This window comes from Delphinus delphis, chromosome 9, assembly GCF_949987515.2.
Source record: "Delphinus delphis chromosome 9, mDelDel1.2, whole genome shotgun sequence".
In the NCBI taxonomy this organism is placed as follows: domain Eukaryota; kingdom Metazoa; phylum Chordata; class Mammalia; order Artiodactyla; family Delphinidae; genus Delphinus; species Delphinus delphis.
The window spans coordinates 76,810,898-76,955,076 of NC_082691.1; the positions used below are offsets into that span (position 1 = coordinate 76,810,898).

The 144,179-nt window shown below is 34.3% G+C and overlaps 1 pseudogene; it reads left to right on the plus strand.

The window, feature by feature from the left end:
• Positions 1-19,168: 19,168 nt before the first annotated feature.
• On the plus strand, positions 19,169-99,250 carry LOC132430529 (ADP-sugar pyrophosphatase-like; annotated as a pseudogene).
• Positions 99,251-144,179: the final 44,929 nt, after the last annotated feature.

Genomic DNA, 144,179 nt, shown 5'->3' on the forward strand with positions numbered 1-144,179 from the left:
CAAACATACAAACTCAAGTCAGGATTGCAGAAGGAAGATTAGAAAGTTTAATTTCAGTCTATTTTGCAGCTGTTTGTAGAACTGGATACATTGCTTTTACTGAAAAAAATATCATTTTATGATTATAAAATTTCTCATCCTATAGTACTGTCATGTGCATAATACATCAAATGGAGGTTTTAGCATCTCTTTTCATTCTTCTACATGACATTTTAAGTGTCTGGATATAAATATATGTATATATGTGAATATGTATATATATATATATCTGTTATAAAATATTTGGTATACAAAAGAAACAAATGACTACTTGGATAAACTTGAAAGAATATCAGTATACCATTGTAGTCTGAAAGAAACAACTATTCCATAAAAGTTGTGGATGAAAGTAATAAAGATGTCAAAATGCAAGAAGCTCAGGTGATATTTTTTTATACTTACTCCTTCCAATTTTTAAAATGAATTTTATTGTGAAATTATTTTCTTAAAACTCACACATTTTTAAGTGGACAAGTCAATGACTTTGAACAATGTACACACTCATATAACTACCACCTCAATCAGTATAAGAATATTTTTATTTCCTCAGAAAATTTCCTTAGGCCCTTGTTAAGTCAATACCCTTTACCTACCCACAACCAACCTCAGGCAACAAATAACCTTATTTCTATCATTATAGAATAGTTTTGCCATTTCTAAACTTTCAAGTAAATTGAGGCATACAAACATAGATACCAGGCCTATTTTGCTATTTCAGTCTGCAAAAGTTTGTAGCATTCTTTTACGTTGTTACCTATACCAGTAGTTTGTCCTTTTTATTTCTAAGTAGTGTTCCTTTTTATAAATATAACACAGTTAGATATGTTTTTCCTTATTGGTAATAGACATGGCTATCATTCCCAGTTTAGGGCCATTATGGATTACAAAGAAACTTTTGTTTGTTTGTTTGAGCCCATTTTTTAGCATTATAAATGTACCAGGCTCATCTTGTACCATCCCTTTCCCATACCTAGAATCAGCCATATCTCCAAAGAGCCCTAATTCCTTTTGTTGGAGAATAATATTAGAAACCCAGATCTGGACACTAGATGTGCTCATTGATACCAGGGTGTCATTTCTCTGAGGCCCCCCCTGCTAAAGGAAAGAAGAAATATATGTGGCATACCAACTTATGTATATATACATATCTATAAGTAGATATATTTCATATGATTATTTGCTATTTTTATATCTTCTTTTGTGAGATGTCTGTTCAGATCTTTTGTCCATTTTAATTGAGTTATTTTCTTATTGTTGAGTTTTAAGAATTCTTTCTACATTTCATATATAATTCCTTTATCAGATATATGTTTTACAAATATTTTCTCCCACTTTGTGGCTTGTCTTTTTATTCTCTTAAAAGTATCTTTCACACAGTAGAATGCTAAAATTTTGCTAGCTTACTTTATCAATTCTTTTTTTCATGGGTCATGTTTTTACTATTGTATCTAAAAACTTATCACCAAACCCAAAGTTGCATAGATTTTCCTTTTTGGTCTTTACTAGATGTTTTATTGCACTAACATTATTTCTAAGTGACAGATTCATTTTGAGTTACTCTTTATGAAAGATGTAAGGAAGATTTGTATTTTGACTTTTTTTTGCATTTAAATGTCCAATTATTCTAGTTCTGCTTATTTAAAAAAAATATTATCCTTTCTTCATTAAATGGCCCTTGCTCCTTTGTCAAAGATCAGTTGAAGATATTTGTCTCAGTCTATTTCTGGGCTCAGTATTCTGTTCCATTGAGGTATATGTCTATATTTTTGCTAATGCCATGCTGCCTTCGTTACTGTAGATTTATAGTAAATCTTAAAGTTGGGTAGAGTCTGCTCTCTAATTTTGTTCCTCTTCCTCAGTATTGTGTTGGTTATTCTGAGTCTTTTGCCTTTCCATACAAATTTAAAATCAGTTCCTTAATATCCAAAAGGTAGCTTGCTAGGATTTTCATCAGGGTTGTGTTGAATCTATAGGTAAAATTAAGAATAATTGAGGGACTTCCCTGGCGGTCCAGTGGTCTTTTCAAGTATTTTCCATATTTATATTTTTTATCTTTCTAATTTCCAATTGTGCTTTGACATAATCTATATATACTTCCTTTTCAGATATATGTGTTGTGAATAATTTCTCCAAGCACATGGCTTACATGTTCATTTTCTGAACAGTGTCTTTAACTGAGCAAATTTTCTAATTTTATGTAGTCCATTTTATTAAACTTTTCTGTTTGTTTTATGGTTATAGTTTTTTTTTAATCTAAGAAAAATTTGTCAATGCCCAGTTGCTACAATTTTCTCCTATATTTGCTTCTAGAAATATTATAGTACTTTAAACTTAGGTCTATGATCCAATTCAAGTCAATTTGATGTAAAGTGTGATTGTGATGTAAACACTGAGGTTTATTATTTTCCACAAAGTACTCATTACTTCCAACACAATTTGTTGAAAAGATTATCTTTTCCTAACTAAAATGTGTCAGTGCCTCTGTCAAAAATCAATTGATCATATGAGTATATAGTCCTATAGGAATAATTACTATCATTTTCTTATGTATTTAAAAACAAATAAATATGGTTTAGATAATTAAAAAAAAATTACCGTGATGAATAATCACCAATTGGGTATTTGATAGATGATCATTTTGTTATGATCCAATCCCCAAACTTCTAAATAATGGCCAATTTTTCATATCAGATTTTATGTACCTTTTAAATAATGGTCAATTTTTGTAGTACAGTAAAAAAAAAATTCAGAACTACTCTTTTTAAAGAGTGGTTTTCTGTTTGTTTTTTATTTAATTGTCTTCTAAAAGGATTTGACTCATTCACTGAAAGTGCAGTCACTAGAAATATCAATCCTGTTCCTTTTGTGATTTGCTTAGAATTTTTCAAAGCTAATAATAATAATAGACCAATATTATACTTGATAAGGTGAGTCTTTGAAGTTATTGATGATGACTTAAAATACTAGTAATTTTTTCAATGTTATTTTGTCCAATGAAAACAAAGTCAGTAAATAACGTATTACTTAACTCAGTACTATTCATTTTCACAAAATAAATTTCACAATATATAATATACTATATTATATAACATATAATATTTATACTGTAGTCTTTCATGTTGCCATCAAAACTCTTAGAATGTTAAAACTTCTACTTTCTTAAACCTTTGGAATCTGGCTTCTGCCCCCTAAATTTTACTGAAGTTGGATTTTAAATAATCGCCTCACAATAGGAAAATCCAATATTCTCAAAGAGCGTTTACTTTTATTCTGTCTCGGAAACTTTGTAGCCCATCATTTTTATCCTTTTGAAGACTTTTCTTCCCTAACTTCAGAGTCGCTGTTCTCTTATTTTCCTTTTCTTTGTTTACCTGATTGTGAGTTCTCTCTGATTTCAATTATTCCAGTTTTCAAAATACAAACCTTCTTCAACATTTTGTGTGAAGCTCTCTTGCCCTCTGTTCCTATGCAATCCTTATTTTTGTTCATCTCATCTCTGCCAGTCTCATTCCTAATATGAACTGTTATAAAGATATTTTTGTTTCTATGACTCTTATTGTTTTAAATGTAGGTCTACATTTAAAATGAATCTTTGTATATTTGGCTACTTGATCCATTGGCAGCCCAAAATTAGGGTAGGAATTCCTACCAACTCATACACAAATGAATATAACCAATTTCAAGGTACAGTTCTATATATTTTTAGCTCTCTTTTTCTAGGAATTTGGAATGCAATACAAATCTACTCACTATATCAATAAATGTACATTTTTTTACTTTTGTTATTGAAAATTTTAACATTCACAGTTCAGAGGATAATATAATAATATTCACTATATCGATAATTACAGGTTTAACAGTTATCAGCATTCTTCCATTCTTTGCATTCTATAGCTCCACACCACTGCTCAACTGTTATTATTATTAATTTATTAATATACATGCCTGAAATGCATGAACCTTATATATAAATATTTGAGAAATATATATAATTGTGAAACACATACCCTTATTGTGATATGGAATATTTACTTCAACCCAAAATTTCTCATTTGTTACTTTTCATTCAACCCCAACATTCCCTGAAAATCCACTGTTTTAGTTTTCTTTGTAATGTTGCATTGCTTTTGCTGTTTCAAAACTTCACATAAATTGAATCAAAAGTATGTATTCTATTGTGTTTTACTTCTTAAGCAAAATGTCTGTGAGATTTATCCATGTCATGTATATCAGTAGTTCATTTTCTTTTATTGATGTCATATTCTATTACATGAATATATCATAATTTGTGTATCCATTATTCTGATAATAGATATTTGATTTTTTGCCTGTTTGGGGATATTGTAAATAAAGCTTGTAATTTTTTCATTTGACATCCATGTCTGAAAGAAAGTCCTATTCCTTTGTGCTAATGACTTATTTTTCAGGCCACTTCTATCTATTCTGTTTTGTTTATTGATGGCTTTGCCACCAGCTTACAGTCTTCCTATTCTCTTCTAAATACTTCAGAGTAATTATCTTACATGTATTCAAAGTACATATATGTGATTCATTCAATAACCCAAGCTCTTAAATTGTTGACCTCTTAAGTCCCGAAGACCTCAGATCTTCAGTTACTCATTATCGTTATGTCACCCTAATGAATATTAACACTGAAATTAATACCTCACTGAAATCAGAAATTTATATATTTAAAATTCTGACCTTACCTATTTATCCTTACAGTTCTCACAACTCAGTTATTCACAATACAATTCTTGTTACCATTATTTGAAAACTACAGCCTTAACACAATTCCTGGGTGTTTCTTCCCTTTGATACCATGCTTACTTTCTGTGGTATATTATTTAAAACATTATCTCCACAATAGTTTTCACTCCTTAATACTGATCCTGGGTTAATCCAAATGTCTGCCTTTCTTTGTTAACACCTGGGTTGCTAAGCATTGGAAAAACACTTAACAATTCGTGTTAGTGCCACTAAAGACTCATGATCTCCAAATATACCTAGTTCCTTGTGACTGTCAGACAACACTTCTTCACTGTCCTCATAAACAGATCTCCAATTTCTTCAACTTTTACTTTACCAGCTCTTCTCTCATACTCAACATTGGATCTTGTTATGAAATGGCATAAATGGAGGCTTTCAAACAGGAAATTCACTGTACACCAACATTTCCAAAATACCTGCATCTTCACTCTCTGGGTTAGCGATCAGTGTTTTGTTACTATTTCTTTTCTTAGTACGTATTTCTTACTGATAGAAACTTGATTTTGGAAATAGCAAGGAAGATACGGCAGTGTGCCAGGTAACAGTTATTAGTTTACCTTACAGTTAGGAGTGTTAATTTATCACACATTTTTGTCAATGGAGTACAAGAGAAAGTTATTGCATGGTTATCTGAATGTCAGCATCCACTCATATGCCCTTTGGTCCTTCTCCTTTAATCTGTCTGGTATACAGATGCGATGCTGAAGACCTAGGTATCTTGTCATCACAAGACAGTATGCTCAGGCTAAAGTATGGATGAGCCAAAAAATAGAAGTTCAGTTCTTTGAATCCTAACAGTCTTTTCAGCTAGTCTGTTCTCTTTTCCTCTTCTCATTTCTTCAATGCTGGTGTTTTCCTTGGCCATCTTAATTCCTCTGTTAATTATTTCCTCTATGTTCTTTTCTTTCTTTCTTCCCCATGAGCCCTTCTACTCTCCACCTAACCACTACTCTCTACTTTCTTCTCTTTGTCCCCTCCTCTTCCCATTCTCTCCATTTTACCTAGCATATATTTGACAGATACCAAGAACTAAAGATGTATTTACTGAAAAAATGAATGAGTCTGTTTAGGATTCTAAATTAAACCCAAACCCCCAAATTGTATATAAACCTTAATAACACAAGTTGTGATTTAGACATACATATTAGACTTATGATTTCATTTATACACAACTCCTTTTAGTGGATTATTGATCAGATTATCCAAGTGTGTACTCATAAATAACTTCCAAGATGATATCTAAATCTTAGCAAGCATGAAATCCTAAATTGTATTTTAGATTTATGGAACTGTTTATATTTTTTATCTCCAAGTGGAATTTGAACATTATTATATTGACTTTTTAATAATTTTAGAAGTAATGTCAAATATTTATAAATATTGGTGTTTTAAAAATTATGTTATTAATTAGACAAAATAATTTAGACATTTAAATTAGCATCTAGTGTTAAAGAAAGCATAAAACTCTGATTTAGGACCCTTGGTCCTGTGTGATTCTAACCTCTTTTTTGCTCACTAATCAAGTTGGTAAAATCGGGAAAGGTTTTTTCTTTGTTTGTTCTTTAAACAACTCTGTTGTCTCGGTTTATTAGATATTTCCTTGGGATTTTCAGTAGAATATGTGCATAATGATATCTGATTATACCTGGAACTTTGAATTCCAAATCCTACTCAATGAAATAAAGTTAAATTAAAATGACAGCTTTTCAAAAGCAAGAATGTATCCCTTCCTGTGTATGTATATAGTCATAAAAAGGTTATGCATAAAATAATTCATTAAATATCTTGATCCATAACTGCTCTTTGAAAGCACAAGTGAGTTTCATTTTATAACACAATTAGAAATGTTGAGGGTGCACAGAGTTCTAAGATGGCCCCAAGATCCCGGCCCTCTGGTATACATACCTTGTATAAATCCCTGATAATTGTGAATATGATAGAATAGACATTCCATGAATAGATTATATTATATGGCATAGTTAATATTTTAAAAAGGGAGATTACCCTGGGTGGACCTGACCTGACCAGGTAAACCCTTAGAAATGATGGAGGTATTGCTGATGAAAGGCATTCTAAGTAATCAGAGGAATTTGACATGAAGATTCTCCATTGCTGCCTTTAAGGATGAAACAGTAATGTGGCAAGAAATGTGAGTGGACTTTAAGAGCTAAGAGCATCCCCTGGCTCACAGGCAGAAAGAATATCGGGACTTTTGTCCAACAACCACAAGCTTAACTTGACCCAAAATCAATAAGCTTGGAAGATCCTGAGTTCTAAGTGAGTGTACAGCCTGGCTGATGTCTTGATTTTAGCCTTGTGAGACCCTGTAAAGAGATAATTCAGTGATGCTGTGCCTGGACTTCTTTTGACTGACAGGTGTGAGCTAGTACGTGGATGCTGTTTAAGCAACTAAGTTTGTGGTAATTTGTTACACAGCAATAGATGTCAAATACAGATGTAGACTATTCGTATCATGTAGAACAATAACTGAAAGTATAAATGAATAATCAAGAGTAATAAAATCATATAAATATGTAGAGATGACTATGTACATGCAGCTGTGCTATAAATGGATTCACTGTAATGTAACAAATACACCAACCAAACAAATGATATAATTTTCACAAAACAATTATTATATCATGAAATTAGGCCATATTGAAGATTTAAGCTCAACAACAAAAATATATATTGGAAAACCACTAGATATTTTATTTAGTCATTTTTTATGTGTGTTGATATATATGAAAGCTCTAGTTAGTTAATAATTGGAGAAAATAACAGATGACACCCAAAGGGATGTTACATGGATTAGAAAGCAAACATAATTTCAGGAGAACAAAGGAAACCTGCATTATTAAGCAATATCTAGAGTCTCTAATATTTTTAATTGGAAAAAAAATTCTAACTAAGCTAGAAAAAAGTACTGATCAATTTCTCCTCATATATCCCTTCTCTTACTGTCTTTATATCTATTATTATCACTCCATTCTCCCTCCAAATGTGGAGAGGGAAAAAAACCCTCTTCTAATTCAAATAGCATAACTAGGATAGTTTGCAAAAGTTTAATCTATGGTCATAATTAGAAAAGTTTCATAAAAGCAAGTAATTTTGTCTATTTTGTATATCGATGCATTTGCAGTTTCTAGAATAGAGTCTTACATGTAAGAGGATGGAATAAATGAAATAAATGCACAGGAAAATTCAACTCTAAAATAAGGAGTCTTAAAAATACAGATATGTTATTTTACCATATCTTTATTTTCTGGGATTGTAATGTCTGTCTCTTCCATATGTTACCCAACACATTTTCAGCCAATTCTTCAGTATGCTAGCACAACCATGCAAATACATTTTACGTGTATATTTTCTTATATCTTGGCTTTTCTCCTGATGTAAATTGTCATGTTAGCATCTAGCCTATATTACATACCTAAACACCTTTGTCACTTTTGGTCAAGAACAACAGTTGACTTTCTGTGAGCATCATGTCTAGACCTTCCTGCCCAGTTCCTTGTATCAAGAACACAACTTTCCCTCAGATGAATTTCAAATTAAAATATCAATATTTTATATTCATTTTTGCCTTACTTCTTGCAGATTCCATAGTAAAATAATATCTTAATACAGTATAAAATATAGCATTCATGTAGTTGAGTAGCATACATATAGCAAAAATAAGTCATTGAGAAAAATCAGTGGAAGTTAAGGGAAGATATATTTCTTTCCCAGATAGAAACTCAGGAAATATTGCCTCTATCAGGAAATATTGGTTCTCTCCCTATGATTCCTCAATCAGAAATTTCAAAATGATTTCCTAATATAAAAAGATGTTTAAAGATATCAACAACCTTGTCTTGTTCCTGATCTTAGTGGAAATGGTTTCAGTTTTTCGCCATTGAGGATGATGTTGGCTGTGGGTTTGTCATATATGGCCTTTATTATGTTGAGGTAAATTCCCTCTATGCCTACTTTCTGTAGGGTTTTTATCATAAATGGGTGTTGAATTTTGCCTAAATAGACGTTTCTCCAAAGAAGATATACAGATTGCCAACAAACACATGAAAGCATGCTCAACATCATTAATCATTAGAGAAATGCAAAGCAAAACTACAATGAGGTGTCACCTCACACCAGTCAGAATGACCATCATCAAAAAATCTACAAACAATAAATGCTGGAGAGGGGTGGAGAAAAGGGAACCCTCTTGCATGTTGGTGGGAATGTAAATTGATACAGCCACTATGAAGAACAGTATGGAGGTTCCTTAAAAAACTAAAAATAGAATTACCATATGACCCAGCAATCCCACTACTGGGCATATACCCTGAGAAAACCATAATTCAAAAAGACACATGCACCCCAATGTTCATTGCAGCACTATTAACAATAGCCAGGTCATGGAAGCAACCTAAATGCCCATCGACAGATGAATGGATAAAGAAGATGTGGTACATATATACAAAAGAATATTACTCAGCAACAAAAAGGAACACAATTGGGTCATTTGTTGAGACGTGGGTGGATCTAGAGACTGTCATACAGAGTGAAGTAAGTCAGAAAGAGAAAAACAAATATCGTATATTAATGCATATATGTGGAACCTAGAAAAATGGTACAGATGAATGGTTTGCAGGGCAGAAATTGAGACACAGATGTAGAGAACAAATGTATGGACACCAAGGGGGGAAAGTGGCAGGGGTGGTGGGGGTGTGTGTGATGAATTGGGCAGTTGGGATTGACATGTATACACTGATGTGTATAAAATTGTTGGCTAATAAGAACCTGCTGTATAAAAAAATAAATAAAATTAAATTAAAAATTAAAAAAAAGATGTTTAAAGATATCAACAACCTCCAACTAGCACACATTATTTTATTACTAATAAGAACAGGGATATTTTTAGTACCTACAAAGAATTACTCTAAAGATAAAATTTCACCAATGATAAGATTTTTTTTTAAATATTACAAGCATTACAAAAGCATAAGTTACTGATATTTAATTTCCTTTGTGTAACAAACCTGAACCCACAAATTCTGTCAGTAACAGCAAACAAGCCAGATTGTGAATTCTTACACTGGTAATTTCAACACTAAGCAATCATGCACATGACTTATAAATCATTTCCAAAATCCACTGCATGCAGAAACACAAGACAAGAAATCCTAACTTAAACTAACCATATCTCTCCTTATCTGCTCTTCCTATACATATGCATGTGAGTATATGCCTCAGGAAATACAACAAGAGCATTAAGTACTCTAATGAACGCAGCAAGATATCATTTCTACAGAGTCTTAGCTGAGCTTCAGTTTCAGGAATAACTTGAACATTCATATGAACTTGGAAAATAAAACAATGGAAATTCCATTAAGTGCATACAAACTACACATCTTATTTTTTTCCAAGAAAGAGAATTATACTTTTAATAGACATATTTATATTAAGAATTGAGAAGTATTATGTTAACTAGTATTTTTAATGTAACAGTTTTATTTAAAATACAGAATTTTTTCCTGCATGATAATTTCAGGTAAAATTTGTGAATTATTTTTAATCATTTTGTTTTAATCTCTGTAATTAAGTACAACTTGGTATAACAGATATTCAGCTTGGAGCACAGTAGTTTTCTATAGCCCTGAGTAGTTCAGATGTAAATAATATGTGTCTTTTCTTCCTTCACTTGTCTCTTGTAATCATCTGACATTGTCAGTAATGAAAATCTGTTATCAAATGAAAAGCACAGTTATTAACATGGAAGGTAAAGCAAAAGCGTGATGAGAACTGTCACTCTAGTAATCAAAACAATGTTTAATTTTTGCTTACTCTGTTGGGGTGCTTCAGAATAATTTCATGAGTCCAAATATCCAGGACTATCGTCTGACAGACATGATTTTTGCCTTATCTCTCCCTATCTTTCTATCATCTATCTATCTCTCTCTCTATTATCTATCTAAATTCTGCCCTTGAATTACCTAAACAAACACTAGTACAGGAATGTAGTTTTAATCAGAATTGCATCTTTAGGCAGATTCCACATCTGAATGAAAATATTCACATGAATATCTGTCAAAATAACTGTATTTTTCTGTATAGCACTCTCTTCACTCATGTATGTGTTTTGCCATGGTTACTGGGCTGTGAATTTCTCAGAAGGTCAAGCACAAGCCATTTATCTTTTTTTTTCAATTGAAGTATAGTTGATTTACAAGGTTTTGTAGTCTCAGGTGTACAGCAAAGTAATTCAGATATATATATATATATATTTTTTTCTTTTCAGATTCTTTTCAATTATAGTTCATTACAAGATATTGAATATAGTTCCCTGTGCTATACAGTAGGACCTTGTTGTTTATTTTATAGAAAAATTTGTGTCTGCTAATCCCAAACTCCTAATTTATTCTTCCCCCACCTTTCCACTTTAGTAACCATAAGTTTGTTTTCTAAGTCTGTGAGTCTGTTTCTGTTTTGTAAATACCACATCTTCTTTATCCATTTATCTGTCAGTGAATAGTTAGGTTGCCTCCAGGTCTTGGCTATTGTAAACAGCGCTGTTATGAACATTGGGGTGCACGTATCTTTTCTAATTAGAGTTTTTGTCTTTTGGGGAAATATGCCCAGGAGCAAGATTGCTGGATCATATGGCAACTCTATTGTTAGTTTTTTAAGGAACCTCCATACTGTTCTCCATAGTGGCTGCACCAATTTACTTCCCACCAACAGTGTAGCAGGGTTCCCTTTTCTCTACACCCTCTCCAGCATTTATTATTTGTAGACTTTTTGATGCTGGCCATTCTGACCAGTGTGAGGTGGTACCTCATTATAGTTTTGATATGCATTTCTCTAATGCTTAGCGACGTTGAACATCCTGTCATATGCCTGTTGGCTATCTACATGTCTGTTTTCAGAGAAATGTCTATTGAGATCTTCTGCCCTTTTTTTTTTTTTCCATTGGGTTGGTTGTTTGATATTGAGCTATATGAGCTTTTTAGATGTTTTAGAAATTAAGCCCTTGTCAGTTGCATCGTTTGCAAATATTTTCTCCCATTCTGTAAGTTCCTTTTTGTTTTGTTTATGGTTTCCTTTGCTCTGCAAAAGCTTATAAATTTGATTAGGTCCCGTTTGTATATTTTTGCTTTTATTTCTTTTGTTTTGGAGGACTGACTTAAGAAAACATTGGTACAATTTATGTCAGAGAATGTTTTGCCTATGTTCTCTTCTTGGAATTTTATGGTGTCATGTATTATATTTAAGTCTTTAACCATTTTGAGTTTATTTTTGTGAATGGTGTGAGAGAGTGTTCTAATGTCATTGATTTACATGCCACTGACCAGCTTTTCCAACACCGCTTACTGAAGCAACTGTCTTTTCTCCATTGTATATTCTTACTTCCTTTGTCACAAATTAATTAACTCTAAGTGTGTGGGTTTATTTCTGGGCTCTCTATTCTGTTCTATTGATCCATGTGTCCATTTTTGTGCAATACCATGCTGTTTTGATTACTACAGTATTGTTTGAAGTACCACCCATTTATCTTTGATTTCCAAAATCAAGTACAGTGATTGGCACAGGTAGATATGTTGAAATTTCTTTTTTAAGTAAACCAAATTTCAAGAGGTAATAATAAGTTACAGTTAGATGAAATAATGCAGAAGAATAATGAACAGAGAAATGTCCATGCCAATATTTTCAACTCATTAATCTCCTAAACTTACACATTTTTAGTTAGCGCTAATCTATAAGAAATAAAGCTTTCCTAAACTTTTTTTGATGAAGGGTTAAATAAAATGGTACATTTTAATATTTTTACGATTTTATTGATATAAAATTTACATAAAATTCACTATTTTAACCATTTTATAGTGTATACTCACAATGTTTTGTTTTGTTTTTTAACATTTTTATTTGAGTATAATTGCTTTACCACGGTGCAAGAGGGAAGAGATATGGGAACATATGTATATAAGTTTCTGCTTTATAACAAAGTGAATCAGTTATACATATACATATGTTCCCATATCTCTTCTCTCTTGCATCTCCCTCCCTCCCATCCTCCCTATCCCACCCCTCTAGGTGGTCAAAAACCACCTAGCTGAACTCCCTGTGCTATGCAGCTGCTTCCCACTAGCTAGTTATTTTACGTTTGGTATTGTATATATGTCCATGCCACTCTCTCACATTGTCACAGCTTACCCTTCCCCCTCCCCATATCCTCAAGTCCATGCTCTAGTAGGTCTGTGTCTTTCTTCCCATCTTACCCCTAGGTTCTTCATAACCTTTTTTTTTCTTATATTCCATATGTATGTGTTAGCATATGGTATTTATTTTTCTCTTTCTGACTTACTTCACTCTGTATAACAGACTCTAGGTCCATCAACCTTACAACAATTATCTCAATTTCATTTCTTTCTATGTCTGAGTAATATTCCATTGTATATATGTGCCACATCTTCTTTATCCATTCATCTGTTGATGGACACTTAGGTTCCTTCCATATCCTGGCTATTGTAAATAGAGCTGCAATAAATATTTTGGTACATGACTCTTTTTGAATTATGGTTTTCTCAGGGTATATGCCCAGTAGTGGGATTGCTGGGTCGTATGGTAGTTCTATTTGTAGTTTTTTAAGGAATCTCCATACTGTTCTCGATAGTGGCTGTATCAATTTACATTCCCACCAACAGTGCAAGAGTGTTCCCTTTTCTCCACACCCTCTCCAGCATTTATTGTTTCTAGATTTTTTGATGATGGCCATTCTGACCTGTGTGAGATGATATCTCATTGTAGTTTTGATTTGCATTTCTCTAATGATTACTGATGTTGAGTATTCTTTCATGTGTTTGCTGGCAATCTGTATATCTTCTTTGGAGAAATGTCTCTTTAGGTCTTCTGCCCATTTTTGATTGGGTTGTTTGTGTTTTTCTTATTGAGCTGCATGAGCTACTTGTAAATTTTGGAGATTAATCCTTTGTCAGTTGCTTCATTTGCAAATATTTTATCCATTTGCGGGTTGTCTTTTGGTCTTGTTTATGGTTTCCTTTGCTGTGAAAAAGCTTTTAAGTTTCATTAGGTCCCATTTGTTTATTTTTATTTCCATTTCTCTAGGAGGTGGGTCAAAAAGGATCTTGCTGTGATTTATGTAATACAGTGTTCTGCCTATGTTTTCCTCTAAGAGTTTGATGGTGTCTGGACTTACATTTAGGTCTTTAATCCATTTTGAGTTTATTTTTGTGTGTGGTGTTAGGGAGTGTTCTAATTTCATATTTTACATGTACCTGTCCAGTTTTCCCAGTACCGCTTATTGAAGAGGCTGTCTTTTCTCCACTCTATATTCTTGCCTCCTTTATCAAAGATAAGGTGACCGTATGTACGTGGGTTTATCTCTGGGCTTTCTGTCCTGTTCCATTGATCTATATTTCAGTTTTTGTGCTAGTACCATACTGTCTTGATTACTGTAGCTTTGTAGTGTAGTCTGAAGTCAGGGAGCCTGATTCCTCCAGCTCCATTTTTCGTTCTCAAGATTGCTTTGGCTATTTGGGGTCTTTTGTGTTTCCATACAAATTGTGAAATATTTTATTCTAGTTCTGTGAAAAATGCCAATGGTAGTTTGATAGGGATTGCATTGAATCTGTAGATTGCTTTGGGTAGTATAGTCATTTTCACAATGTTGATCCTTCCAATCCAAGAACATGGTATATCTCTCTACCTACTTGTGTCATCTTTAATTTCTTTCATCAGTGTCTTATAATTTTCTGCATACAGGTCTTTTGTCTCCTTAGGTAGGTTTATTCCTAGATATTTTATTGTTTTTGTTACAATGGTAAATGGGAGTGTTTTCTTAATTTCACTTTCAGATTTTTCATCATTAGTGTATAAGTATGTAGTGTATAATTATGCCAGATATTTCTGTTCATTAATTTTGTATCCTGCTACTTTACCAAATTCATTGATTAGCTCTAGTAGTTTTCTGGTAGCATCTTTAGGATTCTCTATGTATAGTATCATGTCATCTACAAACAGTGACAGCTTTACTTCTTCTTTTCCAATTTGGATTCCTTTTATTTCTTTTTCCTCTCTGATTGCTGTGGCTAAAACTTCCAAAACTATGTTGAATAAGAGTGGTGAGAGTGGGCAACCTTGTCTTGTTCCTGATCTTAGTGGAAATGATTTCAGTTTTTCACCATGAGGATGATGTTGGCTGTGTGTTTGTCATATATGGCCTTTATTATGTTGAGGAAAGTTCCCTCTATGCTTACTTTCTGCAGGGTTTTTATCATAAATCGGTGTTGAATTTTGTCGAAAGCTTTTTCTGCATCTATTCAGTTGATCATATGGTTTTTCTCCTTCAATTTTTTAATATGGTGTATCACATTGATTGATTTGCATATATTGAAGAATCCTTGCATTCCTGGAATAAACCCCACTTGAACATGGTGTATGATCCTTTTAATGTGCTGTTGGATTCTGTTTGCTAGTATTTTGTTGAAGATTTTTGCATTTATGTTCATTAGTGGTATTGGCCTGAAGTTTTCTTTCTTTGTGACATCTTTGTCTGGTTTTGGTATCAGGGTGATGGTGAACTTGTAGAATGAGTTTGGGAGTGTTCCTCCTGCTGCTGTATTTTGGAAGAGTTTGAGAAGGATAGGTGTTAGCTCTTCTCTAAATGTTTGATAGAATTCACCTGTGAAGCCATCTGGTCCTAGGCTTTTGTTTGTTGGAAGATTTTTAATCACAGTTTCAATTTCAGTGCTTGTGATTGGTGTGTTCATATTTTCTATTTCTTCCTGGTTCAGTCTCATCAGGTTGTGCATTTCTAAGATTTTGTCCATTTCTTCCAGGTTGTCCATTTTATTAGCATAGAGTTTCTTGTAGTAATCTCTCATGATTCTTTGTATTTCTGCAGTGTCAGTTGTTACTTCTCCTTTTTCATTTCTAATTTTATTGATTTGAGTCTTCTCCCTTTTTTTCTTGAGAAGTCTGGCTAATGGTTTATCAATTTTCTTTATCTTCTCAAAGAAACAGCTTTTAGTTTTATTGATCTTTGCTATTGTTTCCTTTATTTCTTTTTCGTTTATTTCTGATCTGATCTTTATGATTTCCTTCCTTCTGCTAACTTTGGGGTTCTTTTGTTCTTTCTCTAATTGCTTTAGGTGCAAGGTTAGGTTATTTATTTGAGATGTTTCCTGTTTCTTAAGGTGGGATTGTATTGCTATAAACTTCCCTTAGAACTGCTTTTGGTGCATCCCATAGGTTTTGGGTTGTTGTGTTTTCATTGTCATTTGTTTCTAGGTATTTTCTGATTTCCTCTTTGATTTCTTCAGTGATGACTTCGTTATTAAATAGTGTATTGTTTAGCCTCCATTTGTTTGTATTTTTTTCAGATCTTTTGCTGTAATTAATATCTAGTCTCATAATGTTGTGGTCGGAAAAAATACTTGATAAGCTTTCAATTTTCTTAAATTTACCAAGGCTAGATTTGTGACGCAAGATATGATCTATCCTGGAGAATGTTCCATGAGCACTTGAGAAAAATGTGTATTCTGTTGTTTTGGGGTGGAATGTCCTATAAATATCAATTAAGTCCATCTTGTTTAATGTATCATTTAAAAGTTGTGTATCCTTATTTATTTTCATTTTGGATGATCTGTCCATTGGTGAAAGTGAGGTGTTTAAGTCCCCTACTATGATTGTGTTACTGTCGATTTCCCCTTTTTTGGCTGTTAGTATTTTCCTTATGTATTGAGGTGCTCCTATGTTGGGTGCATAAATATTTATAATTGTTATATTTTCTTCTTGGAGGGATCCCTTGATCATTATGTAGTGTCCTTCTTTGTCTCCTGTAATAGTCTTTATTTTAAAGTCTATTTTGTCTGATATGAGAATTGCTACTCCAGCTTTCTTCTGATTTCCATTTGCATGGAATATCTTTTTCCGTCCCCTCACTTTCAGTCTGTATGTGTCCCTAGGTCTAAAGTGGATCTCTTGTAGACAGCATAGATACGGGTCTTGCTTTTGTATCCATTCAGCCAGTCTGTGTCTTTGGTGGGAGCATTTAATCCATTTACATTTAAGGTAATTATCAATATGTATGTTCCTATTCCCATTTTCTTAATTGTTTTGGGTTTGTTATTGTAGGTCTTTTCCTTCTCTTGTGTTTCTTGCCTAGAGAAGTTCCTTTAGCATTTGTTGTAAAGCTGGTTTGGTGGTGCTGAACTCTCTCAGCTTTTGCTTGTCTGTAAAGGTTTTAATTTCTGCATCAAATCTGAATGAGATCCTTGCTGGGTAGAGTAATCTTTGTTGTAGGTTTTTCTCCTTCATCACTTTAAATATGTCCTGCCACTCCCTTCTGGTTTGCAGAATTTCTGCTGAAAGATCAGCTGTTAACCTTATGGGGATTCCCTTGTGTGTTATTTGTTGGTTTTCCATTGCTGATTTTAATACGTTTTCTTTGTACTTAATTTTTGATAGTTTGATTAATATGTGTCTTGGTGTGTTTCTTCTTGGATTTATCCTGTATGGGACTCTCTGTGCTTCCTGGACTTGATTAACTATTTCCTTTCCCATATTAGGGAAGTTTTCAACTATAATCTCTTCAAATATTTTCTCAGTCCCTTTCTTTTTCTCTTCTTCTTCTGGGACCCCTATGATTCGAATGTTGGTGCATTTAATGTTGTCCCAGAGGTCTCTGAGACTGTCCTCATTTCTTTTCATTCTTTTTTCTTTATTCTGCTCTGCAGTAGTTATTTCCACTATTTTATCTTCCAGGTCACTTATCCGTTTTTCTGCCTCAGTTATTCTGCTATTGATCCCTTCTAGAGTATTTTTAATTTCATTTATTGTGTTGTTCATCATTGCTTGTTTCCTCTTTAGTTCTTCTAGGTCCTTGTTAAGTGTTTCTTGCATTTTCTTTATTCTATTTCCAAGATTTTGGATCATCTTTACTATCATTATTCTGAATTCTTTTTCAGGTAGACTGCCTATTTCCTCTTCATTTGTTAGTTCTGGTGGGTTTTTGCCTTGCTCCTTCATCTGCTGTTTCTCTGTCTTCTCATTTTGCTTATCTTACTGTGTTTGGGGTCTCCTTTTCGCAGGCTGCACGTTTGTAGTTCCCGTTGTTTTTGGTGTCTGTCGCCAGTGGCTAAGGTTGGCTTAGTGGGTTGTGTAGGTTTCCTCGTTGAAGGGACTAGTGCCTGTGTTCTGGTGTATGAGGCTGGATCTTGTCTTTCTGGTGGGCAGGTCCACATCTGGTGGTGTGTTTTGGGGTGTCTGTGACCTTATTATGATTTTAGGCAGCCTCTCTGCTAATGGATTGAGCTGTGTTCCTGTCTTGCTATTTGTTTGGCATAGGTTGTCCAGCACTGTAGCTTGCTGGTCGTTGAGTGGAGCTGGGTCTTGGCATTGAGATGGAGATCTTTGGGAGACTTTCGCCGTTTTATATTATGTGGAGCTGTGAGGTCTCTTGTGGACCAGTGTCCTGAAGTTGGCTCTCCCACCTCAGTGGCACAGCCCTGACACCTGGCTGGAGCACCAAGAGCCTGTCCTCCACACGGCTCAGAATAAAAGGGAGAAAAAATAGAAAGAAAGAAAGAAAGAAAGAAAGAAAGAAAGAAAGAAAGAAAGAAAGAAAGAAAGAAAGGATAAAATAAAATAAAGTAAGATAAAATAAAATAATTAAAATAAAAAATAATTATTAAGGAAAAAATTTAAAAAGTAAAAGAAACAACAACAAAGAAAAACGGACAGCCAGAACCGTAGGACAAATGGTGGAAGCAAAGCTATACAGATAAAATCTCACACAGAAGCATACACATACACACTCACAAAAAGACAAAAAGGGGAAAAAAATTATCTTGCTCCTAAAGTCCACCTCCTCAATTTGGGATGATTCATTGTCTATTCAGGTATTCCACAGAATCAGGGTACATCAAGTTGATTGTGGAGATTTAATCCGCTGCTCCTGAGGCTGCTGGGAGACATTTCCCTTTCTCTTCTTTGTTCGCACAGCTCCCAGGTTTCAGCTTTGGATTTGGCCCCGCCTCTGCGTGTAGGTCACCGGAGGGCGTCTGTTCTTCGCTCAGAGAGGACAGGGTTAAAGGAGCCGCTGATTCGGGGGCTCTGGCGCACTCAGGCCGGGGGGAGGGAGGGGCACTGCATGCGGGGCCGGCCTGCGGCGGCAGAGGCCGGCGTGACGTTGCACCAGCGTGAGGCGCGCCATGCGTTCTCCCCGGTAAGTTTTCCCTGAATCCCGGGACCCTGGCAGTGGCGGGCTGCACGGGCTCCCGGAAGACGGGTGTGGATAGTGACCTGTGCTCGCACACAGGCTTCTTGGTGGCGGCAGCAGCATCCTTAGCGTCTCATGCGCGCCTCTGGGGTCCGCTCTTTTAGCCGCGGCTCGCGCCAGTCTCTGGAGCTCTGTAAGCAGTGCTCTTAATCCCCTCTCCTCGCGCAACAGGAAACAAAGAGGGAAGAAAAGTCTCTTGCCTCTTAGGCAGCTCCAGACTTTTTCCCAGACTCCCTCCTGGCCAGCCGTGGCACACTAACCCATGCAAGCTGTGTTCACGCCGCCAACCCCAGTCCTCTCCCTGGGATCTGACCTCCGAAGCCGAAGCCCAAGTCTCAGCTCCCAGCCCCACCCGCCCTGGCGGATGAGCAGACAAGCCTCTCGGGCTGGTGAGTGCTGGTCGGCACCGATCCTCTGTGCGGGAATCTCTCCACTTTGCCCTCCGCACCCCTGTTGCTGTGCTCTCCTCCGTGGCTCCGAAGCTTACACCCTCCGCCACCCGCAGTCTCCACCCGTGAAGGGGCTTCTAGTGTGTGGAAAGCTTTCCTCCTTCACAGCTCCCTCCCATTTGTGTGGGTCCAGTCCCCATTCTTTTGTCTCTGTTTTTTTCTTTTTTCTTTTGCCCTACCCAGGTACGTGGGGAGTTTTTGCCTTTTGGGAGGTCTGAGGTCTTCTGCCAGTGTTCAGTGGGTGTTCTATAGGAGCAGTTCCATGTGTAGATGTATTTCTGATGTATCTGTGGGGAGGAAGGTGATCTCCGCATCTGACTCTTCCGACATCTTCTCAAATCCCTCCTCCCAATGTTTTACAACTGTCACCACTATATCCAAAACATATCCATTACCTCAAGAAGAAACACCATACCCTTTTTTTCTCCTTCCCCATCCCTGAGCAATTACTAAGCTACATTCTGTCTCCATGGATTTGCTTTTTCTTGACATTTCATATAAATGTGTTCATATAATATGCTGCCTTTTGTGTCTGGCCTCTTTCATTTAACATAATGTTTTCATAATTTATCCATGTTGTAGCATGTATCAGAACTTCATTTTTTGTGGCTGAATAATAATCCGTTGTATTAATTTGCCACATTTTGTTTATCCATTCATCAAATGATAGACACAGATCATTTCCACCTTCTGGCGATTATGAATGATGCTGTTATGAATTTTTATGCACAAGTTTTTGTGTAAATTATGGTTTCAGTCATCTTGTGTGTATAACTAGAGGTAGAAATGTGTCACAAGGTAACTCTGTTTACCTCCTTTAGGAACTGAAAAACTATTTTCCAAAGTAATCAGAACAATTTTTATTCCCACCAGCAATGTATGAGAATTCCAATTTCTACAACTCTTTGCCAACAATGCTTTCCATTTTGTTTTTCATTATAACTATTCTAGCGGGTGTAAGGTGGTAGCTCATTGTTGTTTTAATTTGTTTTTCCCTAATGACTAATACTGAGCATCTTTAATATATTGGCCATTTGCATGTTTTCTTTAGAGAAATATCTGCTCAAATCCTTTGCTCATATTTAAACTGAGTTGTTTATCTTTTCATTGCTGAGTTAAATTTTAATATTTATTATAAATATTTTGATAAATCTTGATACTAATTGAAAAGTAAATATAACAGGATGAACGATTATAGGAATAAACCTCATATTCTTTATATTCTTCCTCATGTTCTAGCATTGATCATAGGACCTTATGTGAGAAAATGTCCTAGAAAGTCCATAAAACTCTTGAGTTTAATCAACCTGCTGGGTCATAAGGACAGTTCTTGTCCCTAGGAACATATAGCAGTGTTCTCTAGAGCTCACTGCTCTTAACAAGCAAAAATCTCTTAAAATAATGTGTGCTTTGTTAACAATGTTCCTCAAGATGAGAACCTGTCACTCTGATGCTAAGTTTCGTGTACCTAAATCCGTACTGCATTACTATATTTAGTTCTAGATCAAGGAATCATTACAGAACCCTTCAGAACAGTACACTACACATTTTCGACTCCTTCTGGCCTTTGGTTTCCCTTCATCATCACTATTTCATTATAGTGTAGAATATTCTTTACAGTAATGTTTATATGATTTTCTCTATTAAATATTCAAAAAGAACTTGGATTTCATAGTAAGGACTCTGGAATTCATGTTTCATGCCCTAAATACACAACAATTTTACTCTTTTCTTATTTAAGCCCTCAGTTTCTTCAACATAAATTTCTTCCTTTCCTTTGAAAACCCTCGTCAGCATTCAGAAAGCATCCATATTGCCCATCGTTAAAGAATATTTCCTTGATTCCATATTCTTCTCCAGCAGTACTTTTTTGTCCTCTGCTCTTCCTTACAGGAAAGTACCTATGAAGAGTGAGCTAAAAGTGTTCTCTCTCCATTCTAGTCCCATATCTTCCCTTTACCCACTCTATTAAGGCTTTTATTCCCATCATTCAAAAGGTATTTCCCAAAGTCACTAACAAATTCCCCCTTTTCAAATTGTATAGCAATTATCTGACTTCAGATTCTATGAAACTGTGGCATGGTTGGCCACACTCCTATGTTAGAAATTATCTTTTTTATGTTTCTGTGATAACTCACTCACCTATTTTTGTCCTTCCTCCTAGGCCAGTCCATTTAAGTGTCCTGTATTGAGTCCTCCCTTAAACTAGTATTTTGTCTCTTCATAGCACTTATTTTATCTGAAATTACTTTATCTATATGAATTATTTATCCATGTCAACTTTCACTGATGATTTAGCAGAATGCATATAAATATTTCTGTGCAATTTGTTTATATCCTTGGATGACAGCGCTGTAGAGCCTGCCATTCAGTATCCCTTCCTATAATCATTCATAAAATTACTAGATCTAGGTAAAGTCTCAAAATGACATTGAATCTAAATTTCCAAGAGTTAGCTCAGAAACTGTGAAGTGACTGAATTTACTTTATTTGCAAGCTAATGATTTAGGCTGCCACTGTTTTATGTACTCATACTGACAGAAGATACAATCTCCCTGGGTCAGAGACACAGGCTATTTATTTACTCACAGTACAAATAGCAGCCAGGGTAATATCTTAGCTCTGCTTCCCTATATCCCAATCCCCACAGGGTAACTCAAATAAAAACAGTATGTTACCTATCCATGTGATTCCAAATTTTAGGAGAGTTTGAGCTTTTAATAGCTGCTAACACATATGCTCATTCTCCTTAGAGAGTAAGAGAGATTACTCACTAAGCACATTTCCTTTGGGGGAGAGGAGAAGTGTATCTCTTGCTTTACTACCTTGACATTTAAGCACAAGTATCCAGGATGGGGAAGGAGAGATGTGTATGACTCCAAATCTTTTCAGAAGTGTCTAACTTTGCAGAAAAGCTATCTCAATCTTCTAAGGCATGTTTACTGTTCAAGTGTGTCCTTTTGCTTCAAAGAGCAGGACCATGCAGAAAATTGAAAACATTCAAGGTGAATTGTCTCCCAACAGATTCACTCCTGATTGCCAAATGTTTCAAGTCCTTTGTGAATTTTTCCATGCAAATACAACTCCATCAGCCTGATTCCTCTAGCACTGACTTAGTATGAAATTCATTGTTTGTTTCTGTAGCACTTAAAGCTAATATCAGTAGGAATCTGGATATCAGAATGAGGTCAACTTTCTGTGGTGACCTCAGCTATGACACCTAGGGTTATGGATCTAGCCAACTGAAGAAATTTCATAAACCATTAATGTCAGGGATCTTTTTCCTTAAGTCTCTATGTTGACTCTGCCACCCATTTTAATGCATTTTTCCAGGTATTAGCACAGATTCTGCCTTAGCCTGCCAGAAGAAAGTCTATAGGAATTCTGCCATCCCTGGAAACCCTTGCCAGCGAGATAAAGCTAACCCGAGTGCCTTCTGGTGCCGAGATAGTGTTATTGATCACCTCAGGTAAAGTTACAGACACCCTTTATACCTCTCTAATTGAATAACTAGCATGTTAGTACAACCACCCACATAATATGCCTAAATAATGTGTTAGTTATTTGTCTGGGAAAGTCATCTGAGTAACTGAAGTAAATCTCATTTTGGAGAGAGCTCTGCAGTCATCTGAGTGATATATAAGCTACCAGTGGAGTTTCTTTAAACACTCTTATAATCAGCTCTAAGATGTAAGTCATGTTTTTGAAAGGAAAGCAAGATAATAACAGGCCTCTAAACAATAAGTATGATCCAGAGGGCACAGATGTTGTTTCTAGCAACAATTATTTCATATGGTTGGGACCCCTTTGTGGGACAGATAACAATAAGGGATATAGTTTGACAGTACCTCCAATGTGGCACCTTATGGGGTCTTTTCTGAGGCTTCCTAGCTAGTTGGTAAACCTAGGGTTCCCAATCAAGTCTGAGTAATTGAGTCTAATTCTTGTTTGGGGAGGAACTGTCTGAGGGAAGTCAGTCCACTTGGTCCTGTTTGTCTACACTATCAGTGAGGTGGCATTCTTCATCTTTATGAAATCAATATGAGGAAACATCTAGAGGTTTTATACTTAGGACTTGCAGAAGCTGGAGTCATCCACTTGTGGTCTCATGGTCAGAGTGGACTTGAGGGAGGTAGCTGACTCAGCAGTCAGTTAAACTCATGACAGTTGGAGAAAGTTGCACTAAGGCATTTTACTTGGATGAAGACTCCAAGGCCAGGTTTGAAATATAATGAACATTAATGCTACCTCCTGACAACATACGCAATTACACACACACTCCCTCCCAGGGTCTAAGGCATTCTATTCCCTCCCAGGTTTGTGTTCTCTCTTGGTTTGTGTGCTGTCTCCACCTGTATAAAACCTGAGTACTCTATTCCAGGAGGTAAAACTTCATCTTTTATCAATCCTCTCTACTCTCACCAAGACCATGTATATGGAAGAGTGAGGTGCAAGAGGGAAACAAAAAGAACATCTCTATACCTAAAACCTAACCAGAATGAAGTTGGAATCCATGAGGACCCCTTTTATCCAGGACTGCATCCAGAGGGTGTGCCACCCATTGGGGATGGTTGAAGTTAAAAAAACAAGAGAACTATGCTCAGGAATGGCAGGGGAGGAATCCTCAAATTGCAGTGCTCATCCTTGTAACTCCCTTAATCCTTCAGATTTTTGTCTTAGTCATTGTTCTTAAAGAAGCTTAGATGAGATAATCCCCTTTGGGAAACACCTGCATTTAATAGCAAATCTGACTTAACGTGCATGTCCCTGGAAAAAGTAAGGGAGATAGAGTCAGATTATTAGCCCATTATTGACAAGCTTTTTCCATAAAATACAAATGGTCTTCAAAGCTGAACATATAGCAAGGAGTTTTTTGAGGGGCCACAATGGTATGGCCAGAATTAGCTGATCAGTATTTTGCAGAAGTCAAAAGTCAATACTGGTGAAGCACCACAGTAGTCTCACCATGGGGGTAAGGGACTGATGTAGTCAATCTGTCAGAGTGAGCAGGGACTGTACTCTGTATGATGTGGATTCCCTCACCAAAGGTTAAACAGATCCTTTTTTGTCATGAGTCACAAGATTGGCGTGCAATTTATTTTTTTGCATCAGAAATGGAGTCATTTCCTATGTGCTCAGTCTATGATGGTGAATGTGTATTACCCTGTCCAGTATAGTGATGAATTCATATGGCGATTATGGCAATTTGGATATTTCTGGTTTGATACCATTTAGTCTCATCAGAGAACGAGCCCGGCCATGGGCATCTAGATTAACAACCTGGATAATTTGACCAGCAAACATAATCTGTTAACACAGTTCTTGGTCTTAGATAAGAAGTCATGAGTCTTTAATCTGCAATAGTATAAAATTTTTAGTTCTCCCGACTGAGTGCAGAAATCATGTCCAATTTCATTTTTGCACAGCTGCTGGTGTTCAGAGCGAACAGCCACAGCAGACATCATCAGTTTTCCGCTTAGCTGAACCATCTATAAACCAGGCCTAGGCTTTCAGGAGAGACTGTGAATCTGGGACACCAAAAAAGTCAGTGGCTCTAATTTGATTTAGGCAGAACAGTGGGAAATCATGTTTTCCTCCATAAGGATAGTTGTCACTTTTTCATTTAAAGTCACTAGACTGCTGGGGCCAGGCTGGTTGTATTCTTCAATAGACTACATTCATTTGACAAGGGAGACTCTTAAAGCTCATCCTACTGTGTCATTCATACAATGTAAGTTGGCCAACCTCCAAAACAGGCCTATCAAGTTGAAAAATCCCCAAAACTCTGTAAGTCAGGCGTTCAGTTTCAATAAGAACTCAGTGGGAAACTTAAGTTTCTTTTCAAAAGTGGTGTATCTAGTAGCCATGCCAAAACCCCAAGTCCAAAATCCCAAACAGTTGCCTTTGGGTAGATACTGCCTCCCTTTCCAGGGCTTTAATAGGAACATACTCATTATCTTCAGGGTCTTAGTCTGTCTCCAATTACCAAAGAGTTCAATGTAGTGAGAAACATTCACACTAAACCCTGACTCACTCACTGGGGAAAATGGCAGGGGAATTTGTCTCCATAATGTACTTCTCTGCTTGCTGTTCTCCCCAGTCAGGATGGTGATCCCCTCTGGCAGTTATAAGATTGGAAGTACAGCATATAACATACACATCAATTCTTAAATACATCCAGGTGTAGAAACAGTAAAAACACGAAATAGAGCAAAGGACTCCACCTACAGTCATCCAATAGTCATTGTAGCTATTTTTTTTTTTTTTTAAACTGTACATGTCTAGAGTCTGGTTACTCAGCTGTACTCTCCCCAGATTCGAAGAAGTATCTGAACTGGACTCTTTCTTCTTTCATTATATCCCTTTACATGTTACTGTGGCTTAAGTCTATATTCCTTGGTACTTTCAGTCACTCCTGGGCCCAGAATCCCTTCCCCCACCAGGACCTTTTATAGCATGCAACAGGACTATAAATGTGTGAGATTCTCCCGTCCGTGAAGTTCCCCCAGTATATCCAAATGGTTTGTAGGACCTTAGGTCCTCCTTGAGGATAAGAAGATCTTGATTCCACCCCTAATCTTAAAGCAGCTAAGGTCATCATAGAGAAAGGACAAGAAATCTGGGGTTCTCTCAGAAAGTTTCTCGATGCCAGTCAGCAAAACACGTTTACTTTCAGGTCTGCCTGAAACTCCTGAATGTTTTCTCCTCCTACCTTGAGGAGAGAGAAAAAAATGAAGGCACCATATGGACTGCTTATGACCAAGATGACCTTATTTCCTTCAGCTTGACTAAACTTTAGGCAGCCTCCTAAAGGGAGGCTCCTGACCTCCCTTTTCTTAGGGCATTTACTTTTGAAAAGTTGAAATTGCAAAATTTATCTCTGCACTTTTGAAATGTAGATAAATGTAGATAAATCTCTCAGCATCTTACCAGAACACTTGAGATATAATTATCAAGGAATTTAGTGCCCGTATCTCCCAGTGTCTATGGGATTGCAATAAATGCTAACTGGCAAACACGAAAGGCCTGATCACATTGACCAACTTCCAACTTAATGACCTCCAGTAATTTTCCATTAGCTCACCCACAGCTTAAAAACCCTTCTGCCTTTTGCTTCAGTACAGTTTAATTTCTATCCCCTATTGCAGTGGTCTGAATAGACTCTCTTACCTGTTTAACTTTGTAGAGTGCAATTTTTGTTTGACATTTATTTCAAACGTACCTCTCAGTACTATTTGTAATCACTTCCCCGAAGTCATTCTCAGTAACAAGCAACAAAGTGGAGGACTACATATTGTCTAATGCACCATACAGATTTGGTCAACAAGTCACTGATTCCTGTGGACTTCCTGATTCAATGGATCCACAGATCCATTTTGTACTTCACCAGATGGGTATATTACTGATAATACTCCATAGTTTTCACTAGGTTGAAAAGTCTGAAGCTGTGAAGAATCTGAGATTATGCTGCTGCATGCTAGCTGGCAAAGTAGCCTGACACCATTTATGTACATACATTGACAGATAGCGGCACAAACTATTTTATTTCTCATAGGAAAAACACTTGCTAGAACAGCATCTTAGCACCCAAATTCCCACAGAATAACACAAATATAGACTGGATGTTTCCTGTGTATGCTGTGGAATTACATCACAAAAGAGGAACTGCAAAATTTAAGAGACCCAGCTTTTTTATAGATTGCTGGCATATCTGCCTTTCCTGTGAGAAAGAAGAAGGGAGGGATGCAGGGACGGAAGAAGAGGGGAGAGAGGGAGAGAAAGAAACAGATTACTACTTAAGTATATCTCTTCTTCCAAGTGAGAGATGGAAAATATTTCTTAGTTTATTAATCTAGAAAGCAAGAAAGGAGGCAGGGTGTCTCCATCCAGAGAAGGAAGGAGAGGGCTTTAGATATTCAAATCTCTCTGGAGTTCTTTGTCTTTTAGAAAATCTATCTCTACAAAGTGGGAGAGTGGCATGGACATATATACACTACCAAATGTAAAATCGATAACTAGTGAAAAGCAGCCGCATAGCACAGGGAGATCAGCTTGGTGCTTTCTGACCACCTAGAGGGGTGGGATAGGGAGGGTGGGAGGGAGGGAGATGCAAGAGGGAAGAGATATGGGGATGTATGTATATGTATAGCTGATTCACTTTGTTATACAGCAGAAACTAACACACCATTGTAAAGCAATTATACTCTATTAACGATGTTAAAGAAAAAAAAAAGATCCCCTGTGCCGCAACACAAACCTGACACAGCCAAAAAAGAAATTAAAAAAAAAAAAAAAAAAGAAAAGACAATCTATCTCTAGTTTCCAATGTGTGTTGGCTGTTCAAACATGACCTTTGTTCTGAAGCAAAGTGAAACTATCCAGTAAGGTTGGTCACCCAATACCAAGATAATGTTAAATTTTACTTTTATTCTTCAAGATGTGTACTCATCACTCATCAAAAGTTATTGACTTAGACAGAGATCAGTAGAATATTGTCTTTGCATTTAAATATCCAGATCATTGATGCGTTCATTAATACATTATGGCATAGGTCTATCATGTCTAAGCATGTGGGTAAACTCTGGGGAGGGTACTAAACCAATTATTTGCAAATCTTATTTAAAATGTCATTCAAAAACATATGTATCAAATGTATAAATACGATTAAACTGTATTGAACGAAGTAGAGAATAGAAGATACCTGAGGCCCATTTAATAGAGATCACTTTTGAGATATACCATTAAGGTTAGAAAGGATCAGCATTCACAGACTGTGTAATGAGGAAATATTTTTTAAAAACAAAATTGACGTACTATAGATGATGCTGTTTGAATGGCATGTTGATATAACAAAAAAATGTGTGACCAAGTTATGGTAATTTAAAACACACATATTTACTAATGGTATAAAATTAATTTTATATTACTAATGACTTTTTACATTTGATTATATTAATGAAATCTATTAAGAATTACATTTTATAGGCTTAAATAACTTTTGCAGTTATTAAACTTGCTACTGTTTTTAACAGTTCTCATTTAGAAACTACTGAGAAATCTTTAGAAAATAATTTCAATTCAAATTATTCAAATTGCAGCCAGAGGTCTTATTTTCTTTTTTACTGTATTCAAAGGCTATCTTTGAACCTCATTCCTTCTGAATATATTTTTCAAAATATTTGACCCTTCTTCCCTGTTCTCTGTCTCCTTCTTTTTGCTTCAGAGTCTATTTATACTGTATCTACTTGCCTGGAACATTTGCTATGGCTTTTGCATATTTTTTATCACTGCCAAAGGTTTGAGTTTTATTTCCTCATTGTCCGTTGTCAAGATCTCTGGGTCAGCATGGGAAGGATAGTACCCAATTCCAGATTCTCCATTTTCTCAGAAATGGAGATCAGACACCTTTCTGCCTTTTTCAAACTTACTCTTTCACAAAGCACACACTTTTATAATAATGTATTCTTATTTCTTTCTCCCATTTAAACTCTTTGATGGCATGGTCCTTATCCTTATGCATCTTTGAATGCCTACTTTAGTGAGTATATAGAGGGAGCTCAACATGCATAAGTTGGATTGTAGTGTTTAAATGAACTAGAAATTAGATAAATTTATGTTAAGTAATAAATATAGAAACACATAGAATTATAAGTGTATGAAAAAATGAAATAGAGACCCCAAATAAAATTTCAGACCCATCATATTCTATACACTAAACAATTAGCCAAGAGCAAATAATCCTTGCAGAGCAATTTGTTATTTATTGGTTGATTTCAATGGCAATCTTCCAAATGAATGGTCTTTCTCTAGGCATGATGTCTGTGATAAAACCTTTTACACTGTATATAAAACCTGCAAACTTCTATGTATGCTGATGCATCAAGTGTACACACAATTCAGGCAAATGATCAAAATGTGCTTCAATCTATGAAATAATTAATATTAATTATTATTAAAATCCAATATTTGAATTAATTTAAACAGGGAATCCCATTGTGCAGGATAAACATAGTATTACAGATTCCATAGGGCATTATATATTGCAACTCTGTAAATTATCTGTCTCAACCTTTACTCTGAGCTCCTCATAATATTTAGTTAGTTAAGAGCCTGCATTTTGATCTGATATGACTTTTTAAAAACTTGTGATGGACTCTACATTGCTGGACATCCATAGCAGAAACTGCTCATTTTGCAGATGAATTATGAAATTTCTGCCCTGATGTGAAAGACTTTTGTAGTTTGAAACAGGCATCGATCTTGTTTTTCATGCCATTTACCACATTACAGGTAGCCTTGCTCAAGTGCAAATGAGGCTGCTCCTTAACTACTTAACCATGTAAAATGAAAACTTCAGGGTGATTGCTGGGCTTCAAGATAAGCTAGCCAATAACCTACAGACCAGGCATCTACTGTCATCTCCCAAATATCATCCCTCCAGCTATTGACTGTTTGAAAATCACATTTAACTCAAATATTCTGGTTGACATTATTATAAATATGAACACATAGTAAAGGCAAATTATTATGTGTCACATACAGCTAAAAGAAAAAAGGATGAAAAACAAAGGCAAAGCAAAGCATCCGTAATTTAACTTTAGAGAGATGAAAATTATTTATTTACATAGCAAAGTGTTTAAAAATTTATATATATATATATAGATCTGTGTTATATTTATGCAAATGTAGATATTTAGCAAAGAATTGAGAAAAATAATTAAAACATATTTAATTTTCCCAGTCATCTAGATTTTGTTTTTCATTGAACACAATGGAGAGTACCACTGATACTTTGAGAATGAAATTGATCTAAGTAATATTTTTAATAAAGTGAATTGTCTTAGACATTCCAATTAATATATAAATTAACTAGGGTCCAAACTAAGTTTTGGTATAACCATTTTCTAATGTTTTCTTATTTAAAAAAATTCCATTTCTTCCTAAGCATTTAAAATTTAGAAACAGATTATTTTCACTGTTCTAACTTGTCATTTTAGATCATTAAACATATACTACTGATACCTAGATTTTCTGTTTAGTAGAGTAGCTTATTCTTCAACAGAACACTTCAAAGACTAGGAAAAAAAATCACGTACTGAAACCACCTGTCTGAATTATAAATGCAAATGTATGTTACAAGATAATGGGGCTAATGTAATAGAGCAGAGTGAACAAAGTACTATATCTAGAAAAATCTATTATGAATTGTATATGAATTGTAAAAACAATACTACAAATACAATTCCATTGTATGGAATACAGTTCAATTTAATTAGTAGAAAATACACCATAAAAAGTGGAATTGCAAATATCACTACAGGAATTAATATACTGGCAATGAAAAACTAATTTCTAGACAGCCAAAAGTTTGAGGCTTTGAAGGGATTTTTTTTTCCATTATAAGTATACACAGCCTACATTTAAGAAAATGGAATGACTTTTAAAAAATGTGTATACAATATAAAAATACGGCAAATACAATTCACTTGTTAAAATTTTTGGAGAAAAAAAATCTCATATGGTCTTGTAGGTTACATGATATTAGATATGAACTTTTACTTATAGGAATATGTCAATGCCTTCTTATATTTATCTTTTAATTCTTTATATTTAATTTGCATGATTATATAGTATATAAAATCTCCAATTCCTTGATTTATAGTTTGAAACCTTGTTTCAAAAACATGTTGCTGGAGGAGCTGTGAGAGCTGACTATTTAGTGCCTCTTGATTTATGAATCTAGACAATTTCAGTGGGGCTTCCGAGCATTATTTTGTTAGGTCTCATTCAACTGCCTTTTCTCCAATGCAATTTCAGAAATACTCAATTTGGATGTAAAGATGTTCCTAATGAAATTATTCATTTTGCTTGGTTATCATTTACATTCAATTGCTATTCAGTTATTCAATATTATGATAGGTTAAGATAAAATTGTTAAGTGAATATAGCATTTAATCTGATTTTTAAATAATAATGCATCATAATTTAGTATATAATAATTTTATGAAGTACCCCAAAATAAGGAATGATAGTATTTGAGTTGACTATGAATGTTACAAGTATATTATTATTCAAAATTAATCCTACCTAGACCTTTTAACTGATTTTGAAATAAGCTACTTTAATTTTCTAGGAAGTAGTTATCTATCAATATAATTTATGATATAGTAGGTACTCTAATAAGAGTCCTCTAATAAGAGTACAGACACCAAAGGCTTTTGAATCTTTTTAACACCTGAATTCAGTCAAATAACTGATTTTTTTTCTGATTCATGATAAGAAAGAATATTTTAGATAAATTTGAGAATTTCAATAATAGTTGTGCATAATACAGCTATATTAAAAATAACATCTCAGAGATCATAAAAAGATCTCTGCTAAATATAATATTAAACATTATTTACATAATGAAGTGTAAATATGAACCACAACAATGCATCAATACTATTTTGGTATGTATTCCATTTTTGTTTCTTTTTCTCTTGGTCTGAACAACTGATCAACAGAAACTGTACTTGGCTTTTTGGACGTATTCAATCTGCCAGAACTTTTATCTGTACAATACACCTATATTTGTTGTTGTTCCTTGGCTCCTGTTCTCATCTAGTGATGTTTTCCAAGGAGCCTTTAAAGTTTTGGCCTATTTTGTAGCATGAGGCATTCATTTTCAATAGTACCTTCATGTCACAAATGGAAGGAAGCACAGTTGCACAATGTAAAAATCAGTATTTCCTCAGATCCCACTTCCAGATCCTATCATTATGTCATATTTGGTTTCTGCCTCTAAGAAAGCATAGCATTTTCATTTTCAACTCAGCTGCTCATTTCTCAATTTTTATATTCCAGCTCAGCCAACCATCTTGTGACCCTGTCTGCTGTTGACAGCTGGATTATACTGCCAAAGAATTTATTTCAGTGAGTTTGAAACTTTACTCTTATCTGACCTGCTGATTTCAGTTAAACATGAAAATCTGATGCCAAATGAAAAGATGCCAGTATTTAAGAATTCACTTGTAACTCTATTGTTATTGACACAGATTTTTCACTATGTAGTTTTTTGTGTAGAAGTTGAAAGAAACATCAAAAGCATTTATGTATCATAGAACCTGTAGACTTTTGATTCGGACCTGGTAGGAATGTGAACTCAGTGAAAAATAAAACTAAAATATATAACTTGCACTTTCAAAAAAAGTCGTATGTGAGGCAAAGTAAACCTTAAATCATGTAGCTGTTAGTAATCATTATTAAGAATAAAAATATATTTATATAATAGATTTTAAAAGATATGGGAGAATTTAGTTCTCATAACTGGCCATTTTCACTTTTGTTTTAGTTCATATATTTCTCAACTTCTGCTGGTCAACAATACAATTCTGAAATTGGCTTAATTACAATATTTCCACTATACTTATTTCAGACAAATTAAGCTAGGATATAGTTAAGAAAGTGCCATCACCCAACGTTCATCAAATGAAACTATTTTAAAAATTCCCAACTTTCCCCTTAAGATCAAAACCAGAACATCGTCATTTGTGTATTCTAATCACTATGCTGTGTCTTATTTTAACAATTCTATCTATAATTCTTAGAGCTGAAGATTTACTGAGTAATCATACTGGTTGCATCACTCAAGGTATTCATATTCTAGGGACTAGGAGTTAATTTTCTCTCCATGGATTACATAGAATTTATCTCCACAGTTTAGTTTGTAAGTACTTTAAAAGGAGAGGATTTTTTAAAACATTTTTTTCTTTTCTCCTCAGTCGACAAAACATCTTATTCTACATTCATAATTTTAAAAACAATGGTAGGTACTACTTAGATATATAGATGTTTCTCAATAGGGAGCGTCTATGCTACATTTTCCAGAAAGAAGAGGAATTCTAATTTTACTTACACAAAGCAAAAAATGATAATGACACATAATTTGTCCATCTGCAATCATGGTTTCTGATCATTTCCTCATGATACTGAGAATGTTCCAAAAGTGTTTTCTGTACTGTACAAAAATTTACTGATTCAATATATTTTTGAATATTCACTAAGTATCACTGACTGATAATAAAAACAGTCACAGTCTGCTCCCTACCCTCAAGCAACTAATGATGTAGTAGTAGATGGGCAAGTGCAAAAGCACATTTCTATCCTTATTATATAAATGTGGATGTGCAATTGTTGTGCATGAATGAGGGAACGTATAAGCCCAGCAAAACTGGCTGTGGAAGGGGAATTTTATAAAACTTAATAGAGAGGTTGATCTTTTAGTTGTATGTTGATGAATAATGAAAGGTGTGTTCATAATGAATGGCCGCTTATAAGAGAACGTGTTAGGCACTCTTGGCAGAATTGTTACTGATTTGAACCTGGAGAAATGAGCAAGATTCAAATTATGGAGACATATATGCTATGCTAAGTAAGACGTTTGAAATGTTGCCTATAATGAAGTGAACCACTGACCAATTTTAAGTAGACTGTATCTTAAGTTTTTAAAAGATGTGTGCAATGGCAGATGAAAGGTGGATATGTGGATGTAAAGTTCTCTATGAGACAGGGATAGTTGTTAAAAAACTAGAATACCATTGCTAGAGTCCAGGACATAATGGTGATGGCGACATGTAGTTCTTTGGCTTGGGCCCCCAGGCCAATGGTGATTTTCACTGAGGTAATGTATCTTTGGCATGAATAAGTATGCAGGAAAAGGTAACGAGTTTGAGGTAAATGTGAGATACCTGTGAAGAGCCAATGATTAATTCTGATGTATGGATGTTGAATTTAGGGGTGAAGAAAGAGCTTGATAAAGTAGCATTTGAATTGACTGAACCTGATATATATAAAAAACATTGACTGAACCTGGTATATATATATATTTAAGATAAAATTAAAAATAAAATGAGAAGAAAAATCTGTGAGATACAAAAATCTAGGTTATAATCAAAGGATGAAACCTCTCAAAAGTAAGTAAGTAAGAATGTTAAGGAAAATAAAGGAAGCTAGATCAAAAACTAGGAGAAAAATCTCATGGAAGTTAAAGAAGGTTTGAAGAAAACCATAGTCACTAATTTGAAATTTTGCAGAGAATGTGATTAATGTGACCATTGAACATATTAATTATTCTTCACAGGAGGCTGTTAATAACTTTTATGTCTGTGATTCTGGTGTACTGGGAAGCTAAACTCTAGAGCAATTGAAGAACTAATTGTGGGTAAGTAATTAAAAATACAAGGTAGACTATCCCATCAGTTTACTTGTTTGTCAGTGGAGGCTAAGAGTATTAGCTAAGTGGAAATATAGTGTAAGGAAAGAATATTTTTGTGATAAAAATATCTGAACATGCTTTAAGGATGTAGTGAAAAGTCATTTGAAATAACAAGCTCTGCATTAGATAAAAAATAGATAATGGGAAATGTGTGAATTTTGGATGAGAATATTGATGACAGGTGCAACCGCACAGTGGTAGGTATTACTCCCTTTGCCTTAAACATAAAGAAAAATGCCTTTTTCTGAGATTGTGGGAAGGCGTTAGAATGGATAGTGATATTATGTGTGTAGGAGGACAATGATGAAGGAATTCATCACTAACTTCCTCCTAATTCACTGGCAAATATCACTATCTGATAAGGGTAAGATAATAGGGTAAAATAAAAATACTTGAGAGTAGTGGTCAAAATTTAAAAGAGTTACTGTGGAAAACTGGATAGGGAGTTGACTAGGACCATGTGAAATATTTCCTGTATGAATCTGGAGACCCAGCTGTGTATATGGATCTTGATTTCTTTTTATAAGGAACTCTTGTTACAGTTGTGTGGTTTTCTCCTGCAGCTCTCAGCAGAGATGAGTGCTGGAGCAGAGGCAGCATGTGATCAGTGCTTTTGTGGACAGGAGAGGGGAAAAGATAATGGAATAATAATGTTGCCAATGACTTTAAATGAGTAGTTGCAAAGATGTGTTATGTCATCTGCTCTGGATAGGTAAGAAAAAAGTCATGGTATACAAAGGTGATTGTAGATCGATACTAGGAGTAGACAAAAGCTTAGAAATTAATATTTATAATAATAATAGAATTATTAAAAATGAAAATGATAAAATAATTGAGAGCAAGATGTGTATGTGGTTCAAGGCAAATATTATGATGTTGGACTTTATAATTTTGAAGCTGGTATACCTTCAGCTATAGCCAAGGTTCAAAATGAGGTATTGGAATTGAGTAGTAGAATTAGAGTAGAAATTAAGAACATTGGAAGATAAATTTAGTAAAAGTACCAATCATAATTTTTATATTTTACTTTATAATTAGCATAACTTTTGAAGTTGCCTTGGTTGATGGTGATGGTAGAAGTTTAGATATTATGAAACACATGCAAAGTTTTCAATAAAATATGGAAAATACACAGACAGATGTTAGATGGTAATAGCTCCATGTCAAAAACAAAAGAAAAAAACACAGCAGAGGAGTAATTAGAAAATCAAAGAAGTCATTACATCAGATTGGCTTGGCTTTAAGACTTACCTCTACCACTTGCTGACTATAAAATCTTGGAGAAATGATAATCTTCCCTGCATCAAAAATGTATTTTAATCCATCTGCAAATTCAAGCAAATTTCTATACAAACAAAACGTATTTTTTTAACTAGAGGTCATAAAAAGATAATGACAAAGACATAGAAACTCTCAAATCATAAAATCAGTTTCTAATATACATTTTTCATATGGTAGCATGCATACATATATGCAAAATCTGGGAAGAAGAATATCCTTCCCTAACAAATTGCATGCAGTGACATTCACATTTATAGAATGACTAATAAGAAAATTGTACAACTAAAACCTTTTGCTCATTTTCATTCTTGTTAGGACATTTTAGACTTAAAACTTGTCATCCTATTATTCCAAGGTAAGCAGTTTATTCACTGCCTCAAATTTTAAACAAAAAGTTGAAGAGGTTTTCTATTTCTAATTGTGAAACAGTTTTTTGGAATAAGACTAACATCTCTACTGAAAATGAATCCATAAAAAGTAGAAGGAAAAAAAGAATATAGGGCTTCCCTGGTGGCGCAGTGGTTGAGAGTCTGCCTGCTGATGCAGGGGACACAGGTTCGTGCCCTGGTCCGGGAAGATCCCACATGCCGCGGAGTGGCTAGGCCCCTGAGCCATGGCCGCTGAGCCTGCGCGTCCGGAGCCTGTGCTCCATGGCGGAAGAGGCCACAACAGTGAGAGGCCCCCGCACTGCAAAAAAAAAAAAAAAAAAAAAGAATATAAAAGCAGAAATCAAGAGGAAAAATAATAGTAATTGCCCATTAGAAAAAATAATCAAAAGCACAAGTTTGTTGATTAACCTGATTCATCATATGTAAACAACAGTTGCAATTCAGTACATTAAAAAGTTGAAAAACAGAGCTCCCCTAAACTGATAAAGAATATCTACAAAAAAATTTAGCAAACATCACAGTTAATTTGAAACATTGCAAGATTTGCCCTTGTTGTTGGGCATAATTAAATGACAATAATCACCTCTTTTGTTCATCAGTAGTCTGACTATCCTAGTGAGTACAATAATAAGTGAAAAATGGTAAATCTTGGAAATGAAAAAACACAAATGTTATTAATTTACAGACTACATGCTCATGAATTTAGAATATCAAAATGATCTAGAAAATAAACTGTTATTACAAATATGTTAATATAGGAATTTTACTGGATATGAGGAAATATAAAAAGGAACTTTCTACATATACACACCAGATTATTAGAATGTATAAGCACACACATTTTGGAGATGATGTGTCAGGAGGATTATCTACGTCTTCTAAGATAGAGTATGGTTTCACATTACTTAAATGACTAATAAATCCCTAGAATTCTCTTCTTCCTAAGGAAACATTTGCTCTAATTTGTATTTACCTTGCTTGTTTAACTATAAAGGACTTTACCCAAACAGCATTTTCCTGTTGTGACCTTTTATGACAATGTGTTATTAGCAGCATAGACAAGAACAGGGAGAATTTCTGCTGATCACAAATCTTACCAGGGACACTAAAAAAAAAAAAAAAAAAAAAGACAAGCTGCCTTAAACTACAAATGACTTTTTCTGTCCCATACCTTAACATTCTCTGAGAGGCAGATCAGCATAATTAATAAGGGCCAGTGAATAACACTCACAGCTGGCATTTTTATATGCAGTTGTGAATAAGTGAAGGACTATAATCATGATATTCTTTCTACTTGCTTTTTTGTGTGTTGATATTCAATTATAGTGATGTTTTAAAAGTTAAATGAAGAATAAACTAAAAGATAAAAGCTCAAAAAGGGTCTTTGAGAGAAGAAATCTTTTCTGAGTTTAAATTCTGATTCTGCTTTTTTTGTGTGATCTCACGTAAGTCTCACTTTTTCATCTGTAAAATGGAGAAAGGATAATAATAACCAGTGCACTGGGTCATTGGCTGAATTTTAATGTTTGTAGAAAGTACCTTGTGCAGTAACTTGTGTATAAAGTGGGCTCAAAAGGAAAAGACAGTCACTGTAGTGTTGTAGTAATAGTAGTAGAAGTGGTAGTCATTATTATAAAGACCCTTGACTTCCATATATCATTGCATGTCAATGAGGATTGAAATTCCTCTCTGACTCAAAAGATGATTCAGTAAATTCAGTAGAGAGAGAGAGGGAGAGAGGGAGAGAAAGAAAGAAAAGAAAAGAAAAGTAAAGAAAAGAAAAAAAAATATGCTCTTGGTTTCATTTTGCTAGAGCATTTGTGTTTCATTATTTTATTTGCATATTTTAGTTTATTTTGTCTTATATTTTTACTAGTTGTTTTGGTACAATAAAGCATAAACCAAATGATAGTGAACCCATAAAATAAAAAAGCATCTCACTTTACTGTGGATTTAATTTGTTTAAAAAATTGCTTATTCTTCCCCCCAAAACTATAGCTTTCAGTTTTCTTATTTAAGATTAAAGATTTAAAAAGATGTGATCTTCAAGATCTGTTCTGTTTCTAAAATTATGTCTGTGTGTGAATAGACAATATTTAAGTAAACTCTGACAATTGTTAGAGATTAAAAGTAAAGTTTAAAAAGAATATAGAAAGAAAGGCAGAGAGGAACCCAGGATAAAAAATAACTATAAGGGTTACTTCTGTTAAGCAGTTTTGTGATAGTATGAGCTGCTATTCAAAGTAGTACTAGCAGTCCTAGCCAGAGCAATTTGACAAGAAAAAGAAATAAAAGCTTCCAGATCAGAAAGAAAGAAGTAAAATGACCTCTCTTTGCAGATTACATGATCATATATGCAGAAAACCCTAAAAACAACAACAACAAAAACTAAATGTTAGAAATCAGTGAACTCAGTAAGGTTGCAGGATACAAAATCAGTGTCATTTCTATACATTAAAAATGAACTATCCAAAGATGAGATTAAGAAAACCATCTTATTTACAATAGCATCAACCATAATAAAATATTAGGAGCAAACAACCAAAGAGAAAGACTTGTATACTGAAATTATAATACATTGATGAAGGAAATTAAAGAACACACAGATAAATGGAAGGACATTCTATGTTCATGAATTAGAAGAATAATATTGTTAAAATATCCATACTACTCAAAGTAATCTACAGATTCAATACAATCTCTATCAAAATCTCAATGGCATTCTTTACAGAAATAGAAAAACTAATCCTAAAGTTTATATAGAACCACCAAAGACCCTGAATAATTAAAGCAACCTTGAGCAAGAGGAAAGCAGGAGACATCTCACTTCCTGATTTCAAAATATACCACAAATGTAAAGTAATCAAAACAGTATAATACTGGCATAAATACAAACATATAGATGAATGGAACCAAATAGGCAACCCAGAAGGAAATCCACACATTTATAGTCAGCTAGTCTTTGACAAGGGTGCCAAAGACACACAGTGGAGAATGTATCAATGGATAGCATTGGGAAAGCTGGATATCCACATGCAGAAGAATTATATTGGACCTTATCTCACTTCATATTTAAAAATCAACACAAAATGGATTAAAGACTTAAACATAAGACCTGAAAACATAAAATAACCAGAAGGAAACAAAAGAAAAAGCTTATTGACATTGGTCTTGGCAATGATTTTGGGGATATGAAACTAAAAGTAAAGGCTATAAAAGCAAAAATGGATAAGTGGAACTATATCAAACTACAGAGCTTCTGCATAACAAAGGAAATAATCAACAGAGTGAAAAGGCAATGGGAGAAAATATTTGCAAACCATGTATCTTATAAGGGGTTAATAGCCAAAATATACAAGGAACTCGTCATACAACTGAAAAGCAAAAGTCAATTAACCTGATAAAAAATGGACAAGGACCTGATTAGACATTTCTTAAAAGACGTATATACAAGTGGCCAAAAGGTATATGAAAACATTCTCAACAAAACTAATCACAATGAAAATGAAAATCAAAACCATGATGAGATATTAATTCCCAACTATTAGAATGGCTGTTATCAAGAAGACAAAAATAACAAGTGTTAACCAGGATGTGGAGTAAAGGAAAACCAACACTGTTGGTGGTTTGGATAGCATCCTTTTCAAAAATAACTTCAATCCATTTCTCTTTTCTGAGTAAATAGGCTAATGACAACTTTGCCTTACATGTAATGACAGGAATGAAATGGTATATCAATGCTCTGCTCTATTTGAAATGCTACAGCAAATTGGGGGAGGGGAAATAAATATAACCCACATATAGTTGTTGTTCTTGTTGTTGTTTTTCCATTGGCTTTTGGTTTTGGTTTTGCACCTACATAAAATCTTCACACTATTGTCTCTAGAGAAGCAAAGCACTACAATTATATTATACCATCCACTTAAAGGTATCTAAGTAGTAGGCCAATGTAAATGCAGATTTTTTGAGTACTTACTAAAGTTGCTATCTTTTTCATAAACAAAAAGACACTAAGGAGAGAAGCATATTTTGTTCAATATTACAATTTATCCTTTAACAACATGCGTTTGAACTGTGTGGGTCCACTTATACTCAAATCTTTTGCAATAAATGCATACTACAGTACTACACAATCTGAGGTTGGTTGAACGTATGGTTGCAGAACCATGGATATGAGGAGCTAACTGTAAAGTTACACACAGATTTTCAGCTGTGAAGAGCTTGGACACCCCTAACCCCTGTATTACTCAAGGGTCAACTGTATATCAAACAATTTGAGTTTGACATTGTTCAAATAAAGATGACTCATTGGGGCTTGACTTCTCATGCTTTGCTTGGAGCCCTGAGACTACATTTGTGACTAGCCTGAGCAAGACTGCTGGAAGACTAGACATCACATAGAGGAGAACCAAGGCAGTCCTGCTAAAAGTCAGGTAACTACCAAATGAGACCATCCTATATCTTATAGCCACTTTCCCATCTTCCACTCGACAACAGACACAAGAGAGGGCCCTATATTAGCTGACCTAGCCCATACTAGAAGGCTGCCCATTAACTTGTTGGCCAAATAAGGATTATGTTGTTTAAAATTGTTTGATTGCACAGCAAAAAGTAAGTGATAAATTCACTAATAGAAATTAGGTGAAAAAATAAGATCTTATGAAGAAGACTGCAGTAAAATAATCTACAAATAAGAAATTCATAATTTGCAAAGTGGTACCTCTGCTCAAGGGTTTAGAAAACTGAAGTGATCTGACATCAGAAAAAAACAAAGTCTACCTAGTGATGTAGAAAATGTCCAAACAATAGTGGTGTGCCTGATTGTACCATTAAGTTAATTGTCATATAGGTCCTGGTATTCTAGAGCATTTTGTCTGATCAGATAGATGAGTTGACTCTGTCTCAATGAAACAGAAATGATGAATTTGATGTTCTTGTGCCACATAAATTCATTATATTATGTGACCAGAGAGTTTAACTTTGTCAAGCTAGCTGTCTGTGAATTTCAAATTTTTGTCACTAGAGGAATCATGAGGGATTGTACAAAGAATTATTTGCAGTCTACCATGGCATAAAAATTAGTTCAGAATACTTTTCTTTACTAAATATTCACATTTGTTCCAACTTTATTGAGATGTAATTGACATAGAACATTGTGTAAATTTAAGATGCACAGTGTTGATTTGATACACATATATATTTCAATATTAACACCTTCCATCATGTTACAGAATTACTATTTATTTTTTGTGGTAAGAACATTCACATTTTAAGTATATCTCAGAGTAATTATACTTGTACAGTGAATTAACTGTAATATACCTTATCCTCTTTTAGCTACTCTTTATTTAGTCCATTGCTTTAAAAAAATCATTTTATCCCTACCTTAAACTATTAATTATGATTTAAGAACCAAAAAAAAATCACAAGATTATTAAAATGCAGTTGATTTTTTAAACTAATCTTATTTAATTTCATGCTTCCTCCACAGTTGTCTAATTGTTCTTTAATGATCTTAGAATTTTTGTCTCAATAAGCTTGCTAGGAGAAAACTCTATATTTGTATAAACCTTTGTATGAGCTGGGAGAGGAAACTCCTATATCCAATTTACCATGTTAGAAAGACCCATTTCTTTCTTTCTTTTTTTTTTTCTTTTTCCTTGTTCTATCACAAAATAAGTTAGGTGAAAATAAAATATTTGTCGACACTTACATGCAATTAATGATTTTTTTGTCCTATACTTTAATTAAATTCTATTTAAGTCCATTCTTTAGGCAATAAAACCATGTAGAGATTCTTACTTTTTTTCAAATTTATTTCTCATAAAACAGACTCAATATTATTTGTTTCCCGTTAAAATAAGAGAAACAGTGACCCTACTTGCAAATTTACTCATAGACTAATTTGCCCTTCCATGTTTTGTGGGATTGAAATTATGACCACTTTCAAAGCCACAGATATATGGATCCCATACTTTTGTTTTTTTCTTATATGGGTAGTGAAATATTATGGGTTATGAGAATTAACGCTCAAATAAAAGCTCAAATAGTTTAAAATACTATTCTAAAGTTGAAAATTAAGTTCCACTTGATTTCATTTTTATCATCTGAGTTTTATAATGTAATTACATGTATTTTTTTGTTTATTTACACTCAGTCAAATAATATTTATAAAATGGAAATCACTTGAAGCTTGTACTTCTTTGAAATTCAATTTATTGTATTGATTTTTAACAAAAAAAATGTGCAAGTAGAATGGCCATAGGGAAACATGGTTTTAATAATAATAAGAATTGTAATAATTAATATTATTGTGTGCAGGTACTGTGCTATTTTCCATGAATTAATTACTTTAACTTACTTTAATTGAGAATAATTCCAAGTTTTTCTCATGAGGAAACTGAGGCAAATATGTCTACATAGAGTAAGGACTATAGATTATACTGGAGTTCAAGTAATCTAATTCCAGCTATTTTTTTCTTTGTCATTATTTTCTGATTACCATGTACTAAACAACTACAAACTTGAAATCAGAAAGACGTGTGACTTGATAAGCAATAGTACTGACAAATTTGGGCTGAGCCACTGCACTTTCTGTAGCTGTCACTTCTTGAAAAATATATTTTTTGAAAAGCATCTTGGCATAAATAGAAGAATAATATATGGGTGTAAGCAAGGGTAAGTTAATTATCTCTTACTGATTTCAGACTACTAACATTCTCTCATTGATGCCACATCTCACCTAAATAATTGATTAGACACACTGGTTATGCTCTAGATAAACAGAACCTACGTACTTTCTTCTCCTACTTCCTATTTTTATTGAGAAATTGTTTCATGCTATGTATTGTTAAGTGTATAGAAACAGAGTCTATATTCCATTGGTAGAGCAAACTTTCTGGTTGGATACAGAACAGATATTTTCTTTCTTTTCTTTTCCCAGAAAAAACTCAATTAAGCCAGTTATGTCATGGCTATATTTGTCTAAAATATCAGTGTGTTTATATGAACATATGGAAATTACTAGAGAACATCAAGGTAATATATTGAGGAAGTAAAAATAATTAAATAGAAATGTGAAAACAAATTTATGTATCATTTCTTTGTTAAAGTATCATCTGATTCTTTTTTACTGGTTCTCTCTTTACTTGAATTTCTTTTTGTGCATACAAAATTTTATGAAGCCTGCTTGGACAAATCAAATGTTTTGTAGGCCTAAATAATTATATATGAAATAAGTTTACTCTGAATATTTCTCTAACTATGTCACTTCTGTTATTTCTGTTCTTGAAATTTTCCTGTCTGTGGCATTATACTTTCTTATATTTACTGTTACTTTTCTAATTCCTTCCTTTTATTAATTTACTTCTCTCATTCTACCTACCAAAATTGTCAGTGAACAATTTGTTCCCTTTTCCCTATAATAACTCCATCACTCCATAATCAATCTTTACAAATTCAATAATTACATTTTTCCTAAAACTTATATGCCATGACTAATTCCCTTGCTGAAAATCTAAATATATTGTATATTCATGAGATATTGTTTTCATTCTCACATCAAACTCCATATGTTTAAAGCTGTGCTCATTATCTCTTACACCAAACTGACTCCCCTTCTTTGCCACATATTTTTTATCAATGATACTATGATTAACCTATTCCCCAAGTGAACCATTTTTGGTATATATATATGTTTGATTCCTTCTCCACTTCATCACGTTTATGATGATAATCTAGGCAATAGACTACTGAAAGGCACTAGGCAGGTTTCTAGATCAAAGTTAGCCATAGTTAGCTTGTTGCTGTTGATAAATCAGTTAACATTATAGCTCCTAAGTTTATTATATCTGAAATAATGGCAGTAGACTAGCTGCTCTTCAAAGAGCTGACATTACTTACATTTTCACTTTTTAATAGTATATTTTAATAAAAACAATTTCTTAGTTTTTATCTAGTTCAGTTTATCAGTGTTCCTCTTTGTGTGTGTGTGTGTGCGTGTGCATGTGTGTGTGTGTGTGTGTGTGCTGTTTAAATAATATTTATCCATCCCAAGGTAGATGGGATGTATGCCTAGAGTTTCTGCTCAATATATATGCCTCACCAAAATGGAAAAGATATACTACTAGGTTTACTTCTAGTAGTTTCTAGAAGATTTAAATCCATTTAGGAAGATAAATAAATAAATAAATCCATTTAGGATAGGTTTTTATGTATGGAACATGAACTAGGGATCAAGATTTATTTTTAATAAGTATTTAATTAAATATTTTTATTTAAAACACTCTGATCTCTCCATTGTACTCCAATGATGATTTGCTATAAATTCAGTCTGTTCTATTGGTCTATTTTCTACCCTTTGCCAGTAGCACATTGTCATAATCTTTCTAGTCTTACACAAAGTTAGCTAATAGAAGTCTTCCAACTTTGTCCTTCTTTAGGATTGTTTTGACTATTCTTAGTTCTTAGTCCTTTGACTTTACATATTCATTTTAAGATCAGTGTTTAAAAAACAGACAAAAATAAACAAACAAAAACCCTGCACAATTCCTGGTAGGATTTCATTGAATCTGTGGTAAATTTGGGGAAAATTGACATCTTAATAATATTGAAACTTCCATTAAATTATATGGTATAAACCTTCATCTTTTCAAATATTTTTAGTTGTTTTTAGTAATATTTTGTAAATGAGACATCTTGCATATTTTTCATTAATTTTGCTTCATACTTCTCTCACTACTATCCACAATCTTATGCGGGATTGCCTTTTCCCAGTCTTGGGTCATATCAGGCAGATCTTCTACACCTTTTTCCATTGGTTTTGAAATATTATAACAGATTTATTTTCCAGTATTAAAAATTTAATATTATTTAAATTAAATAATCCATTTCAAAGCATTTTCTTTTAGCCTAAATTCCGGACTGACTCTTGGTTTCAAAGTCCTCTAGTAAAGAAGAAATGTGCCCTCTTTTCTTTCAATATCCTTAATCTAGACTGTCTTTTCTTAACTATTCCTTGATGTACACATTATACCCCTTAGTTAAAGTCTTGGAACTCTCACTATGCTTTTGACCAGATTCTATAACCTTAGGTTCCTTACTTCATCAGCCAGACCTGTTTGGTGGTATATTTTCCAGATAACTTCAGCCTGGCTACCTTCTTCACTTCACTGTGCATATGGTTTACCTAAAAGAATCACAATCTGGAAGAGGAAACCATACTCACTGTACTCATTTCCTTCCATGCCATTGAAAGCTGATCAGCCAGCCCATCCCTTCTGAATTTTCCCGGAGAGAGTCAGACACCAGTTTCTAAGCCTCCCAAATTTCAAGGACATATGCCAGTTTTATTAATAATTCTCTTATGCTCCATGCAAGGAGTAGCTTGGAGTCAATATAAGGGTTTCTGAAGCTTATCAAGCATTGATCCAGGGATAATATGCAGATCTTCCCCCTTGGAGATCACCACTCCCCAAATCTCAAGGAGTTCTCTTGATGCCATCTCACTTAGCTTGGAGGTAGAGGTGAGTGCCAGAATGGAAAGGGAAAGAAAAATGTTTAGAATTCTCTATTCACATAAATCAATAAATAGGCCTCCTGTTAGCTCTTTAGCCTTCTCTCATATGGACTAGATTTGGGTGTTTATTGCTTAACCAGTTTGTCTGCCTTTTAGCATGTCTTGCATAGAGGTTGCTAGCAAATTCTTGTTAGATAAAATATAAAAATTCCAACTTAATATCATGTATAGCAAAATGCCTAGCTCACATTAAATGTTCAATAAATGTAGATGCAATAATCATATTATTAGCACTTGGAGCTAAAAAATAATGATGTGTATTAGAATGAAGATGGAATTTAAATTATTTTTACTTATAGATCTAGATCCTTGATCTTGGTCAAGTCAGTAAACTTCTGCTTGTCTCAGTTTATGGATATAAATACACACACATCATGCAAAACTTGTGCAGTGAACTCTGAGCTCCCTTCCACCTATAATGACCTATAATTCTACCCACTATTCAGTCAATACAAAGTAATTGTTGAGTTTAATTTACTATAACTATATGCTCAAACATAAATATAAAAAGAGCTTTATTTTAGTCTTCATCATCTCAAATAAGGATATACTCACCACAGATGAATGCAGATTCAAATCCCATGAAGATGATAATATACTAAGGGAATCTCAAGCATATTAATTCATCTCCTTTAGGTCTAGGTTTGTTGGGCATAGAGAACCCACTTAGATATGCACCATAGAATAATTTACTTAACTTTGATTACATACCAAGTCTGGAATGTTTTATTCTAAGACTTGGATATTGCTCTTTGGAGTTCCAAAGTTAAAGGGGAATGTCATATTAGGAGTTAAGAGACCAAAAAATCTTGAAATGAAATGAGATAAAACACATTTCCACCTTTGTCTTATTTAAATTAAGGGGGTTTCATACATCTTCTCACAATATTTCATAAGCATTAAACCTTGACAATAGTTGGGCTTCTACATCCTTTGAAGTGAGAGATAAAGCCAAAAGCTGAAATCCATTAACCTAAGCCACTTGCATTTGTAAAAAAGCAACACAATTAGTCTTTCCCTAGGATTGCTGATCAAATGGAACCAAGTTGCTGAATCTATTAAACGTGCAGGCCTGAATTGTATATAGCCGCATGTTCACTCTACAAAAGGTGTCAGGTATTATGTTTGTAGATCCTGGATTTTGATATAACCCGAAGGGAAAAGCCCGTATCTCTGTGTGACTCAATGTCACTTCTGAAAAAATCATCTGTCTTTTTATTGTGCATATAAATTTAGGGCATTACTAGGAAGCACGATCATATTTTCTTTAATGTAAGATGAAATATTTCCCAGAGTAGGACAGTAATTCAAATAAAACCCAAGAAATAATGCATCTGTGTCCATCTCTCTAAGAAATGTATAGTCCCACATACCACTAAAAAAAAAAAATCTCTGGTCCATTTAAATGATCTGTTCAAAGGAAAGTGTACCCAAATAAAAATCAGACTTCTGTTTAACAAAAATTCTCTCAAAACCAAAATCAAAATACCATGAGATACACTTCCTATTAAAATTTAATATAAAATTCCAGACAAGCCATTCTTATTTTTATTCGAAGTGTCATAATGTTAACATAAGAATTGAATTTGAAACACAATTTAACATTAAAAAATGTCTCAGCTTTCAAAAGTCCTAGGAGAAGGAGGCCTTGTGGTGACCTCATTATTCAGTTTTAAATTTAGCAAAGGAAGAGCTGACAGAGTAACAAGGACTATGGACAGAGGTGGCAGCGGTGGCAAGCAGAGCCTTTTGGAAAGCAGAGCCTTTGGAAAGAATAGACTCTGTCCTCACAGTGAAGAGCTCAAAAGTATAGGGCCATAGCTGAAACTTGGAGAAATCCAGGGGTTTTGTATATGTTGTCCTGAAATAAGAGCATCCACAATTTTTCTTCTGCTTCCTTTAGAGAGATTTTTTTAATGTATCCAACTTATACATGCTGATTACGATGAAATGAGAGAAATTTGTTAAAAGAAGGAAAAGACACATTTTTAAAACAAACTTGGTTCAATTTATGTAATTGGAGTACTTTTTAAAATTTTGTTAGTTTTAAATTTGAAAATAGTATATGATATAAAAAACATCCAGATGAAAAGAAAAATTAGTATATGACTTTGATATTTTTGTAAAAATCCAAATTGATATGCTGTCTTCATACTTAAGCACTTTTTAAAAAAGGTTATTCCCCCCAAAATTACTCTTTGAAGAGCATAATATATACCACTCTATTTTACCAATGTAAAACCTAACACTCAGAGTATTTAAATGATTTCATTTTAAAAATTGTTGGACAAAGACCGTAACTAGGGTCTTCTTACAGATCTTATCAAATTTAATAGGCATTGCTATCTTCTCGTATGGACTTATTCATCATGGAATCAAAGTTAAATATTTATAGTTATATGTCTGCACACAAACTGCTTCTTGGGCTTGGCTGAATTAAAACAGAATTTTTCTCTTGAGAGTTTTCATTAAAGTTCAAACTGATAACCAATTGCATCTAAGAATTTTAGGGAGATAATGGATGTACATTAGAACTTCAGAACATAAAATGTAATATCTATATGTAAAGCAAAGTGCTGCAGGTTTCTGGAAATTAGCTGTTGTGCATCTTATGTATTTATTTATTTTACTATAGCCATGCAAGCAGGAGGAGTGGTTACTTGTCAGTATGCCCCCTCGACACAGCACCATGCTGGATACATAGTATATACTTAATAATGTTCCTCAGTGAAATAAATATGAATACATGAATGAAATGGTTTGCCAATGAACATGCCTTTTAAAGTGTTTTCATTTTTTCCCCACACTATCAGGGGGAATAAAAAAAGAAGTGATTAAAAATTAAAAGATTATAACCATCCAAATGAAGGGCAGTCAATATCTGGAACTGACTTTACATGAAGGTGTTTATGAAGTGGTTTCATAGAAAAATTCTGAAGTGTATGTAGTAGCCAATAGACTGAAGTGTATGTAGTAGCCAGTAGACTGAAGTGTATGTAGTAGCCAGTAGACTGAAGTGTATGTAGTAGCCAGTAGAAATGTTGCATCTTTTTAAAAAAAACAATGTAACAAAGAAACTTTAGATTTTCTTAAATGGGAAAAAATATTTCTGGTTACAGGTAATCTCAAAGCTACTTGTTTCCTGATTAAACTAAAAAATAGTCGGTCCACTCCAGCACAAATCAGAGAGACAATATTGAAAAGTCAGATGACAAATTAGAGAGCATGTTGTATAGTAGCATCAATTCTTGTTAACTAGATACAATTCTGCATTTTGAAAAAAAAAATTGAAAACAAAATTATTTAAATTTAGCATTTTATAAATCTGTGCAAATTAGAATAGCAATATGTAGATCTAAAAAGTATTAAAATAACAGAATACTCTGCAGACATGAAAACTGAGAATTCTTTGAAAATGATATTATGAATCTAAATACGAAGAATTTATCATCACAGCATAGCTTCCTTACAACATCCTCAGGAAGAATCAATGAAAACAAAGAAAAATAAATTCATCTGGCTAAGACTCCTATTAGTTCCAAATTTGAGGAAATATGGTATGTTACCACCAACAGCATGAAGTAGGAGATCTGAAAAAATAAATGAACTTTAAGACAAAAATATCACTGGAGATAAAGGACATTTTAGAATGTGAAAGGGTCAATTTATATAAGGAAGATATAAAACTTATAAATATATGTGCACCTAACAAAAGAGACCCAAAATATATGAAACAAAACCTGGTAGAATAGATTGGAGTTATAGGCAATTCAACAATAGTACTAAAAGACACTAATAATTCCCTCCCAAAAATGAGTGGAAGCAAGCAGACAAAAAAAAAAATATCTGTAAGTATATAGAGGACTTGAAAATACTATCAACCAACAGACCTAACTAACCTCTTTAGAACACTCCATCCAACAGTAGCAGAAAGCATATTCTTCTAAAGTCGATAAAGAACACTCTCCAATATAAATAATATGATAATCCATAAAACAAACTTCAGTAAATATAAAACCATTGAAATCATACAAAGTATGTTCTCTGACCAAATTGGAGTTAAATTGGAAAGCAGCAACAGATGGAAATTAGGGAAATCCACAAGTAAATATGGAAAATAATACACTTAAAAATAGTTTATAGGTTAAGGAAGAAATCACAGGGAATTTAGAAAATGTTATGAACTAAATGAAAATAAGACCACAACATATTACAATTTACGAGATTCAGCTAAAGAGATGCTTATAGGAATACAAAATACCACAGAATGGGTGGCTTAAACACCACAAGTTTATTTTCTCACAGCTCTGGAGACCGGAGATTCAACTATTGGAAGATTTGGTTTCTCCTGCGGCCTCTGTCTTTGATTTACATATGGCTGCCTTCTTGCTGTGTCCTCACAGGGCAGTTCCTCTGTGCCTGTCACATCTCTGCTGTCTCTTCCTCTCCTGAAAGGGACACCAGTTCTGTTGGATTAGGGCTCCGTCCTTATACTCTCATTTAACCTCAACTACCTCTTTAAAGGCCCTATCTCCAAATACAGTCGCATCAGGGGTTAGGGTTTCAACATATGAATTTTTGTGGGATATATAATTCAGTTCATAACAAGCTCTAAATGCCTACGGTAAAAAATAAAGAAATAACTCAAATCAAAAATTTCAGTTGCAGTCCTGAGACACTGGTAAGAACAAATTAAACCAAATATAAGCAGAAAAAGAAATATTAAAGATTAGAATGGAAATCAATAAAATAGAAAACAGAAGATCAACAGAGAATAAAGAATTAATACTTTGTAAAGGTCAAGTAAATAAATTGAATTACTAATTTAAAATCTCTCCATAAACTATACCAGGCCCAAATGAGTTCATTGCTGAAATACAGAAAACATTTAATGAAAAAAAAGTCAATCCTTTAAAAAAATTAGAGAAAACAGAGGAAGAGGGAATATTTTCTGTATTATTCTACTAAGTCAATATTACCATGATACCAGTGCCAAAACAAGACATCACAAGAAAAATAAAAATTACAGATATCCCTGATAATTATAGATATAGGGATCTATAATTATTATATAATTAAAATATCTATAATTATATATATAGGGATAAACAAATATAGACAAAAAATTATATAAACTATTAACAAACTGAATAGAGCACTATATTAAAAAAAGATTTTACAGTATTGCTACGTGATATTTATCTCAAGAAGGCAAAGATGGTTTAACATACAAAGTAATTTCATGTTATACTTCATATTGCTTGAATGAATGACAAAAGCCACATGGTCATCTCAAAAGAGGAAGAAGAAGTATTTGACAAAATCTATTCAAGACAAAGACAAAATTCTCAACAAATGAGGAAAGAAAAGGAACTCCTTAATGAGGATAAAACCATCTAGAAAACAAACAAACAAAAACTAGAGCTAACATCATACTTGCAAAAATGAATATTTTCCAAGAGATCAAGGTCCACTATCTCATCAACTCTCTTTGATGTTGCACTAAAGGTTCTAAACAGTGCAAAGAAGCAAAAAAAGAAGAAAACAGCACCCATAGGAAAGGAAAAAAATAAAACTGACTTACTTCACAAATGACATGATTTTATATGAGTACTTTCATAGGAGAGAAAATTAATATGCAAAAAAATTATTCCTATATACTAGCAATGAACCATTTGAAAATAAAAATTAAGAAAATATTCCATTCACAATGGTACCAAAAAGAATAAAAGTCTTGGGAATAAAATTAACAAAAGAAATGCAGGAATTGTACACTGAAAACTGCAAAACAATGGTGGCAGAAATTAGAGTTCTAAGTATAACTTTTAATTTTAAAATTAAAAGTTAAAATTTAATACTACTATACAACCTAGTAACTTCCACTCCTAGGAATCTAACCAAGTAAAATGAAAACACATTTCTATATGAAGACATGTTTGTCTCCAGAATCAGGATAGGAGCAGAGACTTGTTAAGCATGAGACCCAGGACCAGACGATGCTGTTGAACTATAACTCTGTTCTGTAATTATTAGGCTGTTGGTCTTGAGAGATTCATAAACCTCATCCATGCATGTTCACTGGAGCCCAGAAAATCTTTCTAAACAACTACATTTCTTGAATACCTGTCATTTCCTTAATAAAAATTATTTCTAACACTCTGTTAATTAATGAACTCTTACGTAAACATAATTTTAATATTTTAATAATTTGGCATTAGCCATCTCTAAAATTTTGATTCCTGTTTAGCATGTTTCAAATACTAACTACTATTAACTTAATTAAACAAAGGAGGCCATTAGACTGAGGAAGCTCTAATGCCATGGAGACCTACATAAGCAAACCGAAAGCTGTCTGTAAATGCCTCAAGGTTATGAAATAGAAACTTAAGGACAATCAATCTCAAACAGCCAACAAGGCCTTTAAGCCATAGTCAATCAAATAATGTCCTTTTGCTTCCACACCTTCTCTATATGTCATTGATGTACCTCCTGTGGGAAAACACCCCTAACCACTACCGGTTAGCTGCTGCCCAATTCCAATGGATTTTTGTTCGAATAAACCCTTCAAATTTTTAATATGGCTCAGTATATCTTTTTTTTTTAAACATCTTTATTGGGGTATAATTGCTTTACAATGGTGTGTTAGTTTCTGCTTTATAACAAAGTGAATCAGTCATACATAAACATATGTTCCCATATGTCTTCCCTCTTGCGTCTCCCTCCCTCCCACCCTCCCTATCCCACCCCTCCAGGCTGTCACAAAGCACCGAGCCAGTATCCCTGTGCCATGCAGCTGCTTCCCACTAGCTATCTACCTTACTACGTTTGTTAGTGTGTATATGCCCATGACTCTCTCTCGCCCTGTCACAGCTCACCCTTCCCCCTCCCCATAACCTCAAGTCCGTTCTCCAGGAGGTCTGCATCTTTATTCCTGCCTTACCCCTAGGTTCTTCATGACATTTTTTTTTCTTAAATTCCATATATATGTGTTAGCATACGGTATTTGTCTTTTTCTTTCTGACTTACTTCACTGTGTATGACAGACTCGAGGTCTATCCACCTCATTACAAATAGCTCAATTTTGTTTCTTTTTATGGCTGAGTAATATTCCATTGTATATATGTGCCACATCTTCTTTATCCATTCATCTGATGATGGGCACTTAGGTTGTTTCCATCTCTGGGCTATTGTAAATAGAGCTGCAATGAACATTTTGGTACATGACTCTTTGAATTTTGGTTTTCTCAGGGTATATGCCCAGTAGTGGGATTGCTGGGTCATATGGTAGTTCTATTTGTAGTTTTTTAAGGAACCTCCATACTGTTCTCCATAGTGGCTGAACCAATTCACATTCCCACCAGCAGTGCAAGAGTGTTCCCTTTTCTCCACACCCTCTCCAGCATTTATTGTTTCTAGATTTTTTGATGATGGCCATTCTGACTGATGTGAGATGATATCTCATTGTAGTTTTGATTTGCATTTCTCTAATGATTATCAGTATATCTTTTAACACTACTTTAAAAATTAACAATAACATACACACATATATCACACTCTTTATATACAGTATTTCAAAGTAAATTATCATATAGGAAATTTAACAACATTCACTATGAAAGGTTCCCATATTCAAAAAGTGTTTAATGATATTTAATTCAATAATTCAGGAACTAAAATGAAACATCCCACATATCTTGATTCTCTTTACTAGTGACAAATTGTTTTATCAACTATATGCATGACTGGTGAAATTTTGGCCTTGAACATTCTTCAAAATGGATTATAAGATGTATCAGATATGAAGGACTGAGGTAAAAAAAAACACTTTAAACTCAGAACCACAATCAATAATCGATATTATCTCTGCCAAACTTTTCCCCTTCCCCCTGCCCACCCCTTCCCCTTCCTCTCCCTCTCTCTCTCACAGATACACACACACACACACACACACACACACACACACACACACAGAGTATAACATCACATGATCAGGGGCTCACTAAAGTGAGCTTCTACTTAGTTCTCACAATTTTAAATGTTCTTAATTCTAACTTAAGAATTGTATCACTTCCAAACCACTATTAAATATTTCTAAAATGTATTTTCTTTAAGCCAAGTAAATTACTGCAACATTGGGTTGTATTTCTAAAGCTTGAAATGAGATTACATTTAAAAGTCCAAGAAATATTGTTATAGCTGACATTAATTCATAAGTATGTACACTTTTATGACTAAACGTAGTGATGGCAAGCAAAGATTTAAAATACAAGGCCATAACTTGATAAAATTAAAATATATATTCAGTTTAAAAACCTAAAAAAAAAAAAAAAAAAAGCTGTCCCAGAGCTTTCAGTAACTTTGCCTGGCCTTATTTGTAAATGAAAACTGGAAATCATGATATTAGTTGTTCAAATCCTGAATTATAAAATGTATTTGTTTTTGCTATAAAAAAGATTTAAAACCACAATGTTCAACTGTGTTTAATTATTCATTATTTATCTGAGTCAACATCAGTGTTCTACTGGGCTCAGAAGTGATAAGTGATATTGAATAGTAGCTGTAGAGGTATTTCAAGACGAACTTTGTTCTTTGAAAATCATGCTCTTACACATAGCCCACTTCCTGAGAGAGAAAGTGATATTAGTAGTAAGCAGAAATGGAAATGACGTTGATGTAACACAGCAAATAATGAAGTGCTGAAAGAAAACTCCAAGCTTAATTAAAATATACTTAGAAACAAACTATGAAGAGAGAAATGGTAGAATAGGTATTTGGCATTGATTTGCAAATCATTATGACATTTCCAACAGATTTTTCAATGATACAAAACATAAAGCTTTGCTTAAAAAGAAGTATAAATTTGGGTTGAAAACAGCAGATACTCTTAACTGCTATTAAAAAAAAAACATAAGTTCAAAGCCATAAAGGAGCCTAGCCAGAAACAATGCTTTAAAAGACATGATGTAATATAAAAGAATATTTTTACCCATCATTTTAAAAAGTGACTATTTTATTATACAAAGGAATTTCACAAAAATTGCTTGAATGCAATCCCTGTTTGTAGTAATGGAAACATTACATTATATTACTCTTTGGGTTGGAATGGTATTTGTAAGGTACTCAGAAAAATAATGCCCATGGAATCAATTAAGAAAATAAACATCTTTAAAAAGAATATATAATGTGTAAAACATTGGAAATGCACAAGGAAATTAAATGTTGGATACTGAGGCAAAAAAAACAGAGTAGAAGATGGAATGACCTCAGCATTCCCATGAAAATGTTGAGCTTATCTGGTAATAAACTGGGAACTTAGAGCATTTTGTTTCTTCCCTCCCTCTCTTCCTTCTTTCCTTATTAAAGTAACATTGATTTATAACATTATATAAGTTTTATGTGTACAACGTATTATATTTCTACTTCTGTATACCCTAAAATGCTCCCTACCAATAAATTAGTTTTCATCTATCACCATACAGTTGATTCCCTTTAGCCATTTTGCCCTCCAGCCCCCCTGCCCCCTCCCCTCTGGTAATCACTACTCTGCTCTCTGTATCTAAGTGTTAGATCATTTGTTATTTTTTGTTCTTTATTGACAAAAAAATTGTCTATAACTTTTTTCTAAATATTAAATAAACTGTAATGCAAAATTTTGTAATAATTTAAATTAATTTTTAGTTCTATGCATGTTGTAATTACCATTGTAATTCCTCTATTGGACACAAAGATTAGAGATTTTATTTTATCTAACATATTTTTGTTACCTCTTTGTTCCTGAATATTACCATTTTGGCAATGTAATCAGAGAATTATTATCTAATAAATTATTTTTTACATTTTTTTGGAAATTAACTTTATTGCCAGGAATTTGGTCAAATTCATAAATATTTTATTTCTATCTGAATGAAATCTAATGGGCCCTACGTCCAAAACTGGATAATGCATTTGGCATTTTGAACAAGTTTATGTTTTTGTTATTCAAACAGTACATATACTTCTTTATCTTCTTTTACTATTAATTATTGATATTTTGGTGTTAGATGCATGCATGTTTAGAAATCTTATATGTTCCCAGTCAGTTTAATCACTTGTCAGATATATGTGATCATTACCCTTTATTTCTAGTATGAGTTTTTAAATTTAATTCTATTTTGTGATATTAATATACTAACATTCATGTTATTCATTTTTTACCTAATACATCTTTTATATTCCTATCCATTTACTGTGACTTTTCTGAACTTTATGTTTTAGAAATGCCTGGAATATAGCAGATTTTTAAAATATGCAGTCAATTTTTGGCATTTATCTTCAGTTATCTACAAAAATTATTATTCCTAGTATATATGGATTTATTTCTTAAAATTTGTTTTTATTTTATTTCTTTGTCGTGCTTCATTTTTATTTGACTAATTGCTTTTCCAGATTTATATAGTATTGTTCAAGATTTTAGTTTTATTGCACTTCTTGATTTTGATATATAAACCTACCAAAAAAGAAAATTGTTTTCAAAATTGTACTAAATTCTCTGTTTGTCTGAAAATGTCTTATTTTTACCCTCATCTATAAAAAAATTTCATTTATATAAAATATATTAATAATAAATAAAGAGGGTGGGAGGACATTTTTGGAGGTGATGGATATATTTATGGCATAGATTGTGGTGATGGTTTGTTTCAGGGATGTATAATTATCTGCAAACTCATTAAGTTGTACAAATTAAATATGCATAGATTTTTGCAGGTCAAACAGAACTCACTAAAGTGGTTTAAAAATATTCTAAGAATATCATCATTTATTGTGTAATCATTCTTTTCTTTCTAGAAGCTTTTACTGTTCTGTTTGTTTTCATTGTAATACATTGGTTTTCTTATACTTAAGTGGATGTGGAGATCTTTTTGTTACTAATAATTGGGAGTAATTTGGCTTTTTAAAAATGAGAACAGGTATTTTTATGTCTAGAAAAACATTAAGCTCTAATCTTTTAAATATTCTCTACCCAATTGTTTCTAATTACTTTTAAAAAATAGGTATGTGTTAAGCCATCTAACTCAGTCCTCCATGCCTTGCAATCTCTTTTTCATGCTTTTTTCTCTTTGTCTTTGTGCCACATTTTTGATATTTTATATTGATTTGTCATTTTGCACATACATATATACATATATACTCTTCAGCTGCGTCTAACCTGTTATACACACACACACACACACACACGTATGTTGTATGGTGTGGGGGTGTGTGTGTATGTGTGTGTTTTACTTTGCTCATTTGCAGATTTTCCTTAGAAATTTTCAATATTCAATTATGGAAATAAAATCCTGTTAATAATCTAAGTTGGGACTTGTTAGTAATATCTGCACTTTCAGCAGTCTGCATAGGAAACTTCTCATACTGCATATTTTATTCTAATACTTATATCTTCAAATCTATATAGCACCTTGCTTTTTTTTCAAGTTCCAACAATATTTGCTAACAAAGGAATTTATCTTGGTTTGTCTTCATATTTTATATGTTTGGTTACTGCTGCCAGTTTTTACTTTGCAGAAAAAAAACTTCTCAAGAGGTATTTCACTTTTTACTTTATGATTAAGTTGAAAATATTAAAAGGAATAGACTTGATGACATTTTGTAACATATGAGATTTGATAACATGAATCCTAAAATCCTGAAAAAATTGCCAAGAGCCTCTTCATTTTCTGGATGCTTGTATGTAAATGGTTTGCAGGTTGTAATTGGTTAATATTATATGAGCACTTATCTCAATTCACAATGTAAATTTAAAATGAGGTATCTTATAATTAATAATGTGTGTAAAACCAAATTTCTAATTATATTCTTGAAAACTATGAAAGTTCATTGACTCTTTGTCAGATCTAATTAGATACAGATTTGGTTGGATAAAGACTGTGTATTAGTTTCATATGGGTGCTGCAGAAAATTACCCCAAACTTGGTGAATTAAAACAAGAAATTTATTTTCTCACAGTTCTTGAGGCCAGAGTTCAGAATCAGTATCACAGGGTTGAAATCAAGGTATTAGCTGAAATCAAGGCTGCCATCTTTTGAGAGGCTTAAGGGGAAAATCCATTCCCAGCCTTTTCCAATTTCAGGCAGTTGCCAACATTCCTTGGCTTCATTCCAGTCTTCTAAGTCAGCATCTTCAATCTTTGCTCCATCTCCACATGACCTTCTCCTCTGTTTGTAGTCAAATCTCCCTGTGCCCTCCTCTTTTAAGAAAACATGTGATAGCAATTAGAGCCCACCTAGATAATCCAAGATTATCTGGCTACCTCAAAATGTTCAACTTAATCACATCTTAATCACATCTACAAAGATTTTTACCTTATAAGGTAATATTCACAGGTTCCAGTTATTAGCATGTAGCTATCTTTAGGAGGGCCCTTTTTTAATTACCACATAGATCATGTAGAAATAACTTTCTAGACACAAAATGGAGCCACTCCTGCCCAGGGTGCCATGGCAGCAAACCGAAATTTAGATAACTTTTTTTTCCCTATTAGATTAAGCTTACTATTTACATAGTTTTTATCTTCCATAATCTTTCTTTTTTTTCCTTCCAGTTTCATTGAGATATAATTGACATACAGCACCATATAAGTTTAAGGTGTACAGCATAATGATTTGACTTATCACAAAGTGGTTATGACAATACCTTTAGTGAACATCCATCCTCTCGTGTGGATACAAAATTAAAGAAATAGAAAAAAATATTTTTCCTTGTGATGAGAACTCTTAGAATGTACTTTCTTAACATCTTTTATATATAACATACAGTAGCATTAATTCTATTTATCATATTGTAAGTTATACCCCTAGTACTTAATTACAACTGGAAATTTGTGCCTTTTGACTACATCCAGTTACCCCTCCCTCCACTCTCCCACCTCTGGTAACCACAAATCTGATCTTTTTTTCTATGAGTTTACTTTGTTTGTTTTTGAAGTATAATTGACCTACAACACTATGTTAGTTCCTGTTACACATTTCATATTCCTATACATTTCAAAATAACCACCATGATAAATCTAGTTATGATATGTCACCATACAAAAATATGACATAGTTACTGACTATATTCCATGCACTTTTCATTTCACATCCATTGAATCTGTGAGTAAGCATTAGTCAAATCCATTTCACCTGCCTTCACTAATCAAGGTCATTTTAATTGTTGTTACAAAGACTTACATATCCCCCTAGCAGCATGTAGCTTTAACAAGGTGTTTGCTGGAGTTGTATTCCAGGATCTTGGAGTCAGCTGTGTCTAGTTCCAGCTGAGCTGGTTAAGACTGGATAGGATGACCCACCCTCCAACTGGGGAAAAGGGAGAATGTGCGGAGGCCTGTAGCTTAGTTATAGCTATGAGCAGAACGACGATTACCGCACCTTTTTCCACTCATCTTTCCCCATGGTCCCCACGGTCCTCACGCTCCCCACACTCCCCAGACCTCAGATCACCTATCTCACAAATACCCAGAGTCCCTTGCCTTAGAGGAGGTGGAGCTTGGAGCTGAGTTTTCTCCAGTTTCCTCAGCTGGCTGTCTGGTGAGTAAATCCTCTCTTTGCTAAAAACCTCGGCATCTCAACATTTTGTCTTGCTGCACGTCGGGCAAAACAAACCTGCTTCGGTAACACCATGACTCATTTATTTTGTGGCTGGAAGTTTGTACCTCTTAATCTCTCTCACCTATTTTTTTCCTCCCCCCACCCCCCTTCCCTCTAGCAACTAGTATCTGTAACTCTGTTTCTGTTTTGTTTGTTCGTTTGTTTTTCTTTTTAGATTCCACATATAAGTTAGATGAGAGAGCCTCAACATCAAAAATGCAAACAACCCCATTAAAAAATGGGCAGAGGACCTGAATAGATATTTATCCAAAGAAAATATACAGATGGCCAACAGGTACATGAAAAGATGCTCAACATCATCAGTTATCAGGGAAATGCAAATCAAAACTATAATGAGATATCACCTCACACATGTCAGAATGGCTTTTATCAAAAAGACAACAAATAACAAGTATTGATAAGGATGTGGAGAAAAGGGAACCCTCGAGCACTGTTGGTTGGAATGTAAACTAGTGCAGCCATTGTGGAAAAGAGCATCAATTTTCTTCAAAAAACCCAAAGCTGAACTACCATACTATCCATCAATTCCACTCCTGGATATTTATCCAAAGAAAACAAAAACACTAATTAGAAAAGATATCTGCAGCTCTCTGTTCATTGCAGCATTGTTTATAATAGCCAAGATATGGAAGCAATCTAAGTGTTCATTAATAGATGAATGGATAAAGAAGACATTGTATTATATAACATATATACTATATATATAAAGAAATATTACTCAGCTTAAAAAGGAATGGAATCTTGCCATTTGCAGCAACATGGATGGACCTAGAGGGTATTATAGTAAAATAATTCAGAGAACGAAAAGTACTGTGTGAGTTCACTTATATGTGAAATCTTAGGTAACTTTTCTGCCCCTGAAAATGTCCCACTTCACCAGAAGTGCAGTGTATTCAGTCAGCTGATCCCCAGACTCCATGCCCACGGTGGGCTCTATGCTTATTTCCTTCTTATCCCAAACAAGGTTGACTGTATGGCCCCAGCAAATCAGATATTTTCTACTTTCGTCTTCCTTGTTCTTTATTCTTTATCCTTTAAAAGCTTCCTGCCTTCCACCCTATTTTGCAGTTCTCTGAAAGGAGACTGTTCACTTCTTGAAGTATTAAATAAAATTTTTGGTATCACCTAAATTGTTTTCTTTATTTTCTAACAGTTTTTGGCTGAGGATGGGATCTGAAGCTGGCTACTGAAGGCCTATGGGACAAGGAGACTCACAGGCAAGGTGGCCATCGAATGCCTGGTGTTAAGCGTCCCTCTTATCGTTACCAAAGGCTGTGGGTAAGTCATTTTCAGATTTGAGCTCCACTTCCTTGTGTGCAGCTCTCTGATCCAAAGTAACTTTATTTAAAAAACATATATAGCTTGATCCTAGGATGTTTTCAGAGTTTGTTAAAGTTTCCAGAAAGATTCTGTGGGCCTGGAAATGTTCTGGTGTAGTTATATTGGGAGTCTGTAGCAGGTGCTGTGCAATGGGTGCTGGCCATTAGGGAACTCAAAAAGCCTCAAGCTAAATAGACTGCATAAATAGCTGAGGGACTTGGGAAAATAAAGACAAGAAATTCAGAGTGTTTTGACTATCAAAATCAAAATATAAGTAGACACAAGTCAAACTATTAAAAGCCATTAGAGCATCCACCAGTATAAAGAAATTTTCCAGTGAAAGGAGTAACAGAGCTAAACGCTAATGGGAATCTCAGAAGCCAAATCTGCAAAACTGGTGGGCACAGATCAAGCACTTGAAAGCTGTTAGAACTCTTGCCACCTAACTAAGACTCCTGTGCCAGGATAAGTTGGTCATGGAATGAGTTGGATTGGTACTAGGTCACTCACCAACCTCAACATTTCAGTGCTATAAGAGACACTGTAAAACACCACAAAATCCCCAACCTAGTGGCATATCCAGCTTAGGTATTAAATTGGTTCCAAGAGATCCAAGCCTTAGCCAAAGAAATGAATCCTCAAGTTTCAAAGAATTGAGTGTGCCGCCTTCCGGAAGACCTGCTTATTTTATGTCTAAAAAATTAAAATTAATAGAAAACTTTGCCAAATTCTGGTAGATACTGGGGCTACAGTGTCTACTTTGAACCCTACTTGGTTGGGAGCCTGCACATGAGATCCTTGGAAAACTGGCAAAAGCCAGTGAAGAGTGAGAATTCTTATCAGAGTCTGTTCTCCTGGATCTCTGAATGGATAATGTAAAATTTCACGTTATCCCTTCCTTTCTAATCCAGACTCTTGTGAATTTGGTTTTGGGGTTTCCACTGGTTATCAATCTTTTCTGTCCCAGGGACAGCTATTGCTTGCTTATTTGTCTGGTTTTATGTCCTGAGAACTTGGCTTGGCTTTCTGCCTGCCTGGGGCACATGGACTGTTGGTTTTTGCATATGCAGGCAGTGCAGCTATCAGCTTGGGGGCCGAAAACTGTGGCCAGACAAAAATGTGAGTTGCACTTCTTTTGTGGCTAGGGTCCTACTGATTGTTGCCAGCTCTTGGGGAAATTGTCTGTGCCTTTCTTTTGGCTATCTTTAGGAGTGGCTCTGCGTCTTGGGAGGATGGTATCTTTTGTTATCTCTGTTACAGAATTTGTCAGCAAGAAAGTTAAGATGATGGGTAGCGTTTTAAGGTCTCATGAAATTTTCGTGAGCAATCTAAACATAAGTGTTAACGGCAAGTAAATAGATATAAATAAAATTTTATAAATGAACTTTTCAACAATAATTATATTTGATAGTATGTCTATTTAAAAAGCTTCCAAATTTTTTTGATAACCTTAAAGTTACAAGGCTAAGACAAGTTAATTGATAGATATTTATTGAATATTTAGATCATTTCCAAATGAGATAAAATACTGAAACATTAATTACTGAACATAGTTTTATCCACTTTGGGCATCTTTTTATAGAGGAACTAAAGATATTTTGGTGTATTAGTAAATGTGTTTTGTGCCACGTTGAAAAATTTACGCTAAGGAAGAGTATACTTATAGAAATTATGAAGTGTATTTATAAATTTGCTGATCCACAAAATGCTCGTGTAACAGACAATCCACGATTGCTTACTTCTCAGTTTTCACTATGGATAAAGAATTCTAAGTGTTATGAATTCTAATCAATATAAAACTACTTAGAAATAATAAGAGTAAAATGAGACAACTGTGTGTGAAAAGTAGGTAAGAAAAGTGAAATGACTGTTTTTTTCAGAATGAGAAAAAAAACATAGGTCAAAATCTGAATGGATATAAAAAAGCTGTAGAAGGTTTCTGGAAAAGGAATCTTGGGAAGGAAATTTTATGTGTGGTCAAGCTGGCTAAACTTGGAATGGATTTAAGTTTTTAAAAAATGAGTTTTAATATCTAAAGTACACTGGTGCAAAATTGGAATTTCCTTTTTTCTCTGTTAAAAGGACAGTATCCTTAGGTTATTGGTCTGCTCTTAATAAAAAATTATAAACAAGGGTTTTCCTTTATGTTTTAAGTAATCTGCCTGGAGAGCAAAGATTTTGTGTCTTACCAAAATAATTTACTGCACTTCATGTTGTCTTTATCAGATATTTGATTACTTAAGAGACTACTTAAGAGAACTTTCTTCTCAGTGTTAAAAGAGCTAAGTTTTGTTTACAGCTATGTAACTTTCTATATTTGCCTTTAAAATATTTGTCACTTTGCCTATGTGTATATTCTTGACAAACTCCCCCCCCCAAAAAAAAAGTCAAGTTCTAAAAGAAGACTTTTGACCTTTAACTAACTTTGGGATTTTCCAAAGGGACTCTGAGGCACCTCAAATTTTTTGTCTCTCATGTCCTTAAAATGGCCTATAATTATCTACATGTTCTGGCTTCCCGTTAACTCTTACCCTGAACACTCTATTTATAATTTAACCTGATTCCTGTACATGTCTTCCAATTGGGAACCTCAAGTTGTAAGATGTATCGGTACTTTATTCCTTTTTATAGGTGTATAATACTTCATCACAGGTATATGCAACAATTTATCAGTTCATCATATAATGGGCATTTGGGTTGCTTCCACCTTTTGGATATTGTAAATAGTGCTGCTGTGAGCTTGTCACACTTGAATTTGTTTGACTATGTGCTTCCAGTTCTTTTTGATATATATCTCAGAATGGATTTGCTGGGTCATATATAATTCCATGTTTAACTTTATTGAAGAAAACTCCAAGCTGCTTTCTTCATAGCTGAACCATTTTGCATTCCCAACAGCAATGTATTAAGTTTCCAACTTCTCCACATCCTTGCCAAGACTTGTAAGGTTCTGGATATTTTTGCATTTTATTTGTTTGTTCTTAATTACAGTCATCCTATGCATGAAGTAGTAACTAACTGTTATTTTGATTTGCATTTCCTTAATGACTAAAACATTGAGCATCTTTTCAAATGTTGGCCACCTGCATTTCTTATTTGGAGAAATATACCCAAGTTATTTGCCCATATTTAGATTGAGTTGATAGCTTTTTATCACTCAATGATAAAAGGTTTATATATTATGAATATTAGACCCTTATGCCTTTCAGATGTTTTCTCCTATTTTGTAGGATGTCTTTACATTTCCTTTATAATATCCTTTGATATACAGAAGCTTTTAATTTTGATAAAAGTCCAATTTATTTACTTTTGTTGCTTGTACTTTTTGTTCCATAACTAAGAATCCATTGCCCAATCCAAGGTGCTAACAATTGATACCTAGGATTTCTTACAAGATTTTCATGGCTTTAGGTCTTGCATTTACCTTGTTCATTTTTATATATCATGTGAGGTAGAGGTCCAAGTTCATTCTTTTGCATGCTGATATCCAGTTGTCCTAGCAGCATTTGTGAGGAGAATATTCTTTCCCCATTGAATGGTCTTGGCACCTTCTTGGAAAGTTAATTAACCATAGATGTATTATATCTGGACTCTCAATTCTATTCCACTTGCTCACATATCTAATGCTTATGCCAGCACCACATTGTTTTGATTACTGTAGCTTTGTATTAAGTTTTGAAATCAAGAAGTGTAAGTCCTCCAAATTTGCTCTTTTTAAAGATTGTTTTGTTTATTTGGTGTCTCTGAATTCCATATGAATTTGATGGTTGGGTTTTCTGTTTTGCAAAAATGTTGTTGGAATTTTGATAGATATTGAAAGTATTCGGGGCATATTACCTTTATAACAGTATTAAATCTTTCAATAGATAAACATGGATTGTCTTCATTTATTTAAGCCTTTCATTTCTTTCAGCTATTTTTGTAGTTTTTAGTGTACAATTACTTCACCTTATTGGTTACATTTATTCCTAGTTATTTTGTTCCCTTAGATGCTATTAATGAAATTGCTTTCTTAATTTTCATATTGTTCAATGCATATTTAAGGAAATATAATTGATTTTTGTGTGTTGATCTTTTGCCCTGCTATTTTGCTGAATTTTTTATTAGCTCTAGTGGCATTCTTTTGTATTCACTGCATTTTCTATATATAGGAATATGTCATCTGTTAATAGAGATGATTTTACTTCTTCCTTTTCATTTTGGGTGCCTTTTATTTCCTTCTCTTTTCTAATTGTTCTAGCTAGAAGTTCCAGTACAATGTTGAAGTGCAATGGTTCAAGAGGCATCCTTGTGTTGTTTCTTTATATATAATCTTCTCCCCTATTACACCAAAGAGGAGAGGTCATTTACAAAAGTATTTAAATATGTGCAATAAAATTTAAAATTACAAATATATAATTGGTGAAGGGAAAGTGTACATAAGATAGAAAGTGTCATGAATGAGGGCAGCATGTAGATATGGACTTACAGTATTCTAATATAAGGCTGCAAATTAGGCTCTGCACTTTTCTGATATCCAAAGGAAAATGGGGAAAATCTCAATTCTGTTTAAGGAAAAAAGCAAAACAGATACTTAGATGGAAATAAAGACTTCCCAGATGTCTCAATCTATAAACCTTTTTCTTCTATGAATTGTTATATAGGGCATTCTAAACAATGTGGTTGGTAATATTCTCTAATATACTTTAAAATAATTCAGTAGTGAATATGTAATAAATTATTATAGGAATTCTTAATGTAGGATAAAGACACAAACCATTAAAAGCAATGGAGGAATGGAGATAGAAGCAGCAAGGTAAAGTTAGTTTTAAAGAACAGAGCATATCTTTGTGAGGATGCCCTGATGAGAAAGAGAAAGTGCTAGGCAGTCATGGGATTGGACTGTGGCTAGATCAGATTATCTGTTTTTAGCTGAGTGAGAACAGCCGGGTGGTTGTTCAGACTATCAGAGACCAGTGTGTTGTGTGTCTGGTGGGGAAGGGGTGGGTGGAGATGAAGGAGATTCATAAGAGGCAGCAAATCTGGGCCTTTCATTAGTAAAACTTGCTTCACTTTGATCATCAAAACTTGGAGAGTGTAAACCTTGCAAGATGAATCAATTTCTTAAAATATATTACTCATTAAACTTTGCTGATTTGGAGATAACAAACTCATTATTAAAATGTGTATGTGATTTTGGTGGTTTTATGTTTTGCTTTGTTTTAGCAATGACATTTTGCCATTATACCTGAAAATCTAAACATCTAGACTACTATCAGTTCCAATTCACAGTAAAGAAGTATGATTTTTAGGATACTGTATCACTGCATATAAAACAGAACTGTATGAAAAAATGAAAACATCTGTTAAACATTTTATTCCTCTCTGAAGCATAGTCTGAAATATCAATAGTAAATATTAATTTCAGCAGTATGTAGATTATTAACAGTTATTATTTTTAAAAATAAGAGAGAGATGATTCTGATGCTCATCTGCTTTTTCCTGCCTGGCTTTTGCTGATGACTTATCACAGTATTTTGTGTGGTAGCTTCTAGACAAATCAGGACAGAGTCATATGTTCTTGTCTCCTTGTCTAAGCTCTTTAACTAAAGATAATTTCTAGTTGATCCTCTTTAATTATGTGACTAATTAAAATTAATAAAATGTGATATTTTCTCCTCAAATTTACTTAGCTACATTTTCATAGGACTCTAAACTCAAGGGTCAGGGGAAGAACAGTATATACAATTCTGTAAGGCAACTCCATGTGTTCTTCAATTTAAGTACATAGTAAGCTATGGAAAGAGGTAGAAATGACTAAGAAGGGATATTATTTTGCCAGACGTTTTTTTGTCAATGAAAGAAAGAAATACTGGTTAATTTGGGCTCTATTTTATAAAATTATGTTCTCAGTTAAAATTTCTAATGATTTTTATATATTAAAGATCTCTGGTGTTATTAGTGTCTTATTTTACTTGTTTCATAAAAGCAAAACTAATAAATTAGTCCTTTTTAATGAATTTTATGTATATTTCAATATATCGCAGCCCATTGAACATTTTCAACCCAAAGCTTCTAGCGAGTACAGAGTTCTTGCTCTGCACAAAAGAATATATCTAGGGACAATAAACTGTTGTCCTGTAAGCATGTTTCTTTCTTGTCCATTCAGTTTTATATATATTGCACTAGAATCTTGCATATAGTATCCTCCCCCACCATTCCATGCTATAGAAATATACAAGGTTCCTATGGAAATCATGGGATATTTTTACTGCTGCTCCCAACACAGGAAACTTGATTCTTAAAATTCAAGAAAGGGTATATTGTCATAGCCTTAAGGTCATTTTTTAAAATTATTTATTTATTTATTTTTGTGTCTGCGTTGGGTCTTAGTTGGGGCATGCTGGATCTGCACGGGCTCTTCATTGCAGCGCATGGACTTCTCTCTAGTGTGGTGAGCAGGTTTTCACTCTCTAGTTGTGGCACACGGGCTCCAGGGCACATGGGCTCTGTAGTTTGCAGCACAGCAGGCTCTCTCGTTCAGGCGCACAAGCTCAGTTGTTGTGGCATGCGGGCTTAGTTTCCCCATGGCATGTGGTATCTTAGTTCCCCAACCAGGGATCAAACCCGCATCCCCTGCATTGGAAGGCAGATTCTTTACCACTGGACCACGAGGGAAGTCCCCTTAAGGTCATTTTTGAATTGTAATTAATCAGTGTCAGCCATATAGACAGACCTGGATAGAATACACGTGCCTAAGGCACACTGTAGACCTACTTAATCAGAAACTCCTGGGGCAGTTATAGCATGTGCATATTGGAAAGAAGTTCTTCACATGTTTTAGAATGATTAAGAAAACCCTAGAGCTGGTAATATTCTCAGGAGAGGAAATAGGATTAGAAGGTGCAATAAAGCATGGAGATGGGGATAGCTTATAAAACAGAAAGAGGGTATAAACCATATAATATATAAAAAGAAAAGAAGAAACACATGAAAATGAAAGTAGTATGACATAAAATGACTGAATTACCAGACTAGAAGTAGAACTGATGAGGAAAACATCAAACAGGATTTAAATGTAAAGTTGGGCAAAGCATTTATCTTAACTTAGAATAAAACTTGCAGAGGTCAGGGCTCCTGTCTGTACTCAACTTCTTAACCACCACAGTCTTCCACATATTTGATACTCAGTACATATTTCCAGGGTGGACAAATGCTCTTTAACTAGTAAAGTACAAGTAAATTCATGCAGAAGTGGAGAAAGCACTGACTGTACTTGCGTCACTGTTCCAGGTGTACACAGAGCCCATCTGTTGTACCAGATGCCTGGTGGTTGATGGGACAACAAGCGTGTGGGAGACAAAAAGTGTCCTTTTCCAAGAAGGCCACCAGGAAAGAATCCAATGCAACTATGCCAGGACTACTCCTAACTTCCATCAATAGCCTCACAATCATATTGAGTTCACTAATTTAACCAGATATCTTCTGCAAATGTATGGGGAGATAATTGGGCTGCATTTTACAGTTTAAAATAAACAACCCTTGAACATTTTTGATAAAAGTTAATTTACATGTGCTTTAGGTAAACACTCTGTGTTTGCTATGCCTTCCTTTAAACATACTAAGACATTAGTGGCTTCTAGAAATACTTCAGTATGCAGTATTTCTAAATTAACCCTTAATTTTCAAGTATTTGATGTGGGTAGTATATACATTCTCCTAATTTTAAACATCTTTCATTTAGCTATAATTATAAAAACCTATGGCTTGTAGAATAAAAATCTAATGATTTAGTTTTCTATTTCAGATTGTCATTTCTCACCTGTAAGTTATAGGATTCTGAAAAAAAATGCAGACAATTGCATTAAATTTAGTGTTATAGTCTCTAGATTATTAAACCAATGTCATTATTGCAAAATATTTTGCTTTCATTATTGCAAAACAAATATCTGTACTGTAATCCTAAGAAGTCTTATTTATATGTGTGTTTTTCTCCCTTTTACTTACTTTTTGTAAGAACTAATGCCTTACAATAAAGTAATACATTCCTTATGATGTTACTTTAGTTAGCTTTCTGACTTTTGTGCTTCTTTTGTGTGTTTCGTTTTGTTTTGTTTTGGAGAAAGGGAATTACCTCTTAATGTCTTCAAGTCACACCATGGTTTCTTCCTCACGCAGTTGTGAATGTTGGCATTATTGATCAAAGTGGGAAAAATAGTGTCATCCACATCTAAAGGCATGGTTAATACTGTCTGTCAGGCATCAGTAACCCTAGAATCTTTCTGTGCAGTAAGGAGATTTAGGATTTCTTCTTGTTTTACTTCAGTGAAAACCTAGTATCCCATCTATTCTTTAGTAGTAAGCCAGAGGAAGGATAAATTTGGTTTTTGAGAGATTTTTGATTTTTATAGGTATTTTCTAAGTATTTCACAGGTTAACTTATACAGTATTGAAGTCTAAGAAATGTAAGTAGTGGTCTGAAACAAAATGAGATATATCAATCATAGTCTTTGCTTTTCAGTAGATTAGTGGCTTAGAAGGGGCGATTACAGAAATATGCTATTTGGAGAGTTTATACCAGAGAATATTGACCTATTGTTTCTCACAATAAGGAGGAAAAGTGTTTAAATTACATTTAAATGAAACAATATCAGAATAATTTTCTAAGAACTGTTATTAAATTGTTTGTCTAGAGATATTTAAAAAGAAAAATGACATTATTCTACCCAGAATGGTTTAGAGATAATTAACCAAAGATATTTGAAAGATGTAACTGAACTTGTGACATTTTTAATATTAATTTTATAGACAGAAATGTTTTCTTTTTATGAAATTTATATATAAAATAATTTTAAAAATAAACCTAGAAAATAATAGCAATAGCATCAAGTATACATTTTTTTTCTTGAATCCATTTTGCTTTATTTTTATTTTGGGGGAAGCATCAAAATTTGGTAGCTATATGGGCATTGAAGCATACAGATCTGTGTTCAAATGTTGGCTCCTTCTAGTAATATGTGACTTTGGTTAGGACACTTCATACAGTCAAGGCTCAGTCTCTTCAGCAATGAATAATCCAAGTTGTTTTGATAATAAAAATATATATATTTAAAGTAGATGGATTCATCTGGAGCTAAATAATTATTATCCTGAATGAAAATATGCCTATGTCCATTTTTCCTCCAACTTTACTGAGACAAAATTGACATATGACTGTCTGTAAGTTTAAGGTACACATGTGATGGTTTGATACACATATATTATGAAATGATATCCACAATAAGGTTAGTTAATACTCCTCACCTTGCATAATTTTACCATTTTGTTGTTTTGTCTGATGAGAACATTAAAGTTCTACTCTCATAGTAACTTTCAAGTATACAGTACAGTATTATTAACTATAATCCCCATGCTGTACATTAGATCCTGGAACTTATTCATCTTATAACTGGATGTTTGTACCCTTTGACCAATATGTCCCCATTTCCTGCAGTCTTCAGCCATTGGCAACCACCATTCTACTCCTTGCTTATTTTTAGATTCTGCATATGAGTGAGATGACACAGTATTTGTATTTCTCTGTCTGACTTATTTCACTGAGCATAATGCTATTGAGGTCCATCCATGTTGTTGCAAATGGTAGGATTTCAATCTTTTTTATGGCTAAATAATATATATATTTATATATTATATTAATATATTTTATATTATATATATCCATGTATTAAATATATATCACATTTTATAGATATAAATTATATAGGGTATATATGCCAAATGGTAAGACTCTTGGGGGCTATCTTTGAATTCTGTCTACAATAGAGACTTTTAAATTCATTTGTTTTTAAATGTAGCATTCTAGTTCAGAAAGGAATCTATTCATTATTTCAAAAACTGATTTCTTGGGGCTTCCCTGGTGGCGCAGTGGTTGAGAGTCCGCCTGCCGATGCAGGGGACACGGTTTCGTGCCCCGGTCCAGGAAGATCCCACATGCTGCAGAGCGGCTGGGCCCGTGAGCCATGGCAGCTGAGCCTGCGCGTCAGGAGCCTGTGCTCCGTAACGGGAGAGGCCACAACAGTGAGAGATCCGCGTACCGCCAAAAAAAAAACTCATTTCTTTGTAGAAATAAATGAGTATAGACTTGTGGCATTTATTAATATTAATGTTTATCCTCAAACTGATAGACACTATTTATATCACCCAACTATAAAATCAGTACTAGAGATCAAAATACATGTAAATCAGAATTATACCTTTAGATACTGAAGCTGGATGAATCATTTTTTATCTATGGATATTTTTGATGGATGGAGATTGTAAATATCAAATTATATCACATACTTTGATATGGAAATATCACTGTACTATTTCTAAATAATATAGTAAATGGTCTTGAGTATATCCTATGTTGAAAGGTAATATATATTCTTTGTACTATAAATCTAAATGGCACAAACACCTGTTTGGCAAGAATGTAAGTGAAAATCCAACATTAAGACAGAAAAAGATAAGGGTTTTAAACTAATACAGAATTATTATTATTATTATTATTTTTTTTTTTTTTTTGCGCTACGCGGGCCTCTCACGTTTGTGGCCTCTCCCGTTGCGGAGCACAGGCTCCGGACGCGCAGGCTCAGGGCCATGGCTCACGGGCCCAGCCGCTCCACGGCATGTGGGATCTTCCCGGACCAGGGCACGAACCCGTGTCCCCTGCGTCGGCAGGCGGACTCTCAACCACTGCGCCACCAGGGAAGCCCCAGAATTATTAAATTCTACTATTTTGCATGTTAAAAGAGATTTAAATTCATAGTCACTTATTAGTATATGGTATCTAAATGCAACAGAGGACAAACTTCTGCTTAATAATTTATATCCCTTCCTGATTTTCCAAAGTTTAGAATTAGATGCAACTTAATAATTTACTTTGAAAATGTCATAGGAACCCAAGAAATGACTTTTGGAACTCATCCTAATACTGGGTCTCTGATAGTATCACTGTCATGTGGGAGACAAGGTAATTTACCTCTAGAAATTAAACAAAATTTAAACAGACTCTCCCAAGCATCTTCTGTTTATTTGTTCATATAACATTTTTAGCACTTACCCTATTCCAGGCACTGGGCCAAACACATTAAATGAATTAACTCATCTAATCCTCACCATAAGCCCATGATATTATAGATATTTTGCCAGGTCATGATATGAAATTTTACCTGTATGTGATTTTCCTTATTACTATTAAAATAAGTGATATTTAAAAAGCATTTACTTGAAAACAATATCCAATATGCTACGAGTCTTTCCTTATTAAAAGCTCTGATTAGATTTTAAGGAAATTAAGTAACCTGCTGGTGGTTACATGCTGACTGAAACTGAGTGAACAATTGGAATTTTCTTCATATCCTTCTCATTCATTTTCTCATCCTCCCTCAGTCCTTCACTATAAATCAACTTCCCCCAAATGAAAGGTAGAAATAGAGAATGGAAAGCCCAAACCTAAGAACATGCAATTTTTCCTCTACTACATGAACTGCTTTTGTATGCCTTTGCCCTGTGTCTACTTTGTATGTTTCTAATCCCATTTGGGCTCCTTCCCCACAAACAGACAAAATATTTTTCTCTTTGACAGTGATCTTACTCATGTATCCCCTTAAAATATCTTTGAAAATTTATATTCTGTTTTATATTTTAGTTGACTTCTATAATGTTCTATTATTAATTTAAAGTTTAAAAGGTTCAAATTCAGGCATATTATAATTTATGATAAATATAAAACTGCCACATTTCTTTTTAAAATTGGATAATGATATCAGTAGGCCCTGAGACAATTATGTGGTGTTAAGTATTTTATTTCAGAGACTTCAGGGAAGCATGGTGAGAAATTGGGAGAGTGAGGCAAGGGAGGGAAGGAAACAGTCTAGGGTGTTCATGTGATGGGTTGCTGCTGTGGGTAACAGCGGTAACTGTTTCAGAATCTACTGAAATCATTTGGAGAGACTGACTAGTACATATACCATAATTATTAAAAGGCAAGACGTATGGCTTATTTATCCACCTCCTTCCCTCACTGGTAGAGGGTTTCTCCTGGAGGCAATAATTCCAGGAGGCTTCCCTGCCTTCCCCAGTTTGAGTCAAGTCAGCTGCTAGAGCCAGAGGAAGCTCTCAGGCAGGGAGATGCAAGTCTCCAGTCAAGAAGCTGTCACTGTGCACGAGGCTCGTCCATCACAGTTCAGAAGATCCTGGGGTGGGCCAAGGGCCTAGGGCCAGACACTGACAGTGTCTGATTTAGCCTCTAATTCCACAAAATTTGATTCAATTAGTTATTTTCTCTGATTATAAAAATATACTTTTTAAAGTAAACTTTTAGAACTTAAATATAACCATAATTGATATCAGAATAGAAAGAGCAAACTTTTAAAAATCTTTATTAAACATAAAAAAAAAAATTTTATTCCAAATGTGTCTCTTAATTGAATATATGTAGCTTTTTTTCAATAAATCATACATCATGGCTGAATATGATATTCTTGCTAGAAATAAACAGGATTTAGCATTATTCTTATTTTCTATTTTCATAGACATAAACCATAGTAAGCCTTTTACATATAAGTAAGTAATCTGCATAGAGGGAAATCTGTTGCTCCAATGCTATTCAATTATTTAAATTTCTTTTGAGTTACAGAAGACTCACAGACTGATGTTACTAAAAGTTATTTTAATAAGCTATCAACTGATTGCTTTATTGTGTTATCTTTCATTTTTATTGAAATTAAATTATCGAAAATTACTCAACTTACAAAATATTTATTACATCATCCCTAGAGCCATTCAGTGTCTTAATTTCTCAGAATTATACCAAAAAATTTTTTGTAAGACTTATCAATAAAATGATAATCCTACTTGTTATTCCCTACGGAGGCAACTCTCTTAATTCAATATAGCCTTTAAACTCTTTATTGACTAATGCATGACAAATACTGAAAAAATAAAAATATTTCACCTATTGTATTTAGAAAATTCAAGAGACCCAGGGAAATATTCAAATTATTTCTATTTAACTTAAATCAACATCACTAAACTGTATTTCTTTCCCTTTCAAACGTGTTTTCTAATGACATATTCTAGAAACGAGTCCTGCAACTAGTTGAAAAGAATTGCTTACTTTCCAAATGTGCAAATTCATGTGTGGGAGGGTGTATGTGTATGTGTCTATATTAAGTACGTTTTACTGATGCTCTCTTTGCTTTGTCTCAGAGGCTTCTCTCTCAAGAGATTTGTTTTTATATCCCCAAATGGAAGATGTAAACTTATTAAAAGAAAATTGTCTTTGCTTGCATATTCCTATGCTGCCAAATTTCTGAATTCAGAATAAGACCCTGTTTTTGTCTTCAGGCTTTGTCCTTAACAGATGTATGTAAAACTACAGGAAAATACAGATATTTTAGTTATTCATTAAAAGAAGTATCTTTTGGGCTTCCTTGGTGGCGCAGTGGTTGGGAGTCGGCCTGCCAATGCAAGCGACAAGGGTTCGCGCCCTGGTCTGGGAAGATCCCACATGCTGTGGAGCAACTAGGCCCGTAAGCCACAATTACTGAGCCTGCGCGTCTGGAGCCTGTGCTCCACAACAAGAGAGGCCACGATAGTGAGAGGCCCGCGATGAAGAGTGGCCCCCGCTCGCAGCAACTAGAGAAAGCCCTCGCACAGAAACAAAGATCCAACACAGCCATAAATAAATTAATTAATTAATTTAAAAAAATTTTTTAAACTTAAAAAAAAAAAGAAGTATCTTTTATTTAATTCCCTGTGGATTTTTGTACCCTAGGTCCATAGATCTGGTACTATTTGGGGTAGCTAAGTATAATAAAACATTTGACTCTATTTTTGATGTTTGACTGCTGACAGGTTTCAAGCCGCACTACTCAGCCTCCCCTCCTCTCCGCACGTTGCCATGCTGATGTCAAAGCCTGGGTGCGCCCCCTTTTGGTGCTGGTGGGAAGTTCAGTCCACACCCATCCTGGCTCCCATTCTCATGAACCTCTAATCACAATGAAAGCCAAGCTAGTCTCCTTTTCTGTCTTTCTAGTCATTTTTGGACCTGCTTGGGAGCCTGCCCCTCTGTCTGCAGAAAGCCTCATCATACGAATAATTAACCTTTTCATATCCTTTTTGTAAACATGCACTTTATCAGTTTTGACATCTTTTGAGCTCCTCATGCCCAAAGCGTATTTTGTTATCAGCATTAGTAACCTTTTACAGAAGATGTAACAGTGAGACAACTGTATGGGACACATGTAGATTAATTTGACATGTAAGGAGAAATAGTATTTTGGGATCAAGATACTTAAATATGTCCTTGATTCTTGAGAGGGATAATTCACAACTTTGTACCTACAGACATTAAGAGTTCTGACTCAAAGGCAGTTAAGTCATAGTGTTTGCTCTTTGAAAACCGTAAAAGAGTTTCATCAGTGTGATATTCTCTGTTTGAATAGAATATGATATCTCAAACTATATCTTGGATTTCTACCAATCAAAAAGCAGTGATTCAAGTGGCTTATTTTAAGCAGAGTTCAAAACAACCTGGACTTGTCTCTGAGGTTTTCATTATTTGACTCAACAAACTACTATGGATTACCTATTTATAAGAAATGTGCATAAAAAATAGAAAATGATCTGAAAAAGCTCAATAATGATTAGTTTCGCTTCTTTTTTAGTATCCTTAATCAAAATGAACAGAAACAAAAGAATGAGATGGGACTCATTTTGCAGTTAAATTACAGAAAGGAATTTATATAGACAATATTGCTCTTAATACTAGAAAGTTATATCTGATAGAGAAAAAATACAGCATCAATAAACAGAAAATCTGAAGTCCTCACCCTCACAGGATCTTTGGAGCTTTCACTAAAGTTCCTTCCCCTCTATAGATTTCAGTTGTTGAATTATAAAATCATGTTCCTTTCCTACCTAAAATGTAAGGTTCTGTGATATGTTTTTTAGACATGAAAAATTGTTGAACTTATCTAACCTAAATAATTAGGGTATGTGTGTGTGTGTATGTGTGTGTGTGTGTGTGTATGTGTGTGCGCACGCGTGCAAATTATAAACTTTCAAGCTACTAAACTAACATTAGCATGCTGAATGCTATCTGAAGACCCAAGGATTCATAGAATTTTGAATACTCCCTAGGCTACTTTCTGTTAGAACTAATTTTTTAATGATGATAGTGTCCATATTGGCTTTTGTGAGTATATGTTTTGGAATCAATTTGCAAATTGACATCTTGGCCCAGTTTACTCTCAAAGATATAGGAGCCACCTGTCATCTTTATTCCGTAAAGATTAAGTCAAATGCCCTCTAACTCTGATTCCTTTATATCCTGGCTGTAAAGGAGTCCTGTTCATGTGAATTCTGACTCATTTATTGGCTACTTCGTTGCTCAGATAGCCAAAGCTTCATTAAATGAACAGAGAGACCCACGGATTTGCACTGACTAAGGAAATTCACTGGACTTATCCAAAGAGTCCTCAAGAATGATTTCTGATCATCATTGTTTCATGCTTTATCTGTCAGCGTTCAGTGGTTGTTTCAAAATCTTTCATTTTAAGACCTACAGACTATCTTAAAATTCATCTGAAAATGGGATTGAACAAAATCCCAAATTCTATAACTTTTGTTGTGATCATGTTTTTATATTGTGCCTCTCTTTCAATGAATATTCCTGCTTCAGGCATATTTCAGCTTATAAGGCAGGAATGTTTCCGCTATAATTAATACCAAATGCATTTCCTTTCTTTTTGAAAAAAGCACCTACCATCCCTAAATGAATGCGTCATAACTAGATGTGCTCTGGTTATTGAGGATTAGCTAAGTACATGATACCAAACACATGCTACAGCCTTCCCTTTTAGTATATCTATTTATTATACAGGATATTAGATGGGACAAGTTAGTCTCATCTTTGAAGACTGTACAGAATAAAAAAGTCACTAATATGAGGACTATTACAAAATCCTGTTTGCTCTGCAGTGTTTTTTACATATCTTCTACTTTGGCTCTGAAGTTTCATCAGGGTCATTCCTTTAGAACAAAATTACAGAATTGTAAAATAACAATAAAAATAATTGTTCTATTTTTGGCAGTGTGTGGTATATAAAACAAGCCCTAATTATTTTACATGAATTCTGATTTTTTAATTCTCAAAAAAAAAATGCTACAGATTAGATTGAATTTACTATAGGCTCAATTTTGCAAATGAAAAATAAGCTCAATCTAGATCCTTCCACAGCCACAAGATGGTGGCTAAAGTTCTGTTCACTGCGTCCAAATATCATTACATGCTTTGCTGCTTCCCCCATAACCATTAATATTGCCTAGCATTGTTTGCATGTGTATCTGGGTTTAATTTGCATGACATCATTAGACTATAAATAGATTGATAGAAATAGATGGGCAGAAAGATAGAAGGAGAAACTGCCTTCAGAATTCTTCTTTCTCAAACTCACTTGCTGATCTGGTCATCTTTGCAATTTCTATTTACTAATGAAAGCTCCAAAATAATTGCAGAAAAGTGAACCTGCAATTACCAAATGGGTAATTATGAAGCAGTTCTAGAAGACTCCTTCATATTTCTTTCTAACTAATTAAAGTGTACAAACTTTGATTCTTTCTCTTAGAATTAATGTGGCATTACATATAACTACAAGTTTGTTACTTAAAGATAAGTTAATATACATTTTAAAGACATTTTAGAAGTTCAGTAGATGTTTCATAATTGCACGTGTACATATTTCTCTCTAGGTTTCTTAACTTTACGCTTATCAGTCTTATTTTTATTTAGAATTTGCCTGAAATAAAAAAACTGGTCTCGTACATAGGTTAAAGCCAAAATGTTTATTTTCATGTTAGGCCAAGAAGACACAAATTTACCCATGTTTTTGTAGTAGCAAAAGTCATAAGTATGCGGTTTTTTACAAAGTTTTCTTTGAGAATACTCCAGTTCTCATTGACGTGAAAGGGAGTGGCTGATGTAGAGCAATGGTTAGGACAGTTCAGGAGTCAGACTGCTCGAGCTTCATTCCTGCTCCGTCACATCTCAGCTGTGTGATCTTTGACACATTATCCTCAGTATTTCCATTTCCCCCTGTAAACTGGGGAAATAATATTACCCACCTCATAATGTCCTCGTGAAGATTATAAGAGATAATAAATGTTAAGTCCTTAAAACAAAGCCTGACACACATGATAAACATCTAAGAAATCTTAAGTATGTATTATTACCTTAATTTTCTGAATAATTCAGAATTTTAAGCTTAAATGAAATGATTATTCAGGGTATTTTTTAGCCTTTGAGATAAAAACCTGTGATTTCATAAAGCAAGCATTGTAACAAGGCACATTTTCCCTTACACCTGAATAAAAGCATTTTTGAAGCCTGTCAATTTTTCTGTTTTGTAAATATGTGTTTTCTATTATTTATATATGTATACATATATAATATTATATATATATATATATAATTGTTGTACAGTTCTTGGGCAGTAAAATCTTTCTCAGCTTAACTGAATTATAGCTTACTAAAATTCTTCATTCATTGAGTTTTCTCTTTGCTCTTAAATAATAAAGCACCTCACCAAATAGCTCTGATTAGAAGCAAAAGGGAAAGAAGAAAATGAACAAATGAAAGGAGAAACCCTGCAGCTTGACCTAGCCTAGAGACTCTCTGGGAGAGAGATTGATGCTGGACGCTGATTGCAAACGGCACAGGGACCTTCTGTGTGCCCTGCAGCATGGTCAAGTGGTGGACAGTGGAGGTTGCTCTTTGCTGTTTGCACCTCATTTTCAGTTGTGACTGCTGAGCTGGCTTACTCTGGAATTTACTTCAGACCCATGAGGTTCACAGGAGTGCTATTATTGTGTTAGTTTGGACACAGAGAGACTCAGTATTTTTTCTTTCATTATTCATACAGTAAAACCCTTGAGCCTCAAGGCAGCAGACAGGACCTTTGTCATCAGTAACTATTTATAAACAATTACAGTCACTCTTCTCAGGGATGTTGTGCACTAAGTAGAAAGGGGCAAAGGAATATGAGTATTAAATAGAGGATTATCTCCTTTTTCTGTTCTCATATACATGTGCTTTCTTCTAGTTTACCCTTCATATACTTCCTCTCAGACTTATATCTTACATATCTCTAGTACACTTACCATAACTAAGAAATCAACATTACCATTAACTAACTATGCACTTTATTGAATTTGACCAATTTTCTACTGTTGTCCTTTTTCCATTGCAGGTTGCAATGGCTAATTTTTTATATCACTTTTCAATACTTGTGATAGCAATTGTGAAGACCATTGTCACTAGCATAATGCTGCTAAAACAGAGGTTCAGAGAGATTAAACAATTTGCCTACACATCCAGAAGACATTGGTCTTGTGGCCCTAGGTCCAGGGCTCTCTCCTTTAGACCATTCTCATACTGTCTTCCAGCATAAGAAATACATTCACAGCAAAGAGAGTCATTACTTTTTTTTACTGGGAACAAAAGAAATGAGCAGGCTTTTTATTAAAATTTATTTGTGCACATAAGTGTGTAGTTTATAATTGCTTTGAAAAGCATACATTTATGTTCATTTGGCAATAAGATAGTTATTTATTTTAGAAGATAAAGGATGGCTAATGTCATTGAATAATATTGTACCAATACATATATCTGTTCCCAAAATAGCTTATTTTCAAATTTTTATTCATGAGCTTTTATTCTGAAAGGCTCTGTATTTTTAAGTGAAGCTTGATATTAAAATATCAAAAGTTCCACAAAGAACATTTCAAATTAATTTCTTAAAATGCTGTTCTACACTATTTTAATGTAAATAATTACAATAAAATGTATTTTAAGGTTAATGATTCAAACTAAAATTTATATAAGGACAAAGAACCATTTTCTTTCTTTTGCTTATCCCAGTTGACCCCAAATGAAATCAGTGTTAAGAGTTTCTTAAGAATGCTTCTAGAAAAAAGCAAACATTTTGAATATTCTTTTCTCCTTTGTACTTTTTCCTCATGATAAAAATTTCAATAATTTGTTCATAGAATTATACCTTATACATTCTATTGACAGCTGAGTATTCTGCTTACGGGTATACTGCGATTTAGTTTAGAGTTTTTAAATTGATAGCCCATTTTTTGTTATTTTCACTTCTGTCAAAGCCATAAATGCTATGATGACAAACTACTTAAGAGATCTCTTAAGAAAAATCTGTGGAGTGAATTCCTAGGAGGAGAACAGTTGGGAGGACGATAAGTGCATTTAATTTTAATAGCTATTGACAAATTGGCCTTCAAATCAGTTCCAGAAAACATTGACCAAAGACACATCTGAAAGTACCCTATTACCACAGGTTTCCTGACAATGAGTACTAACAAACCTTGAAAAATTTTCTTCACCAATTAGTTTGCTGAAAAAGGGACCAGGATTTTATTTATATTGATTTAATTATGAGATGGAACATCTTTTCAGAGACTTACTGGCCATTGGCATTTCTCGTCATAAAAATGTTATTTTGTGATTAATTTTTTCCTACTGACTTTTTGCTACCCTATCTCTTGTTGATTATATTATTAAACTAAAGATATTAGCTCATTCTCTCATAGGTGCTTCATCCCCCTCCCCAACTTTTTACTTCCATTTTACTTTATGTATGGCATGTTCTTCATTCAGAAGAATTTAGTTTTGCTTTGGTTGTTATTTTAGGCTGTCAAAATTATCAGTTGTTTCCCTTCCAGTTTCTGGACTTGTGATCAGGCTTAGAAAAGTTTCACTCACTCCAAGATTTGAAAAATGTAAACTTGACAGGTGTTGCTTTCCTGTGACTGAGTGTCTGTGTATTTGGCAGCTGTATCGAAGTAGTGTTCATATGCTATGAAATTCACTCATTTGAGTAAGTGTACAGTTCAGTACCACAATCCAATACGGGGACATTATTACCACCAGTGAAAGAAGTCTTGTGTTCATTGGCAATCAGTCCCCATTCCCATCCTTAATGTCTGAATAGATTTATCTTTTCTGGATATTTCTTACTGATAGAATCACACAACAAGGAGTACTAACAAACCTAAAAAAATTATATTTACCAATTAGGTAAATTGGTCTTCTGAGTCAGGTTTCATTTACCTAGTATAATGTTTTGGGAATTCATCTATATGCTAGCATGTTTTAAGTCTTCCAATCCATGAATATATACGTCTTTATGTTAATTTACATTTTTAAAATTTTTTCTCAGCAATATTTTGTAGTTCTTCTCAGTGTACAAGTTTTGCACTTCTTTTGTTAAATTTAATCCTAAGTATATTTTATTTTTATGATATTGTGAAGGGAAATATTTTGTTTTCAGATTTGCATTGCTATTATATAGAAATGTAGTTTTTAAAATGTGTTGTGACCCTTCTGTTAACCATTTAAATGCTCTAGTAGATAAAGATGGTTTTATATTGGAAAGTACACTGAACTAGCAGTCACAATAATATATATGTTGTTTGCTTTAAAGTGTATGGATTTACGTTTAGATAATTCTAACAAGTTTTCAATGTCTATGAATGTTTGGCAGGTTATTCAAAACTTTGTAGGGTAGAGAACATTCATGCTGGGTTTGGTAGGATATCTAGTGTCCTTGGTTCTGGCATACCAAATTCTAGTAGCATCCTCTCACTAATCATTGTGGAAACTGCAGAAGACCCTATAATTTAAAATATATATATTCCATAAAATATATTACCATGCTTTGTGAATCACTCTTTAGAGCTTACCATATAATGTCTAAGCCTGTGTGTTCCCAGAGAGGGAGTATGTCTTATTCTTTCCAGTGCCTAGCACAGTACATGGCATGTAAGCATTCAGTATGTCTACTAAATTACTGTATTATGAGTGAAACCTTGGAGATTTCCAGCAATAAATTTACCATATAGTTGAGATGGGTTAAAGGGCTCATGGACTTCATTTTACAGGTTGAAGAAATGAAGACCAAGGGGTTTAAATGACAGAACTGCTTTTTTTTAATTGAAAGAGAATCTCAGTTTGACTTAAAATGTCTTTGAATTGGTAGAGATCATGGACATCATTTAGTTTAATTAGCTAATTAGAAAACACCACTTCTATAGCATCACTCACATGGTAATCTATGTAACTTAAAACTTCCACTGATGGGTAATATACTTAATAGACATGATTACTTGAGAATGTAGGCCTTTGTTTTTTGGGGAAGCTATAAATATTTAAATAGTGAATTTAAATATGCCTACTTTTATCTAATCATATTTAGTCATATGTTTGCCCTCTAGAAGAGTATAATTTGCTTCCAATACTGAAATAATAGCTTGTTACATATGCAAATGCAGCTATAATGTTTCCCTTTGGCATTCTCTTCTTCAGGCACAAAAAAACATATATTTTAACTTCCTTAGTTTAGTTTAATTTTAATCTCTAATCAGTCTGGTCACCTTCTTCTGAACTTTAATACCTCAATAGCTTTCTTAAAATGTGGTGCTCGGAATTAAATATGATATTTTAAATGTGTTTCTAGTGGAATTCATGTAGTCCCTTTTCAAAGCAATAATGACATTTTTGCAGATGTTTCGTTATCTGGTTATATTTCCTTGCAAGTCTGAGAACTCCTTGGTGAAAAATACTTTATCTTATTACCACTGCATGATGAATTGAATTAAAATCATTGAAATGTGTTAACATCTTTATATAGTACCAGATCATGATTATATATTTAGCTATGATATTAGATTATTGAAGATAGTCTGCCTTTTAAATAAGGCAGTATAAAATTATCCCCACCATATTCTTATCATACTGATTGTGTATACCTTTATGATATAATTGGGTACAGAATGATCTGATTCTGGATGTAAATAATATTGTTCTGTTAAGCATTCCAAAAGTAAGAGGCATGAGTAGAAAAGGTAAGTTTTCCTAGAACACTCAATACTTGCAAACCTAAGGTAGTTTTTTGATCATCGTTTTCTCTTTTCTGAACATTCCTTTAAAAACTATGTATTGAAGTTCTCCATAACATTTGGTTTTGCAGGGAAAAAAATATTATAACAGTACATTGAACAGATACCAACACTTTAGATATGTCAAATTTTGCCCATGTTTTATTCATTGCCATTCATTGCTTTCGTTCATTGTCAGTTCTTAGACCTCCTCCTTTGTGCCTAGATACTTGTGGCAAACTTCTTGTGAGCATCTGCTATACTTGTACCCGCTGGTCTTTGGAACAATAAGAAACTCTCCTGTTTGTGTCCTTTGCTCACATGGTGTTTACTGAAACGGATCTCTCTTATTTTTAAGGTATCCCTATTTTTTCCTTAAGAAACTGCCCTTTTTGTACTTCCTACATCCAACAATGACGCTTCCTCCAGAACTTAGCATTTTGGGGGGTTTTGGCATATTTTCTTCCCACTGACTTCTTTCTACTCAGTTTTTCATATTTTTCTCCGAGAGTATCAGTCAAGTAATCTGACAGAGGCAAAATTATCCTCTTTAGTCAACAGTGGTTCTCATGATTGGGGGAAAGCTACTATATTTGTGTGCAGGGACAAATTAGGGGATCCTAATATACCTATGAAGCTCAAGACAGTACCAACCTAATCAAGAACTATTTTATAACAAGCTGATAATTTCATTTAACTCTTCACATGACTTTGGGAAGCTCAGTTTTTTAAGCCAAAGGGGTAATGACACCTTTCCTAGAAGTTTTGAGTGTTAACAAACATAAGGTGAAGAGGAATTCTTTTTCATTAATGAGGAAATGCAAAACAGTACAATCACTTTGGAAGACGGTGTGGTATGTAGTTACTTATAAAACTAAACATATTCTTGCTATATGATCCAGCAGTTGCATTCCTTGGTATTTATCCAAAGAAGTTGAGAACTTATGTCCACACAAAAACCTGTACACAAATGTTTATATAACTTTATTCACAGTTGCCAAAACTTGGAAACAACCAAGATGCCCTGCAGCCTGTGAATGGGTAAACTTTGTTATATCCAGACAATGGAATTTTATTCAACCCTAAAAAGAAATGAGCTATCAAACCATGAAAACACATGGAAGAAATTTAAGCACATATTACTACATGAAAGAAGCCAATCTAAAAAGGCAACATATGATTCCAACTATATGACATTCTGGAAAAGGAAAAACTATGGAAATAATAAAAAGATCAGTGGTTATCAGGAGTTAGAGTGGGGGAGGGATACATATATGGAGCACAGAAAAATTTGGGGGCAGTGAAAATATTCCGTATGATACTACGGTGATGGATATGTGTCCAAACCCATAGAATGTACAACACCAAGGGTGAACAGTAAGGTAAACTATGGAAGTAGGGTGATTGTGATGTAGCAATGTAAGTTCATCAATCGTACTACTCTGGTGGAGGATGTTGACAATAGGGGAGACTATGCATGTGTGTGGGTAGGGGTTATATAAGAAATCCCTGTACCTTCCACTCAATTTTGCTTTGTATCTAAAACTGCTCTAAAAAAGTCTTAATTGAAAGAAAAAACACAATGAGACATCACTTCACATCTGCTAAAATGACTATATTTCACAGATCATTTAAAGTTTTGTGAGGCTGTAGAGAAATTAGAACCCTCATATATTGATGATTGGGATTATTAAATGGTGGGATTATAAAATGGTGCACTCTGGCAGTTCTTCCAAGTTAAATATACAGTTGCTGTATGATTTACCTATTCAACTTCTACATGCCTAAGAGAAATAAAAACTTATGAAAACTTGTACATGAATGTTCATAGCGCCTAATAGCCAAAGGTGGAAACAACCCAAATATCTATCAATTAATGAATGGATACTTGTGTATGAATTTAAAAAAATATGTTATATCCAGACAGCAGAAATGTGTTCAACATAAAAAGGAATGAATTACTGATAGACGTTAGAAACACAGATGCACCTTGAAAACTTTATGCTACTTAAAGAAGTCAGTGACAAAAGACTGCATAGTGAATGATTCCGTTTATATGAAAGGTTAAAATAGGAGAATCTAGAGATTGAAAGTATGTTAATATTGTCTAGGGCTGGAAAGTAATGGGGAGTGACTGCTCATGGAAACGGGGTTTCCTTTGGGGATGATGGAAATGTAAAATGTGGTAACGGTGGCACAATTCTGTAAATATACTAAAATTCACTGAAATGTACACTTTAAATGAGTGGATTATATAGCATATGCATTATATTCACAGTAAAGCTATTTTTAAATTAAATTTAATTTATTTACTTATTTTTGGCTGTGTTGGGTCTTCGTTTCTGTGTGAGGGCTTTCTCTAGTTGCAGCAAGCAAGGGCCACTCTTCATTGTGGTGCGCGGGCCTTTCACTATTGTGGCCTCTCTCGTTGCGGAGCACAGGCTCCAGACGCGCAGGCTCAGTAGTTGTGAAGCACGGGCCCAGTTGCTCCGCGGCATGTGGGATCTTCCCAGACCAGGGCTCGAACCCGTGTCCCCTGCATTGGCAGGCAGATTCTCAACCATTGCGCCACCAGGCAAGCCCTATTTTTAAAATTTAAAAAATAAAGAAAAACAAGGTCTGTCGAAATATTTTGTAGTTGATAAATAATACATAAATGCATCATTATTTTTCCTTGCTGAAAGTAACTTTGGTGCTCGTGAAAATTTACTTTTTTAATACTATAGATAGTCCACATTAGTCTTCTATTATATCATTTCCTTGTCATATTTTTTACTCCTCTTCTTGCTACTATTAATCCTTCAGGGGAGTAGGAAATTAATTTGGTTCTTTTTAATTCATCCAAGTCCGTTACCCATAAAAGTCATTTTAATAAATCACAGAACCAAATATTTTCTTATTTTTGATTGTGTTGAGAGTTTATTTTTTGACAAAAATAACTTAAAAAAATAGTTCCAATATTAAAAATCACTATCAGTTGTAAGAAATTAACTAAATGTGAGTTACAAATTTCAAACCCTGAATGCTAGCTTAAGATATTCAGATTTTAACTAAATTAAATTCCTGTGTATTTAATAGGCAAAAAGTGCCTGGGAGATAACCATAAAGATTGTCATCATACTTACTTAGAGTCTTTCCCAGTGATGTAGAAGAGAGGATAAGCATCCTAGAAATTAACTATAAATTTGATAATAAATAAACATATTAAACACACCAGTAGAGACAGAAAAAAAATAATACCAAGGGTCAACATAAGCTAAATATAAAAATATATAATTATAAAAGTTAAATCAAATTACATACTCATTTCTATAAACACCTTAGGAAATGTATGTCTGTCATTTCTTAGAGAGCTTTCGAAAGAAGGTTCACTTACGCTTTTTGCAAATATACTGTATTTAGAAGACGATGATCATCAGCCTTAGGCACTCTCAACTTTGACTTCTGATTGTAGCAGATGAGAAAATTTATGAATGAAGTCCTATTTGTTTTCACTTGGAATAGGTTTCTTTGGATAAGCCACTATTTTCAAATCAGAGTAGCTCCACAGCAATCAGAAATTCTTTTCTATCTTCTGTCCCTTTTCCTCTGTGGGTCATATGGGTTCTATGAGTAGGCAGGGACATTCTTATTTGGTTTGGCTTGTATTTTCTTGTCTGTCAGTAAATGCATGAATCCCTGTTATATTCTTTTCCTGAGAGAAGTAAGACCAATCATGAAAGAAGGGGAAAGTGTATAAATGAACCCAGTAAATAAGAACATGTGGCAAAGTGCAAGGTAAAAGAGCAAGTGAAATTTATTGGGTTATACATTACATCTATTTTAATGCAAGGGAAATAGACACTTTCAGTAGTTCCTGAGACAATGCTTTGATTATATGAACTTTATTCTTTCTTATTAATATCAGTATAATTTATAGGAGTTGAAGTCAGCATGAATTAGAGTGTTGAGGGTGTGTGAGTCCCTGATGTTCAGGAAAGAATGATTCATCTGAGTGTTAAAATTCATGTGACAGAAAAGGTCATCACACTTTTCCATAGATATTCAAGTTACTAATCATAAATAAGGTTGTCCTTTATTAACGCCCATTCATCCAACTTGTTATTAGTGTTAACAACTGGTTGTGATTGAGAAAAATGGAACTCTAGCATTATAGAATGTAGAATGGCAAAGGTTTTTGCTTTTCCTGTTTTTTTTTTTTTTTTGGCTAAGCTCTGACATTGGCTCATTTTTAGAATGGCAAAGTTCACAAGAATGAGAACAAATAGAGAGTGAAATGATCTTTTGAAAGAAATGGTAGCTGTGTCATCCCAGAGGCAATTAAATATGATGAACAAATCACCAAAATGTACACAGTACACTTGGGATCAATCTAATCTTAGCAGGGGATTCAACAGCCTGCATTAGATGACAATAATTTGATTATTTTCTTTAAATATATAGTTGGCTCTTAAATTTATCCCCAGGTCTGTGTTAGATATTGATACTTACAAAAATTTAGTTATCAACTGAGATTGTTAAGATAGTAGGAAGTATGAATATGTGAATCTAATCTTATTTTCCTTCAAATCAATTCTTCTGTTTATCCATATTTTGATTGGAATTGTCTTTTTCAAACATTTCTGAGTTATATTTATTTGTATACACTGTTATTTGCAAAGACAATGTGATTTACACTTGGGTGAAAATCTTTAATTTAAAAAACACAAAATTAATATAACTTTAAAAGTACTATATATTTCTTAAGTAGGCCTATCTTGGAAAAATAATAATAAATTTTAAAAATAATTGTGGCTTGTGCTCTGTTTTGTATTGTTTTTCATGTTGTTTAAGAGATTTGTATTTTTATCCCTATGAGTGAATCTCTGAGGGTGTTCCTGAAGCTTCAAAGCCCAAATACAGTTTTCATCAAAGACTGAAATCCAAACCTGAATGGAAAATTTCATCTTGTCAATTTCTCACATGATTTGTATTTAGTTTACCAAGGAGGTTTTAAGTGGCATATGAAATCATTAAAACAATAATTCCTGAAAAAAATGCAATATGCATCATTTGTTCCATCCTCAATAAGTGACTTTATTTACTACAATGTTTGGGAAGCCACGTTTCCTTACAGTTTTTCTCAATCTCTGATATCTTGGGAACAAATATAAAGCCAACCTCATAAAAATGAGGAAACTTATGTTTATATATTCAAGGAGCTTTGGAACTAGAAACTCATTTTAGCCATGATATTGACCAATATTAAGTAAAGTGGAAAGTTTTTTCTTAGATTCTATTCAAGTGAGTTTAATTACAATCTCACAAATGGACCTTGGATGAAGTATCATTTCAAATAAGATTCTTATTAGGCTACAACAACAGAAATAGGAATATAATGTGACCCACATGTCTAGTTTTAAATTTTCTAGAAGGCACACTCAAAAAGTAACAAAAAATGGAATTATTTTTAAAATTTAAACCAATGTGTCCAAAATAGTACCATTCAATATGTAATCAATATTAAAAACTCTTGATGAAATAATTTTTATATCAAGTCTTTGGAATCTATTGAACAGTGGAGGATTAGAGTTTTAAAAAATATTTGTGTTTATTCTTTTTTTTTGCTTGTTTTGATTTTTCTTCCAGTTTTATTGAGATATAATTGACATACAGCACTGTATGAGTTTAAGGTATACAGCATAATGATTTGACTTACGTACATCATGAAATGATTATCACAATAAGTTTAGTGAACATCCTTCATCTCATATAAGATACAAAAGAAAAAGAAAAAAGGTTTTTCCCTTGTGATGAGAACTCAGGGTTTACTCTCTTAACAACTCATATATAAAATACAGCTGCATTTAATTATATTAAGGTTGTTGTATGTTACACCCTTAGTATTTCTTTATCTTATAACTTATCTTGTACCTTTTGACTACTTTCATCAAAAATATATCCAAAAATACATAGACAGAGCTCTTTTCACTATGTCACTGATGCTGTTTATAAATTGGTCACATGACTCTGTTTTCTTTGTTAAGACAAAAAAAGTATAGAAACCATTCATGTAAGAGCAGAAAAAAATTAAAGCTCATTTCTCACTGCTGTTTCTTAACCATTTTCTTTCTTCCTTGGCATGTTTCATACATGTTATACTTCCTTCCCTGAGAAACTTTCTGGGAAATACAATGTACACTCTCTCTTTTCCTTTGATAAAAGATTAGAATGCTTTAAAAGACAAATAATTTAACTTTTTAATAATTATGGTTTCCTAATAAGGTAATTACTTTCCATGGTGATACTCTAGGGAATGGAGGCAAGGAGCTTGCCTTCCTAACAAAGACTATCAGAACCACGTTGGGATTTTTGAAAGTACGTATTACCATGTGCTCCTAATATTTTAAGAACCACTTGAGGGGCAGAAGTTGTTTAGAAGTAGGCCTCATTACATTGGGACTTAGTTTGGGGTTCTATCATTAAGAAAGCATGGTAAGAAGAAGGAATTTAGATACAAATAAAACTTTTTTTGCATTTTTTTGATGGGATGGAAATACATAGTACATAGAAAATCTTATGAACACTTATTTTGTTCCTCTCTAACTATCTATCTACCCAAATCCCGTCTTCCCCCAAAGATCCTCCCTCCCCAGACTTGGAAACATCAAGAGCTGGGCTTACATAGGAGTTCACAAACCCATGATTTCTTTTCTTGTCCTTTTCTTTTTTTCCTTTTACATCATTCTGCTCAATCTTGGTAGATCCTGGATAAGAGATGACCAATAGCTCATGGCTCCCATTCTCACCTTCTCTTTCATTTCTTCAACTTCACTTTCAGTTCTAAGCTTCCCCTCTCTTCTTCTTAAGCTGAAAATGTAATTCACTTCCGCCTGGAGTCATTTCTTAGGTGGAGGGGGTCTTTCTTCAAAACTTAGGTCTAGAAAATGGGTGATATCTGATGAATGGATACTTTACAATGACATTTAATTCTCTCCTCTTACAGTACATGAAGTCATTACCCTGTGCATTATATTCTCTGAAACATTTAAGAGAATAATGTCTTAATGACTAAAGCGCTCTCCCTTATGGACCACACTGTTACACTGGGGTCATGTTAGGCACTCCTGTCTTAAACTTTCCCTGGCTCTGAGCTCTCCTCATCAAATTCAGGGATCTAATTCGTTCCACTTGCATGACTATTTTCACTGCAGAGCTGAGTCAAGGGAAGGAGCCGTAGCAGCACCACTCTGATCAATTAGTTCTCCTGAATGTCTTAGATGGGTACACTGTTAGCTGACTTTGTTCCTGATGGTAAATTAACCATTTTTTCCTTAGCCCAAACCATACCTAGCAACAGCAAGAATTATTCATTGCATAATTTATGTTAACACTATTCAAGTTCAGCTGATGTAATTTCTGGTTTCCCAAATGTGCCTTACAACCCTGGTGGCAGGTTGTGATGGTTTTATTTAATGAAAATTCAAAGGCAGAGGTCTTTTCACTGTTTCACTAATACTCTTTATAAGTTGGCCACATGACTCTCAGGTTTTCTTTGTTGTTGTTAAGACAAAAAAAGGTATAGAAACCATTCATCCAAGAGAGAAAAAATTTCTAAATCAAAGCTCATATCTCACTGCCATTATTTAAACATTTTCTCTTCTTTCTTTACTGCCATAAACACAACATATTCCCTTCCCTGAGAAGCCTTCTGGGAAATACACTGTAAGCTTTCTCTTTTCCTGGTTTTTCTCATAAGAAACACTCACTGGGGAGCTTATCTTTTCCATACGTTCTCCTTCCACTTTTGGCCACAAAGTGGTGGTGATGGGGTAAAAACTGTGGGAACTCAACTCAGTCATTTTGCTCTCACTTTTATATACTATACCCAAAGCCAAAGGAGTTGATTTGAGAAACTTCCAGACTCCTTAATGAAGACTCCTTACACCCCTACTAAAAAGGACCTGAATGAGTTTGAAGTCCTTCTACATCTTTGGAGGGGTGTTCCTGTTATGGTTTGAATTGTGTCTTCCCAAAAATTCATGTGTTTAAGTCCTAATCCCCAATACCTCAGGAGGTGACCTTATTTGGAAAAAGAGTAGTTGAAGATGTAATCAGCTCACTTAAGATTAGGTCATACACAGCAATCCCACTACTGGGCATATACCCTGAGAAAACCATAATTCAAAAAGAGTCATGTAGCAAAATGTTCATTGCAACTCTATTTACAGTAGCCTGGAGATGGAAACAACCTAAGCGTCCATCATCGGATGAATGGATAAAGAAGATGTGGCACATATATACAATGGAATATTACTCAGCTATAAAAATAAATGAAATTGAGCTATTTGTAATGAGGTGGATAGACCTAGAGTCTGTCATACAGAGTGAAGTAAGTCAGAAAGAAAAAGACAAATACCGTATGCTAACACATATATATGGAATTTAAGAAAAAAAAATGTCATGAAGAACCTAGGGGTAAGACAAGAATAAAGACACAGACCTACTAGAGAATGGACTTGAGGATATGGGGAGGGGGAAGGGTAAGCTGTGACAAAGCGAGAGAGAGGCATGGACATATATACACTACCAAATGTAAAATAGATAGCTAGTGGGAAGCAGCCGCATAGCACAGGGAGATCAGCTCAGGTGCTTTGTGACTGCCTGGAGGAGTGGGATAGGGAGGGTGGGAGGGAGGGAGACGCAAGAGGGAAGAGATATGGGGACATATGTATATGTATAATTGATTCAGTTTGTTATAAAGCAGAAACTAACACACCATTGTAAAGCAATTATACTCCAATAAAGATGTTAAAAAATAAAAGATTAGGTCATACAGGAGTAGGATATTTGCTTCAGATGTTAATTGTTTTTTAAAGAAATGAAATGTTACAGATACAAATAAAACCTTGTCACCATCGATTCTTTTCTCTTTTCCTCTTGAAAAGTAACCATAATCTTAAAGTCACTGTGTGCCGTTTAGTTTTATTTTTTAAATTAATGTAACAATCATCAAATCAATATTTATTGTTTTACCGTGTACCAGAAGTTGTTCCAAGTATTTTACATCATGATGTCAATTCATTAAACTAGCAACTGTGGTATTCTTATCTTACCTATGAGGGAACAATGGTCTTAAGGAATAAGCAGCCATCTGAAGTCACACAGCCCGTAAGAGGTGTGTGACTGGAATTTGAACAGTCTGGCATGTTGGCTCCAGAGATCATACATTTAAATGTTCCCTTACATAGTATGGGCACATAGTACATAGTATGAACCTGTAAACCAATCATGGTACTATCTTAAGTTTTAGATGCTTATATAAATGGTAACATCCTGTAAGCATTCTCATCAACCTGCTTTTCACTTAACATTAATTTGGAGATTTATCCATATTTATACAAATGGCTCTATTTTAGCTATTTCTTAACATGGCCATCAATGTTTCTGAGTGCTGTAGATTTCTACACCCTGGAAAAATGTCCCATGTGATTTAGATTGGGTGAGTAAAGTGAAAATATGAAAAAAGAGATCTTGTAGGACATCAGATTCATTCTCAGACGGAACAGTAGGAGGTGGTACACATAAAATATGAGGATGTGGACATTATTCTATTAAAACTGACCAAATCTACATACACATCTCTTGGAAAGTCTTTGCATATTCTCAGGTACATGAAAAATATATTGAAGAACACTGCTATAGATGATCAGTAAGGTTCGGTATGGTCCAGCAAAGTTGCTAACAATAATCTATATATAAAACTTCAATCAGATGCATAAAGTTATTTACAGTAATGGCTTGTTATGAAGAATATTGTATGTAGTACTCTTGAATTTGGATTTAATTATCTGGCCAATGAATATGCAAACTCAATTTATTGATTCTGTTTTCTTCCATTCGTTTTGCTTCATTATTTATCAATCAATATCAATTTAGAAATATATGCAAAATCATATTTTATATAGAGGATGCTTTTGGAGAGAAAAGAAAGCAGATGAAACAGAACCACTTAGAAGATTAGTATAGTCACTCAGGCAAAGAAAGATTAGACATGTACATATGGACAGTGGGGTTTGAAACTGGAAGATTTGAAAAATGTTTAAAAATAAAAATCAACAAGGGAGAGTGACAAATTGTTTATGGAGAGAGTGCAGGAAGGAGTCATTAATAACTCTTAACCTTGCCAAAGAAATGTATCTGTGAGTCAGAGTTAATAATGCTTTAATGATGAATTGTGGGAGTTTCAAAGAGAGAGAGATTAGTGGAAGATTCATTGTAATGAAATTGACTTTTAAGATGGATAAGTATATTTTTCGTACTTATGAATATTGTTGATCCTATTTTCCTCATCAACAGGAATCATGTATTATTTCTTATGACAAATGGTATCCATTGTATGGAGCTTAGAAAATATGGAAAAATACAGAGAAGGAAACAAAAAATACCAGTATGCCTTAGAGATAACCTGCGATGCATGTGTATGGCTGTATAAGACATTAAAATCATACTGTGAACATATTATTTTAATGTTTAATATTATAAACAATATTATTTTAATTATAAACAAGTATTATTTAATGTTATAAACAATAATACAGTTATATTTTATTATTATAAACATATTATTTTAATATGGTTGATAACCCAATTATTTGCCAATCTTCAATTACTGCACATATACAGAATTGAAATTTTGATTTGCTTTAACAAATGGTGCCAAAATGAAGAGTAAATAGCATTTTATACACACACACACACACACACACACACACAAACACACAAAACGAGTTATAGTAGAATCAGAGAAAAAGCATAAGAAAGGCACAGAGAAATAATAAATATTTAAAGCATGTTAAACAGTATAATTTCCGTTGAGCACAGAGATTTTGAAAGCTAAGAGAAGTTAAGACTGGAAAGAAAAGCTGACATACTATCATGATGACAGATGATGGAATTTGTTCCTCACTTGGTTATAAATATGAAACCAATGTAGTTGCTAAAATATAACTGGGTAAAATGAGCATTTACCTTGGAGGATTATATAAAGTGAATGAGTGGATAAAGGCTGAAAAAAATGAGGCCAGTTAGAACACTGAATAATCAAGGAAATAGGCATGAGAGCTTGAACTAGAATGTTATTTTTAAAGGAAGAGAGAAAAAACTGGAAGTGATTAGCATCAGTGAGAGAAAATAATAATGGTTGGATAGATATAAGCAAGAAAGGAATGTGAGGAATCAATGTTTCAAGCCTGGGAAACTTGGTGAATTTTGCTAAGTTTCTGGAGAAGAATTGTATTTAATGGGATAAGATGAAGTGTTCAGTTTGGGTTGCAATTTTCTGCTGCCTATCAGCAAACAATAGATAAACCCTAAAGCTGAAGGACATGTGCTTCTGAAGCACAGAAGCATCATTAAAGATAGAAATAGAGACTCATTTAAAAGGAGGGAATGATAAAATTTTAAAAAAGGGGGGAAATAGAAGATTTTAAATTGTTAGGAGTATAGAGAAAAGAGAATATGATCTATGCTAAAACTTAATACATTAAATGTAGGGCGTGAGTAAAGAGAGTTAATCATGGTATAAGGAATACTCACAGAGATAAATGACTTAAATGGTTCTTATATTTTAAGACAAAGTGGTTGGTCAACTATCACAAATACTGTGAGGAAGTTTTGGAGGAGGAAGGATGGTTGGCCGTTATATTCATGGTATATTTTGCATTCAGCAAGACTTTCTTGATCAAATCATATGGAGGTGACAGTGAATCAGTGCAGGACTGACACTCAGGTGATCCTCATGAGATTCTTTATCAGAGACACAAGCATATACCAAACTTAGATCCATTTGGGGAACAGTTACTCCACCTGAAGAAGTTAGGGTATTTCCATTTCAAGCCCTTTATTAGTGTTCCATGTTTTGGAGTTTTCTAGAAGAAAACCAATTATAAAAACCAATTGTTGGGCTTCCCTGGTGGCGCAGTGGTTGAGAGTCCGCCTGCTGATGCAGGGGACACGGGTTTGTGTCCCGGTCCGGGAAGATCCCACATGCCGCAGAGCGGCTAGGCCCGTGAGCCACGGCCGCTGAGCCTGCGAGTCCGGAGCCTGTGCTCCTCAACGGCAGAGGACACAACAGTGAGAGGCCCGCATACCGAAAAAAAAAAACAAAACAATTGTAAATGTTAAGATGATTTTAGAATGGGCATCTGAAAATAAAATGTAGTTTTGAAAGACTGTCAAATCAATGTAGCTAAATTTGCTTTGCACTGTAAGCTCTGCGCTGTTACTTTATTTCAAGTTAAAAATTATTCTCAAAAAATTCTAAATACCAAGTTTAATAGAATTACTCTAATTATTTGAAAGTTTTAGGCTTTATTTATAATACTTTAATATTATATTTAATTTAAATTTTTGAAGTACATATTAATCATTAGGAAAGTACTGAAGAACACATTAATTTAAAAAAATATTCCAACTTACTATGAACTTGTAATTCGTTATTAGCTCTAAGTCTCCATTATTAACTTATGAGTTTGAATACTGTGAAATCAACGTCACTAACATGGGAGATATTTAGGATGAATGGTTGAATTTTTCTAGATCATAGCTCTAGATGAAAATACAGTAGATTAAAATACAGTGTTAGTAATTAGGAAACTATATTATTTAACAGATAGGGTCACAGTATAATATGAAATGTACCTTTACAGTACAACCACTCTAGAAATGGTTTGGCAGATTCTTATAAAGTGAAACCGACACTTACTATAACACCCAGCAATCTAGTTTTAAATATTTAACCGAGAAATGAAACTTTACGTTCAAACAAAATCTTTCCATAAATTTCAGAGTAGCTTGATTCATTATCATCAAAACCTGGAAAAGTCCTTCAATGGGTAAATAAATAAACTGTGATAAATCCATGCAATGAAATACTTATTCAGCAATGAAAAGGAGCAAACTGTTGAAACGTGCAACAGCATGAATGAATCTCCAGTACATTATGCTAAGTGAAAAGGCCAGATTCAAAAGGCTACAGCCAACACGGTTCCAATTATATGACATTCTTGAAAATGAAAAAAACTGTAGGAAGAGAAAATATATAAAAACAGATGAGTGATTATTAGGAGTTAGAGGTGGGTGTAGGTGTTAAAACACAAAGAGGCAGAGTGTAATATTTTGGAGAGGTAGAACAGTTGTGTATCTTAACTGTGGTGATGCTACACTTTTGAATACATTTTTCAAAACTCAGAAAACTACATCAAAAGGAATGTTTTACTGTATGTAAATTAGACTTAAAAAACTATTTTTCTCTTAAATTAGCCCATCAATTGCTAAAAATTTTCTTTAAGAAAAAAATACTACACTTAAAATATCTACACCGGTTTCTGACTTACTTCATTCAGTATGACAGTCTCAGGGTCCATCCACGTCATTGCAAATGGCATTATTTCATTCTTTTTTATGGCTGAGTAATATCCCATTGTATATATGTACTACATCTTCTTTATCCATTCATCCATCAATGGACATTTAGGTTGCTTCCATGTCCTGGCTCTTGTAAATAGTGCTGCAATGAACATTGGGGTACATGTGTCTTTTTGAGTGAAGTAAGTCAGACAGAGAAAGACAAATATATGATAACGTTTATATGTGGAATCTAAAATAAATGGTACAAATGAATTGATTTACAAAACAGAAATAAGTTACAGATGTAGAAAACAAACTTATGGTTACCAAGGTAGAAGGCAGGGGAGAGATAAATTGGGAGTTTGGGATTGACATATACACACTACTATATATAAAATAGATAACTGATAAGAACCTACTGTATAGCACAGGGAACACTACTCAATACTATGTAATGACCTATATGGAAAAGAATCTAAAAAAGAGTGGATATATGTATATGTATAACTGATTGACTTTGCTGTACAGCAGAAACTAACACAACATTGTAAATCAACTATACTCCAATAAAAATGAATTTAAAAAATGATGACTTAAAAAATATCTACATGATGTATCATAAGGTATATGTTTAAATGCCTCTATTTTAACAAGCTCGATTTAATGTTAGCAGATATGTAAAGATTTTAATACTAGTAAATACAAATTTGTGGTCATTATATCAAAGGTAGTAACTATTGTTTAAGAAACCATGATGTGACACAGCAGGAAGTAGAATATTTACAGTTAGAAGGAAATGAATTTACATCCCAGTTCTGACGCATAGTTGCTATATGTCATCAAAAGAACTACGTTGCCTTTCTGGGACTCAGTTTCCTTGGAAATGGGGTTAAAGTACTCACGTGCTTTATTTATTATAATAATTAAATGAGATAGTGCTATCCAAGACCCTCAATAAATTTTTTTTGCTAAAAATAATTTCCTCCCTTTTCTTGAAAATTATTTTCTGAAGAAATTTTTAAATCCCATGGGATTGTAATTTATTGGCAATTTTTACGTACGTTTTCAAAAAGGCCTGGAAATATGGGCTAACATATAATATTTATGCCAAAAAGTCACTTGCAGCACACAGTTTGCTCAAATATAATTTAAGTTTCAGTAATAGAAACCTAAATATACTCTTTAAATGACTATACACAATCATAAACAGATTTCTGATCTCAAAAAAATATTTTTCTGAAGCTACATTTTTTTAAATTTTCAGTTATTTATTAAAAGGAAAAGGTCCACTAAATTTGATTAAAGGTCTGCATTATTATTGTAAATGGAAATATATATTTTTTACAGGAAAATACAATTATTTTATGTAATACTTATAGCACTGCATTCAGGGAGTGTGAAATATTTCAAAGGAGGAGAGAAATGGTAGGAGATAAAGTCAAGGAGCTATAAGAAAGGCTCAGAACATGGTAGACATTGGTGGAAAGGCTCAGAACATGGTAGACATTGGTGGCCGTTTTAAGCCATTTGTCTTTATCTCTTTGAGACCCTGGAAGCCAGTGTATTAGAGACATTTCAACAAATGAAAGACACTATTTATTTATTATCACACCAGCTGCCTTGTTACAAGTAGATTGTAGGGGAAGAAGGACAAAAATCAGAAAGGCCAATTAGGAGACTGTTATAATAATTCAGGTGAGAGAAGGTGGTGCCTTGACCAGGAAGGTGTACAAGATTAACCAGTTACTGAGGGGAAATTACATGGACTCAATAGGGAAAAGTTTTGTAGTACTTGGTATGGGAGAAAATGTAGGGGAAATGAAGAGAATAGAGAAATATAAGGGATATAAAGATAGGAGTCATGAAAATACTAGATGTTTGCACGTAGATAAGTAACAAAAAGGAAAAAATAAGACAAGGGATACTAAGACATATTATGCTCTAAAGGAGAACTAAAAATATGCAGAATGAGTTTCACAGTGAATGTCACTTCAGGAAATCTGCCTACCATAATTAAAACTGATGGACTCTTTTGTCCACAGACATGGCTTCAATCAGGTCCAGCTATCAGAGTGGCATGACTCCCAGTGTTGCCAGATTCATGGGCCATTAGGACCAACCCAAAATGGCTTTGAGAATTATTCTGAGAATATAGAAAGTTGCCAGAAAACAGTAGCAAAGTATGATTTTCCCTGAAGATTTCCAGAGAGAGTTTTGCAAAAACTTTTGAATTGCTGTGAAAATATACTGAACAATGTTCTGTTCCGTTTCTGGTTTGAACCCCTTGAGACCTATAGGAATCATTAACAAGGAAAATCAGTCGAGCTTGAAGAAACAATGTACATGGATCCTACTGGTAAAACTAGAACTTGGGAAACTTTGAAACACATAACTGGGAAGAATAGTTGGCTGATGGTGTGGTAGTTATCCCAGTGCTGCAAAGAACACTTTATTTTGAATGTATCGTTCTGGTGAAACAGTTCTGACCGCCAATGGGAAGCTACAGCCTAGAATTCCCCACAGGTCTCACAGTCAGTAATGAAAGCCCAGAAGCAGCTGCTCTTTGGGAGCTTGAGGAAGAAACTGGCAATGAAGGTGACGTTACTGAATGTTCTTTAGCTGTAAGTATGGATCCAAGTTTGTCAGCAGTACCACATACATTGTGGCAATAACTGTTAATGGAGATGATGCTGAAAATGTAAAACCTAAGCCAAAGCCAGAGGATAGAGAATTTGTGGAAGTAATTTTTTGCTAAAGAATGATCTCTTGAAGAGATTTGATGCTAAAGTGACTGAAGAACATCTGATGGTGGATGTCAGTCTTTTCTTATGCTCTCGCGCTGAAGCTGTTTGAAGTTCCCTTCCTGTAATTTTAGGTGCAAAGAGCAATGGCCATGTTTTTGTAAATGAGACCACCGGGGCCTCCTTTACTAAGACTTTGTATTCAGCTTAGTTTAATGTCGATTTGAAATTAACTTTTCCATACAATATAAGCAACACAGAATGAAAAAAAAGAAAAAAAATCCTCAAGTGGGGTGGTAGCTGAAACAATGACAGAACATAAATATTAGTCTCTGAGAAGAAACGAAAAAGATGAGATCATATTCGAGAAATTATTTGTTGAATCTGGCTCAATGCTAAGCTAGCAGTGAGAACACAGCAGGAATGAGAAGGACGCTGGATGCTAGTAGGCAAGGAGGTATATGCTTCTGAAGTGAAAAGGAAGCCAATGGGAATGACAGACACCTGAGTCATTCTAGGATTTTTGCATAAAATAAAGTTGATGAGGGACAGGAACAGGGCTGTACCTTCAGCTTGGGTGTAGGAAAGATACCCAGAAACCCAGTCATAAGCAGAGAGATATTCTACAGGATGGGAGAATGGAAGAAGTCACTGGTATCTTCTGAAGTTATACAAGAGTAAACACATATTCCAAACTTTGTCTTATGTATGGACACTCTCAAAGCAGTGATTGTCCTTGCTATAAGCAATGATCTAAGAAAACATTTACCTATAACAGGAAGCCTTGAAGACAATTTAGACTTTTGAGAAAGACACCCTAATTCATAGAGCACTACTTGTGAATGACATCTGGGATTGCCTCTTAGACTTGAAACCTTTTTCTATTAATGTGTTTATCCAACACAGTATACCAACTTATCAGCCTTAGGTAATTATTGACCATCAGACTCCATTTTTGAACAATTAAATCTCACCTTCTAGGTGCATTTGAACTTTATGTAGTTAATGATTCCTAAAATTGACTGTAAAGCCAGATCAATTTCCTACTGTTTTGAATTCCTAATGTCATATTCAGGTTCCTGCAGGGAGATTGAAATCAGTCAGGATTTCCTAGGCAACAATCTGAAAATAGTTGAAAAGGAGGACCTTTTTAATATTCTTTAATGTGCTTTACCACACGTAGTGCCAACACCAGTTTGCACCTAAGACTACTTACCTGTGTTCATTTTCCCTGCCACAACATTTACAACTCCAGTAGGCCTCTTATTTTTTCCAGGGAAGAAGCAGAATAAGCCTCAGGATGATTTCACTTTCTGTGGACACTGGGCCAGGATAATGAACAACATAGAAAGAATAAAACTCCATAGAATCAAATGTTTTCTGTTTGCAGGGTAAACAGGGTTCAATTAAAATTTAATTGAAGTAGATGTTTTGTCTAGCCAAACTCAAATGGACTTTTGGATCAGAAGCAAAATAAGGAATTTCTAGACTCCAGGCTCCCCTCACACACATTTGAAGTATCACTCCCATACAAAATAAATATTTTGTGTTCTAATTCACCTATTTAAGTCTGTGGCCTATTAATAGAGATTTCTGTAATATAAAGAGATTAATGATTTTACTTGGGTAAGCAGATTATAAAAAACAATACTAACTATATGAAATACACTTGAAATAAATTGCCCCTTTTGACATGATTTGAGTACAGCACTAAAAGGATATGGGATCAGACATATCAAGAGTAGCTTTGCATATAAACCAAGTAAGTACTACTTAATAAATTAAGCATATTCTAATTGCAAAATTCATAACATTACATTACGTTTTTAAGTATATGGCTGTCCTTTACTGTGACATTACTTTGAAGGTAGTATTTCACTGAATCTATGATTCATGACTAATTTATATGCCACTAAGAGCAAGACATTATGATTTTTAATATGACACAATTATTTCTTTTTTCCCTTCTCTTCAATTTTTTGCAATAGTTTGAGAAGGATAGGTATTAACTCTTCTTTATGTGCTTGGTACAATTCCCCTGTGAAGCCATCCAATCCTTGACTTCTGTTTGTTGGTAGCTTTTTGATTTATTGATTTGACCTATAACTATATCTACTTGTTTAAAACCGATAGTCATTTAAGTTCAAACACATTCTATAAGCTCTACACATTTTTACTTTTCCCTCATATTTTGTGTTTGTGATGTCATATCTTACATCTTCATGTCTATCACTTTATTTATTTTAGTTATAGTTGATCTTACAATCTTTGTCTTCTAACCTTTATACAAGATAATTTAAATGGTTAATTCACAGCATTTACTATATATTTGCCTTTACCTGTAGGATTTTTCCTTCCTATAGTTTCCTATTTCTTGTAGCCTTTTCTCTTTCATTTAAAGAAGACCCTATAACACTTCTTGTAAGTATAGTTTAGTATTGATGAACTCTTAGTTGTTGCTTGTCTAAGAAGCTCTCTACTTCAATTCTGAATGATAACCTTCCAGGGTAGAGTATCCTGGGCTGTATGTTTTTTCCTTTCACCATGTTAAATATATCATTGAACTCCCTTCTGGCGTGAAAAGTTTCTGCTGAAAAATCAGCTCATAGCCTTATTGGGGTTCCCTTGTATGTGACTTCTTTGATGCATTTAGAATCCTCTCTGTAACTTATGCTATTTTAAGTTATAATATGTCTTGGTGTGGCTCTCTTGTTTCAAATTCTCTGTGCTTCCTGTACCTGAATATCTGTTTCCTTCATGTTTAGGAATTTTTCAGCTATAATTTCATCTAATACATTTTCTACTTCTTTCTCTCTTTCTTCTCCTTCTGGGACCCCTATAATGCAAATGTTAGTACGCTTGATGTTGTCCCAGAGGTCCCTTAAACCATTCTCATTTTTTAAAATTTGTTTTTTCTTTTGCTGTTTTGATTGAGTGATTTTTGCTTTGTGAGTTCTTTCTAAGAAATCTTTGCCTTAGCCAAGGTCAAATATTTTTTCTATATTTTCTTAGAAAAGATGTATAGTTTTATGTTCATACTTCGGTTTATAATCCATTTTGTGTTATTTTTTTGTGTGATGTGAGGAATTTGCCATATATCACTTTTTTTAATATGTTGTCAAGATGTTCCAGCAGAATTTCTGGAAAAGGTGGTATTTTCTCCATGCAATTTATTTCACAAATTCTCTGGAAATCAACTGACAGTATATGTAAGGGTATCTTTGTGGGCTGTAATTTCTCTTCCATTGATTGTTGTGCTCTTCCTTTTGTCAATATCCCATTATCTTGTTTATGGTAGCTTATGGCAAGCCTTGAAATTAATAATGACAATCCTCTAAATGTTTTCTTCTATTTCAAAATTACATTGACAAACTTACAAACAAAATTATATTGACAAAACTCCCTTTCCGTATAAAGTTTGGAATCAATTTGTGTTGTACAAAGAAAAAAAAAGCCTCTGGGATTTTGATTGGGACTGAGTGAAATTGATGAATTCATTTGGGGAAAACTGGCATTTTTCTTGAGAATTTTATCCACAGGAAGGATGTATCTCTTCATTTATGTAGGTTTTTCTTTGATTCTTTTCATCAGTGGTTTATACATTTTTTCATACTGATATTACACATATTTTGTTAAATATATGTCTAAGTGTTCCATGTTTTGTTGTGCCATATTTCTTTATTTTTCTTTTAATATCAATAGCTGTAGAAGTCCTCTCTACCTTTTAATTCCTGATATTGCAATTTGTGTCTTCTCTCTGTTTTCCTTAATCAGTTTAATGTTTCTAATCTTCTCAAAGAACTAAGTTTGGTTTTCATTGATTTTGTCTATGATATTTGTTTTTGTTTGTTTGTTTTCTTATTTGATTGATTTTAACTCTGATCTTCTGCTAGGTCATAGTATATGTGTGAGAGTGTGTAATTGAGTCAATCTAGTCAAGAGCTTTTGTTTCATTGTCCTGTGGTTATCTTTCAGTGAACAAGTGTCCTCAAATATTTCTAGCATGACATTGTGCTTATTTTGGAAGCTGGAATACTAGAGGATTTATCTCAAAGTTCATGCTCCTAACCCAGATTTTGCTATTACCAATTTAAATGGTGTTAAATAAAATATAATAGATATAGGAAGGTTAACAATAAAATTGTTGATTTTAATGGTAATACTAAACCTATAGGTAAAATCATGTGGATATAAAATAAAATATTTCTTTTTCAATGAAACCAGGTATCAACTTTTTCCATTAACATGACTTTATTTTTTTATTGAAGTATAGTTGATTTACAATGTTGTGTTAGTTTCTGGTGCATAGCAAGGTGATTAAGTTATACATATATATTACATATATATACATACTTTTTTTCATATTCTTTTCCATTATGGTTTATTACAGGATATTGAATATAGTTCCCTGTGCTACACAGTAGGACCTTGTTGTTTATCTATTTTATATATAGTAGCTTGTATCTGCTAATTCCAAACTCCTATTTTATCCCTCCCCTACCCTCTTTCCCCTTTGGTAACTATAAGTTTGTATCCTATGTCTGTGAGTCTGTTTCTTTTTGGTATATAAGTTCCTTTGTGTCATAGTTTAGATTCCACATATAAGTGACATCATATGGTATTTGTCTTTCTCTTTCTGACTTACTTCACTTAGTATGATAACCTCTAGGTTCATCCATGTTGCAAATGGCATTATTTCATTCTTTTTTATGGCAGAGTAGTGTTCCATGTGTGTATATACCACATCTTTATCCATTCATCTGTCTATGGACATTTAGAATGCTTCCATATCTTGGCTATTGTAAAATAATGCTGTTTTGAACATTGGGGTACATGTATCTTTTCAAATTATAGTTTTCTCTAGATATATGCCCATGAGTGAGTGGGATTGCTGGATCATATGGTAACTCTGTTTTTAGTTTTTTAAGGCACCTTCATACTGTTCTCCATAGTGGCTGCGCCAATTTACATTCCCCCCAACAGTATAGGAAGGTTTCCTTTACTCCACACCCTCTCCAGCATTTGTTACTTGTAGACATTTTAATAATGGCCACTCTAACCAGTGTGAAGTGGTACATCATTGTAGTTTTGATTTGCATTTCTCTAATAATTAGCAATGTTGAGCATCTTTTCATGTGCCTGTTGGCCATCTGTATAACATGACTTTAAAGTATCACTTTTTCTTAATACGACTATCAAAGATTGCATAGATGGCACAGCCAGAATAAAGATAAAGGTTTTCACATCTCATTTGTTTAATTTGTATAATATTTGTGAAGTGGCTATTAAAATTTTGTATCAAGCACATTCATCTATATACAAAGGCCATACTTTGTATACATGTGCACGCATACACACACTCACACAAACATCTATACATATATCAAGGCTATATAGTAGAGGTTTATTTTAGTGCACAGGTGTGATTTGTAATCATCATATTGACACGATGACCAAATATTACAGTCTCTGCTTACATTATAATACCCATGAAATTTCAATCACATTGAGATTTTACAACTTGAAGTAATTTGAGGAACAAATAGAGCTAAAAATAAATAGGTATTAGGGTTTTAGTTGTTTACATCAGTACCAAAGCATGGGGCCAAAATATCTAAAATTTTTTTCTGACATTGAAAAGTAATTATTTTTCAGTAAGCAACCATGATGCATGTATGACACTAGTGAATGCAGAGTTGGAAGAGAATAAAATTGAATAGAATGAGACTTAGTTTGTGGTGCTGCTCTGAGAAAGTTTCAGCCAGGCTATGGCGAACTCCAGAGAAAGGAATGCCCATTAAAGGAGTTCTGTTTGGGTAGGAATGTCCCAGATATAGTACTTAACTCTTACTCATTATTTAGAAAGTCTGGGGAGGACATAACTCAACATGAGTGCTGTGGTGGTTACCAAAGCTACAACAGCAGTAGGATCTCTGCCAGCTACACGACTCAGGGCAGATTTTTTTGATAGGAGACCTGAGGAGCACACCTCCATTTTTGCCATTAAAAATAACAAGAAAATACTAGAAAATTAACAATTGAATAGACCAAGAAAAACAAAAATATAAAAATATAAATATGTATATGGTTGTTGAATTATTGGTGATGTAAGCCAGAAAAAATAGGCTTAACCTTAGTACATTAATGCTACTTTATTAAAGTGATTCATGAGCCAAAGCCTTATTCAGAATTTGAAATGTGTTCATTGAGTTATTTGTATATTTATCTATTACACAGCTAGGAGATAGAATTTTCAAGCTTTTTATAGAATTTAAAATGCAATTTTTAATGTGTCCAGGGATTTATAATCTGTTCAAAGCTAAATATTATAAACACTTTGGGAATAATTGTATTCTGTTACCAGATATATGGAAGTATCATATTTTTAAAAATGGTAATGCAAAAGAAAAATGTTAGATATTTCATTATCACTAGTGAACAAACTTTAAATCTTAGATACCATAGGTGATACAAATTTTCTAAGAAAAGACTGAGGTTTACTGTGTTTATGATGTAGAAACCATAAACAATTTCTAATGGTGTTGAAAATTTTAAATATAATGTTAACAAGGTGAACGATTTTATAAATCAGCAGAATAACATTTAGGAAAAGTTCTTTTAATCTCTGGATACTATGCAAAGTTTTGAGAGGAAAAAAAGATGAAAAACACTACTGTGGCTCTACTGTAACACAGTAGCTCTCTTTCTTGGAAATTATTCAAAGCAAATATTCAGTGAAAACACAGTGATGTATATGTAAGAATGAAAAACAGGGTGTTTTTTATTAAAGAAAAAGAAAATTCATAGAAATAATTAAATTATAGTAAAGTTTTACCCTGAGATATTTCACATTTTATTTTAATAATTTAACATTTCAATAACAATAAACTATATTTAAGAATTAGGAGAATTCTTGTAATATGTGAATACTAATTGCTTTCAATTTTGTCTCATAATTTGTTTCAGGCACTAAACAAAATTGTTGTTTTGATGATTTGCTGTTTGGTAATGTTAGGAGATATAACAATGTATGGCTGCCTACTTTACTGCTCCCAGAACATGCAGATATTTAAAACTGCCTCCTCAAATGGTTCTGGCTTGTGGGACAAATAAACTCTCACTCGCCATCCCTGTGTCCTTCAAAAATTTCTTGTGGTGCTTTTTCTCCAACAATTTCTTTAACCCAGGCAGAAGAATATTTACTTCGGGTGGCCTTTGTCGGCTCTTTCCATCGCCCCTGGACATTGAGTGTTATATTTCCTGGCTCTTATGCTGAGTTCTCCATACCCTCCCCTCACCACCACCATGACCCTATTGAGCAGGGCATGTGATGGCTGACCCCACAGGGATTGCTCTCTTGTATCCACAGGAAGCTTTCATCCACCCCTTTCCCTGACAAACCGATTGCAACAGAGCAACAGCCTTCACTCTCTGGCTTTACTTCAAAAGCAAGTGGTCAGCCTCTCCTTTGTCCTTTAGAAGTACCCTGTTTTCTGTCTGCTTTGATTTTCACAATAATGAGTCAGGCTTCTAACTTTGGTGTATTCCAAGGACAAGGAACATTTTTCAAGCTCTTTGAGTGACTCCCTGCTCCTTTGATAAGTTTCACCTGGTTTAGAATTTGAGGACTTACCTTCTTCTCTCACAGACAGCAGTGTAGGGACTCTAATTAGGATGACAACCCTCTCCAAATAAAATTATTTACCAATTGCTCTGCTTTAACTCTATCTGACTCCTTAAATCTCTGATATTACCTTGAGGTCCTTGAGGCATGGAAGAGGCTCTGGAAAATTTTGTTGCTTTTCATCAGGGTGAGATGTTCACCTCACACTCATCTTGGTATTATAACATGTATACTATTGAAAATTTAATGAAAACTGAGGAGGAAGTATGATATTCTAATATTATTTCATTTTTCAATAAGTGCCAATCATTGAATAAACATAATATCTGGGAATCATAGAAGAGGAACAGTATAATTTTCCTGGAGGTAGATCATGGGTTTTAATAGTATGAAGAACTGTCAGAAAAATGCTTCTTTGTGATCTTTAAGTCATATATATTTGGAGGTTATTGATGTATATACTAATTAACTGAGTGCTCCCATGTTTTGACTTTCACACCTATTGGTACCTGCGTACTGAATGAATTTTAAAACATCATGATTGACTTCCAAACGTTAAGCCACATTGACTATAACCATACTTTCTGGTTTTATGTTGTATTCAATTAATTCAAAAATAATTTAGCCACAGAGATTATGATATTATGTACACAGTAATTTTATTTACTGCTTAAAAATGGTTGCCCTAGTCAAGAATTCACAGTCCAGATTAATTTAATCAGAAAGACTTCAGTTATTCTCATGTTAATCCACACCAGTAACTTTACTACAATTAAATTTTCATTGGTTGTATTAATAACTTGTTAGCTAATGAAAATTAGAAATTGGCTTTCTGAAGAAGTTGGTAAATTCAATACATGTTAACTGGCTTACATATTTTAGAGACACCCTCACCCTCCCCCAGCATTAATGGGCCTAAAAATCTGGTCAGCCTTGTATATGTCTGATATGTTCCGGCATCAATATCCAGTCTTGATTGTTAAAGGACATGGTACAAAGAGTTTGGGTTTCCAAAACCTGCCCCTGAAATATAGTCCATTTGCCTTAGCTAATCTTTCAAGAAAAGTGTTTTAAAAACACCCAAAGCCAAGATTCCCTAAACTCACAGAATAAGTTGCTTGAGGTTTGGTTTCTACTTGCTAGTAAATATCTGTGGTGGAATTAGGTCAAAGAGGCCATTTGACTAACACCTTTCAAGTTTTTAGAGACTATCTTGCTATCACCTATTTCCAACTATTGGAGATCTATATGTAGTCTAGCTCAAAACAGCAGTGGGAGGGAAAGATGAAGGAGTTGTGGGAGGGGGAGTGTCTGGAAAGGCTCACCGATGAGATGGTATTTTAACTAAGTATTAAAAGTGAGTAAGATTTTGCCAGTTGACTGGGACATATAAGAAAAAACTATTTAGTATGTCTAATGTTTCTATGTAGAATTGTTCAGGGAATGTGGTTTATTCAGGAAAGTAAACTATGGCTGAAATTTAAGGATTTTAAGATAAAAGTACATGCAGGGGCTGGGTTATAAAAAGGTCTATATGGTATACTTAAGTGTTTTTAAAACTTTTTGCAACTTGTGGAAAATACATTTTTTTATTATATGACCTCACACACACACACACACACTGAAACAAAAATGTTACAAAATAATACTTACATTTTACTAGTTTCTATGTACTCTAATATTTTATTTACTTTTTTCTGAAATATTCTATTCCATTTTATTTTATTGAAATGTTGATATTGAAACCAGTGGATTTCTTTCTTGACACACCAATGGAACATAACCCACTTTAACAAACATTGCCCTAGAGAACTTAACCAACGTCCTAGGTGTCCAAGTAGTGCAGTCAGGAGGGGTAACCCAGCAGCTGGTGAACAGCACATGAGCTGAGTCAGGGGGGTCTGCACTTGTCCTTGCCCAGAACCGCACTGCACGACACTCGCACATGCCAAAGGGAGAGCAATATTAAATAGCAAATACGAAAATCCGTGACAGGCTGAGAGAGAGACTGTGGAAGAGAGGAAATTGTAGTACCTTTAAGAGCACTTTTTTCCTGCTTTTTGAACAAAAAGTACCACATTTGCAATTTTCATTTGGTCCCCAAGTTGTTTCCCTTTGTGCAAAAAGCACTGTCCAATAGAAATATTGTGCAAGCCACATATGTAATTTAAAATTTTCTACTAGAAACACTTAAAAATATAAAAAAGAACATGTAAACATATTTTAATATGTTTATTTAACCCAATATATCCAAAATATTAGCAAATCAATTAATAATTAAAATATTAATGGAATATTTTAGTTTTTTATTCCCTCCAAGTGTTTTAGATGTGGTATATGTTATACTTATAGATCATCTTAATTTGAACTAGTCACATTTAGAGTAGTAAGTCACATGGCATTTGTCATCACCATATTGGGCAGTGTGGCTCTAAAAGTGGGGAGGGCTTCCCTGGTGGCGCAGCGGTTGAGAGTCCGCCTGCCAATGCAGGGGACACAGGTTCGTGCCCCGGTCCGGGAAGATTCCACATGCCGCGGAGAGGCTGGGCCCGTGAGACATGGCCGCTGAGCCTGCGCGTCCGGAGCCTGTGCTCCGCAGCGGGAGAGGCCACAACAGTGAGAGGCCCTCGTACTATAAATAAATAAATAAATAAATAAATAAATAAATAAATAAGTGGGGAATACGGGAAAGTTTCATGCCAGTGTTTATGAGGTCCAATTTGACTTTTAGGAAGATCTCACTCTTTTAGTAACGCAGAGAATGAAGTAGATTGTGAGACTGGAGGTAGGGAGAATCAAACATTAGCTTTTTGGATTGGGGGAAGGGCATATTTGAGATGTATATGGGTAGAATTATCAGGACTTGGACACAGATTACATGTGTTTAGTGGTAATGGTAAGGAGGAAACAGATAAAAGAAAGGGATTAGAATGATTGCAAGGTTTGTGAACTTGGTGATTGGGTGGATGGTGGTGCCACTCTAGATAATGTATCCAGGATGAGAGCCACAGTATACTTTCAATCCTTTTTTTTAAGTTGACTTATTAAATTCTGTTGTTATCAAAGTGGCCTGAGATACTCCTTGATTTAATAATGTTCTAATGGAGCTTATCTTGGGAAACACACTGGTGATTTAGAATTGAAAAAAACCTTATAAGTTGTTTGACCCAGTGGATTCTGCCTAAGATAAACTCTGGAGGTTGGATTCAGGGCCAGTCCTGTGGGTGGTAGAAGATGGCAACCACTAGAATGACCAGCTTTTTAATGAATGTATAAGAAAACTGACCTAGTGAAATTGGCTAATTTTCTCAAATCCTCTCTAGTTAGGCACAAACTAGAATTAAACACGACTAGTGTTTTTCTTTTTTAAGACTTAGGACTTTCCTCAAAACTTTATTCTCTGTACCTTGGCTTTACCTTATACTTTTAAAGTGAGATTATTTGGTCAAAATTCCCCCAGTTTCACTTTAAAAGCTCTACACTTTCACCTTTTCAGTCTTCCTTTGATTCTCTCTGCAAGATGTGCCCTACTATTTGTGAGGACTAATATCTTGCCCATTCTCTGGCTTTTACCTGCTTTCCGTTCTTCCTAGATCAATGTGTTGTTCCATTTACTTTTTGAGATCAATATTTTGAGATACCAGCATGTACTCTGTAAAAACTCCTCTTGGTTATTTATATTACTCCATATCTTTGTTTAAAGGCTGAATTTCTATACTGAGTTGGTCAAGGTGGAAAAAGGAATGGAGAATGATCTTTAGCTTTGGGTAAAATACATATGAACCTGTTCTGAATAGTTCAGTTTTTCTACTTCAAAAATACATTTGCCCCAGTGGATTAATCAGTACCAAACATCCAGTATGCAATAACAACTTAAAATACTACAGAGAAGTAGTATTGACACATATTTGTTAGAGAGCCAACTGTGTGTGTGAGAGAGTGCATATACTTGTGTGTATACTTGTGTGTAAATGGATTTTTCTGTATTATTTAGCTCTATTTAATGTGATAGAGAAAATGTAGAGTGAAATATGAGTAAGGATAAACACTAATAGAGACATTAGAGAATGTCTATATGATGCAAATTTTTGCATTAAGTGAATTTAAGTTTTGAACAGACTATTATGTAAACTCAGTATATTCTTTCAGGAATACTGGAAGCTAATACACTTTCTGAGTCATTGAAAATCTAAAAACATTTTTATCTTGTTAGTCCACTTAAGCATTTAGTAAGGAATCATAGATTCAACTTAATTTTCCAAAAATCTTTTGTAGCCATTGCTCTGTTGTCATCAGCTAAAACAATTGTCTTCTATCAAACTTAATTTAGCAGTAGCAGCGGAAGGAGCAATGATCATCTAGAGGATAAGAGAAAAAACTGAGAACAGAAAAGAAAATTGAAACTTTCCAGTCTAATATCCCTGTTTCAGGAAATTAACTCTACTGAAGACTAGACAAACAAAAATGTAAATAAACAAACAAAACTTAATTAAGGGGCTTCTAATTCATACACTTTTATACTTTTATATCTATCTGCAGGGTCTTAGCAGACAGATTTTTTTTTTTGAACAATCGGTAGATTGAGTGGAGTGAACTCAAGATAGCTCTATCAGAACAGTCATTTTGTCTCTCTTCATTTTATTTTTTAAAGAGATTTAATGACAGTTATTCTTAATGTTTCTTTTAACTCATGTTCTATGAGTCGTTATCATGGTGTCTTTGAAAGTTAGAATATCATCATATGTATACTAGTCATAGGACAATAGAATTTAGAGGAGACAGATAGGGATTGAATCCTGGCTTTATCATTTACTACCTATATGACTGGGCAAATCACAAATCATATAACCTCTCAAAACCTTTGGCTTCTCATCTGTAAATAAAAGTCATGTCTTACAGAGTTCTTATGGAATTTATGGATTATTCGTATAACATGCTGAGAATTGTGTAAGTCACACATTAGGGACTATAATAAGGTGGATTTTACAAGTAACTATTTGGCCAGAGTTGGAGTTTAGGCTTTCACATATCAAAACTTTTATTTTTAAGTGTATATTATTGTAAATATTTCTACAAAAATGGTTGTGCTTTATGTCCCTCATGAACACAGTAACATAATATATCAGGATTCTACACTGGGTCTGAAGGACCCTGGCTTCATTAGAGCTGTCTCAGGGAGCATAAGCAAAGGGAATGGAAAAAGTTGCACAGGTATCCCTGCTTCAGTCTTTACATTTTATGTAAATATGTGTTTAAACATCAAGGTTTCTATAGAATTTTTAAGAAAATATTTTGCTGCTTAAAAACAAGCCAAAACAAAACAAATATTAGTATGCACATTTTTACATCTTGATTGAGACATTTAATAAAGTACACTTATTTAAAAAATACAACTTGATAAAATTATGACATATGTATACACTATGAAAGCATCACCACAATGACAATAATAAAAAATTCATCATACCCACATAATGTTTATTAAAGGCAGAAAAAGTTGAAGTAATTAATTGATATATGAAATAGATGTCCTGGGACTTCCCTGGTGTCTCAGTGGTTAAGAATCTGCCTGCCAGTACAGGGGACACGGGTTCAAGTCCTGGTCCGGGAAGATCCCACATGCCGCAGAGCAGTTAAGCCCGTGAGCCACAACTACTGAGGCCACGTGCCTAGAGCCCATGCTCCGCAGCAAGAGGAGCCACCGCAATGAGAAGCCCGCGCACTGCAACGAAGTGTAACCCCCCCTCACCACAGCTAGAGAGCCCGTGTGCAGCAACAAAAGACCCAAAGCAGCCAAAAATAAATAAATTTATTTAAAAAAATAGATGTCCAAATTAAGAATCATTGTCCTTAACATCTTGCTCTTTGTGTAATGTAGATTTCCTACCTCTGATAGCCAGAACAAAATACATAGTTCTATAGAATTTTCAGATGACCTGCTTTTCTGCAAGATTTGCTAACATTTAAAAAGTAAACATAACGTTAAACAAATTATTTCTATTGAAGGACTAGGAAAGTTTAGTTTAATGTATCTTTGAGCAAGTTTATGCAACATTAAACCTTTTGTAAGGCTTCCTGGAATTGGCTCAGTGATGCAAACCTGTTTACTGAGAGGAATTGGATTCAGACATCCTTTGCATTTAAGGGATTAGCAATCTCTCTAATGACTAGTCAGTTGCTGAGGTGACTGCAAATTTAAACGAAGAATGATTACTTAGGTGCATGGCTCAATTGCTGGCTCACATTCCCTGTTAGAGGAAGCACTAATGCATTAATTCTAACACTCCACTAAGCAATATAGAAGTGTTATATAATTATTATATGCTATATGGGCTCTGGAGAAAAAAACAATCTTTGAAATCCCAGTATGCATATTTATTGTACTTCCTACTATTGCTTCTGCCAAGTGGAAAGAGTGTATTTATCTGTCATGTAAATAATCACATTTGATTAGGCATTGAAATAGTATATTTATAAACATTTTCCCTTAAAGTACTGAATAAATTAACCTCATGAGGGAACCAAACTGCCCACCTTGATCTGTTACTTAATCTGACCAGAGATTATTTAAAACATTAGGACCTGATTACACCTCTTCAGACTTCAGAGTATAATTTTAATAAATCCAAACATCAACTTAATTTATCATGATTTTTTAAATAACTTATTTATTTTTTAGCCAAATCTTACACATGCACAAAATAGCCATCATAATAACAAAATAGTGCTCTGTATAAATTCTTACTCCATAGATGTTCTTAGATAGACACACATCTCAAATAAACATATAAAGAAGGCATGGACAATTCTAATCCTTTATGTACAGATATCCCTTTCTCTATGTCAGAGAATTCCTGAGGAAAATGTAAATTCTATAAATATAGGTAGTGTACCATGTGATGTGGTAAGAAAGAAAACCAATTTAAGATTCTTACCTCAAAAGATTGAATAAATATCTGATAACATATCTGCATTATTTTTACTTTTCCAAATCCTATTTTTATATTTAACTAATATTATATTTTATATAAGTCCAAAGAAGAATTTAATGAACACACCTCTATTACTGTGAATTTATCTGATTTTTAAAATAAATAGCTTTTATGATTAAAATTATAAGATCAAACCCAAATATCATGAATTATGCTTATTAAGTAATATGCTGAGCTATATATATATATATGTATATATATACACACATATATATGATTAAAAAAGGAATATGATAATGAAGAAAAAGGAAAAGAGGAAGGAGGAAAGTAAAAAGGAAGACATGTTGGCCCTGTGTGCTAATGGCTTATCTTTTAGTGAGATATGATTAAAAACCATTTTGTGCCACTTTTTGCCTATCTGAATTCTAAAATAATAAGTATTAAAGAATATATGAGATAACAGGCCTCTGGTATAGTATGTGGTTGGAATGGATAAGAACAGTTTATTTTGAGGGTGATTTGACAAATAGCCTTTGTAAGTTACATGCATATTCTTTATCTCATCAGTTTATCTTGTAAAAAATGTGCCCTGAAGAGAAATTTACACAAGTCCAATAGATATATGCTCAAGATTGCTTATCACAGCATTGTTTACAAAATTAAAAATAAAGCAATCTGTGAAGGAACTGATTCAAAGGCAACTGTTACTCCTATACAATATGTTACTCCTATATAATAGAATACTAAATAACTGTTTAACAAATAAAGTAGATTTATACATATTAATGTGAAAATGTCAGTTACTCATGATTAAATGGAAAAGAGTCATTTAACTCTGTATAGAATGATTATTTTGTATGTACTTTAAAAATCAATAGTCATAGATATGCTCTATATGTATACAAAATTTATAATACAAAGGAAAGATTCAATGCCATTACCTCAAGCATATAGGTATTGGGAGAGTTTGATATGAGATCCAGACCTTTATGTTTTGCTTCATAAACTTTTATATTTTATAAGCATCAATTTTTTATTTTCTAAATAAATATCTCTATGTTTTTATGATTGTTAGTTATTCTTCTCTACCTAATTTTGGAGATGAGAAGGAATTCCTTTGAACTTGAATTTAGTTGGCATATTATATCATGTGGTTAAAAGAATGACGATCATTTTGGAAATAAAAATAGAGAATGAAAACAAGAGGTAAAGGATTCTGGTTTTTTTACTGTGAAATGAAGCTTGTGACAAATATTCTAGGAGCTTCTTAATGAGACCAATGAAAGATCGGCAGAATGGAGGTATTTGGGGGTAATTAATAAACAGAACTAACAATGACCAAATAGAACACAAGTTAAAAATTTAATTCATTACTAAATGTTGCCTGATGAAGCAAATTCAGTAAGAATGAGCATAAGAAGAATATTAGGTAACTGTAGAAAAAGCCTATAGAGGGGGGCATATTACCAGGGTATCCTTGTACTTTCTCAAAGGACTATGGGGATTCTCCAAAATTCCACTAAAGATGGCAGTGTTAAATATTTTAAAATAAATGGAATCAATTAATTTGCGGCATGGCTATATCCTGGCACAGACTGATGGTATATTAGTACAACAAAGTATCCCCAGTAGTGTAGGGAGATGCCAGTTATCTAAACCAAAATATTCCTAGTTTTGAAAAAGACAGTTCATTATGCTCTCATAAATAATCTTTTTTTTTTGGCTAAAAATTATGCTCACAGATCTTCTAATTTAGATTCTTCCATAACCTATCCACTGGGAAAAATTAGAAATAGCTACATGTTTTCATATATAAACTACAAATTAACACATTGATTTTCTCCTTATAAGTTAGTTAAATTAAGCATGAATTCAGTGCCTTTAGATGAATGGATGAAGCTGGTATTCTAAATTTGACAAACCTGAAGACCAGTACTAAACTTAGAAGACTTTAATAAGATTCAAACACCAGACAATACCTCCTCTGAGTAGCTGGTCAAACAGCCTTTCTATTATTGCCAACTTATTAACAGAAAAATCCCAGGCATGACCCTGGTTGAGTGCTATTTGAGATCTACTGAAACTATATTCAGTTTTTTTGGAAAAAATATTTTAAAAGTTTTCCTTCATAGTGCTTCATCAGTAGATAAAATGAAATAGGTTTGTATTGGGTAAAAATAAGAGTTGCTTCTACTGCTCAAGGTTTGATAAACAGAGTTGTTGTGAACAGAAGAATAAAACAGACTAATATAAACTACAACAAATTATTTTCCAATTTAGTGAAGAAACAGGGAATTTTTAAAACTTATTCAAAATCAGATCAAATTCATAGCGTACTTTAAATTTAAAATTCATAGCGTACTCCAAAATGTCAAGAACGGTTGATCCTTGTGGTACAAACTCACCAGGTATCATGACAGGGAACAAGGGAAAATTTGGAGATGTGACATGTCTGGTTACATGGTCAAATCCCAGATCCTAGTTAATATCTGCCACTCCCAATTTTCTTATGTTTTATACTATGAAAACAACTACCCTAAATTTTGGAATTTTCAGACACCTTTCTGATTGGATGGAGGAAGTCATTTTTTACCTGTAATGATTTGAAACTTGAAGGATTTTCTATAACCAGAACACTTTAATATTCACCTCATGCAATAATATTGAATTCTTACCTGATTGTGTATCCCAATTAACCCAAGGAGTGTATTATTGCCTGGATGGATAAGTACTTATAATCCCAGTTTTTCAAGGGGCAGTCATCTAAAATTCTAGGCCTTTTGTCCATCATACTTTACCTTCACAAATTTCAAAATTAGGTTTTTCAGGCCAATATTCATTATAAAGGCCAGGTGCCTTTCAGTCAGGGCTATTTCACAACTAATCATTGTTATTCTCACAGCATGGTAGAGGCATCACTCAGCAAAGTTGTTACACTCTAACTTTATTTTATTAATCAGAAGTGTTTATGAATTACATGAATATTCACTGTTGAATTAAATGCATTCAATATTGGCATCCAGTTAGAGATATTAATAACAGCTCATGTTTTTTACTACAAGGGTCAGTATTGGTTTTAATTACATTGAAGGAAAAATAACACACTGAATAATATATAATATGTAAAAAATTAATAAACAGAAACCTCAGTTAAATAGAGTTGGGAGACTAGAAAGGGAAGCGCTCACGCCAAGAGATGATAGCAGAGCCCAACAAGAGTAAGAAAGACTCTTCTTTCCTGGCAAGGTCTAAGCCATGACTGTTTACTGTAGCCCTCCCAACTTCCTTTGCCTCTCTGTAAAAGTGCACTCCTTCCCTTGCCTGTAGGGGAACTTGCATGTGGTTTGCAATGGTTGCAGACTCCAAATTGCAATTCTCTGCTGATCACAAATAAATCCATCTTTACTGGAGAAATATCTGTCAGTCTACTTGTTTCTGGTTAACAAATAGAAATGTGCTTTGATCCTTAATCTTGCAGTTTTCTGTAATCACGCTATTTGAACCAATCATTAGATAATTTGATATGAGATAAGCTAAACACATATGTCAGAGCTATTGAGACTAGAAATGTAAGTCATTTGTTCTAACTGCTGATACTATAGTTTTATTATTAAACACTGGATATGGTCTAAACAGATAATCAACACAACAATCAATTATTTCTAGAAAGACTCACTAGCTTAATATAAATTGCTCTAAAACTATGTTCATTAACTTTGGTGTATATGTCTTCAAAACCTAATGAACCAAATTCCACACATTTTATATAGCATGTCAAAGAAGTCAGTTGCTTAGAGTTATAACCAGAATCAAGGTGATCTTTGAGGCCTTACCAGACCCATATTGGAGGAGTTCACAGCCATGTTTTGGTATAAGGCGTTCCTGCACTGGTACATGGGCGAGGGCATGGACGAGATAAAGTTCAACGAAGGTGAGAGCAACATGAACAACCTGCTGTCCAAGCCGTCAGTCCGGATGCTACGGCTAAGGAGGATGGCAAATTTGAGGAGGAGGCAGAAGTGGAGGTGGCCTAGAGATGTCTGTTACAGGGTAAAGCACGGAAACCTTTGAACTATTTATCAAACACCGCGTGGATCTGATAGCCACGTCTCACTGTGTCTGCACTTGCACTTCTTCCTGTCTTAACAACACAAGGTGTACAAACACTACCACTAAAGCATTTTCATAGTGAAAAAAGTTCTTTTTTACTTTCATGCAGTGGGGTCAGAGTGTATTCCTATAGGTGATATCAGAGTCATTGAATAAGACACTGGTGTGAAGAATTATTGCTTTCTGAGAGCAAGACACAACAGTATTGTGTCTGTAATTTTTTGTTGTGTCTGTAATTTTTTGTATGATAATATTAAGTTTAATCTGCCAAATATACAAGCTGAATTTTTTTCAACATCTTTATTGGGGTATAATTACTTTACAATGGTGTGTTAGTTTCTGCTTTATAACAAAGTGAATCAGTTATACATATACATATGTTCCCATATCTCTTCCCTCTTGCTTCTCCCTCCCTCCCACCCTCCCTATCCCACCCCTCCAGGCGGTCACAAAGCACCGAGCCGATCTCCCTGTGCTATGCGGCTGCTTCCCACTAGCTATCTATTTTACGTTTGGTAGTGTATATATGTCCATGCCTCTCCACAGCTCACCCTTCCCCTTCCCCATATCCTCAAGTCCATTCTCCAGTAGGTCTGTGTCTTTATTCCTGTCTTACCCCTACGTTCTTCATGACATTTTTTTTTCTTAAATTCCATATATATGTGTTAGCATACGGTATTTGTCTTTTTCTTTCTGACTTACTTCACTCTGTATGACAGACTCTAGGTCTATCCACCTCATTACAAATAGCTCAATTTCGTTTCTTTTTATGGCTGAGTAATATTCCATTGTATATATGTGCCACATCTTCTTTATCCATTCATCCTATGATGGGCACTTAGGTTGTTTCCATCTCCGGGCTATTGTAAATAGAGCTGCAATGAACATTTTGGTACATGACTCTTTTTGAATTTTGGTTTTCTCAGGGTATATGCCCAGTAGTGGGATTGCTGGGTCATATGGTAGTTTTATTTGTAGTTTTTAAGGGAACCTCCATACTGTTCTCCATAGTGGCTGACAAGCTGAATTTGTGGAGCAAGTTTTCCCTGCAGAGTAAATAGAAGTTTCTTGAAATGATTGGTAGTTAGTATTAAAATGGATTCTGTCTCTGGCCAGATGGCTGGGGATGGGGCAGAAAAGGGCAGACAGGAGAGGCCCCCAAAGGAGGGGCCTGGTTGGAACGAGCCATGCCCCTCAGGGATCCAGGGGCACACGCTCCCATAGGACAGCGCCTCTGAGCACCAAGGCAACACAGGCTGGGGCTAGTTGTCCCAGCAAATTCCTTGGCATTTTCCATCTGGCAAATCACCCCCTAATGTATAATCTACCAGACAAATGGAAGCACTTCTTACCCCACCTCCAAGGCATGCCCCCAACAAGGGTTTTAAATTCTAAAAACAGTAACCATTCTCCTTTGCCTCAATTTTGGACAACTCTGAAGGGTCATCCCTTCAGCTCTACTGAGATAAGCTGAAGCCTCTCATGTGAGTGCGTCACAGTTCAGTGTCTCCATCTACCCAGTCCTGCTTCCCTCTTCTCTTCACAGGTGATGTTGTTGAGGATACACTTAAAATTAACACCTGAAGTTCTCTGTCTCAGAGTCTATTTCCCTGGAAACCCAACATAAGAACTTTCTCTGTAAATCTAGGTCCTAAAACACAAGAATCTTGGTAATTCATTTTGTCTCTAAGAATTTTGTGTCTAGGAATTAGTAATAGTTCCTATTATTTATGATAGGAATCATAAATAATTTCTGATAAACATTTTAACTCATTCTCTCTAAAGTCTCTGGACTCATTTCTCCATGGAAATAAGGTGTTGTCTTATACTTTTTATATTTGAGATATAATTATTCAAAATATTTTTTATAATTACACTCAACCTAGTAGTTATATGTTTGCCTAAAATAATTATTTATTTACCTATCACCAAAGTTAGAGGACATTTATTAGAAATACTACTTCAATTATAATACGTAAAATGCATGTTAACTACAATCACAGAATTCATGATCAATTTCTGGGCATCCCTAGACATTGTTAATGTTGTTTGGTCACTCTTAGATCTGATGGCCTTTCTATTAGAACACACCAAATAAGGGAGTTCGATGTTGGGTCTCTGTTATTTGGAGAACCAGCAAACCTCAGTTATCTCAACCATGTCAACCTTCCTAATTTCCGCAGTAGCACGGTCCTGCTAAATCTCAGTGGCTGGATGGTAACAGCATGGAATGAAATTGTCCTTCAACACTAGCCCTTGTGAAAAAAGAGCCTGGAATTTATGAATCTGAGGAGTTTAAGTAGGAAAACCCAAATTTTATCAGAAACTATTTATGGTTCATATAATAAATAAATGATATGAGTTACCAGGCTCCTGAGTTGTACAACCCAGAATTGTAAACATGTGGCTTAGGTTAGGTTTCCTAGGAAATAGATGGAGAGGTAAATACTGTGTAATTAACTTTTGTTGCAATCTCACAAGAAGGTAGTCGGTCTTAGAGTTTCTGAAAAATTGAAATTAAATGCCATCCAAGGAATTAAAAGGGAAGTGATGTTGGATATAATAAGAAAACCCAAGAATTTATCTTTGCAGGACCCAAACCAGCTTGGAACTAGTGCCATTTCACTAAGGTCTCAGACATTGGAAAATACTCAAAATATACTTCCAACTTAGAAGGAAAGCCATTTGAATTGTCTGCATGGATTGAACAAGTAACACAGACTTGTATTGTGTGGGCTTTAATCTTGGCAAGATGATTTTTTTAGGTTATTTAACCTGTACAAGAATGTTTCTCATTTGCAATTTATGGACAGTGTTAGTACTTTCCTCTTAGGTTCTTATAGAGTTTTAAAGTGATAACTGTAAACTGTTTTTATAGCATAGGGTCTAGCTAGCATTTAGTAGACATTCAATAAATACAAACTCTTATTCATAGTGCTAAAACAGGCCCCAGATCATGACTAATGGCCATTCTTTTGGGCACACTTCTTGTTTGGCCTTCTTAACTTCAATACCCCAAAACATTCAACAATTCTATGTTCTACATAAAGTATATATCACACAAGACATGAAGAATATATGTTAAAATATTCTGTGCCTCCTTAGGGCTTATGCTCTACAAGTGTGGGTACAGGCAGCAGGTTTATTAGTGCAATGAAATGCTGTTTTTTGAAATGTGAGTCTAAGTGGTATGGGAGGACATGGATTGGCATGTTTCAATTATAGGAGACGAGGAAGGGCTTCACAGGGGATATGAGATAGCAGTTGAGTCCTAAAGAATTATACAGTTAACCAGATTAACAAACAGGACATGAATACCATGTTTCAGTTTAGAAAACAGTACTGGCGGATACCCAGAGATAAAAGACAATATGGCAAGAGAAGTTAAGTGAGAGTTGGTGGTGAGAAAAGACTATGGATAGGCAAACAAGAACCAGGGCTTTAAAGAACTTGTAAGTCACATGGTTATTATACATGCTTAGAGAAAAAATAATCTATGGTTTTAAACAAAGTCATCAAATTATTGTTTTGAACAGTAAATCATGTGGTTAATTCACTCTTCCCAGAGAGTGAGTGGATGTGGTGTGAAGTGTAATTTGGAAGCAGGGAGATCAGTTAGGAAAAGGTGATATAAGACTAAATTAAGGAATCAGGTATGGGAAGTATGAGAAAGCAAATGATCCAGGAGGTGGCTAGAAAGTATAATTGATGGGGGTTGATGGTTAACTGGAATTTGAGATAAGAATATGGGAGTAGCTAAGTATCATGCATTTTGAAAATAATTTCATTCATTAGGGTAAAGACCACAGTTTGGGGGAGAAGACCAGCATCTCAGTTTTGGTCATGATAAAATTGTCAGTGAGACTTTCCAAAGACAAGGTGGCCTAGCAGAAATGCAAATTTGCCTACCTCTAGTGACTATTCAACATGGTGTGGGATGCATTTTTATTACATACTTAAGATTATCTGGTCTTTGGCCTGCTTCCCTCACTGTTTCTTGCCCTATTTCTGCATGCAACTTGTGTGGAACCAATATGACTTGTGACAAGTTAAAACCCAGTATTATTTTTCTTTCTATCATCTTTTTAAGTTTCATTTAGTGGGGGTAATCTTCCTTATCTCTGGATGAAAATTCTGGCCTTTTGCTTTCTCTTTTTATTCTCAAGTACTACAGTAGTACTAGCAGTCTCAAAGTCGCCAATACATGAAAATGTCCAATCCTGTGTGTTAATCACAATCTAAAACTTGAATCTGGGTTAAATCTTCTCTCCTCCAGTTTGAAGGATGAACGATTAAAATAACAATGAAGATTTGATTGTTCTTCTTTGTACTCCTGCTTCGCACAATTCTTAACAGCTTTGCTACTTCAATTGTAATTTCATTTTCCTATGGGAAGTAAATCAGAAGATGGCAGCAAGATAGGGATGGACAGTGCAATTCTAACTTGGCTGATGGCACTCTTGTTTCTTCCGAAGTTCCCTGTTGAGCTCCTATCTGCTTTATTCTAATAATCTTGGCAGAGGACACTTTTCTCAATCTCATCAAAACGCTCTTCTTTCTCTTGAGGATCCCATCCCTTCCAGGCAGTCGTACTAGCCAGGACAAAAGATGACCACACTCATCTCTCTTTCATTGCCGTATCTTGCCCACAGTAAACTTACCCCATGCCTTAAACAATCTCCAGGATCCCAGGCTAATACCAAAACAACAAGGTTCTTTCACTTCCCCTGCCCTCAAGCATTTAGTCAACCTGGCCCTTCTTTTACCTTCTAGGTTTCCATGGAGGTCAGATCCCAGTGTTGTGCTTTAGCCTTCTCAGACATGAGTCGGTCACCACTGTGCTCTCTACACAGTGAAGGAAAGACATTTCATAACTGTACAAGCAATTCCCTTGAAACGGCGATGTTAGAGGGTGGCATCACCCCAACCATCTTTCCTCTACTGTGAGTATGAGATGCAGAACCACAGTCCTTCAGATAGATCTCTAGGACAGTCTTCTCTCCTTTCATCAATTTCTCTACAAATATTTGACCTATCTGAGAGATTTCAGAGGCTGGAACAGTTTTTAACAACCATTTCTTTGTAAATTTTATATTTGTATTGGAGGCACGTATTTCACATACTCACATTGATATTTTGTATGTAAGGTAGGAAGTGTCTATTCTAACATTGTTTTATATTTTGTTTTATATCCCCAAATCCTTTATACAAAAGCATCCACGCTACATGCACAAATTTGAAGCTGGAGCAACAAAGCCCATTAAGACATGATTAATTTCTGTCCTTGAGATCTGAAAGATAGGTATATGAAAAAGAGCTATAAGTGCTATAACAGACAAGTGAACAATGTGTCATGGAAGTAGAGAGGAAGAAATAGCAAATTCTTAAATGAAGGTAGTTAAAAGAAATTTCAGAAACTGGAGCTACAAAGCTCAATAAGAAGCTAGAGCTACAAAACCAGTTAAAACATGACTAATTTCTGTCCTTGACATCAAGAAGTTAGGTATATGAGAAACAGCTATAAATGCTATAAAAGAAGCATGTCCACTGGGTTATGGAAATGGAAGAAATAGCAGATTCTTAACAGAAAGTAATTAGATAAAATTTAAAGGTAAATATTTGAGTTGAACCTGAAAAAAATATATGGGATTTCATTGGTGCATTTCATCTCCCCAATTATTGGAAACATGATCCCTTACTATTATTCTTAATCACCCATTTATGATTAGAACCTACCTATTGAAATAATTCCAGACAAATCAATATGACAGTTTGATTACAATGTTGTTTTAAGATAAAACAATCCTTGTAACTACTTATCTTCAACTACTCCTTTTAGGGTATTTTATGATAAAAATATAAAATTTTTTGATAGGTGAAAAAAAATTCCCACTGTGAGTTACCTGTAGTGAAACATTATTACATAATAATATTTTCCCAATAATGTCTATTTAATTACAATTTACCATTACATAAAATGCTGTGTCACTGCTACCATAGCTGTTATTTTTCTTGATCTTTAAAAATGCTGACATTGAGGGCTTCCCTGGTGGCGCAGTGGATAAGAATTCTTCTGCCAAGGCAAGGGAAACGGGTTCGAACCCTGGTCTGGGAAGATCCCACATACTGCAGAGCAACTAAGCCCATGCACCACAACTATTGAGCCTGCGCTCTAGAGCTCACGAGCCACAACTACTGAGCCCACGTGCCACAACTACTGAAGCCCAGGCACCTAGAGCCCATGCTCTGCAACAAGAGAAGCCACCACAATGAGAAGCCTGCAGACTGCAACAAAGAGTAGCCCCTGCTCACCGCAGCTAGATAAAGCCCACGTGCAGCAATGAAGACCCAACACAGTCAAAAATTAATTAATTAATTAAAAAGAAATGCTGACATTGAATATATGTAACCTAAATATTAGCTAAACTAAAAATTCTTTTGAGGTTGTCATATGTACTTGTTTTAGAATATATATATATAAATAAAATACGTGTATATATGTGTGTATATGCATATCTGTGTGTGTGTGTGTGTGTGTATATATATATATATATATATATATATATATATATACACACACACACACACACACATACCTCTAATAATAATAGCCAACATAGTCTATGGATTTATTCTAGACCAGGCATTATGCTTAGGTACTTACATGCATGATTACATTCAATTTGTACATAATCCTTTGGCTTTAGTTATTATGATCATTCCCATTATACAGATTAACATATGAAGGCCCAGAAGCATTAACCCATTTCCCAAGGTCATATCAAATCATAAAGACCCAAGTTCTGGTCCAGGCAGGCTAAGTCCAGTTCCACATTCTTATCCGCTACAATTTCCTGCTTCCTATAGTTTCTAACTCTAGCACAGGTATCCCCATTCAGATCTACAGAATAATCTGGAATTTTCATGTGATTTTTATTGTATATATTCAGCTCCATTCCATTGTCATTTGTTATGGAATTAGATTTGGGGAAAACTTACAGCCTATTAGCAGAAAAAATTATATATACATTTATAAAAATACCCATAGACTCTTTTCTTCTGAGGAAAAGTACATTTTAACTATGCCTGGTGAAGCTAGAGATCTTCTAGCCTATTATATTCCATTCATAAGGGTACTTCATGTAACACTCTTGTGCCAAAAAAAAATAATTTCACTTATAAAAGGAGCAATTGTTCAACATCGATTAAAAACACCTATAATAGCATCGAGTACTTAGTACAAGAACCTAATGGATGCTGAATGGATGAGTGGATAGATGGATGAATAAATGAGAGAATGAATGGGCTATGCTCCATAAGGTTTAATTAATACAGTTAGTATGTGTGTGATTTTTGTGTGTGTATTTTATGTAGCTGTACACACAGACACACAACCCTATGTACCTGTGTGATTGACTAAATGGCTGACATCTGTTTACTTTTTTCCTCTTATTTTTTATATGTTTAACTCTTAATTAGTATGTCTGTTATTTCTAAGATATGTGCTTTTCTGTATTTTTATTTATTTTCCCATATATGTCTGCATAATACATGTGTAGTTAAGGAAGGAAGGAGATGATAACTAAAGCCTCTCTCCGTCTCCCTCCCTCTCTCTCTCTCTCTCTCCCTCTCCCTCTCCCTCTCCCTCTCCCTCTCCCTCTCCCTCTCCCTCTCCCTCTCCCTGCCCCCCCCATAGGTGTAACACCGGTCATGAATAGTCTTTTCCTATTCCATACCCCTTTGAAGTAAGTACTGAGCAAATACTTAAAGATGATCAATTTGGAAGGCACCAGACTATCAGCCTGCCCAAGCAAACTGTATGTTTGGGTCCAACACTTTGCCGCAAGACACTGGGTAGCCATGTTGCACACCCTAATGAAAATGAGAACTTATGTCAGTAATCAGTGAATTACTACCAGGAATGAAAAAGTCATGACAATTTACTTACTGCCAAAAAAAAAAAAAAAAAAAATCAGCAGATTCATGAAACTTTTTTCTTCATAGGATGATTTAAAACTGAACAGATTGTTGGAGAGTGCTTCAGTAGAAAGTGTGTGTGTGTGTGTGTGTGTGTGTGTGTGTGTACAGATGAATACATACTTGTTCTGATATTCCAGTCACTATAGGTAAACTTCATTTTGCTGTTAATCACTTCTGCATGGGAAAGTTGGCCTATTTTGTTTTAAGAGAAAAATCAGTAAAAGCCTATTTTTTTTAATCAATACGCAGAGAACAGTCTTGCCCACAGGGTAAAATACAAACTATCACATAAGAGGAGCAGCCCTATCACAATAAAACAAAAATGGTATGTACTATAAAATCATAGGTGAAAAAAATTATATAGACAAGGGGAAGGAAGAAATGTCAATGTCAGCTACTAACTTTCTGGGCAGTGGTTAAAGGTCTTCCAGCTTATATGAAATCTATGATTGATTCTCATTTACTTGGAAGAATTTATTATACCCAAAGGGAGAGTTAGAGAATTACTGCTCTTATCGCAATCAAAACACCAGGAATGAAAATCCCACTGGGGAAACAGATATTTTAATAATCTATTATATATCCACAGCAGTAACACTGCAGTGAAATGTCATGGATAACCGAGCTATTTCAACCTTTAATTTCCACACTGCTTAGGTTAGCATTCTAAATCAGACAACCAAGGGATCCCTAGAGCCCTGTGCTATTAGAACCAAATTCATTTCTAGAAAGTGCATTGCTCTAGTTTTACTATTCAGAAAGTATCTTAGATAGAGTTTGGTAGTGTTTACATAGGTTTTATGCTTTCTTGCATGGTCTGTAAGGATAGTAAGTGATGAATATGACTGATTTTGGCATAATTTTATAAATACCTAATAAAGCTATTTTTGCATTGGTAAGTTGGTGGCATTAACATGGGCATGTTTATGTGCCAATACCAATTTTTAAGAAAATAATAGATTCATTCATTTTCCTCTGAGTAACAAAATAAATGACTGTAAAAATCAAGTGGAGAAAGTCAATAAATAAGTGTTTATTAGAACATTTGGGAAGCCTGAAAAAGCAAAACGGAATAAAACATTTATTAATAGTTCCTTCAAGGTCATTTTTTTTAAATAAATTTATTTATTTATTTATTTTTGGCTGCATTGGGTCATCGTTGCTGTGCATGGGCTTTTCTCTAGTTATGGCGAGCGGGAGCTACTTTCAGTTGCGCTTTGCAGGCTTCTCGTTGCAGTGGCTTCTCTTGTTGCAGAGCACAGGCTCTAGTAGGCATGAGCTTCAGTAGTTGTGGCATGTGGGCTCAATAGTTGGGGCTTGCAGGCTGTAGAACGCAGGCTCAGTAGTTGTGGTGCGCTGGCTTAGTTGCTCCACGGCATGTGGGATCTTCCCCGACCAGGACTCAAACCCGTGTCCCCTGCATTGGCAGGCGTATTCTTAACCACTGTGCCACCAGGGAAGTCCCAAAGTCATGTTTAACATCAGAAAATTAATCCTTTTTAAGAGGTCTGCTCTGAAGAATTGAGAACTTAAGAAATAAAGTTCATATTATCTTGAACAATGACTTTTACTCTCTTCAGCAAAACATCTCTAAATGCTATTTTAACAGAGAAGATCAAAGTCCATCCACTCCTTTTGCAACCCCTTGTTGCAAAACAGTGTAACTCTACCTTTTGCATGAAAGAAAGACTAATGGAGCAAAGACAAGGGATCCTCCACGAGTAGTTAGATTAGGTTGGCATAGGCCAGCAGCTGACTGCAGTATTTTGGAAATACGTTTCTGGTTACTGAAACTGTACAGAAATGAGCCAGAGTGTGAATTGTACAGCCTTTAACCTGGTCATTTCAAAAGCAAAGCCCTGAAATTTAAGAGCAAAAATGTGTATCGCTCTGCTGGTGTTGATATTGTTATGCATTCTCTACATTTGAATGAAGCAAAAAAGAGGTGGTCACCTAAATCTGTTTTGTCTCCTTCTCCAATAAGTGGATATTCAATTGAACCTGAGATAAGTAATCAGTTACAAACTAATATGTTCCTTCCCCCTTACACAGAGACACAGAGAGGTGGGGTTGCAACTACTACTCAGTTCTGTAATAAGACTAGGTACAGTTGTTCCACCCAGACTCCTCTACAAGGAGATAGAATCAACTGTACAAGAAGAGAGACTAAATCAAATAATAGGCTTTAACTTTAGGTAAAACAGGTAACTTTAACTATTACCACCAAGAAATACATATTCATGGCTCAGAGCATGCAGTAGTCATGTGAGAGATGCTGGAAAATGACACCACAAGGTACATCAGCTAAAATGTCATAAACATGTGAAATTATAAATAACAAGAAAAATAAGAAAATGTAACCATAGAAGTATAAAAATTGCATTGAGGAGAGACAGATCCTTTTAAATGAAGCTTAAGAATTCTCTTCTCAGAGGGATCCCTTTCCAGCTTCAATAAGTAAATTGGCATGTGTTACAGTAGAATCAGCAATGACACATACAAAGTCAACCAAACTCAGTCTGTGTATCAGCTCAGCTGTCTGATATATGTAGACATCAACCATCATCTACAAAATTAAGAACTGTCCGTACACACAGTATTAGAACATATTTCTTTATAATAGAACTGGAGCCAAAATTCATTAGTTTGAGATTCTAACTTATTTATAGGAATCTCTATTTCTAGAAATTTGTGGACAATATTTCATGGAAAGTGCAGAAGTGATAAATGTAACCATCTTAAGAGGATAAAACTGAGTTATCAATCCACGGAGTCATGTAGGAGGAGATGTAAACAGCAGACCAGTGTTTACTATCAATTATCATTACTAATATTCTTTTTAATAACACAAAATTCCCTGAATGAAGCATATATGAAATACTCAACTCCACCCTTTATTTTTAAAGTGGGACCTTGCTAGCTAAACTGGCACCTACTTGTCCATCTCAACTGCACAGACCCCACTTGAGATAATGGAAAAAATAAATGGTCTGAAAATAGCCAAGTTGATTTAATTATATGTTTCTTCTAGAGCATTTTAATTCCTTCTGTAGAAGGTTGACCCCCTGGTTTCTAAATGCACAGTAAATCAAAGAGGGTGACCTTTACTTTTAAAAGAAATTTGTCTGGCAGTAATTAAAAGGAAAGATGGCTCATGAACATCTAAGATAAATAAAAAGCAAATCAGTAACTAAAGAAAAAATAATAGCCATTTGCATTATCATTATATGTTGGCATAGATTTTCATAGTCCCACTTCCTTCAGTAGCTTTTATGAATATTATTACAGAAAAGTATATCAGGTGTACAGATGTAAAATCTTAAATCCTTGATACATTTATTTATATTTTTAATAAATTATTTTGAGAACCTATGTAGAAAGGGCCAGAGTAATATAATTAGTAAGCCACAACAAATGTAATACAGACCTTTGAGGAGCTACTATTAAGAAACTAGAGAGAGAGTATAATATATTACCAAATCTCCAGGAAAAATAAAATTTGGACTCTCCATGGATTGAACTAGAATATAAGGATAGGAAAGCCACTAATCAGTGAAACCAATTCTGTCTCCATAAATTTTATCTCACCTTTGAGAGATTCTAGGTTACAGCTCTGGCTCAAATATGAACAAAAAACTCTTCTTTTTGTTCCTCTTGGTTAAGCTGAGAAAATCTGTTATTTTCAGTCTTCCTAAATACAAAGAAAAACTACTGAAAATAAATATTATGAACAAAAGCAAATACTTATTCCAGTTTACAAAATACCCCTGATTTCTCATAATGTAACATGTCCTCAGAGTTTGAGGCTCCTACCCCAACCCAACACTGTCTGTGTGATTTCCCTCTGTCCCCAAAGAGCCTTTTACTTCCAAATTCCTGCCCATACTCCATATTGGAAGTTACCATTTCACCAGTTCCTAAGCAGATATCATCTGCTAGACCTTTGCTTTCTAAAGTCGTTATCAAGTGATTCAGAATCCATTCTTCAGTTCACTTACAGGTCCCTTTCTTAGTTTGGAGTCCGTGGGTTTTCTTCACACATGCACATTCTTCAAGTTATGGGCCTCATGAATCATTCCACTTTCTCCTGGGACCTCAACTCCAAGGAATAATAAAGAATGGCTCTTCTCTCAGTAAGAGCCAACTATAAAGCTAAAACAAAAGTTACAACTGAAAGCTAGAGAGTCATTTCATCCTCACATGAAGATAGATGTGTAAATAAGAAATCATAATGCAGATAGGCAGGGAAACATGATGGAGAGCCCAAGGAAGGAGCTGAGGGAGACTTTGCAGAAGGATGGAACAAACATTAGGTCACAAAGAATGAGGAGGAGAGACCCTGCAGTAACTGGTAGTGAAGGGCATTCTAAGAAGAGGAAAGAACGTGTAGAAAATACTGGAGATATGCCTTTTTTTTAATTGAAATGCTCAATAATCATTTTTATAACAATGTGCATTTGGAAAATGGATGTTTCATGTAGTTGGGACATGGGCACAATTGAGAGACTAATGGAAAAAAAATCAAGACTGATGGATTGTGGTTAGATTGCAAAGAGTTTTGTATATCTCACTAAGTAATGTGGACTTTATTCTTCAGGCAATGTGTGAAATGTAAAGGTGTTTTAGGTTTTGTGTGTGTATGGTTTTTGGTTTTTCTATTTTTGCAAATGTTATTTTTACTATTTTTTAAAAAAATTATATTCAATTTTGTGTTATTGAAGGATTTCTTTAGGAACTATAATGTAGTGGAATGGGGAAATGCTTATGGTAGTAGATTGGAGACTTAAGGGGTGATAGCTGTAATCCACATTATTATGACTATGAATCAAAGAGGTAATATAAGAAAATAAAGAAAAACACAGTAGTCACTGTATACACATATATATATATATATATACACACACAGTACACAGACTATATTAATAAGTAAACAAGAGTATATGTAAATTTTTGAGATAAGTATATAATGGTTTGATAATATTTTTACATTAAAGGAAAGTATTTTGTTATATGGAAATCTTATGCTCATTGTCCAAACAGTGGGATAAATGAAGTGTGAACATATAGTATTATAATGAATTTTATGAGAAACCATTACATTTTTAGGACATTCAAAAACAGAAATAGGGCTTCCCTGGTGGAGTCCGCCTGCCGATGCAGGGGACACGGGTTCGTGCCCCGGTCCACGAAGATCCCACATGCCGCGGAGCAGCTAGGCCTGTGAGCCCTGGCCACTGAGCCTGCGCATCCAGAGCCTGTGCTCCGCAACGGGAGAGACCACAAGAGTGAGAGGCCCGCGTACCGCAAAAAAAAAACAGAAATATATATGAATCCTAACACACAGGCACTTTTTCACACACACATGTACAAGAGATGCAAATCTAGAGAAAGGTGGAAATAAAACCTAAAACTAAAATTTAGTTAAGTACAAATATAGAAACACCCTTAATTGGGTCATCTTAGAAAATATAAAATTTATATATGTGGAACATACTTATAATTAATAATTAGTAATTATATTCTTACATGATGTGAACTAATGTACACTCAAATCAACCAGTGAAAAAATGACTTGCCTTAGAATTCCTGCACTGAATAAGGAAAGAGATATGCATGCTATTTATATAATCCAATGTGAGCAGATTTCTAACCATAGGTTCTGCCTCACTCATAGCCTATCCTCGAGGTAGATTTAATCATGATGTACTATGCTTCCAATGTAGATACTCTGTCTCAAATACAAAATTAATGAATAAGACATGGCATCTGTTCTTTAGGATCTTACCAAATAGTGCATGTGCAGGGTTGGGGAGGGTCGGTTGTATGAGATACAGAGCCAACCCTGTGTCCAGACTCACAGACGGACTCTGAAAGTGATTTGAACATTCAATAGATTGCTAGGGCAGCCAAAGACTGTTACATTAATCAAAATTTTTAGTGACTGATGTTTCCAGTTGAAACAGTGGCTCCAAGAACATCTGTCCAGTTTGGAATGTTGCCTTCTGCAAGTTGAGCCAATTTCAGGTTCTCATGTATTGCAGAGCTCTGTTGCGTGGTTCTCTTTAGAATATGTCGTAAAGCTAATTAGCCCAAAATAGAGTGCAGAGGTACCTTGCACATCTAAAAACAGCTCTCTCTAATGAGGACAGACTTTCTTCCCTGGCCATATCCCCATTTTGATCAGTGCAAAGCTACAGCAATGTTTATGATGACAAAACATTTAGAGAAGATGGATGATTCAGTGTATCCATCTAGTCCACAGAACTGGAAAATACTGACTGCATATCTCCTAAACTGTTTCCTTGAGGCAAGAGCCGTGTCTTTTTAATCTCTGCATGATCTAGCACATGCTTACAGAAGACCCTCCTTGAAGGAGAGAATAGAAGACCAGTAATATTATCTACAAACATGAACAAGTCATTTATTTCATACAACCTGACTAGTGTCAGTGTATTCATTTAATATTTTTACTATAAATATTTAAATGCAGTTTTGTTGCACTAAGGTTAGAAATATCAACTAGATACTGAAGGTGCTTTTCCTTTATTGCCGGCAATTATCATCCCAGAGCAGATTTCTATAAATAAAGGAGATTTGTTTATTTAGTTAGGCTTAACTTTGGTTAGCTTTTTAAGATCTGAAATTGATTTATCTATGCCAAGTGAAGTATGCAAAATATACGGTATTTCTTTCCATTATGAGATTTCTGAGTCCACGTTGAAACTGTAAATTTATGGTCTCTGCAAGTCTTCTGAGGCATCTGGACTGGGAATGCTGAAGTCAGAATTATGTAAGCAACAATTAGTATCCAAGTACAATTTCTATGGTTCCAAGAGTCTTACCATACACTGTACTATTATCTCCAGTTGGTTTCCTTTGTTTCCTTTCTATTTTTTGCCCCTATTAATGTCTTGGTTCACACAAGGAATTTATGTTTGAAATGTTATTATTTGAGGAAGTTCAGGGCAATGCTGGCTTCTATACATGAAATATGAGCATATGAATTGCTCCCTTTAGCTTCCTGCAAAGAAGTCATGTAGCAGTGCTGCTCCGAACAAGATTTCAGCTCTCAGTAATGTGCCTTTGTTGTTTATTGAATATTTCATTATGTATGAGGACATGTTTTAACTTTGTATACCAGTCTGCTTCTTAAAAGGTCTTGGGAGTTGGAAACAACTGAACACTCTGTTGAGATTTGTGACTACCATCCGTCTGGTTAGAATTACTCATAGATCTTGCAAGAGTAGCAAAGATGCATCCATTATGACCATCAATCAGGATGGTCATTAAGCATTTTCTGCAGTCGAGATTGCTGTGCCAGATGGTACTTCAGGAACAATAGACAATGCACTCCAAACTACCAAGCGTTTGTTCTGTGCCATTTTAACTTAGGGCTGGTAGAAGAATAAAATAAAGCAAAAGTACCTGTGAGAGTAAAACTCCTAGAAGTGGCTTTCTAGCCCCAGGCTCTTTTCTTTACATACAAGGACATATCAGTCCTTGGATTTTGAAATGTATATTGTCTAATAGTATACACTGATCTGTAAAGATCATTAGTTCGTTTACAAAAACATACCTCTCTTTCTGCTACTGTACCCCAAGATTTTTCTTTAAGTGACATTTTATAGTTTACTAAGAAGCTCCTTTTGGAGCAATATGAGCTTGACTTGCATTGTTATAACGAAGCACCTATGATGGCTCTCCCATAGTAAGTGATAAATCCTTACTTAATGATACATAATGATGGATAAGTGTTATTTGCCCTTTGAAACTTTAATTATGTCTTATAACTATCTATGTCCCCCAGAATATGCAGAATCCCAGACGTGTTCAAAAGAGTGAAGTGGATCTCATGGGGCCAAGACCTGATTTCTCGCCTGACAATGGCAGTCCTCAGTCCTATTGCTCTAACTCATAGAAACTCCCTACATTCCTCAGTTCATTCTACCAACTCAATTGACTTGTCCAATCAGTATCTTCATGGTTATATTTACAAACAGCCCCCATGAGGCTTAGTCATCTCCTGTTTTCCTGAGTTTGGTTTCCTAGGTCTGTTTTGTTCTTCAGATATTCTTCATATTATTAAATCCCACATTAAGTCCCTTCTTTTCAATGAAGGCTTCTCAATCCCCAATCCAGATGGACCTTTTTTCCAGATCATTCCCTTCATAACACTCTTGAAGCAACATACCCACAAACATTGTGGAATGGAAAATATTATTTTTTTAAGACTTAAAAACCAAAGAGAAAAGAGAATGAAGAGAATGAAAAGTGTGTTCTAGTAGAGGTCAATTCAATGCTGTCCGACTGGTATGATGTCTTCAAGTGACTTTTCTGAATGTGCCTGCACCCTTCTTTCAGAGACCTTATTTTACCCAAGCTCTAACCATATCCACCAGATGAGAAGTGCCTTCTGTTTTCACAGTCCATCCACGCTGGCCTTGCTGTTAGTATAAGGGGAAGCATGACATCAAAGCTGGGCAAATGGCCTTCCCTGGAATGTTTTCCTCTCTCTCTCTTTAACTTGAATATAGGAAAGAAAATTCTCCCTTTAAGTATTTCAGATATATGAGCCTGGAACTAATGGTGGCCAATTGTTCACCTCATAGATAAGATAGCCTGGAAAATAAGGTCAATACACCAGAGCCAAAATTAGCATGTGAGAGACTCATACCATTCTAACTCTAGTTCTAATAACCAAAAGTATGATCAAGTTCTTTCCTTCCCATGGCTTGAATAAGCTGGTTTGAATTTGGTTCTGACCTTTGAATTTTAAAGTCTCTGTATAATACCCACCACAAAGGTCAACATGATTTCTGAAAGCAGTCCTTGGAAAACATTCCTGCAATTATGTCAAATGTGTTTTGGAAATTAGAAAACATAGCTTCTCCTCATTGGAAACAAACCTTCCTCTAGCTATAAGAAAAAAAAAATCACTTTTGAATTAATACAGGTTCCACTGTATAATATTGGGGATAACAGAATAATTTTTAGGAAGTAAATATAGTAAGATATTTCAAATGGCTATATGTTTTAATGAAGATAAATAATTGCTGAGTTAATCAAATGAAAACGTATCTTAGTAAGGGTAGTTTAGCTAATGTGGCATATGGTATAAGGCATACATATATATGTGTGTATATATATGAATGCATCTATTTATATATGTATATATAGAAACAAACATATATACACATCTATTTATGAATACATACATATATATCATTTATATGATAAAGATAGAGAGATGCATGTTAGAGTAATCAGAAATATGACTGTGCAAAATTGTACGGTACATAGCCTTCAAATTATGTTCTATAAATACCTTTTTTAAGTTTCTATAAATGTCTTTTCTATCGAGCTTTAGAGAGAAGAAGGTCAAGGCTCATTAGAATTTTTCATTTCTTAATTTTTATTTCTGTTCTACATCTGTAGTTTAGTTCATGCTAAAAGTTATGATATATATGTTGATTTAAAGTTTTCAAAAGATAAAAGAAAAAAGTGAAAAAAAATTACAATTGATTCCACAACTGACAGGTAATTGTTGGAAATTTTGTTGTTATAATGTTGGCATTTTCAGGGAACTCAGAAATAACCTAGTGCTGTACTGCCCATCTGTCTTCCTCATAATCATTATGAAGTATAAAGACATAAGGAAACCGAATATAAGAAACAGGGTTTTTGTTTTTATTACCTCCGTTTTTACCTAAGTTACATCTCCCTAATTGAATGTATAGGAATATAGAGCTAAGGCCTAGGTAATATCTCTCCTACTCCTCAGAACAAATATTGCCAGAACAGATATGGAAACAATGATATACAAATCCCTTATTGGGTATATTACTTTCAAATATTTTCTCCCATTCTGTGTGTTGTCTTTTCACTTTCCTAATCATGTTCTTTGAAGCAAACGGTTTTTAATTTTAAGGAAGTCCAATTTAACAACTTTTTTCTTTTGTCACTTGTTATTAGTCTCTGTATTCAGGATACTTGCATATATTTCTTTTAATAGATGTATTGGTTTAATATATCTGCTATATTCAGCTTATACTGGTAAAAATGTAAAGAATGAAATCAAACCAAGAGGAGTTCATTTATTCTCTCACATCCCTTACAAATATCTACAAAATTCTGGCTACAATAGCCTTACAGAACAGCAGTCAAACCTTGAGGTGCTTCTGATGCAGACTTAGAGATATTTAGGACTACCTCTAGGATATTGATCCGGTAAGGCTGCTGGAATCATAAAGGAGTGCATATTTTAAGTAGTTTAGGGGATAGCTAATATGTAGTTTGTGTTTCTTAGGAAAGGTAAAACCTGAGGGCTGGAGGGATGGGATTTCCAAATAGTGACCATTTTCTTGTAAAGCTTGTGAAAACCTAGTAGTAATGCTTTTGAAACACAGGAAAAAAATCTAAATTAAAAAATATAAGATATATTCATTGAATAAATGAATGAATAAAGACATTAATAAACTTTAACCTGCCCCCCATCTTCCTCTAAAATAGCTCTAAGCATGAAAGAGAGAGCGGGGACGGGGGAGAGGGAGAGAGAGGAAGAAAGAAAGGGAATTTCAAATAGGCTTTATGCTATTTGTGGGTGATAATTTTGGAGATTCTGAAGGGATAGTGTAATATGGTCTACAGAAAATACCCCCCCCCCCTTAATTAGCTCCAGCTAATTTCTTTCTTGCGGTATTTCTATCAATTTGATTTCGAGGATATGCTTAATTCATAAAATCAATTTAAAGCCTTTCTACGTTTTTTTCCTGTTGAGAACACATTTTCTATTTTACTGTGGTAGGCAGAAATTTTGCCCCTTATCTGCACCCCCAGTGTCATTCCTGTGGTTATGTTATGTTATGTTACATGACACAAGAAATTTTGAATATGTAATGAAAGTTACCAATCAACTGGCCTTAAAACAGAAGATTATCCTGGATTATCTATATATCTATATCTTCCTTCTTAAAGGAAGAAGAGAAAGTCAAAAAAGGAAAGCAGGGAGATGTGATAGAAATGGATATCAGAGAGATTCTAAGTGTGAAAAGGATCCACTGTTGCTTGAGGATGGAGAGGGCCCTGTGGAAAATGTGAGAAAGCAGTGAATTCTGCTAATAACCAGTGATTGTGGAATAGGAGCCAGAGCCCCAGAAGAGAACAGTAGACCCAGCTGACACCTTGATTTCAGCCTCCTCAGATCTTGAGCAGAGAATCCAACCATGCTGTGCTGGACTTCTATCCTACAGAAGCTGAGATACTGATCAAAGAGTGTCATTTCAAGATGCCAAATTTGTAGTAATTTGTTATATAGCAATAAAAAACATAGAAATGGCAACAATTGGAAATGGGTTTTTAATTCTAGTGAAGAGAGCTTTATGACATCTCTCACCTAATCGTGTAGATATCCTCAGTGATATAGGAAGTGGGATCTTTGCCTAAGAATTAGGAAGGAAATATAAATGGTGAGATAAAAGCTGACAATTCCTCTGTGCTCATTAAGTACCAAGCAGCTAGTGAGGTGTCTGTTTAGCCCTACCCAGAGATCATCTTGTCCCTATACATGGACCCATGTAGCTCCAGACAAATGTATTTGTACAATGATTTGATAATCGATTACCTTGTTCACAGTAGTTAGAACTGGGAGAGCATTCACCCAGCCTGGACCAAAGTGCCTTTATGAGAATTGGAAAAATACCATTCATTGCCAATTTGGAATGATGGAAATGTAAAAGCTCAAGAACTATGTTAAGTCCTGTTTTACTATGGGTGCACTGATAATCAGAAGAGAACACTTTGTATTTCCTATGATTGTTCAAACTTTTGTTCAAGTACACTTCTAGGCCCTGACATAGTTTTCTACAAGATATTCCGTATTCTGATGAGACTAGGAAGAGAGAAATACAGTGACTGATGGGACGTGCACTAGGTATAGGGAGAAATATCAATAGAGACTGTTCAATAACCTGGACAGGGGAGTAGAGGTGTAGGGATGCCCACAAATGGGAAAGGACTTAAGTCAAGAGATTGAGCATACAAGAAGCATCAGAGAGCACAGTTAGGAGAGTCCAAAAAGAGGAAAACAATTGAGATTCATCAGGGAAAGGAGTCTTAGGTGCTGGATTAGACAGATGGATAGAGAGGTTGGAATTTTGCAAGGTGGTGAATGTAGGGCATTAGTTGCAAACTGGGCTCCATAGTCTGGGAGGGTAAGCATATATAGGATGATTGTTGAGAGCCCAGACCCCTGGATACAGCAGACTACATCTTGAATGTCGGTTCCATCCATCACTAGTTGTGTGTCTTTGGAAAAGCTCTTTAACCTTTCTTATCTACAATTTTTGAACCTGTAAAATGAGAATAATGATAAAATATTATCTTAGATTTATTGTGAGAGGATAAAGATGTAGAGGCTACCACCCAATGACAAGTTAAGGATCAAAGCAATTATTATAAGATAAATACGTGAAAAAACCTTAACTATGTGGAGCTAGCAAAAACAAAATCAATGTAAATATGAAGTATATAAAAAGGATTATCACTACATGCATTTTAAATATTACTAATAATTAATGCAAACGGTATATATACTGATAAGCCCAAATATAAGTCATATATTAAAGTTTTGGTCAAAATATAACTGCTGACCTACGATTAATTTAATATAAATATGTTCAGAACGTTTTACCTAAAGGTTAATTGTAAAAAAAAAATCAATGTCTACTACCCTAATTATTTCTCCCTACACTTTAATCATTAAGAAACAATTTAAAAAAATTCTCTGTATTTAAGGTGACTATTAATTTATCTTCTAAACAAGGACACTTAAGAAGTTTAAAAATATGCTACAAACAATTAGCAGGTACTAATTGACTTATTCAGGGATAAAATGAGAATATTTAGGCAAACAGCCATCCTCTCTACAGAATTTTAAATGTTTGTTTATAATTGCTTGATAGAGATAAGAAAAGTAAAGTGGTGTCAGTCTGACTTGGGGCTTCCCTATTCTTCAACTTGTTTCAATACCACCCCCATTCCCTTGCACCCTGCCACCTTCACGGAAAAATCGTAGGCCGTGATTATGATCAGGCTTCCTAAAACCAACAATTTTTGTTTTGTTTTTAAAGTAAGTAAAATGCAGCGGGAGTAAAGAGAGGTTTCTGTGAAGTCAGCAGCTGAAGGATTTCTTACCTTCTCTTCACTTTGAACTCCATTTCATCTACATCTCCCAAGAAAGCAGCCTTTAACCCAACGGGCCAGTGTGCTAGACCTGCAATGTGTGAGTGAGACCTCAGAGCTTACTGGAATCTCATAGGACCAGCAGGTGTAGACATTTTTCCCCCTCTTCACTCTGATATGAATAAAAATGTATCAGTTAAAGGCCCAGCCTATCATTGTTTAAACTATGCCCTCAGAGATGAAATTTTCTTAGTGTCTCTGATCTCTTGGCACGCTGGAATGGACAGAAGCTCAAGTTTGCTGTCTTCTCCCTGGCTTTAGAGCTGGAAGATGGCATGAAGACCAGACAGGAGAGAATCCTCCTTCTTGTTTCTGGACATGCACTGGCCAGCTGCCTGCTGAAAAAAGTCAGTCATAGATCATGGTCTATTGTGCCTTCCAGCTACCACAAAACACAGTGTTCATCACCCAACATCAGGACCTAATTTCTAAAGAGCAAGGTAACTAAAATAAAATATATTTAAAAAATGAGGAAGCACAAAACCATGTTTTTTTCTCTAGTCTGAAGGCATGATTAATATCACACCTGTGTTCCCCATCTCCGTTTGGAATCAATTCAGATTGACAAAAGAATACAAATGGGAAATAAGTAGCACTTATTTTATTTAAAATGCTGATATTAGAGGATGAAGTGTAGATGTGCAGCAAAAATAGACATGCTAATGTTGAAACCTAAAATTAGATAAACTTCCCTATACACATAGGTACCAGTGGTCAATGACTAGGCTCTCCACATGAGTGTCTGTCTCTGTTAAACTTGGGGTTGATCAGAATGTATCTTTTCTATATGTGTAAAACTCCCAAAAGATAAGAGGATGGAGAGAGCTGAGTTACACATGTCAATTATTTCCAATATTCAGTGATCAGGTAATTCATTCTACCTATATAATGAAAGAATAAGGATGGGGCAGTGGGTTAAGGGTGTTTGGGGAAATTTCATCCTAGAACTGTGAAAGACATATTTTCCCAGCATACCTCTGCCACTCAGCCCTAAACAAAGTTTTTCCTGAGGATTGCTCCATTAAGATTAAATAAAGCAATTGAAAATGAGAGCACCGTTCCAGGTAATGCCTTACAAAGGAGGGCATTGACATCAGTTATATCTGCAGTACAATCATGCCGATGTGGAAGATCGACATCTGAACATATTTCACCAGGGCACAGGTGGAAGGTAGGAGAAAGAGAATTTGGTGACATCTCTGTTTGCTTCTACTTTTACTATACCTATACCTAATAAATGGGTTTCACCCCCCCATTTTTTAACATAGGAAAGAAAGTACATAATTAGGTTGAGCCATGAAGGCGAGATAGAGATAAGTAAAATATACCTTCTGTGAATTAAGTTAGCTTAATTAAGCAATCCCGAAAAAGTACACTTAACAGAGACCATTCAGTATTTAATAAATTATTCAATATTTTTGATTAAGACCAGGCTTTGTACAACGTAAGTTTGGAATAGAGAAAACCTTGATTCAAATTTAAATCTACCTCTTCAAATGTAGTGTAAATTACTGGAGTCTAAGAAACTAATTTTTTTTAAATATTATTTTAGAAGAGTTTTAGATTTACAGATGTAAACTTTATCACCTGACTGAGGTAGTGTTTGTCAGGTTTCTCCATTGTTAATTGATTCTTTTTTCCACCCTCTTTCCATATTGTATTCTTTAGAAGGAAGTCACTATGAGCATCTCACACATAAAAAGTATGAGTTATGATTTATGCTTTATCTCCTTGAAGGAGGTATATCTACATGACTTATTTGGAATTCTTATACAAAGGATATTTGTCTCTCTTCCCCATTTATTTATTCAATCATTTATTTCTATCAATATGGGCTCATTGATATTTATTTTATAATTTGGGTTATAATCTAGTTTGGTGTTATTTTGTTGCTCAAATTATTCTAGTTTGGGCCATTGGAAGCCATTTCAGTTATCTCCCATGCCCCTTGACATAAGTCCATAATAGTGCTTTTGTATTTTAACACTTCCTTATTTTGGGCACAAGATTCTCTAGGATCATCTTGTACATGCTTCACTCATTTCCAAAGTTGCTTAGCTCAGCACCATTTCAGCCTACCCTCTTTGATGAGGTTATATAAAACTTTTGTAATGCAGCAAGATGCATTTGTCACAGTCTACATTCTACTCTGAGATCCTGTCTCCTGAATGACTTTTTTAAAATTTGCGTACACTATAATTTGAGTCTGTGTGCAAGTTCTATGCATTTTGACAAATGTATAATATTGAGTATCGATTGTTATGATGTCATACAAAAGAGTTTCACCACCCCCAAAAAATCATCTGTGCTTCAATCTATTCAACTTACACACCACCCCATAGCACTGGAAATCACTAATCTGTTGACAGCGTCAATAGTTTTGCCTTTTCTAGAAACTCATATAAATAGAGTTATATAGCATATAACCTTCTCAGACTGGTTTCTTTGCTCATCAAGCCCAACTAAGATTCAAACATAATTTTGTGTGACTTGACAGCTAATTTTTTTTCAAGTAATATGTTACTGGTAGCCATTAAACAGTCTAATATTTGAATGCCTTTTTCACCATGTTTTTAATTGAGGTATAATTGACATACAACATTATATTAGTTTCAGGTGTACAACATAATGATTCAATATTTGTATATATTGTGAAATGAAGAACAACGTAAGTCTAATGTTAATTCATTTTTACCTGCTGAATAGTATTCCATTTTCATAGCTTCTTTGTCCATCCACCCATGGATTGTCCTAAAAGCCCACTTTAATTGCTTCCAGTTTTTGGTAATTAAGACTATGGTAATTAAGACAACATTCAGAAATAATTTTTTGGGGGGGACATATGTTTTAAAATCAGTTGGGTAAATATGGAGGTTTGTGATTACTGTATCTTATAGTATGTATCCTTACCGGCAGTTGATATTGTGAGGTTTATTTTTGTATTTTAACCATTCTAATAGGTGTTTATTGACAACTAATTATTTGAATTTGCAGTTACCTAAAGCCAAGTGATGTTGAGTGTATTTTCACATGCTTATACCCATATATCTTCCTGTGCTGTGGTGTCTTATATGTATTTTTTAGTTTCTTTATTGTTGAGTTTTAAGTGTTCATTGTATATTTTGGATACAAGTCCAGTATGTGATTTCCAAATATTCTCCAGATGGTTACTTGTCTTTCCATTATTTTAACTGTGTTTTCACAGAGCAAAGTATTTGATTTTTAATAAAGTACAACTTGTCAATTTTTTCATTCATAAGTTATGCTTTTATAATTGTCTCTAAAAACTCATCACTAAACCCAAGGCCACTAACTTTCATCTATGTTTTCTTTAAAAGTTTTATAGTTTTTCAACTTATATATTAATATACGGTCCATATTGAGGGATTTTATGTAAAATATAATCTGTGTTAAATTTTAGTTTTGCATATGGATGTTCAAGTGTTCCATTCTTGAAGACTTTCCTTTCTCTATTGAATTTCCTTTTGACCTCTGTCAAAAATCAGTTGACCATATTTTTGTAGTTCTGTTTCTGGGTTCTCCATTCCATTCCCTTTATATATATGACTATTATTTCCACAATGAAATGCTGTGTAGATTATTGTAGCTTTATATTAAATCTTAGAGTAGTGTGAGTCCTGCAACTTTGTTCATCTTCCTCAGTATTGTGTTGACTATTCTAAATTCTTTTTCTTTCCATATAAATTTTAGAATTAGTTTATCAGTATCTACAAAATAGCTTGCTGAGATTTTCATTGGTATTGCATTGGATCTATAGATCAGATTGAAAAGAATTAACATCTTAACGATACTGAGTCATGTGTTTCATAAACATGGACTCTCTCCGTTTATTTTGTTTTTTTATTTTTATCAGCGTTTTATAGCTTTCTCATATACATTCTGTACATATCGATTTATATATAAGTATTAGATATAAAAAGATATTAAAAATGTAATTTTATACCTCTCATACTTTCTTTGAAAATAATTATTTGTTATGTCTAGCCATCTGAAGATACAGCCAGCCTAGAATAGTCCATTTTAACTATGTCGTTCTTTCCCTGACTTCTTAATCAATAGCCAGTGGCATGAACAAGGTAGTTGCTTCACTCTGAAGGAAGCTGACTCTTGCTATGCCCATTTTCCTTATTAAATGTCAGTTATTCCAATAGAAGTGACTCACATTAGGATCATGTATTTTTATTTTAATAATCATAGTGTTTTAGACACAGATGGTACTGAGGTTAAAAAGAATAATTCTTCATTTATTTTTATTTCTTTTCCTTATTGATTACCTTTTTCAGAATGTTCCAGTTCAGTCACCTCTTGCTCTTTCATTAAACCAGAACACAAAGTCTGTATTTGTGAAAATACCATCAAAATACCTTGAAAGATAGTAATTCGCCTTCAGAGAACATAATTCAACTTTGGTTCTGTGATATATCACATCACTTGTTGTGACTTTTCTAATAGTGTTTAACTTCAATTTTGTAGTTGTTGGGTATTATTTTATAGCAGTAGGAAATCTAAACACCCAAAGATATCTCAGGCTCTCATTTCCAGATATTTAAAGACATAATTTAATGGGATGATCAAAGTTATGTGTGAACCAAAAATTAAAAGGAAAATAAAAATTCAATTACCAAGAAATTTTGTTCACCTTTTTGTAATTCAAATAAGCTTGCCACTCTTAAAATGAGTTAGTTCAAAGGCAAAAACAGGAAAATAACAAAGAAAAGTTAGGTTTTCATTATGCAATGTTTGTTTCTTCTCTGATAATTGGTTATAAAGCTGAAGGCTTTTCCCCCATCCATTTACTGTATGAATAAATAACAAGAATAATATAAGCTCAAAGCCTAGCAAATGGGTCAGTATTTTCTCCAGGGAAAGATGAAAGTTTTTATTTTATAAATTTTTTCCATAGCTTTGCAGTTCACCAAGATAGAATGCAGCAATGTAGATGGAATTTAGGCAATGCAGATGGAGTAAAGCTATTAGAAAGTAGTCAAGAGCCATTCCACTTATCATTTAATGTGTTTCTCTCAGGGTTTTATTTTTAGGCTGTAGGCTCCTCCCTAGCACTTTTCTTCAACTCTTCCTTGAGACTTTTACCTGTTTTATGAGCTTTTCACTCCATCTTTGGAAAACTAATCTATTATTATTTTCTTCATG